Below are 143776 nucleotides of genomic sequence, written 5' to 3' on the forward strand. Positions count from 1 at the left end.
ATACCTATGTAAAAATATACTGTCACACACACACGTTGGGTGGGTCATGGGAGTTGCCTTGGTTACTTTAATTCTAGTCTACCTGCCAGTCTCTTCCTTGGCCTTGGTTATACTGTACTGATGCCAAAAACTGCTACTAAACACCCACCAACTTTCAGGGTCAACTTCATGTTCTGACTTCTTCAGGTACCCAGGCCTCAGACCAGCAGCGGAGGTCAGAGCAGGAACAAGGGAATCCAAGAGGCATTTAAAGCAGCTTCTCGTAGTCTAAGCCAGGGGCAGGGTGCCCCCCGAGCCACCACACCCCCAGGCAGGGGAAGCAGACAAGGACGATATGACTGGAGGAGGTGGTTCGGAGACTCCTCAGGCTAGAACGAGGACTGGTTTAGCATTTTCAAATGGGATCCGCTCAACTCCCCTCCATAACCATTCTATCCTGCCGGGTGGCCACGAGGGCAGCATTCACCATCTTTGACAGGGAAGGGCGCGCTGAGCCCCAAAGCTGATGCTGAGTGGTTCCATCGTCGGTGTTGCTTGGCCTTTGCACCCAAAGCTTACCCCTGGAGAAGGCAGCCTGGGGCACAGCTTCGGGACAGGCGAGCGCGCAGTGAGCAACAGGTACTTGTTTTCATTTTTATCATAGAACAAGGCAGAAACCGTACACACGAGTTGGAATCCACCCATTGTGTCTTGCCTTGAAGATCTCAAAACACACCAAACTCATTGCCACCAAGTCGATGTGACCCTCAGCCACCCTAAAGTGCCAGGGTAGAACTACCCCTGTGGGTTTCCAAAGGCGTAACTCTTTCTGGGAGTAGAAAACCTCTTCTTTCTCCTGTGAAACGGCTGGTGGTTTCAAACTGCTGGCCATGCAGGGAGCAGCCAGGCATGTAGCCACTCCTCCACTAGGACTCCTTGATTTTGAAACATGAGCATTAAATTGTCCATGTGCGCAGACAGGGGATGCAGTGTCCCACGGTTCTGGCTTTCTGGGACTAGTCTGGTGACTTATACAGCCACGTTTCAGGCATCAAAGGACCCAGAGCCCTGCATAAGTTCCAAAAGCACTTAGGGCTGGCGTGGGCAAGTCAACAACGAATCTCCGGCCACATTGACAATGTGCAAACTCGATAGGAATCATGACAGTGTTTGGTGTGTAAGAGTCCACTAGTCGAAGATGTCACGTCGTTGATTCAGAATGAAAAACTAACCCAGGTACACAGCTGAGAAGTCAAGAGCCCCCAAACTGAGGGCAGTAGAGGGGAAGCTACAAGAAGACCCCTTCTTTAACAGCGACATGTTGAACTCCAAGGGCACGGCCAGAGAGCCACAGATGTACAACCGTGATCCACAGCCTGGTGCTCTGCCCTCCCCCGCCGGGCAGAGAAAGCCCAATGGCCACGCCCCCTCCTCTCTTCCCTCATCCCTCCCATGGGCACCGTGAGATTGTGAGATCGCACCACTGTCAATCCACAAGAACGAGGGAAGGCTGGCCCTTTAATCGTCAGTACTGAACAGCTCCATACCCTCGAGTCTTTCTTACAGCAGAGAATAAAAACGATGTGATTGATGTAACACACTGGAGAGCCAGCAGCTTAATAGCTTAAGGAGAATGACTAAAAAATTCACACACCTGATGCTCAGAGAGTTCTTTCATCCATCTCATTTATTATGGGATTTGTAACTCCTGCACTCCAGCACAGTCAAGTATCACATCGTCGCACCCGCACATACAGGTACAGAACACGTGTGGCAAGTACATATATGTAAAGCAGCGACCCCAACCTAAGATTGACAGGGGAAGTCCCTTGGAAGGTGGGCTCACTGGCCTCCGTGTCCCAGGTGCGGTACCCCTCTGTGCTTCATCTCCTAAGATGCATATGGCTTATCACACAGAGTGACTTTTCCACAGGGCAGCTTTTGACGTGTGGTCCAAAAATACAGCACTCTAGCGCAGAACCACAGGGTTCAGTGGGTAATCAGCCCGTACACGCACTCAACACACGCGTGGCTGTGGCCTGCATCTGGGCCTCGGGTCCAGAAGCTTCGAGGTAGGGCATTAATGAACGCTACAGCCCCTCCCCAGGCCCACAGAGATCTGACAGTCTTGCTAGAAGGCATGCGTGTGCCCAGGATAGAGGGGTGGGTTGTCAAGGACACCCAAAGGAGGGCTTCCAAGGTACATGCTCCCAGTGTGGGCGGGGGTGTTCGTCCTGGAGGAGGGCCCCTCCACCCAGGCTCTGGGCTAGAGCTTCTCCTGGGGACCAGGGGGAAAGTACGTGAACCTTTGGGCACCCATGAGCTCGCCCTTTGGTCACCAGGGTTGGGATTCGCTCAGCGGTGCCCACGTGGCGGAGGGCTTCATGATGCCGGCCGCTCAAGGTGGTTAGTGAAGGAGCAGAGCTATGGGGCAAATACTTTAATGCCTCCCAGAGGGGATCTTATTTGCATGTTTGCGTTTCTACACGTGCCCGGGGATCCCCACCCCTCCTGCATGCACACAGGGATGCCTGCCCTTCTCTGGATGTCCACAAGGGGGACGAGAGCCCAGGAGTCAAGGAAACCCTCACAGTTCAGAGACTCCCGCCCCACCCTCCCCAGGAAGGCAGGCAGGCCTAGTAGAGAGAGGCTTTCTTTCACAGAAAGAGTAAAAGGTCATCAGACTGTTCCGCTTTGTTCCTCCCGGGATGCTACTTAAACATGAAAACATTTCAATCACTGGGGTAGAGCACTCCTAAAAAAAAATACTACCAAGTCAAAAAATACAGCAAAATCTTCGACCCAAATAACTTCACTTTTCAAACTGGTCTCTCCAAAAGCCAATTGAATAAACAAGTAAAAGAACATCTCTCCTAGTGATCGCCCATCCATTTTCATTTAACCTGAGAAGGGGGGGTGGGGGGAACGCTGAGAGAGAAAAGAAATAATAAAGTTTTACTCTAAAATCCCAGAAAGAGTGGTGGTCAGTCTTAGGAGACAGACAGGGGTCAAAGGCCTTTGGATCATCTGACACATTTTGGTTTTTGGCTTATTAGTGACAATTGGAATCCCTTCTGGCTAAATTGCTCTTCACCACCACCCAATCCGATCAGGTAATAATAGTACCAACAACGAATATAATCAAAACTTCCTGAAATGATGGTCTTCAAACCAACTGGTTATTTTTGAGAGCACCCAGCCAAAATCACCACCACCACCCTCAACTGGCATAAGCTCTGCTCGAGCCCGCATGCCCAGCATCCCCCTGTGCTGGGGCACCGGACTGATTAATAAAATAAACACGGCCTTCGTGCCCCTGACTGTGATTTCAAGTTAAGGCATGGCACAGTTACGGAGAGCTAGATCAAAGCACAGTCGCGATTCAGTGCCGGCCGCAGACGCAGAAAGGCATCACTGTCCCAGCCTTAGCGGCAAGGCGGTGAGATGCAGGGGTGGGGGGGGGCAGAGATACACCAATCACTTGGGGTATGCTTGAATGTATCACTTGAGAAGTAGGCAAATACTGCAAGGCAACATTCCCTAGGAGCAAGCTGGGAACCAGCTGAGCCTGCCCGCTTCCCCAAGGCCTCGGGGAAGATCCCTGGGCCCTGCAGTCCTCGCTGCCCTGTGCACGGTGGGTGGCACAAGCACGATAAGCAGCACACCACACGTGTCCCCTGCGTCACTCACTCATTACCAAATATGGTGCCATTCTGGCTTCTCCAGCTGGTAGGGTGCCCTCCAACCCACCGCCACCCTCAGCTCTGGGGAAGCGCCGGACACCCGCCTTTAACACGGCCTTGGCGAGGGAGGGGGCACGCCCTCCATAGGGAATGACTGTACTTCCAGTCTTGAGTCCCAGCGGCCGAGGCTCACAAAGCCTTATCCTTTAATGTGCGGCGCCCAGTTGTCTCTGCTGCTGGCAAGAGAGAGAGGCTGCTGGGCCGGGTTTTAGGTGGAGGCTGAATGAACGTCCTGGTTTTCGAACGGTGGCAGTGGCTCCCTCCAGAAGGTGAAGTTGCTGAACGTGTCGGAGCAGGGGAAGTCTGAAGAGTGGCTTCTTTTCAGCAATGGGAACACGTGGTCCACCACCTCACAGAGCCGCACGTACCTGCAGGGGACAGGGACGGAGTGACCATCAGCGGCGGGCCTCGGGGGGTGCGGGGCTCAGCGCGTAGCAGAGGGACAGCTTGGAACAATGTCGTGCTACGCTCCCAGGCAATCAGAGGCGCCATCCGGGGTCTGAAGGGACTTGGGTGGAGAAGACTTCTTGGAAAGGGGTGGGGGGGACTTGGCTGTGCTGCCGGGGGAGGGGAGGGGTACAGAGCAGCCGCTGCAGGGCTGGGGGATGTTTAGAAATCAGCAGGGCAAGGAAGAGGCAGGTGCAGTGTTGCCAGGAAAAGATCAGAAGTAAGGGCGTCTTTGGACCATCAAATAAGGGTTAGCTGATGGTGGCACCAAGAGAAAACTCGTGGGCCCTGGAGGGGAGGAGACAGGGCTTGGTCTTCAGAGCTGCCCTTGACCAGCTGAGCAACCTTGGCAAAGGACCTCTTCCTGCAATGGTGAAAGAGGCAGAATGAGAGTCGTGCCAGACAGAGCCAACTCTGGGAGCCAGGCCCGGCCCATGCTGGGCACCCAGTGAGCTTTCTCAGCAATGCATTCTTAGCATGTCTTGGGGGACATAAAGCTAACCGTAAGGTCAGTTGTTCGAAACTGCCAGCCACTCTGTGGAAGAAAGATGAGGCTTTCTACTCCCGTAAGGAGTTTCCAGCCCCAGAACCCACAGCGGCAGTTCTCCCATGTCCCACAGGGTCCCTGTGAGTCGGCATCGACTCGATGTCGGGGTGAGTTGTGTGTTTGTTTGTTTGTTTGTTTTTAGGGAAAGAAAAGCTCTGGAGAAGCTCAAAGTCCAAAGACATAACTGTGTAACTTCTGACCAGAGCCTTGCCCTCCCTGGGCCCCAGGGGCTGCCTCTTTGCAGCATGGAGGGTGGGTCTAGCTGTGATTCTCAGAGGACTCTCCATGTCTTCAGGAGCGCCAGTTACTCTGGCTTAAATTACGAGCAGTGCAGTGGCCGCACGGGGCGTGCCTCCAAGCAGGGCTGCTGACACCCTCAGTCGCTCCCCGACACCCAGGGATCCCTCCTTCAGTCCCTGGGTCCCTGGCAGGGCCCATTTCCTAAGAACCTAAAAGGAGCCTTTGAAAGCCAAGCTCCAGGAATTAGCATGTTCTGAGGCATAAAATAATGTCACACAAGGATGATGTGTGTATTTAATAAAGGACCTCTCCAAAGGACTTATGAGAAATCCCGTGTTCGCACAAATTGGGGTGGGGAAAATCTCAATGAACAGGCGTTTTCTCTTTTGTCTGTATTAAAGCAAACAATTTTTTTAAAAAAAGCTCTTTGGCTTTAAAGGCATCTATGCTGAGCATGGTGGCTGTGGGAGCAGGGCCCAGAACATCCAGGATCCAAAGTGACCCTCACGTCCCAGCTCCGTCCACATGCCTCCTACTGACCCAGCCTCCATCACAGGGCTCACACGCCAACTCTCACACATGCAGCAAACACACAGGGCTCACACACCGACTCTCACACGTGCAGAAAAACCACCACCACTGCAACGCAAAAAAGCACCAAACCTTTCCATCCTGCATGGATCCCATTTATCTAGACATGCCAGGCTCAAAGGAGCAGGCTCTCCTCAGCTTGGCAGCACATTCTGAGCCAGACAGAATGTCTCCCAGAGGGAGGAGAGACTCTCTCATGGGGGCGAGCACACTCCCTGGTCTGTGTAGCAGATTTAAGCTTTTCTTTGGCAATCAGCTCAACGGTCTCCTCTAGTTGACCCAGCACGCATCTCTGTCCCAGAGTGTTGGAAAATGGACTACCTGCCCCCACAGGCCTTCAAGGCAAAGGTTGGATCCTACAACCCCCATTCTCACGTCCCTCAAGCCAGGCTGCCACTTGGCTGCCAGCTCGGCTGTCTCCCCTGCCATTCTCGTTTGGACCTTCCACAGAAACCTCCTGGCTCTGGTTCCTCACGGAGGGCATGGAATGCTGACATCGCCGGGGCGGCCAATTTTAACAAAGGAGGGGGAAGAAATGGAGGATAGGACTAAGCTATGAAGTAAAGGCTGTGCCGTTGTTCTGAGGATCAGATGGAAGCCTGGCGGGGGCCGGCGTAGTGAAGGCTGGCAGACACCTCTCCTCTCTGCCCCGAAAGGGGACAACTGATGGGGAGTTGGGCTCCAGCGCTTCAGAGATCATCTCAATAGTGAGAGGCGGCTCTGCAGGAGTCGGCATTCCCACTCTGGCTACAAGCACCGGATGCCTGGAGAAGACAGTCTCTAGGAAGACAGGAGAGCGTGAATTCCCAGGTCTAACTCTGCCAGAGGGCGCCTGGGATCACTGAGTCACACACTCTTCTCCAGGTCTGCGCAGACCAGGTGGGAGGGCACTTGTCGGCCTGGCCTGACGTCCCCCAGCAGGCAAAAAAAAGCCCCAGAGCCTGGCTCACAGGGGGAGGAAATGTTCTCCCTTCTATGATGCAGGGACCCAAAGTAGAGCACTTCCTGGAGACCAGGTGATGCCACAGCCCAGCAGAATGCCTCATTAAAAACCGTGATCCAAGTTAGCCCGCGGACCCAGGGAAACTGGGTTTTGACCAAAATGTATGTAAGCAGAATTCTTGTAACGACACACAACAGTGTTTCTGGCAAGAACATTATTACAGGTCAGGATGTGAAGGGATCAACAGCTCTGGTCTTTTAAACATAGCTGCATGTGACATTTCCATGTGGTTGAATTTCTAATTCTCATGCTGGGTTCCCAGAATTAACCGGGCAAATCCGAACCATGGGTTTTCAAGTCACTCAATCCCCTGCTCTAGCAGACGCTAGCCACTGCGAGAACTTCAGACCCAGGGGGCAAGGGATTAAAACATTTTTTTTCTTTGCAGAGGTTAATTTGAATGGTCCAAAGATTAAGTTTGAGGAAAGCGACAAGAAGTCACAAGACCACCTTTTTTCACAAGAGAAATGAGCGTGGAGGGCACAGAAGACGAGGAGCGGAGGGAAACAGCCTCGTGGGAAGGGCCCAGGGCAAGCACAGCGGCCACCACCAAGCAGCCCCGGGAGGTGTCCCCGCGACTCACGAGGAGATGTTGGTCTTCGCGTGTTCCTGCACCAGCTCTCCCTTGGGATTGACGGTGAAGATTCTATTCAGAGACACTCCGACTTGCTTGTATGAGTAGACATCCTGTATTGGGCAGAGGCCATTGAACGTGTACTTTAAAACCATGGAGGCAAACACGGAGCATGCCCGACCTCCTGGAATATTAGAAGATGTTCACTAGCCAAGCTGTGCTATCGACAAAGACTACCCTTTGACGTGAAGCCATGAAACGCACCCTCCCCACCCACCCCCACCTTCCAACCTCATCCTCTCATCTGCCCCCGAACTGAGGTGCAGCTTGCACAGCCTACCGCGTGCCCCGTGAGTCTAGCAGTCCCTAAAGTTCATCTCCGTAGCCACTGCCTTGTGTCACGATTTTGAAAGTACGAGAATTTTCTTACTGGGCTGCCGGTGCCCAGCTGAAATCCAGGTCAGTAAGTGAAGACTTGAACAGGCCTTCTAGAAAGCGGGGCTGGCCCGTGAGTGGAACACCACCCCACTTGAACCAATACGATCTTACACTGAAAGGTGGAATTCGCCACCCTCCTCAGGGTTGGTTTGGGGGCTCCCGTATGAGGGAACGGGTCTAATCCTATTACGTATTCCCGTTTCACTGGCCTGCTTAGCCAGCAGGCAGCCACGTGACAGACGGCACACAGATGTGCCCGCCTTTGCCGTTTAAACGGAGCAGCTAGGCGGGACTGGGAGGAATTGGGAGTTTCTAGCCCACATCACCTGTTTCACACCTTGCCAACCTTGACAGAAAACAGGGGTTCGGGAGACCGTTTAAAGTGTTAAACAGCTAGTCAGCGGGCCATTTCTTGCAGGATGTAGGCTGGGAATCGGGCTTCCTAGTGGAGCCTGAGAGATCGCTCCCAAGCCAGGGTTTCCGACGCGGCCGTGAGGCGAGGCGGTCGTGTGGCAGGCGCCGAGAGGCCCCGTGCAGCACTTACAGCGGGCCGGTTCCCGAAGGCAGCGTAGAAGGGTTCCACATTGGGGAAGAACAGGTTTCTGATGTCGGTCAGACACTGGACCTTAAACTTCTCCGGCTTCTTTTCGATCACCTCTCTGTTCAAACGAGGAAGTCGTCAGAAGGGCACGTTCCGTTCATTAGCAAGCACCCTTTTTAACGTTCCAGGGCTACCACCTCCCCTAATACAATTTCATGACTTCACACTGTAAACATGCCTGAAGTCGCTGGCTGCCCCCCCAAATCAAACTCACTGCCACCGAGTCAATGCCGACTCATAGCGACCCCATGGGCTTCCGAGGCTGCGACTGTTGACTGCGGTAGAAAGCCCACCTTGCTTCCAAGGAGCCACGGGGGGTTTCGAACCGCCAGCCGTGTGGAATGCAGCCCAACGTGTGACCACACCACCACCAGGGCTCGGTCACACTGACCCTATCTCCTGACAAACAAAAGCACGAGGCAGATATTGAGTCAGGACTTTAAAATCGTTATCCCTCTTCCAAACCAACCAACGCCGCGCCCCCCCAACCCCCTGGAGAACGGATTTCAGCCAGAGCAACACCTGCAGAGCACAGAGGAGGGAGGGGTATTCTTGAGCGCACTTGGAGTTGGCGTGACCTCAGAGAGAACCCGAGGAAGAAACGTGTGGACCACGGCGGGGCTAATCTCAGTCTCAAATGCAAACCCCTCGCTGATGCCTGGGACAGGGCCTCAAACATTTCCTAGAAAATGCCTTTTGGTTCCATTTCCCCATAAACAGTTAGGCACCATCTTAGACCACAAACTCACCCAGCCTTTACCACCAAGTCCGCTCGGGCTGGTGCTTGTCTGAACAAGGTAGATCACCAGGCCTTTCTTCTGAGGCACCTCTGGGTGAACCCTCACCTCCCCCGCTCAGTAGCCACCAAGTGCCCCCAAAACTCTGCAAAGTTACCCCACTGGGGAATAAATGCTGGCATCGCTACAGGAATGCCAGGGTGATGTTAACAGCTAAAAGCCACGCGACATCAGACAAAAGTACGAGCATCTCAATCGACGCAGAAAGACGTACAGGCGTGCCCCGAGGAATCCTGCTTCCGTGGTCTGCAGTCAGCAAATAACACCATTTTTACAAACGGGGTTGTGGTAATTGCACCCAAGAACAAGTGTGTGTGTATGGGGGGGGGGGGTGTTGGTGGCAATGGTGCCCAGAGCTAGTATACTGGCACCGCTGGCCAAGCAACAGGTGCCCATTGGTGATCATTCTCACAATATTTCAAACTTTCCACAATGCACCCTTCACCGACTACCGTGTGGCACCGGCATAACTTTGCACACTCGGGAAACACTGTACATTATCACCCTGTGCCCGCATCTGCTGTAACTAACGCAGCATCTAGTCGAGGGGACACCTTTCAAACCAGGAGCCAGAGGCAACACTCAAAAGACGTCTATCGTCAGGCGCCCTACTAAGTGCTTGAGAAAATATCGCAGAGGGTGGCTACGCTCCTCCGGCTTCCTGATCATCACAAGCCAGGGGTCAGAGGAGCGCCCACCCTCCCGGCTTGTTCAGCCTGATGCCAGCCGCTCTGCCCGAGGCCCTCTGCTTCAGCATTGGGTGACCCCCACAGAGCTCACAGACAATGCCCACGATGACGGGGCTTTACTAGGAGTCAAAAGATCGGCACAGGGGACCACGTGGCTGAGAGGCTAAGGAAAAGAGAGCGAGCCTGGGTTGCTGGCTGAGGAGAGGTGATGCTGTGGACTGAGGCATGGGGCATCCGGATCCTGACTGGTGGCGGCCTAGTAACTTCCCTAATTGGAGTTTTGTGTGGCCATTACAACAAATTACCAAACCCAACACAGAAGTGGCGGGCCATGGGAGGAACTGCTGGTGTCGGAGGAAGGAACAGAAGGGAGGAAGGTGCCGGACTCTGCCTCTGGGGCTGCGGCGGGGGGATGGGTGGGGGTTCGAGGGGGAGAGCTGTCAGGTATGATGCCAAGAGCGCCATGATGGAGACCACTCTCCTTCACTCTACCTGCATGGTCCCGCAGGTCCTAGCCAGCGCAGCGAGGGAGGAAAAGTAAATAAAACCCATAAGGATTGGAGAAGCGGGGGTGGGCAGAAGAGACGAGAGCAGAATCGTATCTACATAGAAAGCCCACAGGTCCTGCAGATGGATTATCGGTATTAATAAAACCAACCGCATATTCATGGCTCAGAAACAGGTAGGAACCGGAAATCTGTACCCAGTGTTTTAAAAAGACCTTTAAAATTTCGGGTGTCTAGGATTAACACTAACAGACAATGTGCCACAGATGAAAGGGAGTGACTTCACTGTCACCACGCCCTGGGTCAGTGATGGCGGGCGGACCGGCAGGTGCCATATTCCTGAAGTGGAAACTTCCGTGTTACAACTGAGCAAATCACACGGAAGAAATACGGAGAAAGGTGTGGACAGACTCGCCCGGATGAGGAAACACAAAGGACCCATCAATGGGCGAAAGAGACAGTCCCTCCTCGCCAGACTGAAGAAAATGGCCCTGTCCCAACTCACCTACAAACTCCACCTAAAGACTTAAAAACAGCGAGGGCGTCTGCAACCGGGGATCCTGCCCGGATACAGAAGTACCAAAATCCCAGAGCCCACTCACCGCCTGGTATCCACCTCATCCTATTGGTTAATTTTACTCTCGCAGCCAGTCAATGTCACTTGTCCCAGGCTGAAAACATCTCAGACACAGCACCACAGGACACTAAGCCACAGATGGAATAGCACCTTCCTTCCAAAAAGGTGGACACCGTTGCCTGTGTTTGCCTAACCAACTCCAGAAGCTTAACGCTGCTCAGAAACCCAGCGTCGGGGAGTACAGCAAAGGCTAATTTCTTCAGCCTCAACTCATGCCGAGAAGACGGGGCTGGTACTCATTAAGAACACGTGAAGGGGCTTCGCAGGGCTCCGGGGGAAATTCCATGATCTTTTAATCCCCCATTTCCCACAAATATCTCGAAGTCCCTCACTCACTGTGGTTGTCTAGCCTTCATGCGAAGCATGTGAAGCGTTGGCTCCACAATCCGGTCGAGACTCAGCTCAGTTTCTACTTTCATGGGAGGGGCTCCCCAACCAGTCCCCCCCCCCCGCCCCCCCAGACATGTTCCCTAGAATGAGAGGACTTTACACTTGGAAAAGGATCCTTAGGATCTTTGACTCCAATCCTTTCACTTTAAAAAGGGAGGCCTCTCTAGTCACACCACCACGTAGTCCCATGCCCCTTCCACCCCAAGTCCCAGGCTCTAAGTCCCCCTGCGGAACGCTCTCTACCAGCCGGGCCCAGCTGAGAGCTGACTTCTGCAGACATGCATAATCGCTCACCAGCATTCTTTCCCTTTGCTCCAGCGTAAACCTTGGTGTCTATTCAGAACTGTACCCCATTGGATTAGCTTGCCCATAGGTGTTATGGACTGAACTAAGTCATCCTCCTCCCCCACACCTGCCCCCAGGATTATGTTGAAATACAAGGCTGGAACCTGAGACTGTGGGCCTGTAAGGAAATAGGGTCTTTGGAAATGCTATCCGTTGACAGCAGTGGATCCGAAGCCCAGCTGAGCCTTACAAGAGACAGGAGATCTTGCGCTCAGCTGTGCCCCATCTCATGACCGGTGACCTTGGGCTCAGAAACCACCTTTGAGGGTGACGGCATCCTTCGCCACGCTGTCTGCCAATTTTCCTCAGCTGAATCCGTAGTCTGGCAACCAATTACTCTTTGCATGAATGCAGGGTGCTCAGAAAGCACGCTGGGGTTTTCCAAGGGTCAGAAAGAAATCCTAATTAGAAGTCACTTCCATAGAAGACTGTTTAGTCAAAAGGTGTCTTCTAGCTCGCTCTCTTGCAACGGTGCCCAGCTATCCCAGGGGCTCAGACTGGCTTTCACTTGACACCTCGACTGCATTTGGCCCCCTGGGATATCACCAACTGTGCTTTGGAAGGGGAACCAGAGAGGGCCCCAAAGCAATGCCTGCTTCTTCTCCGTCAGTGGCCAGCTCCGGAGCCTAATTCAAGGGGGATGTGCTTGCGGAGCCCAGGTGACGGCGGTGTGCTTACTCAATGGGCTGCCATTAGGGCTAGAGGTTCGAAACCACCAGCCGCTCTGTGAAGATGAGGCTTCTCCTCCCATGAAGAGGTGCAGTCTTGGAAGCTCACGGGGCTGTTCTACCCTGTCCTATAGGGTTGCCACGAGTCAGAACAGAGTCCAGTGGCAGTTGAGTTTGGATTTTTTTGGTTCTGGGGTTGCTGGATGGAAGATTTGGGGAAGCTGCTTCCTCAATTTGAGTCCGAAGCAAAAGAAAAATCGTGGTTGGCTCGTTTGTCACTGTTGTTGGGTTGCTTCCTTCGTTTCTCGCACCTGGGGAACCCGAGGAAGACCCCAGTACGGCTCTACCAATGGAAGGGTCCAGGCCGAGGAACGGAACGCTCCCGCTGCTACCTTACCGGCTCGATTGAAGAAAAGCAGGCCAGGTTTACAGGCCTCCACTAGAGACCTCCGTCCACTTCCAACCGTTGCCTCGGGCCATCTTGCCCTCAACTTGCCAGCCCATCTGTGCGGTCGTTATTGTGGAGTCTGGTTTGGATCCGGAATCTCTGCTTTCAGATTCTCCCCGGAGCTTGCTGTAGCCTACTTGTTCACTAACTGCCACCGTGTGTGTGTGTGTGTGTGTGTGTGTGTGTGTGTGTGTGCTGTAGCCCACTTGTTCACTAACTGCCACCGTGTGTGTGTGTGTGCTGTAGCCCACTTGTTCACTAACTGCCACGTGTGTGTGTGTGTGCTGTAGCCCACTTGTTGACTAACTGCCACCGTGTGTGTGTGTGTGTGTGTGTGTGTGTGTGTGTAGGGGGGGATAAGTAACATGTACTTAACATAAAGTTACCATTTTAACCATTTTTAAGTGCACGGCCCTGCAGCACTGCCAGCTAGCACACCCTGCGTGCAGCACTATCACGCCTTGTTTCCAAAACGTGCTCACCACCCTGGGGAGACGCTGCACCCTTTCAGCAGCGGCTGGCCCCCTCACTCCCCACCCCGCAGACCACGGAAACCACTGATGGATTTTCCACCTCTACTGATTTGTCTTTTCTAGCTCTTCCATCTAAAAGGGAGGTAGACACACACACACACACACACACACACACACAATCACACAGGAGGAAAACGGCCAGGAGGAGATACAGCGCCAGAGTGCGGGTGGCCTGGAGCCGCCGCTGGAAGCTGGGAGAGACCGGGAAGGATTCCAATTCCCACTCTCACCTCCCCTGGACTTCCCACCTCCCCATCCCAGGGCCCCAGAGCCATAGCCCATGTGACGCCCACCATCCGCATGCCCTGCCTCCAGAGCTCTGGGACAATGGATTTCTGCTGTTTGCAGCCAGGGACTCTGAGAGCCCCTAACCAAGGAGAATGGGGAGGCCCTCGGTGTTCCCGGCAGAGGCGGAGGGCTTACCCATCAGTTCCAGAAACCCTCAGAACAGTGAGCACCCACAAAGGCTTTGGTCAGGCTGTAGCGAGAAAAGTCCAAGGCCAATGGCCCACTGACTTCAGAAGCACCTCTAACTCCACAGAGAGGCCGCCGTGAGGGGGTCTCGTTCGTGTGTTGAAAGGAAGGCCTCCCGGACCCAACGTGTTCTTATTCCTTTTTCGAGGCAGCTATCAAAGGAATAACGTTGGCTCTTCATTTTCCCCAACAGAAATCTTAGTGCTTGAGGTACACGCGTGAGTGGCTTGTTACACACGTATCCACTGGACTCCGGGAACACCACATTCCACTAACATACAGGCGCTAGCTCAGAGATACGGCATTCCGGTCCCACACCACGACAGAGTAAATATCCCCATCAATCAACCAAGACATACGGATTCCGTGGTTGCTCATTGCATGGAAGTCCTGTTTACACTGTACTGTAGTCCAGGGCTGGGGGACACCCAGGTTGTGGGCCGTACAAAGTGCATACCAGCCTGCGGTGTCTCCAGCCAACATCGTACGCCTCACCAGAGAAGAGGTTCCCACCATCACGCAGGGCTGAGTTAACTGTTTGCAAATGATGCTCTAAGCACCCAAACGGCCCTATGCAGAACAAGGTTCCCCAGCCCTGTTGTCTATTAAGGAACTCTGACGGTGTTGTGGGTTATACACTGAGCTGGTAACCACAAGGTCAGCAGTTTGAAACCACCAGCTGCTCCATGGCAGAAAGATGAGGCTTTCGGCTCCCGTGAATATTTGGTTCGTCTCTGCGAGTCAGAATCGGCTTGGTGGCAGTGAGTTTTGATAGTTTGATATTACAACACGTAATATTATGAGAAGTACCAGAACATGAGAGAGATATAGGAGCTTGTCACATACTGTGGGGATACTGACACCAGAGACTGGAGCAAGGTGGGTGAGAGTCACAAATTTCATGGCAACTTGGTATACGGAAAAGTGTAGGGGTGGAGTCTAGCCTGTCAATCAGATAGCACAGCCTGATGATGCCCCCTTGTGGGTGTGGCCTTCTCATAAGGAGGACCCTGGGGACCTCCCCTTCTCTCTCAGCCTCCACCCTTCCTGCTGGTTGATGCTGGTTGCTGCGAGCCCTGTGACGTGCCACCAGCATTGGATCCACATGACTCTGCACCCACCAACCTGCGGTCTCCCTGCACTCTGCACCATGGCATGTGGCTGCGCGAGTCTGCAGAGGGACTAATGGACTAGTATCGGACATAGGGGCTTGATCGGGACTGGGCTGCGATGTTTTCTCCACGTGTAATTACTTCCTGGCGTGAAGCTCTCTCTTACACACAGGAGGGTCTCTGGAGGGGTTTCTCTGTGGTCAAGCCGGCCTAACACAGCAGGGCTGCCACTCACCTTCAATTTGTCAGCAATGCAGTATCTTCAAGCCAAGAGGAACAAAGTGCAATGAAGGGAGCGAGCCTGTATGTGGGTCTCCACTGGGTCTACACTCTTAGAACAGCTCTTACAACTTCAAGCACGCCACAGAAGCCAGAGTTTTGTCGGGGATTCTGCCTAGATTTTTTACTGAGAAGATGAGAGTTGCCATGGGAGCTCACTGACTAGAGGAAAAAGTCTACCACAGTCACAACAAGGAAAAAGTCTCAATGGCGTTCAAGGCAGATATTCAAGACGCGTCAATGTGACTCGGGGTCCACCTGGGCTCTCCCGTGGTTTTGCATGGTTACCAACACCAAGGAGCTAACACGGCCCCCAAAATCAGGTGGAATCTTGCCCAAGCCACCCAGTGCCCTACACTCCATTCTGGAAGGATCTGTGTCCTACACTCCATTTTGCTTTGGGAAACAACTCCAGGGGTGAAGCGAGGGGGAAGCCCACTTTCTCCCTGCGGGCCACTACCCTGAGACTGGTTTGCCTTCCTGGAAAGGTGAAGAGAGAGACGGTGGTAAGACATTGGCTAGTGGTCAGATGGAGGACCACTAAAATAAACACAGGGCTCCGAGAAAAGAGAACGGTTATCACCGCTTGGCTGTGTGGAGGCAGCTGGTAGCGGAGTCACTTAACCAAGCCTCATTTCAGAATAGGTGGATCAGCGGCACTTCTCCAAGGTAACAGAACCAGACAGGCAGAGCGAAGGGGCGGCAGGAGGGCAGGTAGCTACATGAAAGGAGACCAGCACGCCCTGAGACACAGAACAGAGCACACCATTCTGAGAAACGGAGGTAGTTCAGGACAACGCCCGATGGATCGGGCAGCAGCGCTGTGCCGAGCGGCTGTTTCTGGCACTAAGGAAAACCGGAAGGAAGCAGGGAAGGGAGGCGAAAGGGAGCAGGGGGAGGCAGTGCTTTTTCAGGCCTTGATCTGGTGTATGGATGCTGGCTGGGGAAGGCCCATTATGAGGCTCCTGCAAACGTCCAGTGAGGAAGAAAGAGGGTCCCAGAGAATGGGGGGTAGGTCGTACCTGTGCAGGGCGGAGAAGAGACTGCTTGGACTCAGCAGCAGGGGTCCTTGGGGTAACACCGTGCCCCTCTCGTTAACCCAGTGCAGGTACCCTCTCGTCATGTCTGCCATCCCGATGGCACGTGCAGAGCAGTAGAGAAACTTGTAGCCATTTCTGGAAAAGACGGGAAACACACACGTAGCATCATCGTGAAGGATGATGTTTTTGCCATCCCAAACTAAGGGTGTTTTATAAAGACGGACCTTGTTGAAAGCTCTCTCACAAATAAAAGCCCACCGGAGACACAATCTTATTTTGGGGAGCGAGGGAGGCCCGTGGGAACACACTGCACTGTTGTTTGCTGGGCACTTCCACATTCATTCCTTCATTTATTCTTCAAAACAATGCTGCTAGGGAGCCTGAGGTTCAGCTCCTCAGACTGACCAACCTCCCTGCATCTGTGCTGTCCATCCTTCCCCCTCCCCACCTCCACCCACTGCTCCTAACTATAAACCACCTCCCTTGCCAGGTCACAGACTGCTCCATCCAGGCAGTGAGGCATACACCACCAGCACCCCCAACACCACTAAATCCTCCTTCTCTATTGGAAAATGCCTCCCCAAACTCCAAACTCACTGCCACCAAACTGACAGACCCTGTAGGATGGGGCAGAGCTGCCCCGTTTCTGAGTCCCGTCTTTCTCCCGGGAGGGGCTGGTGGGTTTGAACTGCTGACCTTTCGGATAGCAGCCCAACATGTAACCACAACGCCCACTCGGGCTCCTGCATACTTCCTACCAGTATGCAAAATACGCTACAATTACTCCCCTAAAATCAAACCAAATAAAAGACAAAAGCAACAACAACAAAAAATCCTCAGCAAGCCTTAGGTCCTTCTCTGGCTGAAACCCCACTGCGCTCTCCCCCTCGACAGCACGTTTCTTTCAGAGTCGTTTATAGTCACTGACTCTGCTCCTCGCTGACTCTCTCCTCTCCTCACTCCACATAGGCTTTTGTCCCCACTCGGGTCAGTGCCCTTGTCAAGGTCACCAAGGTAAATGGTGCCCATCTTGCCAAATCTAGCAGTCGGTGCTGGGGTCTCACCTTGGCAGTGGTACCATTCCACAGTGCCCGGTCCTCCCTGTAGAACGCTTCCTGCACTTGGCTGCCAGGACTCCACCATCCCTGGTTGCCCTGTCCTCAGGAGCCACCAGAGACCCGTCCTTCTCAGAACCTGTGCCTTGGCTGCCTCCATCTCCTTGACCCAGACTCCAGAGGCTGGGGTGCCCCAGGGGCCCAGGGGTCACTCCCCCGACTACCTGCCCGCCCTCCCTAGGTCATCTCATTGTTTTTGCCACACCTAAGCTGGAGGAGTGAGCAGTATTTGTCTGCTAGTCACAAATGCACTGCTCTAGCGGCAGGACCATGTTCCTGCTGCTGGGATCGAGTGTCTGAACGGACCAATGGCTATTAGCATTAAGTGCACACCAAGTTTCAAAGGTCTAGTATAAAAAGACAGAAATGTGCTGTTTCTCACCTGACAGTATATTCTGTGGTTACATGTCCATAATGGTAATATTCTGAATATACTGTTCTAAATAAATTAGTTAAAAACGTTAAATAACTCGGCACTACCAAGGTTCCTGCTTCTAACAGAGTAATCCTTTGCCATCATGAATGCCGGCCCATAGCGACCCTAGAGCAGCCAATATGCCAGGGTAGAACTGCCACTGTGGGTTTCCAAGACTGCAACTCTTCATGGGTGTAGGAGCCTCATCTTGCTCTTGTGGAGTAGCTGATGGTTTCGAACTACTGAACTTACAGCGAGCAGACCAATGCGTCACCCACACCACTGGGGCCAGTAACATCAAAACAGGCCGAGTCTGGAAGTCTAAAAATCTCAGGAAAGGGCGTTCTCTATGACTAGTCTCCTATCAGCCCCTCCCCCACCTCCACCCAAAGCAAGCCTCCACTCCACCACCACCAACTGTCCCCACTGTCCTCGCAACACCACCCCAATAGATGACCCCTGACTGCACCACCCACACCAGCTGCGTCGCTGGGACGGCCCCTCACCTCCTCCCCCGTTTCCTCTGGCCCCGCTCACCCCACGCAGCACCCAAGGAAGCGTAATCAGATCCTGCTCAAAACCCCCATCTGTTGGTTTACAGTGGAGCGCATGGTTTCCCAGGATAAAATCCAAAAGCTTCGCCGTGGCCTACAGGCCTCTAAAAAACCTGGCCCCGCGGCTGGCTGGCTCCCACCACCCATCTGCTACCTCACCGCCCCCACTCCTCACACTCCCGGCTAACCACACAGTTGTTGTCACCGTTTCTGCGGTGGTGGCGGCAGCGGCGGCAATGGCAGAGCCCATTCCTGGATGGGGCGTTTGCTCGGAGCATGATTCCCTCAGGCCTTCAGCTTGTGCCCTTTCCCTCTGCCAGGCCCTCGCCCCACTATCACCTCCCCAGAGGGCGCTGCCCTTGACCACTCTTTCTACAGCGGAGCGTACACGTGGGCACCACCAGTCATGCCGGGCACTACCCCCTGGCTCGGCTTTTATTTTTCTTCTTGGCACTTAGCCCTAAAATCATCCTCATCTGTTTGACAGGCTTACACGCTCATTCCGCACTCTGTCCCCACTGCTGCCAGCAGTGCCCAGCATGCAGTGGCGTTGAGTCAGTCCTGGCTGAATGGACAAGCACCAAGGCCCGACCCCCGATCCAACGGGGGCTCCACTTCAGACATGCGGTATTTTATGGTATTCTCAGCCCAAGAACAAAAGCTTCAAGATGGAAAACAAGAACATCTTTCTTTGTATTAGAAAGATCCTCTTGGAGCACAGGGCCCATCTGAAAAGGCAGAGACCAGTGTAATGAAACATCTCTGTATTTTAGCTCCAGACTGTGATCATTACAAGAAAACTACTCCTTCTGCAAACAGCGCCACCGGCCAACGTCCTACCAGGGGCCACCTGCAGGGGGCTCGGATGCTAATTCCGTTCCAAACGGGATTCTCAAACAGCATTTCAGTTTGATGAATGCCACCGGGTTGTTCTCACCAGGCAGGCGTTTGGCATCCAAGGGCATGACTAAATTTAGCCGAGAACCAGCTCTGGGGTGTCGCATCTGGGGAATGCCTGGATGGTGGTGGCAGGGCTGCCTCGCCACACCCTCACCCTCATGGAGGCTTTGCAAGCACTGGCAAGAGAACACCCGGTGGTCCGGCGGAAGCAGTTCTCCGAAGTTCACCTGCGAGAGTGCGTCTCGCGAGAGTGCGTCTCTCACAGGTGGGACCCTGCCCTCAGAGGGCATGGCCTGCAGGTTGAGTCGGTCCAGGTCTGCATAAGCCAGACACGCACCTGCCGGCCAGGCAGCGTCTCCGTGCACCCACGGCCAGATGGACGCCGGCTCCACGGGGACAGTGTTGTGGGGAAATAGGCAGTTCCACACAGAGGACACGTGGCAAAGCAGAGTGTCTACAGGTCTGGGGAGCACCCAGGAGCCAGAAAGACTAACTGCCTGAGAAGACACAGAGGATCCACGAACATGGGCCGCATCTGTTTCCCCAGGACGCTCAGCAACAATGGGAACTAGGCTCTGTCTGGGCAGAGTCCGGTGCAAGAGAGAAAGAGCAGTCCTTTCCCGGGGTCACTCCATCACGCCCGCGGGCACTCAGGCCATTCCAGCTGCCGGCCACCCGGGAGAGACTGGGTGTCTGAGACAGCACCTCCTGATGGGAGCCAAGAGACACCTTTCTCCCGAGGGCGGCAGACAGTGTGGAATCACTGACCCCTCAGACGGGCGAGTTGGGAGGGGAAGAGACCACGCTACAACCCACGGGAAGCTAGCTGTGACCATCGAGTATCTGCGGACACTGGGGGGCGCCCCGAGGTTTGAGAGCCGCTGTTGTGGAGGAGAGGCCCTCTGTCTCCCCGAGTCTTATCTGCACTCTTGTCGTTGTTCTGACTCACAGCGACAGAATCACTGTAACTCAGTCGTTAAGTCTGAGCCGTGGTGGCAGCCACTGCGTCAGTCCGTCTTGTCGAAGATCTTCCTCTTTCCCTGCCCAGCACGATGGTCTTTCTCTAGGCACCGGTCTCTCCCGACAACGTGCCCAAGAAGTCTCGTCAAGTCTCGCCACCCTGGCCTCTGAGCAGCACTCTGGCCGGACAGCTTCCAGATGGATCTGTTTGTCCTTTCGACACTCTTCATTCAAAGGCACCGATTCATCCTTGGCCTGCCTTCTTCAGAGCTCTTGACGCGGCCTGTCTGTTCAACACGTACTCTAACAGATAACCACCTGCTGCTTTAAGCAAGGAAGGGGCTGGGCGGCACAAACGTTCTGTTCACATCATCCCATTCTTGCTGGCCGAGAGCGCTCACTAAAGTACGCTAAGGAAGTAGTTGATGAAATTACATACATACTTGCTGCGGACAGGAGAAGGGGGAAAAGACCCTACAGAGTAGAAAATTATACTAGCTGTTGTCTGAACAGAGCTTCCAACAGAGCACAGCTATCTAGAGGTTTTAGGCAATAGGGGATTTTGTGCATCTGTTCGTATTTGCTAAGTACAGTCACTCCTCAGCTAGGACTATGTTTCTTGACATCCCACATTCATGATAAAAGTAAAAACTCTTCCATTCGATGAGCTTACAGCTTGATGAGGTGGAGGGCTTTCAGCCGTGGGGAGAGGGGATCTTCCAGGCGAGCTCCAGGAAGCCAGGCTGCACTGTGGCCAGAGCCTCTGGGGGGTGTGCACGCAGCCCCGAGCCAGTGGGCGCTGTTCAGGCCCCCGCCTCCGGTGTGACTCAAGTATCTGAAGCTGAGCACTGCGGTGGGGGTGGGAAGGGAAGACAGAAGCCCCAGAGGGGAGTTTGGAAGAAACGCCTTGGAGTTTCACATTGAAGAAATGCGTGCAAGTTGAACGACATCCCAGAGAGTCCAACTGGGCCTGCAGCTAGTTCCCTGTCACGTGGGGCCAGGTGCACTGGGCTCCTCGCAGGAGAGAGACAAAGCCTTCTACTCCGGTCATGAGCTGCATCTTGAAAAGCCCCACGGCCGGCTCTACCCTGTCCTGGACTGTCACTCACTATGAGCCGACCTTGGCCGACAGCACATGGCAGTGAGTCAGAGTTTGGACAACTAGTTCTACAAATAGTTGACAAAAAAAAAAACACATTTTAAGTAAAACAGAGAGTCTAGAAACGGGGTAAATCCCCCTCTCTGTGGACATCCCACTCTCCTTTGCACAAGACACTCCCACGCTCTCTCCCAGTAAATGCTTATTGCCACACGATAGTGAAAAAACCTCACAAAGTCCACCGATACAACATTAAGCACAGCAGAGTGGCACACAATACAATTCTGTGCGACAGTTAGAGAGAATGAGGCACACCTTCCATGTAACGGAAGAAGATACCAGGCATTCTTCAGTAATGTGATTATTTACAGGTGTCTGTCCGGTGGGCAGGGAATATGTGAAAGCTTTTTTTAAGTCCAGCTGGAAGGACCCACTCTGTCAATCATTCCATCTCTAGGGAAAGAGTAAGTTTGGAGGTAGGGAAGAGGAGGAAACTCAATTTCTGTACTTTAGGATTCCTGTCATCTTTGGCCCGGTGTTTTTCAAAGAAGCATTTATTGCTTTTGCGGTCCTTCAAAAGATGATGTCTGCAGAAATATCCAATGAAGCCAGGCATCTAAGACGAAATCAGTTATTTTTCATCCCACCGGAATGTTAACACGTTCTCTCTCCCCAAACTTCACTTGCCCTTGGGAACGTTAAGCCCCGAGAGGTCGGCAACTATGTCTAGCTTATTACGCTCCAAGCTCCTGTCACAGGACTGGGCACCTAAGAGGCGGTCAATACACACTGGACACGAAAACGAAGCAAATTCAGCCAAGCATATTCAGCTGTGTGTGCAGACTGCCAGTAATACCTTAAGCTGACTGCTCGCTGCTCCCTGCCTCTAACTACCAATGAGGACCAGAGAGCAGCACACTAGGCTGGTGATCATGAGCCCGGGGTTCTAATCCTGACACTCACTCCCAGGCAGGCGCACACACTCCTTCTCTACCTGGCAGAATAGAATGTACTAGAGGGAGAGCTTTGGGGTGAGGAGGGTCTCAAGTTCATGGGGAATTGCAGCTGAGACAGGGGAGGGAGAACGCCAATTCCTTGAGGGGACCTGAGCCCCAGATAGATAGTGGGGCAAGACCATGACATGGAGAGTTGGACAGCCTAGGTCGAATAATTTGTTCCGCCAGTCAATTAACGGCTGTGGGAATGTGGGCCATCCACTTTGCTTCTCCAATTTTCTTAATCTGACAACAGAAATGATACTTGTTGAGGAGCATGAGAGGATTGGGTGCAGTTACACAGCTGCCTGACTCGAGGCAGCGGGTGGAAGAAACCCACTTTCTTGACGTGTTGGGTTTGGGTTGCCCACGGGCTATTTCGAGCCTTGGCCACTCGTCCCGAGCGCTTCACTTTGACCACAGACCTGGAGAGAGATGGGCGCTGCTGCGTGGCTCCCAGGACCTGCACTGTAACTGGGAACCTGCTTTGAGCTGCAGCTTCACAGGCAGACGCCAACCACTTGGGTTACACAGTACTGTCGCCCCTTCATCGGACCCTCAATGTGAACTGGACCTCGACCACGCCCCCAAAGGGTGCCTGCCACCTTCTTCCTCCTCCTAAGGTTTTTCAGCGTACCCACACGCTCTTTCTAGCTTCTTGGTAATAACTTCAAATTTGGATGCGCTGGGATTCCCCAGGCACTTGGATTCCGCCACCACCACCCTCTGACCCTGCTTGGTTAGGTGCATCCCTGCTCGGTCAATCAGCCGGCGGTAGCCTGGCAGGAACGACGCTGTGTGCACAGCACCCTGGGCAAGGCCGCAGTGAAGGGTGCGGCAAGGGATGGGCAGCGGGGGGGTCGATACTTACTGGCTCACTTTGTGGTACAGCTTCGCTATGCCCTGGTGGGTCCAGTCCTTCCCCAGGGTGGGCAAGATGTGGCCAAGGGTGTCTGATCTAAAGAAGGGTGGAAACGAGAGATGCGGTCATGTGTGTGGTTGCGTTCTCCTTGCTATGACGCGTGAACGGCTGCACTGCACGCTACGTCAACTGCGTGCCAATAAAACTGTCGGAAGGGGGGAAAGTCACAAATAAAACAAACACAATTTACAAAAAACAGAGAAAACGGAGTGAAAAGGAAACCAGCAAAAGGAACAAAAGCTCATCCCAACTCCCATTCAAGTGCTTGTGTAAAACGCCAATGAGCCCCGTGAACTCGTTTCTGAAATAGAGGCCGAAAGCAGTCGAATGTGAGTGCGCAGGGAACAGCCCCTTTCCTACACGGACGGACGGGGACCTCCCCCTGCCGGTGGCGTTATCGGGATCTTCAGTGTCCAGGGACAGCAGCAGGGCCATTCAAAAGAGGCACGGTCCAGCCACGCGGCCATGCGGGCAGCAGAGCCAGGGAGGCACCCCTGCAGGGCGGTCGTCGCCGCAACAGACACGTGCCATGTAGCTCCCGGAACAGAAACTACCGGGGCGGTGCCACGGCCCTGCCCAGAAATCCATCGGCACCGTGCCATGACACTCGGGGCGCGGGAGCGTCGCAGCACTGGCGGACCTCCAGAAACCCACCATCCGACCTGCCGCACCTACCGAGTGATTGTCCCATCGATGTCGGAAATGATGACTTTGTCATCCCAGTTCCACAGGTAGATGGTGCCTTCACAGCGACAGGTGCCTTGGTACTGCGTGGTGACACTGAAGACCACGTCGTTCGGCCCATTCTTCAGCTTCAAGCTTTTCTGGAAAACAGGAGACGGGGGCCTGCGTGAGAGGCAGGCCCAGAGGGAGGGACGGACAGCTGGCTCTGTTCTACCAGGAGGGTGGTGAGGCTTCTCCCAAGAATCCGTTATGTTAGGCCATTGCACACATCTTTCTTTGCCTCTCTTGCTCTGGAAGAGGAGGGCCTTCTGGGGACAGAGCGAGCCCTCCCTGAACTCTTCCCTCAGGCCCACTGACAACACAGCCAAGGCCACTTCCGGCACCAGCCTTCCGCGCCGAAGAGCACCGCACCCTTGCTCACGTTTTCCTGAGGAAGAACCATGACACAGGCGGAAATGAGAGGCGAAGGGGTGTGGCAGCATCAATCCTTCCAAACATGACAGGCTCCCTGTTATTCCACCACCAAACAGGGGGTGGGGGGGTTGGGGGGTGCTTCAAGATGTTGGTGGGGCAAATGGAATGAAAAGATAGGAGAAATTCTTCTACCAACTCTTTGAAAGCCCCCCAAAGTGAAAGTCTTCCACCGACTCTTGGAACACCTCCTGGGATGCGGAGCCGTAACATGGGGAGTTACATCGCTAAAGGAGAAATAAGTTTCCCCCAACAGTCATGTTTTCAATGACAATTTGGCTCGCCCCTGCCGGGAAGTAGTTTTGTCTTGGTTATCAGACTTCACGTCATGTCCAGAGGAAAAACAGAGAAACCAAAGAAAATGAGCCAAATTCAAATGACCTGGCAGTCTGAACCTGTGAGCTGAATCCTCAGGAAAGCCAGCTGCCGCCCAGCCCCGCAGGGCTGCCTGACTCAGGGCTCTGCCCCAGGCTTGCTGGAGAGAGCAAGGCAGGGGTCCTGCAGCTGCCCAGGGACCACACGGCACTGGACTCCCTGCAGGTGGCTGTCTGGGCAACAAACCTTAAGACTTCCTTCAGAAAAGCACTAGAGTGGTGCTCTGGAGTTCTGGCCGATCTGCACCCCTGTGGGAGGCGTTGGGGTGAGCTTCTTCACAGGCTTGTTCTTCTAGAAGTCCGTGGATGCCACTCACACACAGAATGGGGACTGGGCTGTGCCTCTCTCCAGAACACGCCAGATTCCAACAAGAGAGGCCACACTAGCATGGCCGCAATACCTCCTAATGGGCACACGCGAGTCTTCAAGTGCCAGTGCTGAGCTCGGGAAGTCCTCGCTGGGCTGAGAAAGGGGTGGCTCGGGAGTGTGTCCGCACAGCCTTTCTTGCCAGCATGACCCCTCCAACTAAAATACAGTGTAGACGATGGTTCTTTAATGGGCTTCTGAATTCCCCCCACCCCCTCAAGGAAGAAAGAGTATCCATTGTTTTGGTTCAGTGAAATCTGTTGAAATAAGGGTATCTTCAAATCCTTACACGGTGGAAGGTGAACTTCTCAGTCGGCCAAGTCTAATTAGTAGGGAAATAAAATGCATGGCTTAAAACAAAGTGGGAGTGTAGAATGTTGAACCGATCATTTTAACAGCTACTGGAAATAGACTCGCTGGTTGCACTTGAGAGAGAGCGAGAGAGAGAGAGCGCATGGCTGTCAGGGCCTGCTCATTCTCTTCCCGGGCTGAACAGCAGGGCAACCACACCTGGCTCCCGAACTCCCCCTAACGCTTAGACTGAAACCAAGAGATGGTACTAGAGAACAAAAACAATTGAAAAACAGGGATACTGGCTCACTGATGCTTCATGGGGAAAAGGGAGGGGGCTTCCAAGAGGTCCCTGAAAAAGTTCTTAGTTTATTTTTCATCCTTTACATTTTATGAAGATTTAGGTGGAGGTGTGCAAAGCAGGTCATGCGCTTCACAGTCCACGGCTCGCACACCTTCTGTCCCGCCTCACGCAGGGCCCTCCCCGAGCCTGCTGCTCCCACGGTGCCTCCTCCTTGCTCTCTGCTCCCCTTTCCTTCTTCCATGGCTAATCATCCTGACATGGATGGGTTCAGTTCCAGAACTGAAGGGTGACTGAAGGCCCCACCAGTCTCTATGCTCCAACTTTTTGTGGCCTCCTCACAGAATCTAGGGAAGGCATAGGCCTTGCTAAAACTGGTCTTACATCCAGGCAAAAAAAGGGCGGGGTGTGGTGGTCTGTGGCCAGAGGACACCGGCCAGCCCTGAGATGCTCGCAAGCTCATGACACCTGCTGACCAACACCACCTGGAATGGTGTGTTTGGGAAGGTGAGCATCATGACCCCAAGTCCACCTCATAAATCCAGCTAGATCTGAGCATGTACACTGGTGCTGATAAAAGCTCAGAACCCAGGGAATCCTGGATAAGCCCCTCAGGGCCAACAGTGAGAGTAGCCATACCAGGAGGGGAAGGGGAAAGGGGGGGGGAAGGGGGAGGAAGGGGGAACCAATCACAATGATTGGCTTATAACTTCCTCCCAGGGGGACGGACAACAGAAAAGTGGGTGAAGAGAGACATTAGTCAGTAGACGATATGAAATAATAAAAATAATTTATAAATTATCAAGAGTTCGTGAGGGAGGGTGGAGAAGAATGAGCTGACACCAAGGGTTCATGTAGAAAGAAAATCTTTTGAAAATGATGATGGAAACCACTGTACAAATGTGCTTGACACAATGGATGGATGGATTGTGACTAAGAGCTGGCAGAGCCCCAAGACGCTTTTTCAAAACATAAAATAAAAGGTGTGTTGGAGCTAAATATACCTAAGCCAAAGTCCCCCTAGGAGCTTCTTAAGCTCCACTAGGCTTCCACGGCTATCTAGCTATACGGGTTTCTAGCGACTTCATCCCTCTGGCGCGGACAGCTGAGTCCTCCCTTGTCTGTTCTCAGACCGGAAGCTCCGCTGACGCCCGTTCACTCTGGGTGTCAAATGCCCTGCTGGCATTTGAAATACCAGCGACGCAGCTTCCGGCATCACGGCTGCACACAGGCCACCCAGCAGAGCCAACTGAGAGACACGTGATAGCAGCTGGTAGACACCTGTCTCTTCCTGGCCGTCAATCAGTTTCATCAGCTGGCTTTCTTTCCAGAGCGGGAGGGGAGGGGCGCAGGTGGAGCATCCAGTACTGATGGAAGAGAGATTCAACACCCTCGAACCAGTTGGACACGTGGGGCAGAGAGGTGTCCGGAGGCACTGGGGGCGAAGAGCAAGATGCCGACCACAAGAAGACTAAGGATCCAGCCCATCACACGGCACACTTGCACGTGTCGCTGGGTGAGGACTGACGGACGGACAGACACACAGACATGGCCGGGGAGAACACGAGACTCACCAGCTGCTCCGAAGTGAGCCGGAGTGTCTTTTTGTAGCTGACATTAGACAAGAGCGAGAGGTGGCTCGTGTTTGATGGCTTGGCAGCTGCATGCTCCTCATCACTGGAGGATGACTCATGCTTGATTCTGGAACAAACAGTGATGTAATCGCCAATTAGAAAATGCATCTGGGTGGCCATTAAAAATGCATTAGGCCTGAATCAATGGCTCAGTCCATCAGGCCTCTCCTGAGCACACTGTCTCTTGGGTGGTCATTTACCATATGCCACTAAATTTATCAATGAGCCCTCACTAAGTTCCCATTCATACATCGCCTCTTGCATTATTCATCTGGGGGCTGCTTCTCCTCATTCACTTGACTATTTAGCAGCCATCGTCGCTCTGGTTTAAACCAACAGGTCTCTATTGACGAGAAGCAGGATTAAATTCCCCCTTGCCTGGGCGGGTGCCTCTAGGCTTGCCCGCCTGACGCTGTAGGCCAAGCATCAGCAATCCGGGCGGCTACGAGCCCATGCTGATCTGTTCCAGGCACATACCATGCCTCCTCGCTGTCCAAACAGTCCCAAGCAGCTGGAGATGCCAGCGGCATACACATTGGTGCCCGTGATAACGAGGAAGACTTGCCAATTCGCCTCCAAATTCCCTAAAGCAGCCACTTTCCAAGGTGTCACACGCACCACAAACATCACCGCGTGCTCACCCAGGACCCTGGAGACATTGCTTCTAATGTTTCTAACTTGACGTTGGGAGTTGTTTGGGTTTTTCTTTGGGGGGTGCGGGGAGATGCAGGGTAAGAAAGCCTCTGTCATCAACCTCTCAGAGGATCCGAAGCCTGCTGGTGCATCATCGCCGAGCTGGCAGTAAGCGCTCCACCTCCCAGTGGCAGGCTCTCGGACTGTTACACTGCCAGGGGCTTTGATGATATGTCGCACTTCGGCAAAGTGCTAAGTGAAACGGCAATGACCAGGTGACCTCTGGGCCAGGCGCCACTCAATTCTGCAAGGATCTTCTGACAGAGAAAGGGTCCTGGGAATCCCACCCTTCACGTCATTTTTACACCGGCAGAGGGATTTCAAAATGTCCATGGAAAAGTCCCGTTATCTCTTCGCTCCATTGTCCCATAAGATTTCAGAAGCCCCACTTAGACAGGAGCCCCGTGTAGTCTTTTTATTTATCTCCGTAAGCTCTGGTCTTTCCATGCGCGTGTCCTCCCATTTCTCAGCCTTTCTCCCTTCCCGCCTACCCAGACATCTTCTCTGTACCTGGTAACTTGCTTCCCTGTCCAAGGGGCACTTCCGGCCACCCGACAGTGTCCCAGACTGGGAGAACTAGCGAGGAGGACACGGCTGGCACAGCACCCCAATTCTGGATTACTCATGTCACATCGTATGTGGAGAACGGGCTGCTCCCAGCCCAGGAACGCTGTCCCTCCACGCACCTCGGAGCTATGGGCTGGAGTTGTGGAGCTCGCTCAGGAGAAGCAGCCCCCAGATGAATAATGCAAGAGGCGATGGGAACTTAGTGAGGGCTCATTGATAAATTTAGTGGCATATGGAGACAGCCAGGTGTTGAGGATACAGCAAACAGACCAGCTCCTACTCTCCTGGGACTTTACGTCTGACAGGGACACAGTGTGAGCGGTCACAGCCCAGTGGGGGCCCCCGTGCTACGATGGGGAAGCAGAGGACAACATGGAAGCATGGGACTTGGATCGGGACCTTTGCAGAGCACTGAGCAGAGGCTGCAGATGGGCCCATCGGGCAATCGCCATGAAAAGGGGTGGCGGTGAGGAAGGGAAGGGTGAAGCTTAGGCCGGCATTTCCATGGGTCCCTAGCAGGGCTCCGTCCCTCGAGACACTGTGAAAACACATACTCAGCCCTGAGGGCTGATTCCACTTCAGAGCAGCTTCTCTCAGGACCAGCGAAGCCCCCTTTGAGCTCTGGCTCAGGACCATGACCGTATCACTGCTGTCCTGCTCAGTTCTGACGTCCATCTCTGAACTCTCGGGCCAACGGACCACACACCACCCACATCCACATTCTAGGTGACGGCCTGAGTTCCCTGAAGGCTTCCAGGCCCCCGCGGTCCTCTCTCGGCCCCGGCAGACCCGTCTGCGGAGTAAGATGTCCTCCTGTTTGGCACCTGAGCATCCTTCGAGCAATGTGCAAGAGGCCCTGAAGTGCAAGAGGCCCCGCGCTCAGTCTCGCACCCAAAGCTGGGCAAGTGGAGTCCACCCCCCACACAAGAGAGGCCAGGGGATCCCCTTCCGGGGGATGGGTGGGTTAAACAGGAAAATCGGTCCTTGTTCTGTTGGGACACACACGGGCGTGCAGGGCTGCCGTGCATCAGCTGGCGCCCTAGACCCGCTGGTCACGGAACAAAGCTGGCCGACAGATGCCTGGATGGAGAGGGGGAGAGCGAGCTGAAGGCCGCCCTCGCCGCGCAGGAAAATGTTTACGTTCCCGGGAAAACAGCTTTGAGTGAAATGCAATCCGAATGTGAGCTACAGCTCTGGTGACAACAGATTGATGTTCGCCTCTGCCAGGAAGGACGCGGAAGCGAAGCGGAAGAGCTGTCATTTCCATCTGTTGCTTGGGGGGTGGGGGGTGGGGAAGGGAACCTAAATTCCTGCCGCGTGCCATGTTTGCGGGCACACAGAAAGGAAAACACAGACGCAGAAACTCACACCGGGGCTGTACAGCTGGCGGCAGAGCGCTTCCGTGGGGGGCACGTGAGCGGCCACCGGCAGATGCCACCTTCGGGGTGAAACCGTGGGAGGCCGTGCTGCCTCCTGGCCGGTCCACCAAGGAACCTCCCCCGGCCAGGAAGCAGCGCGTGGACCCCGCTGGTTTCCAAGAGACTCGGCAAAAGCAGCAGCCAAAGGGCTCCCCGGGAAATCTGTGTTCAGAGGATCAGCTGTGCACGCCGACGTCGAAGTTAGCACTTGTCACAGGGCACGTTCGTCAAGTGGCATTTTAATGGCTTGTGTGGTGACAAGCTGCTTGCTCAGTTAAGGGGCTGCGGGGACTGTTCTGTCCATCAAGTCTGTCTATTAGAAAAGCACTTCAGCGCCCATTTAGGGGTTCTGTTTGTCGTCCTGTGTGTGGTTTTTTTTAAGTTGACTACGTGAATCTAATCATTTCTCAAAGACACAAAGAATCTAATATGCTAGCCTCACTTTTTTTTTTTAAATTCTTTTTTTTTTTTCAGTTTACAAATCTTTACAGGGCAGAAAGCCTCATTTTGCCTCCCAAAGGCTAGCTGGTGGGTTTGAACCTCCAACCTTAGGATTAGCAGCCCAAAGGATAGCCTATCCATTGAGCCCACAGAGCTTCTGTTCAGAATAGGGACTATGCCTGAAATGTTTACATTTAACTTCACTGGGAAAAACATTGTGTCAGCCTTTGGATTGGACTGTTTCCGCTGGTGAAAAACTCCCTAGCACTTTACGAATGAAGTACAATAGTTTTCACTTGGGAAGAGCTACAGGCTGCCGCTGCTGCTCCCTCCGCCCTGGCCCAGCGTCCTCCTAGGTGCTCCATGCCAGAAAAGTCGTCCTCTAGTGGTGACGGCGGTGGCAGCTTCATTCTCGCCAGTCCTCCAGATGCCAGACCCTGTTCTAGTGGCTAGTTCTGTGCCAATCCCTCTGAAACAGTTGTAAACCTTAGCCCCGACTTACAGGTCTGAACGCAGAGACAGATCCCAAAACAAAGGCCGAGCCATCAAGTCACTGCTGGCTCACAGCAACCCCTGTGGGTTTCTGAGACGAACCGTGTACAGGAGTAGAAAGCCTGTTCTTGCTCCCTCGGAGCTGCTGGTGGTTTCGAACTGCCGACCATGCAGATCACAACACAACGTGTAACCTGTACACCAGGCATGCCCAGGCTGAATTTGGCAGACACCTTTCACCAAGGTGTTCCCACGCATCTGTCAGATGTCTGAACCCAGCTCGTGCGTCCCAGGTCACCTCAGGGCCAGCTCTCCTGCCTGCTCACCTACACGCTGCACCTGGATCCCACTGGTTTTTTCCTTCTTGACTGAACTGAAAGAATGGCCATTCCCATGAAGCACGCGGCGTGGTGGGGTTCCTGCCTCCGTTCCAGAAATGCACGCACTGATGCCCGCCATCTCTAAGCAGCCGACTCATCTGCCAACACAGGTAGTCTGACACCATTCCTGTTTGGTGCTGCCTCCCCCACTGGGAAGTTACCCCAAGGACAGGAGGCTTGTGTGGAAGAAGAATCCCAGGTGCGCATGACACACCTGCACTGCGGAAGCGCTGGTTTCGGTGGGGGCAATGTGCAGGGTTGCCTCTTCGCTCAGGCGCCCTCTCCCAGACCCCGAGGTCTCTCCTGTAGTCGCCGCGTCCTGCTCGCCTGCTGCTGCTCAGGTGTGTCAACGTCACACGCTCACCTCTGCTGGGGTCAATGGCTAGTCTCAAGGCCCGTGGTTCCTGAGAAGCTCAGCCAGCATTCCTAGGCCATGCTGTTTCTGTTCTGGCCAGTGGCTTCCCATGAATAGGACTAAATAACCCAGGTGAGGAGCACCCACTGGGTACCAGGTTCGCCCCTAGCTGCTGTGCCGAGCTTTCCAAAAGACGCCACATTCTTAGCCTGCCCACCACCTTGAGAACACCCACCTTCTCCCTTCCAAGTCCACGCAAACTCAAAACCTCACGTTGGAAATGTATTGAAGTGCAGTAGGTGGGTAGTTGGACGCTCTTGCCTAAGAGTGAAGCCAAACCTGTCAATCAAGAGGTAGCATGATGGCACCCCTTGGGGGGTGGCTTTCTATGTCAGAGTGAAGGACTCTGGGCACTGCTCTCTCTCTCCCTGCCCCTCTGCCTTCCTGCCTGCTGAAACTCAGCCTGTTCTGAGGGGTGGCCCAAGCCCTGACATGTTTCCAGTGACCGTGGACACACATGACTCGGCACCCACTGGCCCAGGATCTTTCCCGCTTCGCCGTTCTGCGCTGATGGCATGACGCTACGTGAATCTGAAGAGGGCCTTACAGAGGAGCATGGACTTCCAGGCTGGAGTCGGACTGGCCTCCTCTTGATATAAGAATCCTTGTTGATGTAAAGATCTTTCTTATCCACCTATCAGTGTCACTGTTTGTCTCACTAGACAACCCAGCCTGAGACACCAATACTCCTGCCTAAAAGCCCTTCCCCAGAGAATGAGCCAAGTCACCAGGCAGGTGGAAAGTCACAACCACATGGGGCAGTGCCGAGGCAAATAGAAATGTTTGCCGTTGGCCATCTACCAACTCAGAGCCGACTTGGCCACTGAGAACCAGACTGAAAAGCCACAGGGCCGGGCTACACACTGCACCACCTTTTTTCTGCTTGCCATCTGAGACGGCAGCTTTCCCAGCCCGGGAACAGAGTGGCCCGGAGTTGGAGGACGGGAGCGGAGCCTCCTGCTGCTTCTTGCTCCCGTTCACAATAGGCCCTGTCTGTCCCGGGACAGTTCAATCACTCTCATGAAATGCCTAGGAAGGGCCGGGCACCGGCTTGCCTCCAAGATCCCAAAAGGAAAAAGTACAAAAAGAATGGGATGTGGATCTTGCCCACGGAGAATGGGCTACGGTGTTTCCTGACATGCGGACCCGGGTTTCATGAGCAGAGAAATGGTGTACAGAGGAGCTAAGAGGTGGAACATGTGGTTTACTCCGAGCACTGAGTGTCCATATGCGCTATTACCATAGCGATGCAAGTGATCGTACTGCCTTTAAATTCACACACACACCCGCCCCCCCAAGCCCCTATCAATTGATTACCATGAAGACAAACACCACGAATCCTGATCAGACCCCCACAGTCTAGTCTCTCCTGTCCCAAGTTAACACACATGCACACCGGTACTTGCATCGACTTCAGTCTTAGTGAACATTTACACTGTGACAAAGCCGAGTTCCTCAGTTTCCAGTCACTGTGAATGCATTAAGGAGCCCCGGTGGAGCTCTGGGTTCAGCATTGAACTTGCTAGCCCATGGGTCAGCAGATCAAACCCACCGGCCTCTCCACAGAAGAAAGGTGTGGCCACCTGCTCCCATAAAGATTTCTAGCCTCTGAAACCTTAGGCGTGAGGAGCTTGGGTTTAGGTTTGGGTCTCTGCTCTTGTGGCTTCTGAATACCTGGTGCAGCCAGAATCTGAGGACAATGAGGAAGGCTCTATTTACAGCATCTCTTTTGAGCCTTATACTTTTACCATGTACAGTAACTATCTAAGACATACCAAACGTCGTAACGACAGGAACAATCTATTGATATCAAGAGCTGCAGGTCAGCGAATGAATACCAGAGCCAGGCTTGGCACCTGGGGCGGCTCAGTCTGAGGCCTGGTGAGCCCTGTCAGAGGCGGCCTGGTAGTGCCGTGGTGATGCATTCAGCCACCAATCAAAGGCCATCAGCTCTAAGCCCTCCGGCAGTGAGCCCACAGGAGAAGGCCATGGCAGTCTGGTTCTGTGACAATTGTCAGCCTTGGGAACCCACAGGGGCTGCTCTACCCAGTCCCCCAGGGTTGCTGTAACTCAGAATCCATTCAATAGCAATGTTATGGGCCAGTAACCAATGGGCATGCACTGAAACTAAGGCGCATGATGCTCAGCCCCCACGGAGTGTAACATGCCAGGGAGCCTCTCCCGGTACCTGGTGGCCATGCTGAGCTGTGACGGCTGCTCTCCAGTACTGTGGCTCTTGGTAGACAAACCCTGCTCCGGCTTGCTTTCCTGGAGGAGGAGACAAGAAGAGAGTCACGGCAAATACCAGAGAAAGGTCCTGAGCCACAGCCGGTGTTCCACCAGATTCCCCCAAGGTCCCTGGGTCGGGTCCCCCGAGGAGACCCACCCCAGGGTGCACATGCCAGGGGTCGCCCTGCGAGGGTCCACCGTTTGTTCCAGGTACGCCTATTTGGGCAGGTCCTAGAGACTCCTTTCCTTAGAAGCCTACAATGGAGCTGAGAGACCTTCCTGACAGAAACGCATCTGTCATCCTCGGTGTTTGTGGCAGCACACCACACTGTGTGATCAATCGCTGTAGCTTATGCAAACGCCTGGATACCCAAGGGCTTCTAAAATACTTTCTTACGCTTGCCAGTCGAGAAGCCGAAGGGAAAAAACGTGGAAGCATTGTCTCTTTTTGAAAATGTCGTATTCTTACTAGAAGCCTGCTCCTTTGAGATCGTGGGAAGGCCTTGGATTTCTAAGCAGAACAGGGCTCAGCCCTGATCCTCTCACTTATCAACCCTGGGGGTCCAGTTTCCACGTCTATCGAATGGGAGTGAGGGCGTCAATCTCACAACATGGCTGTGGGGGGCCAGAAGAGGCTGGCACTTTAAAGCACAACGCCTGCCACCCACCACACCCGCAGGCACAGCAGCGGGGAGAGCCTCCCTGGCACCAGAGGCCAAGCAGGAAGGTGGAGGGAAAATGACCCACAACTACATCTCCCTCGGGTGGCCATGGGCCCGGAGAGAGCCGCTGATGTCTCCCACCGCACTGTCTCAGCTGACACGATGAATAAGCAATACAGAGGGCCTCTCTGAACACACGATGTGGGCAAACCGGTTTCAAGGACCTGCTTAGCTTTACCTCAGTGTATGATGAATATAACATGCCCAGCCATCCTTTTAAAGATCATTTAGGTAACGAGCTTAGCCGATGCTGCGGACAATTTTTCAGCAGGCAGTTCTATCTTGAATGCTTATTCTTTCACTTCTTTTTATAGGCATTCAACTTGAGAAATGTCCCTGTACTTCTCCTCAATCCAAGACAGTAACTAAAGATGTCTTTAAAGCATCCATCTGAGGCACGGACAGGGCTAAGAACAGATGCAAGGGCGTACAGGGGTGGGAGACAGGGAGGGTGAGGGGCCTGGGAGAGCAAACAATGTATGTGGGGGTGGGGAGGGCGCACTGGGGCCGACGGTGATCGCACAGCTCACTTTAAGAGATTTCACGGAGGGATGGGGTGTTCTGAAGCCGATTGCGGCAATGACTGTGCAACTCTTGTGACAGGACTCAACTATTGAATTGTGTGAGATGTGCAACAAGTGTCCCTACAACTGTTAAAAGATATATATCCATCTGCCTCAAAATCTAGAACATTCTGTTCTGTGAGCAGGGCATGAGAAGAGCCTGAACCCACTGCCCAAGAGACATTCCGGCTCGTAGTGGCCTCGATAGGGTTCCTGACGCTGTCAGTCTTTCTGGGAACACACCCGCAACTCTCCCCTGCAGGGGGCAGGGGTGAATCTCCAATCTGGGGGCTATCGAGCCAGTGCTTACCCAACAACACCGCCAGAAGCGTCCTTTAGGTTATAAGCCCCGTAAAGCAAAGCACATGCTGGGGTCAATCTAGAAAGTACGGCTGAAACACCGTGGAACTACCCACCAGACACATCACAACTACAACTGATGGTTTCCTTGATGACGCGTCACCCTGCAGGTCTGCATGCTTCAGAGAGCAGTCTCCCCAGCCCCCTCCTCTCTCTTCAGAGGTCAGAGTCTCTCTCTCTCTTCAGAGGTCAGTCTCCCCCCACCCCTCTCTCTTCAGAGGCCAGAGACTCAGTCTCTCTCTCTCTTCAGAGGTCAGAGTCTCTCTCTCTCTCTCTCTCTCTCTCTCTCTCTCTCTCTCTCTCTCTCTCTCTCTCTGTCACCCTTCCCAGGAGAATTCCGCACTCCTCCGTTTGCACCCGCTCAGAAGGGCAGCTGTAGATCCACAGAGGAACCAAGGAGTCTCTTCCTTCTTGCTCAGTATTTGTATTTTTGTCATTATACGATTGTGATCTTAGCCTGGCCACCTTCGTGCAATACTGTTTTTCATTGCTTTCTGTTGGGTGTCCCAGCTGTGAAGCACAGGAGGGGTGCACCCACAATGATAATACCTGATACAAGGGGACACAGGGAACAGGGAGGGACAGGGGGTTGGGGAGTTAATCATGAAGGTGGAAGGCGGGGCACTAGAGGGCTGTGACTACACAGCTCATTTTAAAGGAGAGTCAACCATGGGGGTGGGAGGCTCTAAGATGGATGCGGTGGCGACTGTACAAAGCCCCTTGAGACGACTGATCCATCGGACTGTTGAATTGTATGGTATGTAAATTATGTGCCAATAAAACTGCTGGGGGGGATGTGTTATTTCTTAGTTTAGGAAACGCAAAGAAGTCTGAAGGGTCAAATCTGGGTGGACGTACGGATGGGGCACGACGTCTCCACAAAATCCTTGCAGGACAGCCCTCCCTACCCTGCTGGATTGAGCGATGGGGAGAAATCACTCAGGACAACTTTCCGGGTCTTCCCTCATCAATGCAGTTTTTAAAACATATTCCGCTATGCCCTCAGGGTCACCCTGTGTCCTTTATCCTGTATCCTGTGTCTTCTGAGAGAATCAAACAAGAGGACCCCTTCTGCGTTGACCTCTCTGCCCGGGACGTAACTGGCCTGACAAGTCCCCTCAAAAGTCACTGTGCGGTGTGGCTCTTGCTCTCTGTAGAGAATTGCTCAATCTAAGACACGTTTCCCTTGACATCGGTTCCAAACTCCGTCTTCGTGAGCTTCGATCTTGCGTCCACGTGGAAAGACGGGCTCTTTGAACTAGCTGATCTTCCTGCGACGCTTCTGGCACGCACCCTTCGAGCCTCAAGCCTCATGAAGTCACAAGGGTAGCTTCAATTGGAAAATGCTGGCCCAGGTGCAACCACCCTTCAGCAGCTACGTCACCACGGTCAGTCTCACACCAAGAGCAGCCACAGCTCCTTCCTCCGCAGAGGCTCCCGGTCTTCCCTCTTTTCTCTCATCTCTGAGGTCTTCTCAGCTTTCCGAAAGCCAGGACACCTCTAAAAACTCCTTTTATGTGGAGCAACCTTCCTGTAAGCTGGATGCAGAGACTCAGTGACCGGGGAAAATGTCCACTTGACTTTGTTAAAAACTCAATAGTAGCCCTGACGTCAAAATCGTTTCCCCTTATGGGACAAAAAGTATCTTCTTTATTAAAAAGAAAGACAAAACTATCTTCTTTTCTGAAGGCTCCGTAAGGAGACTAGAGTAAGCGCATTACTGAGAGAGCCTGGTCGCCGAGGCATGTTTAACCCTTCCCTTGGCATGACGCCGTGCATGAAGGAGCTGGCAGCAGCCGGAGGGCAGTGCTGCCCGATCTACCCTCACGTCTGTGCTCTAACTTGGTCAGACCCCTTGGAGACAGTGTGACAATCAGTGAAATGCAGGAATGCTAACAGAACATGTCAGAGAGTGACTATCTTCCCACGGGCTTCACCCCCATCTGAATTAACAGGGCTTTCGTGACTTACATTGAGAATCTTGGCTGCCGTCTTCCAGACTTTTCCTACTACGTTCCCAAGGAAAGCACACGGCAAGCATTTGCCAAACCCCTGCCCTGCCTGGGTCCCCTACAGTCTCCAGGGCTACCGCAGGGTCAAGGTCATACGTGACCTCTGTCTTCATGGAACTTATGGTCCAGCGGGAAAGAGATGCTGATGAAACAGCCACGCTGAAGAGTGTGTCATTACCAACTCTCACAAGATCTGTGAAGAAAAGGTGCGCAGGGCTATGGGAGCGGACTCGTCGGCTAAGAAAGGATCATTTGAGCAGCTAGATACCTAAGGGTCCTACGATCACCAAATCACAGAGGGAGAGAGACAGAGAGACAGAGAGGCATTGCCCTTGAGCTGATTCTGACCCACAGCCCCTCTGCAGAACTGCTCCAGTGGGCAGACAGCCTCCTCTCTCTCCCAGGAAGCAGTTTCAAGCACTGACCTTGGGCAAGAAAGACCTCCCGTTTCAGCTACCTGACCGTTAACCCCCAGCATCCTCGGGGTTCCTTCCTGGGTGCTCCAGGTAAAGGCCTGGGGTGGCATGATGCTCGCCGCCAGAGCGCGCAGGGGGAGTGACAAACGAAGAGGCTGGGCCGAGAGGCGGGGCGGACACTCTCCGTTCCTCATGAGAGTCCCCGAAGTCCAACCGGCAGTTAGCTAGCTTAGCGGCTCGCCTCCGGACAGCCGAGGACAGCCGTCGGCCTGCCGGGAAGAGAGGGCAGCGGCCGAGCGCTGCGGGGAGAAACGGACAACGCTGAGGAATGCTGGGGCAGTGCCGACACTGACCGCGTGGTTACGGGCTGAATGCGGGCGAGAGGGAAACAGAGTCTGGGCTGCAGAAACAGGCGGCTCGTCTGAGATGTCCACTCGGCTGTGTAGCCAATAAACGGAGCCGGGACGAGAAGAGACGTGGGGTTTGGGAATAGACACGGAGCAGCCAGCCCCCGGGGCATGGGGGAGGCAGCCTGGGGGAGGGGGTGCACAGGAAGGAAGGAAACACAGGAGGGGCTCTTACGGAGAGCACACAGGTGAGAGACGAGGAAGACACGGTGTCCGGGAAGCAGCCGAAGAAAGTGCTTCGAGAAAAGAGGTCATCGCAGAAAAGACCAAAAAGGTGGGTGTGTGTGGGTGTGGGTGGGTGTGTGGGGGCAATGAAAATCTCACACACACACACACACACACACACACACACACACGGAAAACGTCCACTATCTCTTCATCCTATTTTCCCATGAACGCCGTGAAGTCATATCACACATGTGAATTTACATCCACGGACACCAAAGTCACAGCGAGGCATCAAAATGGAATTTGGAAACGCTTGTGGAAGCGATCCAAGAATGTTGTGAAGCCTCGTCATAGCCGTCAACCAGCCAAGCAGGCGGAACGGGAAATGGGGATGGGAACTTAGCCTCGGGCGAGGTCTGGGATACGGAAGCTTCCAGGGCAAAGGAAGGCTGCCGAGCACTCTCCCATCGCCAAGTCCCCGAGGGGCGCGACTGGGCCCCAGCCCACAGGTGGCGGGCATCGGGCCAGGACGTGAGCCCGTCTCCATGCTCGGCTTCCCCCCGACCTTCCTCGGCGTCTGGGGTGCCTCTCCCCTGCCCGGCAGCCCAGCTGGGTCACGGCAGCTCGGTCGTGTCATGGCCGATACTCGCGCCTGTGACGTGAGAGCCGGAACGCGTAGCCGTCACCGGTCTGCAAAGGTAGGAGAAAGGCGCTCCCTCCTCCGTGCTTACCTCCTTGATTGTGGAGTTCCTTCCCCGCCACGAGAACCACCATCGTCCTCCCTTTCTGGGCATCTTATCCCTCATGATAGACTCCACAGTGGCCTGTTTTGAACGGATGGCAACATAAATCACGGAACCAAAAAAAGAGTCAGCTTAGCACATTCAAACCAAAAGACACGCGTGTGCAACTTAAAAGTGAGGCCGGAAAAAAAAAGTCGTACGGAGAAAACACAACGTACTGTTTGTGAATTAAAAATTTTAGAGAGGCAAAACCTAATGGTGTCCAAAATGCCATTAAGGTAACTTAAGCACGAAGACTTAAGGAGGCGTTAATGGAAAAATAAATAAAATAAAGCAACCCGACAAATGAAAGACAACATGACAAGGAAGAAAGCAGAGAAAAGAAAGCATTAAATATCATTAGTGATTAGTAAGGCCAGACGTTTTTCAAATTAAAATGGCTTACTGGTTAGAGCGTGTCACCTTCAGTATGACAGATTAGAAAATAAAAAGTGAAATGATTAGCATGGAGTGTAGGATACAAGTTTTAACCAAACAGTAGCAAGCAGAGGTTCTCCTTAGTGAGGGTGAGTTTCCAAACTCTCACCAACTGAATCCTAGTAGATGCAGTTGACTTATAACCTCAAAGACTAAAAAGAAGACTCAGACTCTTAGCGTTTCAACTTAAAGTCTGACGAGGAAAGACTAAGTATTTGCTAATTATTTCCAAAGGATACAATGTCTCTCTTGAGAGTGGAACCTAGGACCCAGGTCTTATCTAATCCCCTTCACGGGGTGCGGCTATCAGGTCCCCCAAAACTCAACTAGTAATGAAAAAAGATAGAAGTCTTTCAACTTAACGGGTAACAAATAAGTAGACAATTCACACTATTTAGCCTGAGTGTGCTTCATTTGGTCATTTAAAGTATCCCTGATACAAAAGAAAACTATGAATATGTAAAAATGCAAATATGAGAACTCATTAAAGATAACAATTCACCTATCCCCCACTAGATTCACCCATAAACATAACACAGATCCAATGAAACTTTTGTGTTTAATTATTAAGGCTATTTTCAGGCCTAGACAAACTGATTCTAAAGCTCACTTAGAAAAACAAAAAAGAGTAGCTAAGAAAATTCTGAAACAGAAGAAGAATAAATAAGCACAAGTCCTACCAGTTATTAAACTCTATCTCTACGCTACAATAATTAAAGGGATGCAATACTGGTACACAAGAAGACACACCAAAGAACAGAGACAAGTCAAAGTTAATAGAAAAATCCAATGTTTGGTGAAGTGCCAATGACCAATCAGCATTAAGATAATTCAGGGGCCCTTGAGGTGTGGTGGCTACAATAGTTGCTAAGCAAATGGTCAGGGGTTCAAATCCAACAGCTACTCTGCACAAGAAAGAAGGGGCAGTCTGTCTCCATCAAGACTGACCACCTGGGAAATCAGGAAGCACCGTGATCCAGTCCATTCGGACCCAGAGCCGGCGACAGGGCAGAGCGGACCAGCCCCTTTCATTTACAGGCCATAAGTCATCACAGGAGCAGAAAGCCTCATGCTTCTCCGAGGAGGGACTGGTGGATTCCAACCGCTGACCTTGAGGCCGGCCTAACCCACAACACCACTAGGGCTCCACTGGAAGCCCAGTACAGGGCGAGTCAGAATTGACTCGCAGCTATAGCTTGGTTTGGGGCCTGACAGGGTCGCGTAGGACTCTGGGCACTTTATCCCCATTTTCCCTGCCAATAGATCCCAAACTCGGCTCAGCACTCAGGCCAAAGTCACTCAGAGCCATGCTACTGCTCTGCTTTCAGGGTGACTGTGTGTCCTTTATGGCCAAGAAACCCCGAGACCTCTGCCCCTCATGGCCAAGGGAACCTGAGACGTCTGCCCGGCTTCCTGTTGTGCACGTGGCTGTGTGAAGCCATGGTGTGCGACATGGTCTGTGTGGGACCACAAAGGGTGAGCCAAGAAAGGCACTGAGATGGGAACTCACATGAATCAAGTGCGAACCCCTCGACTTAGACGGCTCGTATTGTGCAAGAGAACAAGCTACTATCACGGAAGCCACTTTTAAAGCCGCTACTTCCTGCAACAAAAAAACATTCTAGCTGGTTCAATAAGCAGCTTTGAGGGGGCGTGGGGGTGTGTTTCCTGTTCATTGCTCATTCTCCTCAAAATAAAATCTCGATGGATCACACTCATTCGTCACTTGCAAAATAAATTTCATAAGAATCAAAGATTTAGCATAAAATAAAGTACTAGAAGATAATACGGCAGTCTATTTTTAAGAGCAGAGAAGCCAGGCCAGTCTACAGGTGAAAATAAAGCTCAGGTGACTAGTAAGCCCCTTTATTTGTGTCTATGTATATTATATGCACATATATATGTATGTGTGTGTCCCACAGCCTGCCCAAATCTGATTGAATGCATCTCCCATCTGGCCACCTCCCTCAATCTGCATCATCTCTCACCCTAGTTAGTGCAAAGGACGCTTACATCTAATCTACCATTTTTCTCACCTCAGTCTGTTATGAATGTCACTCTTCTCCAAACTCTTCAAGGCTTACCCATTTCACCTATTTAGAGGTGCCTGGGACTCCAGACGTCTGGAGGTTAAGAACAGTCAAGCCAAGAGAGAAGTGGCCTGAAAGTGAGCCTGGCTTTTCACGTGAAAGCCAGGAGCAGAGTGACCCTCTGGGTCGGTGCTCTGCTGTGGAAACTGACCGCTGGGTTTATCAACACGGAGGTCCCTTGGGAACTTGGTCAAAATGACTTTGGTGCTATCGTTGGGGAGTGGGGGGGGGGCACTGAGCGGCGTGGATTCCGGGTACAAGTGAAACTGCACAGTCTTCCCAAGCGTCTACTATGGTATGGAAGGTTCTGGAGAGATGGCACCACTGAGTTTGCCTATGCTGACGGTATTGCTGATGGAAAAGAGCAGCGACGTGGAGGACAGAGGGAAGAGGTGGCTAGATTCTCGCCCTTGTGGGCCTGGGTTTGCAATACTGGAAGGTCATCGTGAGCAAGAGACTCGACAAAGGACGCACAAGGGTAGATGCAAAGGAAGTGTCCCTCTGCGTGCTTCCATTTCCAGTGAAAGAAAACAGGGATCCGACGGAGAGTGAGGAAGAGGGAAGACCAGGTTGGAGATCTGAGGCGGCAAAACAAGGGTGACACAACAGTCGTCTAGGAGAGCTGGGGAGCGAATGGACGATGAGAGCCACACTGCACTGGGGGTCCCCGGCAACCCTCCATCTTCCCACGGGCGTGCCCAGCTGCACCCGGACAGGCCGAGCGTGGGGAAACAGTCAGCCAGGGGTGTCCCGTGAGGCAAGCAGCGTCGCAGTGTGAAAGTGACGAGGGAGTGCGGAGGGTACTCAAGACACAGGATGATGATGTGTCCTAGCACTTGAGCTGGGAAAAGAAGGGAGCGAGGACTTGGAGCGGGCGAGGCTGTGGACACGTGGTAGGAGAACTGGATTCAAAGCCCTGCAGGCATCCAAGGACGGCCGGCGTTGAGGGACAAGGAGAGGAGCCAGAAAGTTAGAAGGTGGCAGCAAGAGCACGGCGAGTGTGTGATGAAGACACTGACGAGCAGCAGGGACCAACAAGGACAAAGCCAAGGACAGTGCCGTCCTCTGTCGCCCAGAAGAGTGAGAGAAAGGAAGGTGCGAAGGATGTGTTCAGGGGGAACGAAACAAAAACAAAACTTACACCTCACAGGAAGACATCAGATGCAATGAAATGGCACGCAGAGACCCCGATACCACACAGCGACAGAGCTAACCCGGGACTGCTCCTATCAGGCCAGGGTGATCACACTGATGAGTTCAGGGACAGCTACAAAGAAGAAGAACTCAAATGCTCAGTCAGTCACCACAGGCAAAAGGAAGCGACAGGTCCAAGTACTGATCTCATCCCTGAACACAGGATCCACATTCTTCTGTTCTCCATGAACGACAAAGGATGGGCCGAATGTCTTTAGACTCTCTGTCAATTAAATTTGGGGGGAAATCTTTAAAAGAGATGAAAATCCAAACAAAGAGGAGAGAGTGATTTAACTCACATTTGACTGGTTCAATTAGAAAAGGGAAATGAAAACCACAATCTGGTGCGGGGTGCACGCAGTTCAAAACCACCCCGAAGCACCAGGGACTCCAAAACAGACCTATCTACAGTACGTAGAAATGGGTTGAACACACCAGCTGAAAGATAAACATCCACTATTTTATCTTGGACACATCCGCTACGTGGAGGTCACAAGAGGGCCTTGTGAAATGTTAAGAACACAGTGGAGTAGAAAATAAACAGAGTAAACCGACAGCTAGCCTGGCTAAACTGACACAAGACACATCTTAAGGCAAAAGTATTTTAAGAATGAAGCGATCACCACATCCGAATACACATAGGCATTTCTGAAGTTATAAATACTAAAAAAACACACATACTTTAAAATATAAAAAGATGCTTTGATAATAGAGGCATGGGAAAATTACAGATACCCAAATAAACGAATTACCAAAAACATTAAAAGATCCTTTACAAAAAAATTTATGAGACTTCCTCTCAGCATCTCCTCTTCTCCCCTGCAGGCCGTGAGCTGGCACCTGCCTCGAAGAAGCAGGCACATACATGGCTTACGACCTGGCAGAGCCACACCGGGCACCAGCGAGGGCTTTGGGTGCCCACACCCAGCTCAACGCCTCTGCCTGCGTCAGCCCCTCCGACTGTGACCCCCTTCCCTGTGCATTCTCACTTGGCTCGGAGCATCCTGGATCCTGCCTGCTGGACTACCTAGCACGACATGGTGGGCCAAGAACCATGGAAGGGACAGGGCTTGCTCCGGTGGGGCCCGGACCAGTAAGCGTCTTCACGGAGAAGGACTCAGGTATTCGAGAAGCAAGAGGTTGCACAGAGGGAGAAACTGAACTGTGTGCCCCGTGAACTTCCAATCAGCGTGGTGTCATTCACCATGTGGCATCTAACTAAAAGTGAACTTCCAACGGGCCACAGGAGCCCACCCGATCGTTTGTGGCCCCTCCCTCCCTTTCTTTCTCCCGGGAAAGCTCACCTTTGGCAGAGGTTTCTGGAAGGCCTGCATCGCCAGAAGGAGAGGGGCTGCTGTTGTCCAGTTATAGTATCTAGCGGGACGGAAAACAAACAGGATAGAGACCCGAGCTGGGAACCCGTGCAACTGGAACAGAACCATCGTGGAAAGCTCTGGAAACTCAGCCCTCCCTGACATGCCCCTGACAGTGGGCTTCCAACAGAGGCCAGACTGAGGCAAAGCGGCAGCCAGGGCCCGGGCTCCGATCTGCGCGGAGACACCAGCAGCCAGTGGAGAGCAGCCCAACTACTCTAGTAGTGGGCTAGAGGATTATTTTCGCAGGGTGGGGGTGAGTGGGTGGGGGCATGTTTCAAGGGAAGGGCCGCTAGGTTAACGCAAGGTAACATGTAAGACGTGAGTGAGTTCATCCTGGAGAACCTGTGAAAGGGCCTGCACCTCCCTGGAGCTCAGTGAGGAATCGTTTTTGCAGGGCTGCTACACGTAGTCTACTCTGTATAGGGACGTGGTCTCCGCCCCACGCCTTGTGGCTGAACCTGTGGGGAAAGCTGGAACAGGTGCACAGGGGCACAGCCACAGGATCGGCAGCAACTGCAACCTCCTGACTCGGTCACTGCCATGGAACCAGTGCCGACTCATCGTGACCCTGGAGGCCAGGGGAGAACTGCCCCGGGAGCTCCGGAGACTAACTCTTGAGGGCAGTAGAAACCCTCTTCCTCCCCGCTCCCAGCTCCGTAGGAGCACCGAACTGACGTTCCCAAAAGTGCAGAGACGATAATCATTGCTGGGATGCCCGGGTCTCTGGCTTTTCCGAAAGGACAGCAAGATGACTTTGCGCTGGGTACTTACTTGTTCCCGATCTTGACCACCAGGTTGGGGTCGTCGATGACGGCAGGGTTCTCAACAAACTGCTGGTATGACACGGCTTGTTCAAAGAACGCATCTGCAGCAGCGGCGGGGGGTGGGGAGGGTGGATGGGACAAGGGACAAGGACAAGCAGAGAGGAAGTCGGGTTTGCAAACGGGCAGAGTAGTTCACTGTCACCCCCATTTCCTCCTCCATTACACTCTCTCGTGAAACGCAGCTGGTTGTCAGGGGTGGCTTGGCTTTGGGGCAGCCTCAGCCTAGACAGGAAGGGGGCGCAGGGCGAGGTCTGGGAGACGAGATGACACCTGTCCTTAACCTGGGGCAGGGAATCAGTGTGGCAAGGATATGAGCGAGCAGCATCCAAAGGCTTGTGGGGGTCGTGGGAAGGTAGGGGGTGAAAGATAACAGAACCCTTCTTCCAGGAAGTTTTCCAGGCCCCCTTGTACAATAACATACACATTTGCAGAAGCGGGCTGAGGCTAAGTAGAGCTCTGGCCTTCAGCCACACTGAATCAGGCTGGGGTCACATGAGTCCTCTCCCAAGCCTCAGGCCCCTCGGCTACAGCGGGAATGGCAGCCTTGGCCCTTGCCCGGGAGGTCTGAGGACTGACCCGGTAATGGACGTAGAGCACCGCCCCCGCCCCGGTATCTGCTGGCAGTTGCGATGACCCTGACTGTCACCTGTTAGGGGACGGATGATGGGCGTCACTGCCTGGCTGTACAGGGCACACAGCGCAGGTAAGTCGAGTCTGAGAATTCATCAGATAGCTGCCATTGACCACAGGACTGGGGCCTCTGGTGCGCAGAGCACAGAGGATGCCAGTCCGAGGCAGAGGAGAAGGTGGCAGGTGTGAAGGGCACTCTCCCACCAGCAGGCCAGGTGGTCTCAGAGCCCCACACTGGGGCGGTGGTCCGAAAGCCCAAACCTCAGTTCTGTGAAGAGCTTTGGCCTAAAGCCTGGGTTTGCACACCACTTCTCTCACTGATCGGGCCGTGCCTTTATGCTTTTCCTAGGGCGAAGGTCGCCTCCCTGGACCAGATTAGTACCCACCTCTTCCCAGGGGAGATGCTGAATGGACCCGAGACAGCAGATGGTCTCGTTTGAGCCCACCCTTCAGGGAGGGCAGGCTGGGACAGGCACCAGCATCAAGTGGGCACCGAAGTTGTGTGAGAAGAAACACTGCTCCAATGAGGCTGTGGGGACATCGCCAGGGAGGCAGTGAGAAGGGGCAGGGGCTTGTGAGGGACAGAGGGAAGGCACGCACGGCCCGGCCAGATCCCTGCCACAGAATGCAGCTGGTGGGGGCTGAGCCAACGAGAGGCAAGATGGTGTCGGAGGGTGAGGGGAGGGCATACGGGACAGCTAGGTGTAGCCAAGGAGTTCGGGCATCAGTTATGCAGCACTGATTGCAGTTCCTGGGTCCCTGGGGCACGTGCCCAAGGAACAGTCGGGAAACATTAGAAAGACCATCCTTACAAACACAGTGGAAGCGCCGGCAGACAGCGGACACACTAGAAACTTTTTCCCAAACTGCAGCCGCCTGGCGCGCCAGTTCCTAAGAGTTCTGTGCACATTATTTCCACCTGTGGGTTACACGAGGCGAGGAGACGCAGCCGTGGATTATCCAGGCCACCTGAGCACGCTCTGCCCACCTCCTCCAGCAAACTGGGGACCCCCTCTCTCCGCCCAGACACCGGGGCCTTTCTCATGCACTTCCAGACCACTGTATTTTCATTACCTGGTGCTGCAGTGGTGACCCACTGGGCAAACTGCCAAGTCACCAGTTCAAAACCAGCAGCCACTCTAAGGGGAGAAAGACAAGGCTCTCTACTCCCGTAAAGAGCAACAGCCTCGGAAACCCTGTCAGTCTCGGTTCTACCCTGTCCTAAGGGTCACTGGGTGGGCATCGACTCCACGGCACTGAATTGTGGTTTTCGGATCCAGGAGTGCAGACTCTCAGGAGACCGACCAAGCTGTTCACACGTGCGCAGCCTGACCATGAAGGGCTGAGTCACCCAATGGGTGTGTCGCCACCCAAGGCCACATGTGATCCAGAGAACGCTGCGGTCCGCTAGTCAGCAGCATGGTCCTTCCACACTAAGCCTCTGGTGGAAGGAACGTCGCCGGTCTCTGGAAGTTCCCACGAACGTCCACAAGAGGGTGCTCTTGGCTTACAAACCAACTCCGCAGGTGGGGGGTGGGGTGGGTTACCTTTGGTGATCTCCCTGTTGTCGGTGAGACCCCCGCAGAGGGAGATGGCGATGGAAGGCAGGTCCCTCAGGCCGTCTGAGGTGCTCTCCACGCCGCTGTCGATGCCGGAGCTGCCCACGGACTGTGGGGACTGGTTGGCTGACCGGCCTCCGTTGTCACTGGCATGTTTGGGGAGGCCAGCAGGGTCTCCACTAGGGGGGGTGGGAGGGGGGAGAACAAAGGCTGTCCTGAGAATTTTCTAATTGTCAACTCAACTCTCTGGCCATCTGCTGTCGCAGAGCAGCAAAGGACTTCGTCTCAGGGCAAACTTCATTAATTACAGCCCCCGGCTGAGAAAGAGAAGTCAAATAGATTCACCTCCGCAGGGAAAATCCTTCCTAGCTGATGATTTCTAGCTGATGACACAACTGGGACCCCTCCCAAATCAACTGAAGAGAAAGCACACGGCCTGACGGAGAGCCCTCCTGGTGGCGCTGTGCAGTGAGTGCTGGGCTGCTAACCGCAAGGGCGGCAGTTCAAACTCACCCGCTTGCTGCCCAACTGAGGAAGGACGAGGCTGCCTGCCCCGTGGGGAATTACAATCTCCGAACCCCTCCACAGCGCTGCTATGCACAGGTCTCCGTGGGAGAGCAGAGTTGGGAGAGTAGGTGGGGGTACTTAGGAGGAGCTGAAGATGACACCCCACAGGTCACCAGAGAGCCTCTCCTGGGGAGGGGTGCCCACGCCATGAGGGTCACTGCAGAGGGGCAAGGGCCACGGCAGCCCAGAGCTCAGGCTCACCCGGGGCCCGTGCTCCTGTCCTACAGGCGGGAAGCCGGCCACTTGCACCTGCACCCAGAGAGGTGCGCGCATCCCCCAGCCAAGAGCCAGTCTTCCCACAGGGTGCCTTTCCCAGGAAAGCAGAAGCCCCTCCCAGCCTTTCTGACTGGAGTTCCAATCAGAGGGTTAAAGAGAACAAGCCGAGGAACGCCCCAGCCACAGGAACGACAAGGGGGTGAAAAGGAAATCTTACTTTTTGGGAAAATACAGAGCCGCCACTTCGGGGTCCATATCTGTGAGGTCATCCAAGTAGACGCCGTCGGCCCCAAGATGTCTGCTGCGCTTATCTGCGGCGTGGAAGGGCGAAAGGGTCACATCGGGGACCGAGGCCCGGCCTCTGCTGTACTGACCCTCGCCGGGTGGTTTAACTAGCATTCACCATGCCCGGCACAGCGACGGGCACACACCAAACACCAGACAGAAAAGCAACCTGACCTCATGGGGCATGTGTTCCCACAGGGGGGTCAGGAGGCAACAGAGACGCGTGAATGACCACTGGAAACAGTGCCGAGTGACATGGGGACACTGAAACAGGAGAGTGGGCTAGAGAGTGACGGGGGGACCGGGATGAGCATAGTCATCCACTTCCTCAGGTCGCTTTGTCAATGCAGCCCCACAGTGTGATCAAGAGGGGTCAAGGCAGTGTGGCGGTTATGCATTGAGCTGCTAGCCACAGGGTCAGCAGTTCGAGCCCACCAGCTGCTCAGAGGGAGAAAGATGAGGCTTTCCACTCCTGGAAAGCACTGCCGTCTTGGAATCTCACGGGAGTGGTTGTACCCTGTCCTACGGGGTCACTAGGAGTGGCGGCAAGGGCCCTCCTCCTGCCTGAAGGCCCTGAGCACAGTGGGCCCTCAGCAGGCCCCACCCTGCAAAAGGAGGTTTATTCCTCGACCCCCCAGGCCTCCACGGGTCTGAGAGGCTAGGCCTGAACCACGATAATCATGAGATCCCACAAAGGGCACTGCCTGGCTGTGACCAATGTGACAGCTGGGAGAGAGGAGTGTCCTGTGGGGCCCTGGCTTTGTACCTTTCTTCCGAGACGGGGAGTCCGTCTTGCTCGCGGTCTGCGCTGCGCCGCTAGAGGGGGGCTTGTGTTCCTCGCCTGCTGGTACAGGGGGTGCTGCTGCTCCCAAGGCCTCCGCATCGTCTTCGAGCATGAACTGCACCTCCGTCGGGTGCTTGTGCTCATCCAAAAGGGGGTGCTCTGGAGGCTCCCCTGGCAACGTGGGCGACAGGTCGCTAAAGGTGTCTGAAGACTCATTCTGAATGGCTCGAAAGTGCATTTTGTCAGAGATTTTCCTACTCATCAGTGGGCTGGACTCTTTCATCTTATGCAGAGACGACTACACCAGAGGGAGGGAGGGAAGAGAAAGAGAGTGGGTCAGTGCAGCGCACACACAGACACATGGCTTACCCACAGGAAACTCGTCAGGAGTCGATTAGCAGTCCACGGTGTCATGGGCAGGAAGAACCTTTAGCCTCAAGAACAGTTTCCAGAGCTGCCCAACGGGCCACAAGCCAGGGCCCCAGGCCCGAAGCACTGGGAACTGTCATATACAACAGCAACTAGAGTAGAGCGCATCCAAGTGGCAAAAGCCCACCAGTGGAAACAACCCAGAAGTCTGGCAGCGGGGTGGAATCCCACCTCGCGTGGCGGGATGTGATTGCAGCCATGTGATAACGAACACGGGCAATGCCCACGGCTACGGGGAGCTGGCAGAGAAAACTGCAGTTGCTCCCTGCAGAAACCCAGGCCAAGTGGACGGAGGTGGCCAAGGGAAAGGCAGGGCTTCTGAGTGGTGGGCGGTGACCTGGCTCGAGATCTGGGTGCGAGTTGCAGGAGGCTGTGCCCAGCGTGGACATTTACCAAGCTGCACACATTGAACGGTCCGAGTGTAGCTCTGTAGGTGGGCTGTGCTTCAGGAACATTCACGGCCCAACATGGAAGCCCACAGGGAGAGACTGGCGACAGGTTCACGATGAACTCGGCCTTTCTTCCAAAGGGCCCAGCCCCTCGGTCTCTCTCCTCGGGGCTTCTCACTCAGCCACATTCATTCTCAGAGCTCTAGCCTGGAGACGTGTTATATTTAGGGCTCCGATCCAGACGGACAAACCCACTGCCACTGAACTGATCCTGCCTCAGGGTGCCCACAGAGCAAAGAGCAGAACTGGCCCCTTTGAGGTCCCAAGATGATACACCGATCTTCACAGGGGCGGGTCGCCTCATCTTCCTCCCATGGAGGGGCTGATCGAGTTCAAATCTCGGACCTTGCTGTTAGCAGCCCAACGCCTGACTCACATGCTGTCAGCACTTGTCTATGCCTACGGTGTATTGTTTTTCCCCCCTTAATTTGCATCTCGTTGTGATACGAAATGTGGATGGTCAAATGAAGGTAGTCTCAAGGTAGCCTTGTTTTAAACACGCGTGCAACATGTAAAGCATACTAGAAAGGTGGTCCTGTTTAAAACCTAAACGCCACGCAGCCGCTGCACAATGTGAGTCCTGTAGGAAAAAGCCAGGCTGGTGGCTCAAGATACACCTGACTCGCCGTGAGTCCATTCCAACCCGCAGCGGCCCTATGGGACAGGACAGAACCGCTCTGATGGGTTTCTGAGACGGGAATACTGAGGGGAGTAGAAAGCCTCACGCCTACTGCCTCGGTCAACTTCTCGACTGGTGGCCCACGGCATCACCCCAGCCGCCAGACCTGCAGTGCACTTTCCTTTATCTGGGTTCCGTGGCTGTGATAGGAAATCGATTCTGTGGCACTCAAGTCAAGTTATAACGGAAATCTACAGGTGGGGCAGAGAACTGAGGAGCAAGCACGCGCCTCGTGCCGTTCAACTAACCTTTGCAGCTTGTGGCAGTTCACCCCAAAGCCATAGCATTTCGGGGTTACTCTTCTGCAGCGTCCTATCCAGGGACTTACTAACCAATTCTGAATCGCTTTTAGGTGTGGAAGGCCGGGAACCTGAAGGACTTTAAAAAGAAGAATAGGGAGGGGAAAAAAAAGTTAAATGCATGGTCACAGTGAGAAAAACCCCGCCACACCTGTTTTTCACTCAGATCCAGTTCGGATAGCCCAGAAAATGCCCCATCATTATTAACACAGCTTTGCAATGCCCCTCTGTGACCACCAGGTGTCGCTGGAGCACCGTCTGTGCGGAAGGAGCTCGCTCAGGTTGGCGTGATCCCGCCCCAGCCCGACGCCAAATTCAGTCAGGGGAGAGGATTTTGGAAAGGTATAGGCTAGGTGGGAAATGTGAAAAGACAGTCGGAATGTTAAAGAAAGAGAAGAGATCGAAGAATGTGTAACACCTCAATACCACCGTCTGACCCCGCCTATCTCAAGCTGGGCCGACCTAGTCTCCGTTTCCAAATCTGGTCTCCATTTTCAGGCAACTGCAGAAGGGACCCAGGTCATCTAGGACAAGCACCTTGGGTAAACTGTGTTGGAAATATTTGGAAACAGGGTAACGGCCCTTTGCCAACTTCGCCACAAAGAGCAGATGCCACAAACGGACTTGCTAATCGGGCAGAAACCCCGAGGCTGAGATTTTCTAAACGCTCCTATGCCTTCCAGAAATACGCCAAGGGCTGACCAGTCTGCTCAGTCTGTCGGCAGCAACAAGTCGCCGTATCTATTTCGCAGGGCAGCTTGCAAGTGGCCGTAACATCTTTTCCCCTTTATGTCATCTGGTCTTCCTTCAGTCCAGCCATAGCATAAACAGCCCCTATAACCGATCTGCGAGATTCTCGTCGTATTCTAAAAATAGAGACCCGACATTTTAAAAATAAAAAAATTGGTTCTTGCTATTTCTTGTCTTTATCTTCCTACCTCAGTTTCCCTTGAGGGATTTAAGTAGAGGAAGTTTCAATGCACGTAAGTCGCTGCAGGCCTCCTTTTACAGACACTTCCAAAATTGATCCACCTGTGGACAGTCTCTTAAAGGATCTATCTTTGATGAGCTTGGTTGGGTTAGATTTCAACTCCAGGGAGGCCGGCTGGAAGACATACGTCTAGAATGTTCTTTAGAGGCAAGGATGGAAACTTCAGCTCACCTACTTTAGGCATGTTGTCAGGAGAGACCATTCCCTGGTAGGTCAAGAGGCAGTGAGAGAGGATAGCCCTCGACGGCCCTCGGCAAGAGGAGCTGGTGCAGTGGCTGCAACAAGGGGCTCAAGCTTCACACTGTGAGGGGTGCAGGCCTGGTTCCACTGCACTCATGGCCCCAGCGAGAGGGAAATGACTGGGCAGCAGATAACACCAACATAGGCCGACTGCAGGCATCTAGTCAGTCCAAGGCGCTCGATAATAATCTACACCTCGTATCAAACTGTAGCCAAGCCAGTGGGACCAACCGGAGCAGCTGAACTGCTTTAACTGCCACCACCACCCCCTTCATTTCGGGCACTGGCACATGGAAGCTTGCTTTGTCTTCTGCGGTGCTCAGTCACTACCCAACAATCCAGCCACGGTGCGATGGGATCCCGTGTGAAGCGTGTGATTCGGTGCGTGCCAAGAAGGATCCTGTGAGAGCTGATCTATAGCCATCTCTTCCACTCCCCTGGCACACACATTTCTCTCACCCTTGGGAGAAAAGCGAGCCGCCACCCTGAGCACGCTCAACCAGTGTGAGCGCGTTGACAGTCTTTGCCGTCAACCCCCCTTGTCCCTTGATGGCTATCGCGATGCCTTTCTTCAAATGGCCAGCGCTTTCCTGCCGCTGAAGAAACATCAGAAACCCAAACGCATTGCCCTCGGGCGCACTCCACACCCTGGCCGCCCTACAGGACACGGTAGAACGGGCCCTGTGAGTCCGCGAGGCTGACTGTGAGGCCGGAGCAAGTCTCACCTTGCTCTGGCAGAGAGGCTAGCTGTTTTCACACTGCAGACCTTGCGGTCAGCCCCACGCCCAGGGCTCCTCTCTGGTGCTAACATGCATGTTATACACACACACACACACACACACACACACACACATAAGGACTCTGGTGGCACAGGAAGTTAATCACCGGGCTGCTAACTACAAACGCCATGGCTCAAACTAAGCAGCTGCCCCCAGGGGGGAAGATGGGGCGCTCTGAGCCAGTAAAGATGTACAGCCAATCGACGGATGGCCGTGGGTGTGCCTGCGTGACCAGAGTCATCATGGAGAGTCAACAACATGAAACCCACCTCTCAAGCCATTTGTTCAAGGAGCTCTTGCTGTTTCGGCCTATCACCGAAGGAAGACGTCATTTATGTTTTGTCATGATTTCTTCAGAACAGTAAATTGAAAAGAGCTCTTTTGGCTACTCTGGAGTGGGTACACTTTATTTATAAGCACAGACAGCAGGCCAGATGTCACCCAAGAGCTGTACCAACCTACCCAGACCCTAAGAACAATGAAAAGGCTGGGCAAGGGTCTTCCGACTCCAGAATGCACAACCTCCTGATTATTCCCTAATAGCTGGCTGTCAACAGGTCTGCACAGAAAGCATGATGTTTGTACGCATTCATAAGGAACCACGCCGTAAGCTGGAAGTGCCACCTCTCACTGCTTAATTAAGGCCGACAACGATGCTACACCAGCCTCGCTCAAAAGGCTACTACGCAAATAGAAATGCACATTCTATCTTCAGTTGTTAAGGGAATTCATTTAGTCTGACACAGACCAACGGACCCCCCCCCCCCCCAAGGCCCCGGCCCTTAATGACCCTTCAAGCGTGGAGTAGAATTCAAGCCGCCACCCAATTTTCAGCCCAAACAGCAGACAGACCTGTCAGGGAAACAGTCCCCCTAGGGAGAACAAGCTCCTTGCTCCTGAGAACCAGCAAAGGTTGAGATCGAAGGGTGGCTTTTGCCCAAGGTCAGAGGTCAGAGGTCAGAGGCAGGGCAGGCAGGGAAAGGAAAACATAGGTTGGGCTAAGGTAAAGGTGGGATGAGGGACGTTTTGTTGGGGGGATTGCAATCAGTGACGTGAAACGAAACGTGTGGACCGATGCATGGAAAAGCAATGTGCTTCGTAACCCTTCGCCCGTTCACAGCAGAAAGTTTTCACACATAAACAAGTTAAGAAGGACCGGGGGAAGGAGCTGGCAAAGCTGAAATGTATCAGAAAGATACTTGGCACTTTTAGGCCAAGGCTGTTCAAAGAAGTGAGCTTACAAAGTCATTGACTTGTTTTTATCAATCATATATTGATCGGCCATTTTTGCCGGTTCCGATTAGGCAAATTCCCAAGAAACGCTTACAACTCAGCTTGCCTCGTTTTAAGATGGCAAGTGTAACTTCCGCAGGAAGTGCACCCTGAGATGTGGCTCTTTGACCATCAAGGAAAACATTCTCTGGGAAGCGAGGAATCTTGGCTTCATTTTCCCGAGTTTCACAAGAACTCGTGTGGGTTCACCAAAGCGCAGGTCAGATTGTCTAGGTCAATGTGAGGGGGTGAAGGCGGGATTCTACGACGACCACAGGAGTGAGAACACAAACTCAGGTCCACCTGCTCCGGCCGCTCTGCACAACTTGTGGAAAACGCCTGACTCCTCTATTCAGAAAGCGTACAGCGCTATGGAAAACGTGCAGAGTACCTTCCAGAATACGGAAGTGTCATATCCGAGAATCACCTTGTAAGCTTCGTTTGTTGAATAACCCCCACAGCAAACAGCAATCCTGCGACCCATCTGCCGTGGATTTCTATTTTTTTAAGTGCACCACAGAATTAGAGGGTCAAATTTATCACTTAAAAAAAGCTTACGAATCTATAAATGCTTACAGAGAAAGGAAATATATCATTTTCATGTATAGTCTTCATAGGTGGTTTCGTTAGTCACAAAATAAAGTGGGAAGCATTAGATAAATTTTTTTATCGTACACATATCATTTCAGATGTATCTTCTTCGTAAGTAATCGGGTTAGTAAATTAAATCTATAAGAGTTAGATCAAAATTACTGAATAATCCCAAATGGGAAGACAGTGCCTCTACCTTTCCGAAGCAAGGAAGTGGGACGCCTGCAGGGGGCAGGAACTAGAAAGGCCCTCCTGGGGGGCACCGGCCAGATGAGGGGGGCTTCTCTTGCAATCTACCGGGCTGCTGCAGACCACAGGATAAACAGTGAAAGAAAGAAGGAGATCACAGGTCAGTTAAATTCAGTGAATTTCCTGCCGACGACTGCAGGACTCTCAACTGCAGCGTGTATACACACAGAGAGCGATATAAAGACTCCGGCCTTGGAGGAGCGTATGTGTAAGCCGGTAATAAGTCCACATGGGTTTTCTGGACCAGTGGAAACAGGAAATGGCCAAGAAGAACCATCTCTCTCTATTTCAAGCACATGCCTGCAAAAGACTGCTTCTCTCTGCTCACACGTAGTGCACAATCAAAGGGCCTCGCCCAACATTGGATGGATTGTTTTCTCAACTGCCCCTTAAACAGAGGGTCCCGTGTCTAACACTGCGTGCGCCTCCGTGTCCACGTGTGCCACTCCACTGGACGGCGGTCAGGTCCTCGCATGACCTGACGCAGTCCTTCTGGATTCGGAAGGCAAAACTCTGAAAACAGAGGCACACACTCTGCGCTGTCGTTAAAACTTTACTTTTCAGTTTGGGGTTGATGTTCGCTTTTGAACAGGTTTTTTTAACTTCTAAATGGAAAACGTGACGCACGTGCTTGTGCTTTTCCCTCCTAACGGGTTGGGACACAGGGCAGGAGCTCTAGGAGAGTCTCCATCTGTGCTGTCCAAGGACTGCTGCTCTCAGCGTGCACCTCCTGAGCACGTCAAACGTGCCTCATCAAAAAGCCCAGCGGGATCCTGAGCCATGTTAGCCAAGCAGAAACATGAAACACTTGATTCATAGCATTTTAAAAAGGAATTATACTTGTGGGGAAAATATTTGGAACTCAATTGGGTTCAAAGAAAGCCTCTCGCTAGAATGAATCCCGTCTGTCTTTTACTTTGTAAAGATGGCAACGAGAAAACTGGAGATTGCATCACTAGACGGGGCTGGTCTGAGAGACAGACGGGCCTCAGTGTCAGACTTCATCCCGGTTCCCGCCCCCGCCCCGGCTCAGTGACCTTCTCTGCCCCACGCTTGGCTGGAAACCAGGCGCGTGACAGATTTATTTTTCTCTGAGCTCGGCTTTGGCACACACTGCTGATGGCTGCCTTCTTCTTGACGCCATCGTCCCGTCCAGCTGGCACCGAGAGTGGTGCCCCGAGGAGCCTGGCTCCCCTAGAAACTGCATGCTGGGTTCCCAACTGATTTCCCAACAGCCCCCATTTCGGAAAAATAACCACTCAACGTCCCCTGGGCAAGCAGCAGCTTTTGTACTATAGATAGCTCACAATGCAGGCTGAAGGGTAGGTATGTCCCGTGGCAGCCCCACTGGATGGGGTCGCTCTGGAAACTGCCCGAGATGTAGAGTGGATCTGTTTATGTGCGGCGTCAAAGCCCCTGTCACACCTCACACCTCTCTCAGGAACGGATAAGCACCCCTGCTGAGAAAGCAAGCCTCGGGTGATCGGTCTTGTCCCTTCCCCAGGCCCCTGCCCACTTGAAAGCGGGCGACGTGGCTCCGGAGGACCCGACATGTCCAGTGGGCTTCACCGAGTCGACAGTCTCAGGAATCGCTAGGGTGGCAATCTGCACACAGCAGCCGCCACGGTTCCCTGAGTTTATGCCAGTTCATTTCAGAGAAGTCAATGCCGCTGACGTCTGCAGGAGCAGAGGGATACGTCATTCCCGTCACCCTGAATGACCTCACGGGCCCGGGAAACAATGTCTGTTTCTCAGACTTACTTTCAGGCTAAGGACTGAGAAGGCCTTGTGAGCCTGCTTTCTCCTGTGAGCAACTGGCTGCGTGGAACGGGACACCGCCATCACCCCATGGAACGTGCTGGTCTGCGGCCGCTCACCACCCATCCACGTCCTCTGCAATGCCAACTTCGACTTGCTACCCTTAAGTTTTCTTTTTCAGGCCCTAGCTATTTTCATTTTTTAATTTGTGTTCTACCGCTCTATCGGGCATGCTTTCTGTAACAGATGTCGGGGTCCTCCGTACTGGGTCAGGTGAGCACACGCGCGCGCGCATGCACGCACACGCACGCACACGCACGCACACACATGCACACGCAAGCGAGCACAAGCCACTTACCTGGGGCTGGGGGACCACTCTCTATCTGAGTTCGGGTACGATGCTGACTGAGGATATGCTGTGGCTGGGGAAGGGGTTCCCCTCGGAACGTCATCTTGGAATGGAGCTGTGTCACTAGAGAGACTTCTGGGAGGAAACAAGTGAGGTTGAATGTTACTGGTGACAGCTGCAGCAAGCGTCAGTGTGTAGAAAGAAAGGAGACAAGAAAACAGACGAACGTTCATATGCATCTATTTATGCTTGGGCAAAATTGCAAACTCAACATGATTTTGTTCGAGGGTTTGGCTTTATGCGCGCGCAGAGCTTACAAATAAATTGAAAGGTATTTCTCAGCGCTTAGACCGTGAGCAGCGGGTTTGCAGAAGGCTACGGGTGACGGGGAGGACTCTGCTCGTGCATTCAGCCTCTGGTGACTCCCCTCTGGCCATCGCCCTGGGATCTCAATGGCCTTGCTATCAGAGCATGGGAGTGACAACCATGACAGATGCAGTCAGGGTAAAGGGTATTTGATCTCCCTTCGGAATCATTTTAAAGTTGTTTCAGTTTTTTTAAATAGGGAAGGGGAACTACATGTGACTTAAGACCCTGGCGAATCCCCTGACCATGGACCGGGGAGCGGAACGGCCTGGCTGTCACGCAGCGCGTGCCCGGCACGACTGCAGCTGCGCTGAGGTCGACAGCTTATCATTTGAGCTCCCTTTCGACCTGTTTTGAATTTATCCCAGAGTTTAATCTTTCCTGCTTTCTTTTTGACTTCTGTTACTGTCATTAGGCTTTCTGGTGCTGTTTGCTTTCCTGCACATGACTTTCCGGAGAGGTTCATCTCTAGAGGCAGGAACTGGACTGATGGGTCCTGGGCGCACGGCGGGCGGAGAAAGTTGTGGGCACACGGGGAGCTGATGACAAAGAGCACAAGAAAGAGGACAATGCCCGATGTTGACTGTGGTGCTGACTACACGGCTCTTCTTCATACGATGGACCGACCGAGTCACGTGCTATGTCGATTATGTGCCAATAAAGGTGTGTGTGTGTGCTTATAGATACACGTGTGTACATTTACATACATGTATCTTCATAATTTACTCAGCCAGAAGTCATCTGCTTGTACTTTTAACATCGACTAAATTATCTATTGCCCAGTTCTGGAATTAAAAGGCGTATCAATTGTAGTTAGCCCAACTGTCCTGTTTCCTGACCTAGAGCGATTAGAAGTGGTGGGGAGGAAGGGCACGTGGCTAGCTTATCTTCATTCTCGGACAGGAGAGAAAAAGTCCTGCTCCGAATCATGAACTTGGGGGAAAGACACCTGATACCCCTCTATCTCACCTGTACTTCACACAGTAGGAAAGGAACTATCCAGAATTACACTGCATGACACAAAAATAGGAGCATCCGCTCAAGTGGCATTTCCAGATGTTTCATCTTTTAAAGCCGGCACTTTCCGTTAAAGTCGGAATGTGTGGAAACAGAGTTCCACCGCACGGCTAAACACACAGAAAAATGGCGCGCGGCGTCCATGGAGCCTTGTGCCGAAACTACACTGCACAGGGGAAGGTATGCTTCTCGGAAGAACCAGCAGTGACCCCCTTCCTGCCTCACCCTATGCAGCCGTCGGCCCAAGTGCCCTGGCACCGTCCTGGTGCACGAGAGGCAGCAGCAGGCTCGGGGTCAAGGGCTCCGTTCGTGGGCTGCGGACTCTAATCGGAATGGCTGACGCTAGCGGACAGGAGGTTTGGCATGACAGTGGTCTCGGAGTTTTAAACGACACCAAGGCTTTCAGTTCCCAAAGCTGGTCTCAAGCCCTGGGGGACACCTAAGGGATGGTCCGGGAAATGCAGACGCTCTGCTGCAAGAATGCAGTGGCCCGGTTCTGCGGGGCGCGGGTGGGCCACCCGCCCTGCACGTGACCTTACTTACCTATTGCTGTCCAGAGGCAGCTCCTCCTCATCAGAGCTCATCTCGATGGGGAACATGTCCTCCTCCTCGGACGTGTGGGTGGCGTCCTCTCGCTTCAGGCTGTCCAGCTGGGACTTCCTCCTCCTCTTCCTCCGCTTCTTGACGGCAGAACTAGTCACAGGAGCCTCGTTTGGAGGTGACACCTGGGGAGATGCGCTCAGCTCCAGGCACCTCATTCGGTCGACAGAGTTCCTCTTTAGCTGGCTCTCCATTCGCGCGGCTCCTTCGGAAAGGATCGGCGAGGTGGCCAGGTGCATGGGGATCACTTCCTGCAGAACAGAAAACGGTGACGGAGACAGGATTTTCACTAACTTAACGTTCACCTGGGCCTAAGAAGCCAGGCCTGCGGTGCTCGTGGAAGAGCCTAAGCCTAAGCCCCGCCCGAGACCTCTGGGGGGCGCAGGGTGCTCTCAGGTGCAGGCTCGCCCAGCAGGACCAGGAAGAAAGGCCCGCCAGCACACTGCTGGAAGCACTACAGCCAAGGAGACCCGAGGGGGCAGTTCTACCGGCAACACGTGGCAGCGTCTCCCCCCGTCAGCCTCGACTCTGTGGCCAACTGATTGGTTTGGGTTTAAGCACCAGGAGCAAGCTCCACGCTCCCTGCCACTGAGGAATGTGACAGGACAGCAGGACCAGCCCCTGTGGGTTTCTGAGACTGTCCATCTTGATAGGGAAAGCAAGCTTCATCTTTGTCCCAAGGAGAAGCGAACCACTGTGAACTGCTACAGGGGGGGTTCAAGGCTGTGCGTGACCTATCAGAAGGAGTCACCCGGCTGGTCTTCCACGGTGTCTGGGTAAACTCCAACCACCAACCATTCTGCGAGGTCTTGAACATGTCCCCATGGGCACCACGCAGGGACTTCCCCAGCGGTTCGCACAGCATCAGGTCTGCTACAGATGCCAGTGTGGAAGGGGCACTGGAGGCCAGCAGATACACCTGACTCAATGAAGAAGCAAGGTAGAGGAAAGGGTTCCTGCCTGCCCTCACCCAAGAAGAGGGGCAGCAAGAACCTGGGGAGGAAAACAGCCCTGCCAAAGGACCCCCAAATTCCAGTACCCCGCCCCACCTTTCCCCGGAGGACATATTGTAGCCTCCTGGGCCTTCCCACCCACGGGTCCACTGTTGCCTTCCAAGGAAGGCCCAGCGTCCTCTCCTGAAATGCCCTGAGTAGATCCAACCACAGTTCAGAGATAGCATCCATGTGAGGTGGCAAGAGTGTCTGTTAAAGGGCCATAGGAGCCGACCATCAGAGTCATCCCCTTTCCGAGGGAGTTGAAGAAAAAGAAGGGCAGGCACCTCCCCCCCACCCCACAAGGCCACGGGAGGACGTCACAAGTGCAGGAAGGTGTAAGGGGGGACTCTAGTGTTCCTGTCAACTGTGAGACCTTCACCAAATATGGGCTAGCACCCGGCAGACCAAATGGAAGCCGTGGCCCAGGCCAATTCTACCACTGAAAACTAGGGGGCCATTCGTTTGGGGGCTTAGGGTGGTACACAGATCATGCCCGTTCAGCCGTCTCAATAAAGGAGCTAGCTGGGGTGGGTCTTAGTGAGGCACCAGTGCGTCGGGTCCCTTCCAAGTGACTCTCCAGGTGGCACAAAGAGAGTTAATGTGGTCTGCTTACTCACCACGTGAAAACTAGAACACCTGGCCACCTGGCACCGGGCATTCCCCATATCATTTTGTTAGCTCGAGCCCTGGTTCAGGCCAAATGGTTGAATGCAGTCCCTCTGTCTCCCAGGAGATAGTGAGCAACCTCAAGTAGGGATACAGGAGACCAACTGCCACAGGCAGGACAGGACTCCTGAGTCTCCCTCTGGAGGAAAAGCTGCCCCCCGTCGGGCTCAAACCCTAGGGTGGGTAAGGGACTGCTTTTCACCCTCAACCACGCCTGCACCTCACGCCTGCTTTGCTGGGCCTCCTGGGGGGAGAGTTCTCTGACCTCAAAACTAGGATGTGTCCCGCCCCAGCCCTTCCTCACCTGGTCATTATCGGTCTCCTGAACAAAAAAGGCTTCTCCGTTATCTCCCAATTTCATGTGTAGATCCACAGATTCACCATTGATCTCTATGTCAACCTGGAGGGAAACACACAGAAGGAAAGAGGAATAAGCTGTCTGTTCACCACAGGAAACTCATGGGGAGGGATGGACATGTCTCCACAACATGCACACTTTCATCTAAGGCGCCCCCCCAAATTATGTCCCAATTCCAAATCCCACCCAAGTGATCCAGTGTGTCTGTCCTCCCATTCTCCTGCTTCCCAGGAGGTCTGGGTGCTGAGGGGCAGGGAGCTGGCCCAGAAGGGCCCTGAAGGCCCCTTGAGACCATCGGCTCCTGGCAGCTCCTTCTCTTCCCGCGGAGGGGCTGAGGACCAGACAAGGCATGTGCCTGCCCCAAGGTCGCATAGCCAGTCCATGATGGAGTCCAACCATAGGCTCCTTAGTCGCAGTCTTCAGACATGATCGTTATGCCCTGGGGCATTTGGCCTCCTGTTGGCTGGGCCCCTTCAATTTCTCTGAACTAATAGTTTTCACTGGAACTCAACCCAAAGATCTGATCACAGCACCTGACTTCCTACCTGTGTCATCTAAATGGATCATCTATTCTCGATTCTGTGCGACAGTGGTCACCTCCCAAAACGGGCACGTTGATCTTTCTCAAACTGACTCGACGGCATTGCGTGTGGCCTCTGGGGATAGGCTCATTGAGAAATGAGGACTGAGAGGCAGTGTGGCCCTACACACAACCAAGAAATCAAACGACTAGAGTGTTGGGTGACTCTGCTGCACTAGGCCTTTTTGAAGGGTGAAGAGCAAGTATGCTATTTTGAGGACGCAGGTGCGCCTGACCTGAGCCATGGTATTTTCAGTCGCCTCATATGCATGTGAAAGGTGGGCAGGCGCTGAATAAAGAAGACTGAAGAAGAGTCCATGCATTTGAATTAGTGTTGGCAAAAAATGCGGAAAGTAGCATGGATTAGCCAAAGAACCCCCAAACAGCCATAGTAGGGAGCGAGGGGAACCTTCTCCTCACATACTTCAGACATGTTGTCAGGAGAGACCAGTCCCCGGAAGAAGCCATCGTGCTTGGTCAAGCAGCAGGGCAGAGAAACAGAAGACCCTCGATGAGATGGATTGGCACAGGGGCTGCAAGGATGCGCTCAAACATAGCAATTTTAAGGCTGGCACAGGACCAGGCTGTGTGTCCTTCTGCTGTGCACAGGGGGTGGGCAGTCAGAATTGGCTCAATGGCACCTGACACAACCTGCTCTCCTGGACCCTGGCCTTCCTCCACACCAATCGATGGAGTCCACACATCCAGAGCCTTAACACTAAGCCACCAGGCATTCAGGAAAACCCAAACCCACGATGCAATGCCTGTAGGTGGCCACTATAGTGAGACCAACATTCTCACAAAGACTCCAGTCATGAGCCAGAATCAACCACAGACAGGTGAGTGAATGAGTGAGCAAATGAGTGACTGAGTGACTGAGTGACTGAGTGAGCGAGCAAATTAGTGAGTGAGTGAGTGATGAGACTGAGTGAGAGTGAGAGAGCGAATTAGTGATTGAGTGAGAGAGTGAGCGAAGCTTCAGATGATTCCAGCTCCGGCCTTGGCCTCTTGCAGGGGAAGCCCCCAGGGCACACGGTGGAGACAGAACCTCTCTGCTGTGCTGTCTGACCCCCAGGATCCAGGAGCGAAATAAAGCGCTGGCTGGCACCACTGCATCTGGAAATAACTGAAACAGCTGTGGGAACCAGAAGGATCTGAATTCGGAGCTTTGACGTCAGCGGACAGCTCTTCCCAGCAGAGAAGGGAAACTGGATGGCAGAGAACAAAGACAGGTGCAGAGTCCCGGCGGTGGGCAGAGGTCATCCCTGAGGGGAGAGCTGGTCACGGGGCCCTGTGTTCTCACCACTTTCTCTCGGGAGCGCAGCACCCCCATCTTCCCGAACCGGACGTGGAACGGGGAGCACTGAAGGTTGCCATTGGGCTGACGGACCACAATGATGTCGATGCATCCCGACAGCGTGGCAGGGTTGAGGCCCTTGTAGAGCTCCTTCACCGTAACGAACACCTGGCCCGCCAACTGCCCGACGTAATTCATGGTTTGAGCCTAGAAAACAGACACAGCAAAAGAAACCTATTATATACAGGCAAAGATGGAATTCTGTGAAAGCCAATGAGATCCAATAGAAATGAGGGCCGCCCCCGCCACCCCATTTCAAAAATCGACCCATCTCAATTAAATCATGGTTCCCCTGGGATGAGTTCCTCAGGACTCACCCCACAACACCTAGTCCCTCCATCCCCAAAGAGCAGCCCCTGAATATTCGCACTCCCTCTACCATGAAGCCTGAGTGCAGGCAGCATGCAGGCCACTGTCCTGATGGCCTGCCTTGTGTCATCATTGGCAAGCTTCACATCACTCATCCTAAGACTTCTTTGGTGGCTTTTACATAACAACCCTAAAACTTTTGAGAAAAACAAAACTGTGTTTTATGCATCTTAGCATCTCCCTTGTATAAAATAATCCCTTTTCTCTGAACTGTTAGGATGAAGGAGCCCAGATGGTGCAGTGGGTCTGTGTTGGGGTACCAACTGAAAGGCCAGCAGGTGGAAACCACCAGCTCTGTGGGAGAAAGACGAGGCTTTCTACTCCCATAGAGAGACACAGTCTCGGGACTAATGAGAGAAGCCATAGCAGGAGGGGAAGGGGAAGGTGGGGGTAGAAAGGGGGAACCGATCACAAGAATCTACATATAACCCCCTTCCTGGGGGACAGACAACGGAAAAAGTGGATGAAGGTAGACATCGGTCAGTGTAAGACATGACAAAATAATAACATAAATTATCAAGGGTTCGGGAGGGAAGGAGGGGGGAAAATGAGGAGCTGATACCAAGGGCTCAAGTAGAAAGAAAATGTTTTGAAAATGATGATGGCAACAAATGTGCTTGACACAATGGATGGATGTATGGAATGTGATAAGAGTTGTACGAGCCTCCAATAAAATGATTTATTTAAAAAGCGTTACAGTCTCGGGAACTCACATATCTATGATGCAGCTGCCTGGGTACAGAGCGAACTTGTACGATCACCATCACAACCCCACCCACCCACACAGAAATACAGTAACTGTAGATCTTGTGTCTGTGGTATTGACGCCTGTCTTAATCTCAAGGATGCTGCTAAACTATCAGGGCAAATAATTAATATTCATGCCGCTTAATTTTAAAATAAGTACCATCTTGTCCAATGCCGCCTCCTCTCCCCAGGGACATGTAATTGAAGATTTAGGCATCACTAACCGAATTACCAGAAAGCAAGAACATGTTGCTCAGTGTATCTTAAACTGAAAGAACTCAAGATAAAAAAAAAATCTGATGGTGCCCAGCTATCAAAAGATATAGCATCTGGGGTCTTAAAGGCTTGAAGATAAACAAGTGGCCATCTAGCTCAGAAGCAACAAAGCCTACATGGAAGAAGCAAACAAGTCTATGTGACCACGAGGTGTCGAAGGGATCGGGTATCAGGCATCATCAGAACAAAAAATCCTATCATTGTCAATGAGGGGGGTCGGGTGCAGAGTGGAGACCCAAAGCCCATCTGTAGGCAACTGGACAGACACACCCCCACCTATACAACAGTCGCAGGGAGAAGACAAGCCAGTCTAGGTGCAGGATAGCAATGATGAAACATACAACTTTCCTCTAGTTCTTAAATGCTTCCTCCCACCCAGTATCATGATCCCAATTCTACCTTACAAATCTGGCTAGACCAGAGGATGTACAAGGGTACAGATAGCAACTGGAAACACACGGAATCCAGGACCAGTGCTGAGATTGGTGATACCAGGAGGGTGGAGAGTAGGTGGGGTAGAAAGGGGGAACCGATTACAAGGATCTACATATAACCTCCTCCCTGGGGGATGGACAACAGAAAAGTGGGTGAAGGGAGATATCGGACAGTGCAAGATATGGCAAAATAATAATTTATAAATTATCAAGGGTTCATGAGGGAGGGGGGAGCAGGTAGCGGGGGGGGAGGGGCGGGAATGAGGAACCCATACCAAGGGCTCAAGTAGAAAGCAAATGCTTTGAGAATGATGATGGCAACAAATGTACAAATGAGCTTGACACAACGGATGGGTGTATGGTTGTGATAAGAGTTGTACAAGCCCACAATAAAATGATTTTTTAAAAAGAAGATAGAATATAGAGTCATTGCACCAAAAAGAACTAGACATTCTATCATTTCAGAATGTTTTCACTTAAAAAGGGTTATTATCTTAAATTATTTCCACTCCTGTCCTTGCACTATAGGCTCTCTGCTTCTGCCTTTCTGGTCAGATAATCCACTCAGCACACAGCACTGCCTGTACTCCACAGGGGGCCGAGGGGCGGGCAGGACACAGAGATGCAAACTACATGGTGCCTAGCTCCAAACCCCAACGCTGCCAGAGATAGAAGCAAACCCAGGTAAGGAGCATGCTTGTCCAAGAGCCACAATACACACACTGGAGTCAACTCGACACCCGCTGGTCTGGTTTGGGCAATTTTGTGAGCATTGTTTGTTTTAATTTGTCTCAATAAATATTAAAAATTTGTAACAAATGAAAGAGAAGAATGTATCATAAAGCAATGGGTACTTGGCCGGGAGGGGGTGGGGGGGGGTGGAAGAAGAAACATTTTCAGGTGAAGAAGGTTGGGGGAGGGGAGATGCCTGAAAACTCCAGGAGCGGAGGGGAAGCTCAGCCTCCAGCACAGCACATGTGGGAGGAAAAATATGCTAAGAAATCTGGACTTCACTAAGGGGCCTTGGTGGTCTTGTGGGTCAGGCAGAAGGAAACAGTCCATTGAATGAGAATATAATCAAAATAATTTTAATTAGTTGGGATTTAATACCTGTATCATATCATTCCAAAGAGCATACACTTGTTTATACCAAGTTTGCAAAAGCCTGTGGTGTGCATTGGAAGGACCCGTCTGTTTATGAATCTGCTCATCAACTCAGGCCTCCAGGGAGTCCTTGGGACCATTAACAGACACAGTGAAAAGCTCCTCCCTCGGGCAACACGGAGGAGAGAGTGGATTAAGTCCACGAAGAGGAGGCAGAGCCCTCAGTGACTTGCCTGGGTGTGCCTGGGTTGACTAGAGAAACAAATTCACAGACACTCATATGTGTATAATAAAGAGCTTTCTATGCAAGAGCAACTGATATTGATCAAGTCCTTAACCGTGAGATTAGCCCATATGTCTGATACCAGTCTATAAATTCCTCTCAGATTCATGCAGCACATGCAATGACACCGAATGCAGGAAGATCCCAGGCCAGTGGGTGGACAATCTTGTGGATCCAGTGGCAGTAGAGGCATCTCAGCGCTGGTATGGGTCTCCACGTGACTCCTCCAGCTCCAGGGATCTAGGGTAGCTCCATGTAGCTGGCTAGTCATCAGGAATACTGAGCACAGAGTCTGTGTGTATCTGGCTTCTAGTGAGCTATTTATCTCCGTGGTGCCTCCAAAGGAGGTCATCCAGCTGTGACCAATGGACAGGCTAGACCCCACCCCCCTGCATGTTGACACCAGATTATGTAACTACCAGTCATCATACCCTGAATGCCTTGGTCAGAAGGCTCTCAACCAACACATCTCACTCACCAGGACCCTGTGGGACAAAGCAGAACTGTCTCCGCAGGTTTCCGCTGCCATCCACAGATGAATGGCTAAACCCACTGTGGCTCCTCTAGCCAGAAAGGGGACACGAAGTCTTGGCAACGTGGTACCGTACGGATGGATCTTGAAGACCAAGCTGAGCAGAAGTGGCCAATCACAAAAGGCCAAATATTTTATGACCTCTCGTATGTGAAAAAAAATTTTGACGATGATGGTAGTGAGTATGGCATTTACACAGAAAAGGCAGCTGCACAGAGACTAGTCTGCCAGGGGTCGGAGGAAGGGGAGGACCGGGCAGGGTTGGTTAGTGATGGTAGGAAATTCCCACTGGTTAAGGGTACGGTTGTGCAGGCAATTATTGTAATTGCTGTCGATAAGTTACATACGTACTAAAAATAAAAAAGTGAGTTGGGAGAAGTTGCCATGATAGATATATTTACAGCCATGACAGAGCAGCTACTTGGATACAACCTAACACCTCATGGGATCTGGTTCCCTGGTTTGCAGGTTTGAAGTCATGGTTTCAGTGGAACATCTCGGTTAATTTGGTGCTTCGGGTCTCCCTGCTCCTTCACTGTGTGGCCCCTGGGGCCTGCAAGAGGCCAGCCACGGCACAATTCATCTCTATTCACTTGGAGCGAGAGAGGAAGAAGGCGAGTCAGGAACAGAAGTTGGAGGAGGTAGAATGTGTGACCAACTGCCTCCTTCCCCTCAGAGCAGAAGAACTGCCTAGTGACCATTACTGGGCATTTTAATCAAAGATTCCACAGAAGGGTGGCAGTGGAATCCTAAAATCCAGCCACACATAGATGAAGCCTCCGGTGACACCCTCTGGCCTTTAGTCGAAGATGTTAACAGTCTTGTTATCAGACTGAGACCATTATAGTAGAGACGACTACAGGAGATACCTTTAGATTAAAATGCAGCACCTTATCACTTGATCTCCCTTCTGACCCATTGTAAAGCTATCCTGGTTTTTAATAACCTCTGCTTTCTTTTCTATTTTATTTTTTAATCGTTTTATTAGGGGCTCATACAACTCTTATCGCAATCCATACATGCATCAATTGTGTAAAGCACATTTGTACATTCATTGCCCTCATCATTCTCAAAGCATTTGCTCTCCACCTAAGCCCCTGGCCTCAGCTCATTTTCCCCTCCTTCCCCTCTCCCCTCTCCCTCATGAACCTTGATGATTTATAAATTATTAGTCATATCTTGCACTGTCCGACATCTCCCTTCACCCACTTTTCTGTTGTCCGTCCCCCAGGGAGGAGGTCACATGTAAATCCTTTCCAACCCACCCTTCCTCTACCCTCCTAGTATCACCACTCACACCACTGGTCCTGAAGAGATCATCTGCACTGGATTCCGTGTTTCCAATTCCTATCTGAACCAGTGTACATCCTCTGGTCTAGCCAGACTTGAAACGTAGAATTGGAATCATGACAGTGGGGGGGAGGGGAAGCAGGGAGAGGAAGCATTTAGGAACTAGAGGAAAGTTGTATGTTTCATCGTTGCTTCATTGCACCCTGGCTGAGTTGTCTCCTCCCCGAGACCCTTCTGTAAGGGGATGTCCAGTGGTCTACAAATGGGCTTTGGGTCTCCACTCTGCACTCTCCCCCTCATTCACTATGATACGGTTTTTTGTTCTGGTGATGCCTGATACCTGATCCCTTTGACACCTCATAATCGCACAGACTGGAGTGCTTCTTCCATGTGGGCTTTGTTGCTTCTGAACTACATGGCCGCTTGTTTACCTTCAAGCCTTTAAGACCCCAAACGCTGTATCTTTTGATAGCCGGGCACCATCAGCTTTCTTCACCACATTTGCTTATTCACCCGCTTTGTCTTCAGCAGTTGTGTCAGGAAAGTGAGTATCATAGAATGCCAATTTAATAAAGTATTCTTGCAATGAGAGTACTTGAGCGGAGGTCCAATGTCCTTCTGCTACCTTAATACCAAACCTATACATATATGCACACAGAGCTATTTCCCCATCCTCATATATATTTGCATATGTACATAGACCTCTATAAATGCCCTTTGCCTCCTAGCTCTTTCCTCTATTTACTTGAACTTTCCTCTTGTCCCACCATCATGTTCAGCCTTCAGTAAGGTTTCAATAATTGCTCTTGGTTACATTACCCTTGATCACGCCCTACCAGGCCTCCTCCACCCTCCTCACCACTGATTTGGATCACTTGTTGTCCCCTTTTCACTGGGTTTCTATTTTATTTTGGGACTGTTGTTAGCTTTTCGTGTGTCCTTGTTGGTTTGCTTGAGGCTATGAAATCCAGGCGGGGCGAATCTATGGAGACAGCCGGATTGATGCTTTCTTGGGGCTTGGCAGGGGAGGTTGCAAGGAAATGGGGAGCTAATGAGAGTGAGTACAAGAAAGTTTCTGGAATAGATTGTGTTAACAATTGTCCAACTCTTCTTGGTACGATTGAACTACTGAATTGTATGGTGTGTGGATTATGTGCCAATGGAATTGTTTAAGGGAAATAAAAAGATTCCATCGAAGAATGCTGATCCAAAGGGGGAAGATGAGAACAGAATTTCAAATTAGAATGGACTCTAGACTTTCTGCAGCCCTGGAGGAGAGATGACGCTTGGAAACTACTGGCTTGGGATAATAATATTTAAACCTTAAACCAATGATAGCCCATGAAGTCATTCTCACACCAAACAGCTTAGCTTGACAATTTAAAAAAAGGAGCCCTGGTGATATAGTGCTTATGCATTGGGTTGCTGCTAACCACAAGGTGGGCAGTTTGAAGCCACCAGCCGCTCCAAGGGAGAACCATGAGGCTTTCCACTCCTGTAAAGAGTTACTGTCTCAGAAACCCACAGGGGTGGTTCTACCCTTACCCCCACAGGGTCGCTAGGAGCCACACTTGCTTACAGGGAGTTGGGGTGGGGGGTGGGGGGGGTGGCCTGCCTTGAGCACTGACACGCTGTGAAGTCCTATCTGTATGGGAACAAATGAAACCCAGCACAGAATAAGGCAGTGGGGACAATTACACAGCTCAAAGACCGTCTTCAGTGTCACTAGGCTGTACGTGTAGAAGCTGTCGCAGCCCGATGGGGGGAGTGTTGTGTTTTCAGTCACCAGAAAATAACTAGCACTTAGAACACAAGCAGGCGTAGCAAGGACTGGCAAGGAGAACCCAGGCAAGCAGACCAGGTGGGTGACTGCGGGTGACGATGCAGACAGACGTGGGTATAAATTCAAGAAATACGTCAGGGCTCAAAGCACCAGGACTCTGAGCTGCTCAGAACTCTGACCTGTTCAGTGTCTGGCTGTGTGACAATTCCCTGATCCTCCTGTGTGTGCTGTGGTCTGGGCTATTCCCCGGACACCTGACTGGCCAACACACACATCACCACCTTAGCCCTGGCACAGCCAACTCATGTCCTCTCTCCCTGCTCAGCCTCATTGGGCTGGGCCCCATCCGCCATCCTCTACCTCCCTTCAGGAACGTGGTATCACCTCCGTGGGCTTTCCCCTCTCTAGGGTCTTCTTTGTCGACTGACTGCGGACAGCAGTACTTCGGGAAGTCACAAGCCTTCAAGTACCATGTCAACATGAAATGATTTGCAAAATGCAATCTCCCGATTCCCACACCTCCCCTTTCTAGCTGACCCCTACTTGCAGATTCTTCAGGGCGACCACTCTTACTGTGAGCGACCACATCAATCCCACAATCACCCGAAACCGCACACATGCCACAGAGCCACGAGACGCGTATCCGTAGGTCTGGTCCTACGCCTCCTCTAGCTCTGCTGTGTCTGTTCCCCTGTTGTCCCCATATGGAAGTCAGTCTCCGGGAAGCCCAAGAGCAACCGCTGTCCTTTCAAATTCCAACACCATCGAGTGCCTTTGAAAGCTGTGCCCCGGCCCGGAGTAGGACATGAGCAGAAGGGATCAGATGGGGCCTGTTTTCTGAATGTGGGCGCTGAGCCTCCAAGTGGCGGTTGGTTGGGTCAAGCACCCCATCTCACCGTGGGCAGAAGCCAGCTGGCAATTTCATTCTTATGTAGAGGAGGCCTGAGACCTGAACGTAATTGATGTCACATTCAACAACTCCTGCTCTGTCACCACTTCCGCCACTTCCTCTCATGGCTCCTGAGACCTCCAGGGCCCTGTCAGCTGTGCTTTCCACGGTGCGATGCAACCACAGCGAGGCCCTGACGCCGCGCCAGTGCTGCGAGAGCTGCCCTTCATGACAGCTTCCAACGCCACCGGAGGACCTACTGGATCCCAGGTCGTAACACTCTGATATTTAGGGCAGACCCGGGTTTATAGCAAAACTATTCAGGGAGTGCAGAATGCTACCATCGCCCTCTTCTCCGCCACCTTTCAGGGCCCGCGTCTTTGTGGGACATGTGTCAGAGCTGACATTTGAGTGGTCCTATGGGTTTGGGCAGAGGTCTAGCAGCACCTTGACTGTCTACCGTTCTAGAGCCGGGCGGACTCGCACCTTTTCACCCTCCACACACACCCTGAGCCTCTGTCGCCCGCAGATCTGTCTTCTGGCTGTCTCAGGAGTCTGACCTATTCCCCAGCATCAGACAGGTGGGTCCGGTGTTTTTGGTCTTCCGCTGACTGTGTGCACCCAGGGGTCCCCAGAGTCCTTGCAGGGGCGGACGATTTTTTACTCATCAGGGAAAGCTCACAGCAGCCAGTGCTAGCACATCTCCATATCTCAGCGTCGCCTCTGCAGGATGAGAGCGTCGGCCTAGGTGCCCGGCACCGTCCAATGCCAGCTCCGACTGACAGCGAGGCTTGCCCTGCCTGCCAGCAGGAAAGCCGTCTTTCACCGTTGAGGGGCCATGCAGTTCTTGGGGCTTGTCCTTTCCCTCTGCAGGGAGAGCATCCAGGGTGACTTCCAGCTGCACCAGTAATTGTCAGACCTGACAGCTGAGTCAGAGCCCCTTCCCAGAGGGTCAACTGAGTGGGCAAGTGGTCTGTCAGTGCCCCATCCAGAGGGCCCAGACTTGGCCCCGCCCAGGCTTCAGTCTCTCCAGCCCGTCACGCTCAAACCTCACCAGCCCTATTCCCTCTTTTCCTCAACGACCGCTGCTGCAGACCCTTCACTGGCACCTGACATGGCCCACAGCTGCTCTCAGATCGCTCTGTTCTGGAGAGAACCCCTGCTCCAGGAGGGAATGGTCAATTAACTGGGACTCGTTCCTGGGGGGTGGACAGCATCTGGAGGAAAGGACGACACGTGGAAGACATGCGCGCACGCGCGGCCGGGAACCCCGAGGGTGATGGGGATTCCAGAATGGCAATCGCTGAGCAGCACGCTGATCACATGTAAGGTCACCAAAGGGTACAGTACCTGAAATGGCAGGTGTCTAGTACCTACATATTTGCTGCAATTGAAATATTGAAAAACTAGTTTCTTTGAAAGGCAGGAGGGGGAAAGACCTCCCCAAGAGACGGGCCTTGCAGGGGCGAGCATGAGCTGTACCCACACACCTGAGAGGAGCAGACAAGTCTGGAGCAGCCAGGTCTCCTCTTAAGGAGCCCTGGTGGCACTGTGGTTACGCCCTGGGCTGCAATCCCAAAGATCAGCAGTTCGAAACCACCAGCCACTCCTTGGGACGAAGACAGGGCTTTCTATTCCCCTAAAGAGTTAACAGTCTCAGGGAGTGGCTTACTGCTCTCTTGGGGGTACGGTTGGACTATTAAAGATGAGTACAAGGGTGGGGGAAACGTTCTAAAACTGACTGTGGTGATGATTGTACAACTCTTCTTGATGTGAAGTTGTGAATGAGATAACATGTGAATTACATGCCAACAACACTATTGGAAGAAAACCAAACAAAGATCTGCAGTCTCAGAAACTCAGAGGGGCAGTTCTAACTTGTCTTGCAGGGTCGCTAGCTAGGATTTAGCATCGGCTTGAAGGCGGCAAGTGTGTTTTTGTGGGGGAGGGTCCTTCTTCATCTGCGCGGCCTCTCATATAAATAAACGCTGGCCAGATATTTGAAGAATTCAGGACCAAACCACCTGGGCCTAGTTCCCAAGCTTCTCTCCCTTCAGTTATACGGGAAGTCAAGGGCTCACGGGGGATCATTTGATTTACCTGAACATAATATGCCAGGCAAGCCAACTCAAGGTGAATCCAGCCCCATGCAGGTGCCACTAACCCGATTACTCACACTCCTCACACTCCGGCCAGTTTCTGGCTGCTCCCGGAGACATGGGGGCCGGGGGTGGGGTGGGGGGTACTAGGACACACAATGACATTTGTTTTGAAAAACAAAGCAGCTTAATCAGCTCAAGTGTAACCAAAGAAGAGTAAAACCCATAGAGAACAAACAAAGTGCTTAAGTTTCCAGTGGCAACCGCCCTGAGGCACCTACGAGTCATGCACACTGCACCCTCCTACCGCTGAAGCTATTGCTTTCCATCTCAGAGGCTGGCACGAACTGACTGCATTCCCCCTGCCACTGGGGTAAAAAGGATCCCACAAGGCCAAGGTCCAAAGTTTTGGAGGAGGAGAGCCTCCTTTACCTTCAAAATTGGTAAAACTGATTTTCCAAGCAGAGGCATGTATTGTCGGGGTACTCGTGAGCATGCATGCGCACGCACACACACACGTTTTCAAAAGTTCACTAGAAAACTCCCATCATCTTCCATTCCCATTTAGTGAATCGCCTGCACGTGTGTGTTCTTCTAGACTGAACCTCTGGAAGAATTCTAGTTTCCCCTGGGTAGTTATGCCCCACTGGAATGGCAAGATCGTCTTGTGAGATAACTCTACTCTAGATTAGAAACTGCTACATGTCTATTAGACCCAAATTGGCAGTACACACTGTGCCGGATATAAAGGTGCAGTCCTGTGTCTCTGCCTGGGGGGCTATGTGGCACATTCGTAACAGCAAGTCCAGGTTTAACAGCACCCATTCTCGAAACTACATGTGGGGATGTGACCTATTTTAAGCCCAGCCCCTTAACCTCCATCTCAGGAATCTGTTGTTCGGCTCATTCATTATGCAATTAATCCCCTTTTCTAGGTCTCTCAACCAGAATGTTACCCATGGCACATTAACTAAGGGGCCAACAACAACAAATCGTCTCTCCGTGCGGCCAGTTGGGTTTGCTCCTTGGAAATCGACAAGCACGTGTGTCACTGCTGTGCTCCCCCCTGAAGGAGGCCGCGCAGAGATGAACAGACTCTCGCGGGAACACGAGTCCACAGTGCTGCCCCAGCCATGCTCACCGCTCTCATAAGCCCCCTTTGGGCCTTCCTGTCCGCAACCCCTTCTTTCCTTCCAAAACCAAGTGTCCCACCACAGCTGCATGACTAGGCCTCCAGGTCCTTAGCAGGGTTCTCCGAGGCACACCTCCTTCATGAACATACCCCCAAACTGCTCATGGTTTTGCCGGGGGGGTGAGGGAAGGTTCGATTGTGGGCCATTCGACAAGTGCAGACACACCGAGCTAGTCTTAAGAAGGCAGCAGAGGGCAGAGGGCTCATCTCTGGGCACCCAGCGCTCCTGTGGTGCCTGGCCCATCACAGGGTACCATGAGCTATACCCAGCCTTCCCCGGTCATGCTTTCTTTAGCAACCTCCCATGTTTGCTTCGGCTACATTCTTCCACACGCGCCAGAGGCTCATCTTAAATCTGCAGGGCACTCTCTTTCCAAAACGGAAACTGCTTTATGGATTGAGAATAGTTTCTCACTGCTACAGCAGAAATGGTGGGTATACAAAGAGAGCTGTGTCCCGAGTGATGGATGAGGAAACGGGTTAATTTAACATGGTGTTTGTGGAAACCCCAGGATAAAATGCATGGTATGAGGTTACAGAATCATGAAGTGTTCGCGTGTGTGTGTGTGTGTGTGTGTGTGTGTGAAAGAGAGGAACGGGGAGAGGTTGTTCCCACTTACTGCAGGCACAAACACCTTAAGGGATACTCTAAGTATCGAAGCCCCAAGGACATGTGTAATTCCCTGGCGCTTTAATGAAGAATGAGTTGACAGTTTATCCCATAAAGAAAAAAGGGACATGTATTAGAAGCAAATGGAAAAAGAATTGGAGAACACAGTAGAAGCATTCCCAAATATCACCAGAGGAGAATCTGCTACGCTCCTTTGACAGGGCATCCAGAAAGGAATACAACTTCCATCTCTCAGAGAAAAGGAATCCTGAGACTTGTGGGATGTTAGGTTTCTGTCTGTGATCACCGCCCTCTGAGAACGTCTTGATTTTTTTTGTGAGGCTCTCGGGGGACCTGCAGATACTGTCAGAAGACCCGATGACTCCAGAGAACAGGTAAGAAGGATGTGACATACTGAAACTGGGTCCACAAGGTGGATACCAAAAATCAACCTACCAGCTTTCCGCTCAGAACACTGAACATGCTGTTGCCAGCTGCCATCTTGTTCTCTGGTGATTGGACCGTGTGGCTGCTTTAGCTAGTTCTCTGCCTCAACTTGTAAGCTACACTACCTATAGGACAAGCCAACCCATGGATCGTGTTGCTAGAGCCTGAAGCTCCTTTAAGACCTGCTTTGCCATGCTGCGGGTGTGTACATTGCTTGAGCTTGAGGCTGGTGGATCCTGCTATCTTATATTGCTTGAGTTCTATATCCCATCTGGGCCTGCTTCACTAAGCTCTTCAGCTACTGACTGTTGGCGACCCGCCCTGATGTTTGCTGCCCGTGGGCAGACTCTGCCTGCACTGCCCATTTACTGGCACCACTAGACGAAAGACAACTGCAATGGGCCCGCGTGATGCCAGCCTTCAATGTCCTCTCAATGTACTGCTGACTTCCACAGACCATTAGCCAAGTAATGCCGTGGAGACGGTAATAACCCTCAGTTAATGTGTGTTATCAGTATGATGGCAAGGTACATTTTGTTCCCATTTTGCAGAGGACCAAATCGTGATGGGACGTTTAAGTAAACGGCTGAAGTCCTCAATATAAGGAAGGAGCGGAAGCAGTCAAGTACACCCATACTTTGGTACAGATAGCCATTACTCCAGCACCATTGACCACAGTAACCATTAACATGACAAGCCGCCAAAACCTCATTATAATCCACATACACGCTCTAGATGGAATGAAAAGATCATGCCCCCCCCCAAAATTGCAAAGCCCCTCATACATGAAAAGTTATGCAATGCATCACACTGGCTGCCATTGAGTCAATGCTGACCCATGGCACGCCCTGTGGGTTCCCAGATGGGGTCACTGGAGTAGAAAGCCCATTGAACTGCCGACCACGGGGATCGCAGCACAATGTGTAACCACTACACCACTGGGGCTCCGTATGCAATGCATAGTTCAGGGAGACGTATTTCGTTCTCAAATGAGCGGTGAGAACAACAGTATCCCTTGTGGCACAGTCTGAGTGTCTGCGGTCTTGGCCTTAGCCAGCACCGTCGTTCCCTCCACCTTCCTAACCTGCTCTGCCGTCAAAGTCGTCTCTGAGGACAGGTGAGCACCGATCCAAGACAGAATCCAAAGTTCAAATCCAGCAGCTGCCCCACAGGACAAAGGCGAGGCTCTCTGGTCTCGTCCAGATTTACAGGGTCAGAAACCCTGAGCAGCAGTTCTACTCTGTCCTACAGAGTCGCTGGGAGTCGGAACCGACTCTACGGCGGTGGGTTTTCAGTCTTACGGTGCAGGTTGCGCAGACACCTGCATTGCCTTGTGCTGGGTCAGGTGCTCATGGAGGACAATGCCTGTCCTCGAGATGCTTCAGGTCTGATGCCTTTCACTGGCTGCATCACAGATGTGCATTCAGAAAACAGAAGGGTCCACCCTGGGAGCTGAGCGCCCCACCGAGAGAAATATCAAAGTCACTTGATTATCTTCAGCTAAGACTGCTCTTCCTCAAGTTTATTCCAAACCTGCCCCCCCCCCAGTGGTTTCCCCTCCCAGCCCCAGGGAGGTGTCCCTTGACCGTGCCCTCATGGTCCTTCGGCCATCTGAGGACAGCTCTGCCAGTGCCCTGGGCACCCTGCTCCCTAGGGAAGGCCCTGGCAGCTGTCAGTCATGCTTTACAGTCAGGGCTGATCGGGGTGCTGTCACCAGCCCCAGCTGCTCAGTTCTGAACACACTCTGGTCTGTGTCTCAACGAGCAGGGGCAAACCTTGTGGTCTGACCACACTGAGGGAGGCGGCACCCGTCTGCCTGTTAGCAGGGCATTCACCCAGCAAGTTTGAGATCAGCTTCAGACAGAATCTCTGAGAAACCTCCGAAAATGAATCAAGGTTGCATTCGTCCCCCTGGGCTCAGTAGCAATGAGCCGCAGGCCGGGCAGTTTTGACGCTCTCACCTCTCACCATTCAGAGAGAGAGACCGGGAGGCCGAGCCTGGGGTTTACCTGGACCCCCTTCTCCCCGAAGTCTCTAGGAGGAAGATCTTTCTCTGTGTCTCAGCTTCTGGGGGCACCAGGCATTCCTTACAGAGTGAGAAGCGCCACTCCACAGGGCCATCTTTCTCTATCTCTTGGGGGTCCCCTCTCTTTTTTCATATGGACACCATGCAGCTGGGACTGACGCCCACCCTACTCCTCAATGACCTCGGGTTTCCTGGACAGAGAGCCTCTTCTACCTGGCTGTCCCAAGCAGAGTTGGGGTCACAGCCCCAGAGTTTCAATGTGCAACAAACTATCGTTTTTTGGGGGAAGGGAAACAAAATCCAATCCTAAACAGTAACTACTAAGATATGCGTGAAAACTGGTTTATAAATATTACCATCTTCCTCTTGGGATGTATTAGAGGCCAGCACAAGGGCCTTTTGAAGAACATAGAGAAAGGGAACTGTGACTGCTGATAAGGATGATAAGCTGCATATGTGCACGGCAAAAAAGGAAGCAGGCATTCGCAGCAGCATGATGCTGGCAAAATGACCAAACCGAAAGCCAGGCTCCGGCGGGTTTAACCCTTTGCCCGGCTACTAGAGGGGAGTGTAGCGCTGGGCAGGCCGTGTCCTGCTGTGTCCTTGTGTCCGGTGTGTTGGGAATGCAGTGGGTGACTGTCCTGAGGAGCTCGGGAGAAGCTTCGTGTCCATCAACAGTGCCTGGGGCTGGGGGGCTTTCCTGACGGGCAGGGGTGTTCACCAGCAAAGCATGGGATATTTTCATAGTTGCTGCCTTCCTGGAAGAAGAGAGGCAGCAGACACAGCTGGCACTCAGTCCCCGAGCCAAAGCCCTTCCGGAACTAAACGCGTCAGGGAAGTACAGGGCTCCCGGGATTTCCGCTGCAGAAGTGGAAGGAGGTCCCGCGCTCAGGCTGAGGGTGTGGAGGGCAAGGTTGTGCTGGGAGCAAGGGGCTGCTGTTTCCCTGTGGGAGCGAGCGGGAGAAGTGGGAGGCTAGGACGGCTCTGCAGGATAGAGGGAGTAGAGAGTGACCTAGGAAGGGCCAGCCCTTCAAGGGCCTTCTGCCTGGAAAGAAGCTTCCATCGTTCCAGACAACACGGGGTACACAACAGATGTCCAAAAGTATTGCTACCCCAATCTCTCATGTTCCCAACCCAAATCCAGTGAGATCTCTCGGCAAAAACACGGATCGCAGCATTGACCTGGCATGGGAAAATCGGAGAAGGAAAAAGTCGTTAACTCTCGCTGGATAGAATACACTGGGGATCAGATCGTGGAAGAGATAATGGACCATAGGAAATTCATGGAGACTGATGAGGCTCTGAAGACAATGCGGAGGGGAGGTAGTTTCCTAAATAGGAACATGCACCAACTGGAAGCATGTAAAGTGCGTATAAAAGGGACCCTCTTTGTAAGCATATCATTTACATACACCTTGACAGGCATCCAGAAAAACTGCTGACACTTTGTTAGGAGGAGGGAGCGACCGACGCCAGGGATCCCATGACTTGCGACCTACTTGTTACATACAAAACCAGCAGTCAGATGCAAAGCTGGTAGGCTCCTCCTTGGGGCTTCGCCAACTGCCAGGTTCTTTTGACTTCTGGCCAAATTCCCAGTCCCTGCAACGGCTTCGTAATCTCACATTTATTTTGCAAACACCATCCACTTGCAGAATAGCCTTCACGTCAGTTCGAGATGACCTCAGATGAACTCCGTAGGAAAATGGGTAAGATGTGCAGAGTTCACGGGCAGAGAAAAGATGAGGAGGGCTCAACAACAAAACAAAAAGAACCTCACAGAAGAATGGAATTAAAAGGCCGTGAAATGTCTGCAACCTTGGTGAGATCCCTTCATGCCTTTGGCCAGCAACATACAAGGAGAGTCAACCCCATGCCTGGCTTGATGTGGCTGTTGCTAGCTGCCCTCAAGCTAACCAGATTCACAGGGACCCCAAGGTACATAGGACAGACCCGCTCCCGGGGGTGTCCTTGGCTGTGACTTTTCGGAAGCAGATTGCCAGGCCTGTCTCCCAAGGGTCCTCTGTCCATCAGAGGCAAATTTCAGAGATGAAAAATCGGAATATTTCATAAAAAACACAGAGTTGGTTTATGGGAAAGAGAGAGACCCTCTCCCTCACTCCTGGAGGGGGCTTTAAGTCGGTGTAAACAAGGTAGCAGTAGCTCCGGGTTCTCCAGTACACGAGTCAAACCTCAGTCATTCTATGGCTGAGAACTTGCCCGGCATAGACCAGGGAGACCTGTGGGCATGGTGGGTTACGCGTTGGGCGCCTAACCACAAAGCCTACATTTCAAAACTATGGGCCACTCTGGAGGAGAAAGATGGGGCTTTCTATTCCTATAAAGAGTTAACAGTCTCAGATCCCCACAGGGGCTGCTCTGCCCTGTCTTAGAGGGTCGCTGTGTGTGAGTGGGATTGACGCGTTGGCTCGCACAGGGAGGTCTACGTGCAAAGGGTTTGCTGACACACAGACTGTCAAAGAAACCATCTGGTTAGATACCGGCCGCATCACTGAACCTATGATGGAAGATGCTGTGCACCAGGACGGTGTGAGGCTGGTGAGACCACAGCAGGGCGAGGCGCTCCACACAGACGAACATGTGTAGAACACGGACCATCTGAAGCCTTCTTTCCGGAAGCCTGGGTCCATACACACCCAAGAAAATGGATCTGTGTTCCAATATGTACACACGTGCAAGCAATGGTGACAATAACGACGGCAGTAACCTGGAAGGATTTACATCCCAAAAGGGTTCCCAGTGACCACCCTGAAGATCAGGCCCGGGAAAGAGAGAGCACGCTGCCTTGTCTGTCTGTCATAAGTACTTCTTTCTGAGGCATGACAGTTTGTCCATGGGCTACTTTAACACCAGTGCTGAAGGGTGCTGAGAACTAGGTGCAGCCAGGCTCATGGCAGCCCGCTTGGTCTCAGGGCTACCACCACCGACCCCTGTGGAGTGGAGCCAGGCAGACCAGAGGGGGACAGCTCAGTTCCCCCAGCGTTGATATTTTACAACTGTCAGAAATCATGCTGCCACGTGATCAGTGTTCCCGGGCGGTGCCAAGTGACACAAAAGGTCTGGGCAGTGGCAGGGACAGAGACGGCTCAAACTCACTGAGGCCAGCTGCGCCTGGACAAATCCGAGGTCACGGGGCAGCCTCAGACGCCCGGCTCCTAATTATTCCACAACTTACTGAGCACAGGACTGACAGGCTGGCCTAGCCTTCTGTCCAAATTTGTGTCCTGGTCACAAAGAATGCCTCGTTTTTGCCACTGCCACTTCTGTAAACTCTATCCCCTCCCTCCCTACCCCCTTTTTCATCCCTGCCCCAGCAATGAATACCAGCCCAACCTACTGCCAACAATTCCGACCTGTAACGAGCCCATATAGGCTCTCTGGGGTTATAACTCCTCAAAGCAGCAGACAGCCTCACCCCACAGAGTGGCTGGTGGGTTTGAACTGCTGACCTTGTGAGCAGCAGCTCAACACCCATCCAGAAGTGCCACCGGGGCTCCATACCTCCTGGAGGTGAAAGGGTGCCGGCCTAGCACAAAACTGAAAACAAAATAAAACAACTGCTGGCCCAGAGTCGGAATCGATGACGATTCCTAGACACCTTGTCAGACAGAGCGGAGCTGCTCTGTGGAGTTTCCAAGACGGGGAGCTGTCTGGTAAGCGCACGGCTAACTGGGAGGTTAACACTTCAAACCCACCAGCCGCGCCTCCTCGGGCGCAAGATCCTCTACTGGACCTGCTCCTACAGAGATACACGGATTGGGAAAGTCTGTGTAGGGTCTCTAGGCGTCAGAATCGACTTGCCAGCAGCAGGTCCAGTGGATAGTCATCTTGACAGGAGCGGAGAGCCGCATCTCTCTCCCACAACACACCTGGTGGTTTTGAACTGAAGACCTTGGCAGTCAATTAGTCCAATGCTTACCCGAAAGCGCTTCGGGGACTCCTGACATAATGGCACAGTTGTGATGGATGGGGCACCTAGCGTGTGTCAGACACGGCACTCGGCAACAAAGCGCCATGCCCCAACTACAGAGTCTGCGCTCAGCTCTGTGAACCAACGCAACTTAGATCCCACTCAGGAGTTACCCGGCAGCCTTTTTTCTATTGAAAAAAGAAAATCTAGCATCCGATACTTACTGGCAAGAAGATTACGAGTTGTTGTGAGAATCACAGGACTCGGTCAGAAGGTTGAAACCCAGACAGGCGTGTTGCCATGACTACCTATGTATAAAAGCCCTCCTCTGTGTCAGCTGGGTGGTGGGAACAATCTGGTCCCAGCGGGGGCCTTCCTTCAGCCTGGGGTAACCACCTCGGAGCAGGCCACGTTCCATCACTCTCTCTCCCTGTCAGAGGGCAGGTATCAGCAGGTGCTGGCGCCAGCAGCAGAGGCCCCGCCCCCACTCCAGGCACACACACACACAGGTGCCCTCAGTCCTACCCCTGGGCCCAGCTCCAGCTGGGGAGATGTTTCCAGTGCAGAGGGCTCCTGTCTGGATTCGGGCCTGAGATATGAGAATGGTCAGGGACCCTTGAACCCAAGGACTACACCACATCTGCTCATCTGGCTGCTAACTGGAGTTGGTACCCTTGCTTCTAAACTTTGCTCAGTGGCTCCGAGGACTGAAAGGTCAGGGAGCCCTTGACAATGAGCATCCTGGTCAATTACCACCACCCCAATTAAAACATGCCGCGAGCTCGCTCCATGCCAGGCGTCATTCTAAAGCAGGGGTTCTCAACCTTCCTAATGCCAAGACCCTTTAATAGTTCCTCATGTTGTGGTGACCCCCAACCATAAAATAATTTTCGTTGCTACTTCATCACTACTTTTTGCTACTGTTATGGGTCATCATGTAACTATCTGATAGGCAGGATGTATTTTCATTGTTACAAATTGAACGTAACGAAAGCATAGTGATTAATCACAAAAACATTATGTAACTATATATTGTGAAATATTTCTAATGACCAAGAAATGAAATTTTGTCTTGACTCATGGTGTACCATGGGTCACAGGCTTCACGCAGGGTACTCATGTGTGGGTGTATCTGCATGTGGGCAGACACCCCTGGAGATGGATAGAGCAGCGGTGTCTTGGTTCCTAAGACCATCAGAAATATGTGTTCCAATGGTCTTAGCCCTGTGAAAGGGTCATTTGACCCCAAAAGGAGTCGCAACCCACAGATTGAGAACCGCTGATCTAAGGGCTTCACATAAAGAAATTATTTTAATTCTTTAAATTCTTATCAGCGCTACTATCGTCCTCTTGGTGTGTGGTGTGTTCAGTGCTGAGGAGCCCTGGGTGGCACAGTAGTGGGTGAGGGGTTGGGGTGCTAACCGAGGTCAGCAGTTCAAACCCATCAGCCAAGCCTCGTGATAAAGATGAGGCCTTCTGTGCCCACAAAGATTTTCCACTTCAGAAACCCAGAAATGAGGCAGTTCGACTGACCTACTGGGCTGCTCTGAGACGGAATCCACTCGGCGGGCACGAGTTGGAGTTTCTCATATCCAATGCCAACGAAAAGGCAGAGGAAGAAAGCCCAGTCCTGTGGGTAGGAACTAGAACAAAAGGAATCAAGAATTTTAAAAAAGAAAGTAAATCCATGCATGCCAACGACCATCCACATCGACCTGCTGTGGGCTCCATTTACATTCCGATCATCACAGTGACTTCATGGAAGTGAGCTCGGTTTCGTCGGTGTTCTGAAGTTCGTTCGTGTGAGGCGTCCCACTAGGACAGCGATTACATATTGGACTGCTAAGTGCAAGTTCGGCTGTAAAGTTACACTCTAGGAAACCCACAGGGAGGTTCTGCCCTGTCCTGTAGGGTCGCTGAGTTGGAAGAGACGAGATGGCAAATCGACGTGATGTGGCTTTTCAAAGTTATGACGATGAGCGGCAGCGTTTTTCAATAAATGAAGAAAAACGACTCAGCCTATAAAACATGGCTTCCCATAGGTATTCAAGATACCCCAATTCCAGACAGGTTAAAATGTGGAAATCAGTGAAATACTTTGTTGTTTAATCCTACCATTCTACCCGGACAAGGGACAAGTAGCTGAGCGGCTTCGATCACTCTATTTTCAGAGTCTCTGGCTCAGGACCCACAATAAGAAAGAGACTTCCTTGTAACCCAGGCACCTCACGGAGGTCAAGCAGGGAGAGTCTGACCCCTCGTAAGCAGCAGACCTGTCGCAGGGGCTGCCAAGGCTGTAATCTTTACCAGGGCAGATGGTCCTGGTTTTCTAGTGTGGAGAAGCTGGTGGGCTTGAAACACCACTCTATCAGTTCCCAGGCGAGTGCTTTAGCCAATGCGCCACTAGCGCTCTTTGCAACCCAGCACCCAAAAGCCAACCAACCCACTGCCATCAAGTCAATCAATTCCAACCCACAGTGGCCCTCAAGGACAGTCACGCAACTCCTCGGGGCACATGAGACTAAATCTTTCCTGGAGTCCACAGCCTCATCTTTCTCTCAACAAGTAGCTGGTGGGTTTGAACCTCTGCCTTGAGATTAAAGCCAGGACTTACATCTCATAGCACCATCCAGGATCCTTATAACTTGGGACACAGATGCACCTCCCACTACTCTGCCAAAGACCTTTGGGAAGGGCGTGATGGCTAAGAGCCAGCCAGGCTCCCTAGCTCACTGTGACCTGGTTAGACCCGTGGCTGAAACACACACACACACAACTAAAACAGACTTTACAAAACAATACCTAACTAAAGATCGGTATGGTGCACTGTTATTTTTTTTCTATTTTATTTTTTTTTAATGTTTGTTAAAAAGAAAGTTTGTCAACCTACTACTCAACTGTTTTTAAGAGTAGTGGGCCAGGACCTGAAGTTTGTAAACTACTGGCCTAGACCTAGACGCACAGCTCTCTGCAGGCAGAACCTTGCTATATTTCTCAAGAGCACTCCCAGCAAGCAGTCGCTGTGGAATTGTTTGTTGGCTAAAAGGGAGAGAGGGGGGAAGAACTAGAAAGACAAAGGGGGTGCACTGGGAGGTCGGGAGGATGTACAGAAAGCGGAGGACAGAGGGTGGGGCATATGCCTCTGTCCCCTAAGACGCCCAGGGTCCAAAGTGGTCTCCCATGCACCTCCCAAGTCACCAGACTTATTGCTCCCACCAGAGACAGATTCTCTGTAATTAGGGTGCCAGCAGCTGGAGCTGCTCCAGACTCAAAAGCAGAGTCATCCCCTCACTCTCTAGATGTCAGAAATAGCCAGCACTTGTCAGTGCCTGGAGCCTTTTATAAACCAAACTCAATGCCATGGAGCTCACCCCAACTCAGGGACCCTATAGGGCAGGCTAGCGCTGCCCGGTGAGTTCCCGAGACTGCAGCTCTTCATGGGAGCGGCTGGTGGTTCGGGATTGCTGACCTTGTTCGCGGTTAACAGCCCAGAGGGTTACCATTGAGATAACCGTTGGGTAGCTCAAGAGGTGAAGCTCTTGACTACTGCCCACAAAGGTTGGTGGTTCGCTCCCACCTGGAGTGCCGCAGAAGGGACGCTTACAGGTCGGCTTCTGAAAGGCCACAGGGAGCAGTCCTGTTCTGCCAAGGCGCTGTGGCCCTGGGTTAGAATGGACTCACAAGGAGAGGGAAATCCCTGCTGAGCTGGTGGGGACCTCTGCTCTACCCCGCCCAGCCCCACCACCATCCAAACCCCCACGGCTTATTACACAATAACTTGTAGCAGGGTTCACAGGTACTAAGTGTGATTGCACCAGGAATTGCGTGAGAAGACTTGGCCCCAAATCAACACCGTGTAACTGATTACTCGTCATGGTCCTCTGTTCTACTGCACAGGCTTTCCTCCTGAGCTCACGAATAGCTCCAGTCTGGTGCCCCCCTTATGCCAAACTTCGGAGGCCTCAGATAACCAACTACTAGATGTCTCGCAAATGTTCCCAAAAGTCTCCCCGCCTCAACCCCCGTCCCCCACCCCCATCCACTGACCTTTCCTTGAACAAGATGCCAGTAGGCTTTGCCCACGGACACACTTGTCCAAATCAACTCATCGACTCTGACCACCTATCAGACCAGAGGTGAGGACCCCCGGGCCCACGGTCCTCGTACCAGCCAACCTCAGAAGCCCTACCAAAGACCAGCTGTTTCAGCATCACATTAAAACAAAATGAAACAAAAGAAATTCACTCACTGTCACAGAGTCGATGCCAACTCATAGTGACCCTATGGCCTTATATGACAGGGTAGAACTGGCCCCTGTGAGTTTCCAGGAATGCCACTTTTTACAGGAGTAGAAAGCCTTTCTTCTACCTTAGAGAGGCTTTGCAGCCGAACACATGACCACTACGCCACTAGGCCTTCTAGGCCAACACATGAATTACCCACACGTTACCCCTGGAACAGTTCAAAGTTATCCCCCAAACACTGACTTTCCATGCTCTATTTCCCTGGCCTTCCCAAAGTATAGCAGGCTAATTTTTAAGCTGCTGATTTTGTATAGCCCACGAGTGATGTTATAAATATCCAAATAGCCCTTGCCAGGAAAAAAAGATTCTCCACCCTTGTTGTAGAACTTAGACCCAGGAAGGAAGTATTCTAGCCAAAGCCAACTCACAGTGGGACATGGGTGTCAGCAAGGGTCAGCATTAGACAAGGCTGTCCCAACCCTACAAATGGTCCCTCCTCCACTGGCGTGCTGTGCCTGCCACTCAAAAATAACAACAACAAAAATCCCAAAAGTAAAATAGATAAATAACAACAACAAATACTTATGCGGTGCTCTGAACATCTTTTTTTTTTTTTTGCAATGACACAATCTTTTTATTTTCTTCATTGATTGTTCATCATTTTATTGGGAGCTCTTACAGATGTCATAACATTCCATAACTCAAATTCGCATTTACTTTGTACAATAATCACGTGAATGGGCATGAAGAAATAATGGCTCAAGGTCAAGCCCTGGATGACTGACTGGATGGTTGGCAGTTCAAATCCACCCAGATGCATCCCATGCCTGGTAATCTCCCTAAAAGTCACAACCTTGAAAACCCTATGGGGCATGCACAGTGCCCACCCCACACCTGAATCGCGATGGATTCAGTGACAACTAACATACAGCTATTAAGTGACACGGTCAAGACTTGAGTCAGGGTCCCTACAGTGTCTAAGTTCTAAGCAATAAGCTCTCAGGTCATGGTGGGAAATGTCCTTCCATCTCCTGCTCTCTCCACCCTGGACTACAGGGAGAGCAGATGCATTTCCTTCCAGCCACATCAAGAGCGGTTGCCAGTAGCTGGTTTTGGAGAACCAAAATCACCAAGCCTTTGGGTTAGCAGCTGGAAACATTAAGAGTTTGCCCCAACCAAGCAAGTTAAGCAAATTTGCAAGTTCGGCACCAGGTCTCCTGACCCAGTAAGACAGGGCCCGTCTCTGTCCAGAGCTGGCTCCAAATGGCCCCACAAACAAGTATAAAGGGTCACACACACACACCCATATTAAAAGGCCTGGTTATAAAATAAATGTCAAAAATAAAGCATGATCAATTGACAAAACCACCCAGCAACCCTCACAGCTTACAAAACTTCTAAGGGGGGCGCGGGGGGGGGGGGCAGGAATGATATATTTCTACTTTACTATACATTCCTCAATTACTTAATTTCGCAAGATCCCAAAAGATAAGCAAGATATTTCACCACCATAGCTTCCCATTTAAAAAGAAATGTTTTTTTGTTAATGTGTTACAACTTTTCCAAAATATCCCTACTGCTTTGTGGTAGACTACTGGATCCTAAAAATCGCTTTGGATTAAGACTGCTGGTTGTTTTTGTTCCGTTTCCTGTCTGCTCATCAAAAAGAGGGTTGATCTCCGTTTTCCCCAGCGACTGCGGTCCTCCCAGTGACCAGCCAGCCTGAGACCCACAAGCTAGCCCTACAGCACGGAAGATTATCCCCCCCAAACACTAACTTTTCATGCTGTATTTCCTTGGCTTTCCCCAAAGTAAGACCGCTGGTCGGTCGTAGCTAATGAAACGGACACTCCCTCACCTGCAGGGGTGTCCAATCCGACTCACAACAGAGACGCTACGGGGCTGGGGAGAAGGTAAGCAGAGGCCTGGCAGATCCGATCCGGGCTCCCGCATCGCCCCCAAACAGCCATGACCTTGGGTTCACAGGTCCACCTCGCGGAGCCTCCGCCCCTCGTCCGCAAAGCAGGAACCTAAGTCCCCGGGGGAAGAATTCACTAAGAACCCCAGGCGCATTGTAGGAGCACCGCGCTGGTCCCCGCCGTCCTGGGGGTGGGGGTGGGGGTCGTGGCAAACCTGCCAAATCCGCCCGCCACTCAAGGTCAGCGGGCAGGCCCTCCGGGGGGCCTCCGGGCGCTATCCCAAAGGCAAGGCCCAAGGGACACTCGTGAGCCGGGCCGGTCCGTCCACCCCTTCCCTGCCCCCATCCTCCTCCCCAGCCGGGGCCTCGGCGGTCAGAGGCCGGGCCCCGATCGCGCAGGATCGGGCCAGGGGACCCCGGCTTCCCAACACCCCAGCGCGCGGGCTGATCCCCCACACTCCGGCTCCGACCCGCACGGCGGCCCCGGCTTCCGCCCGCGGGGCGGCGGGCAAAGGCAGTACTCACCTTGCGGCGCCCCGGCGAGCGCGCGCCGCGGGGCCTTTGTATGCAAACACGGAGCGGGCTCCGCGCCGCGCCGCCCGCGCCACTGGGCCCGCCCCCGGGGCGGGGCCACGGGGCCGCACTCAGGGGGGCGCGGGACGTGCGGAGGAGCGCGCTCGCTTTCCGCACCCACGTGGCCCCCGGAGGTGGGGCGACCTTTCTGGAAGGTCTAGGTCTTGCGGGATTGGCTCTCAATGCCCGTCTTGGTTTTCCTGGGAGTATAAACCTTTAGACCAAATTTCTGATTATCTGTCCTTAGCCAACCAAAGCCAAAGCCTGCTCTTAGTGATCCCCGGAGACAAGATAAAACTGTGCCTCAGGGTTTCTGGGGATATAACCTTTCCCGGGAACAAACAATCCATCTTTCTCTGAGTGCAGCTAGCAGGTTTGAACTATGGATCTTGAGGTTAGCGTTAGCAGTCCAAGGCTTACCCCCAGTGAGCCACCCAGCCCCTTCCTCCAACTTTGGTTTCTTGGATTCCCCAGCCCCAACAGTTTAGATTGACATGTGGAGGGAGGGGGCTTCTGAAAGCCGGTGGGGAAGATCCATTTAGCTTTACATTTTCCTACGGACTTTTTGAAGCGCTCTCATTTATACCACTGCCCTGATGGTGTAACGTGCTTTAAGAGTTGGACTGCTAAACACGAGGTCAGCGATTCCAAACCAGGTGGACAGTAAAGACTTAGACAGTCTCGGAAACCCACAGGCTAGCTCTACCCTGTCCTGTGGGGTCGCTGTAATTGGTTTGAGGGTAGTGGGTTTGGTGGTTTCTTGGAAGGGCAGAAAAGTGTTCATAGGGTATTGATGGCTGATACAAGTAGCAGGTGATCCAAACGCTTCAGGAGGGCTGCTGGGTGGATCCCAACAAACATCCCGGCTGTGGTTCTGCTACACACATGGGGTCGTTGGAATAGCCTCTGAACACTATCCCCACCCCCATCCCCTTACCTCCAGCCTCCCTTCCCTCTGAGAAGGGGGGGGGGTGCAGCTGGTATAGTGCTTACACACTGGGCCACTGACTGCCAGCTCAGCCGTTGGGACCCAAAGACAGGGCTTCAAGTCTCTGAAACCCTCAGGAGCAGATCCACTCATCGATCCACACGTTCCTGTGAGGTCACATGGGGTCGGAATCCACTCCTATGGATGGCAGTGGTGTGCTTTGGGAAGGTACAGAGGTATTTGCCACAGCAATGGGAAGGAGCCAGGCCAGGAAGCCTCCCAGGGCTGTGCTCTCACCCTTCAGTGGGACTGCCCTGGTCACGTCTCTCCTTACCTCCTTTAGCCATATAGGGGCAGTCATGTGGGCCATGATTTACACGTAGTGTCTCAACGTTGCTGCCGGCAAGTTCGTCCCCACTAAGCCACATAGCGTAGACCTGCCACCAGCAGTTCTTGTAGGCTGTAATCTTAAACAGATCTCTGGCCTTCCCCCAAGGAGCTGCCCCAGAGGGCTCTCACTGCTCTTTGTCTAAAAGATCAGAGCAATCATTTCCATACGTCTCCGGCTTCGTTCATCCACAAAGCAAACGGGTGCCAGCTTCTGTTCAGGACCATGCCTTCTCGGGGAGGGAGGCAGGTCTCTGCTTGCAGGAGGCGAAGTCCAGGCATGAATACATTAATCAGTGAGATCATCTCCCATGGCCAAATGACTTTAGGCAGCTGACCGGACAGGCATCTCTAAGGGGTAAACACCCTCACCGTTCAGAGATGGGGGAGCGGGGTTGCCAGAACCTTCTAGAAACAGCAAGTGGAAAGGTTGGAGGCCTAGTGCTGTGGGTGACTAGCCCACAACCCCAAACCTGCTGCCGTGGAGTCAGTTCTGACTGACAGCAACCCTAGTTAGGGCTTCCGAGGCTGTGAACATCCGGGAGCAGATAGCCTCGTCTTGCTTCCAAGGAGCGGCTGGTGGGTTTGAACAGGCGGTCTTGAGCTTGGCAGTCCAACGTTTACCTGACAGGTGACTGAAGCGTAGTAAGTGAGCGAAGACAGGGGACGGTGGTTGTTGCTGTGAGGTTCCTTCGGAGTACGCCCAATGCACTAAAGAAGGGAACAGCACCTGGCCCAGTGCCATCCCCACAATCATCCCTCTGCCCGAGTACATTACTGCAGCATCCATGTCTGCCCGTCTTATCATGGGCTTTCCTTCCTCTTCGTCGCTGCCCCTCCACTTTGCCAAGCCTGTGACCCTTCTTCAGGCACCAGTCTTTCCAGGTCACAGGAGAAGGGTATGGGGAAGAAGAGCAGAGGCCAAGTACAAGGGTCATTGTAGACCAAGGCCAGGGATTTGAACCTAGGAATTATGTGATCCGCTTTACATTTGTAAAAGCACGTCCTCTGCTCTGTGGGAAATGACCTCAAGTAGACCGGAGGACACAGGAGACCAGGAGAAATGGGGCACCCAACTCTCCTGGGATTTGGTGGGACTGGGTGGTGAGCACTAGACAGAAGACTGGGTATATGTAGGAGGCAAGGTCTTGCTGGTGTAAGGGAAAGGAGATGCACGAGAGGAGAAACCAGCGGAGGAAGCATCAAGGGCCAAGTCTCAATGCTTAAATCCCGCAGTGAATGGCGATGGCCCTAAGGGAGATGAAGAATGGAGGGGTTGGGGGTGCCGTTTAGATGGGAGCTGTTGTCTGAAAGGCAGGCAGATGCAAGCTCAAATGTCAGCACCCAGGGAAGACGCCGGCTGGTTTGTGATAGAGATGTGGAGTCGTGTGTTGCCGAGAGCTGCCCCAGTCAGCATCTGACCATGTGTGAGTGCCCACTAGCCTGTCATGGGACATCTCCCACCTAGGCAGCCTCCACTTGTCATGTTCACAGGGCAGAGCAAAGGGTGTTTCACCGTTTGCCCATGGTAAGATGCTTCCGAAGGGGTAGCTGGGAGACCAGGGTGCAGCATCGCTGCCCGGCCAATTGCAGAGGTGTGCAGGGCCTCCTCCCACCCGCTGGCAGGCCCCGAGGAAGAAAGGGCGGGTGGTCCTGCCTATGAGGAGCAGTGCTACACCACTGCACGTGGGGTTGGCATGCGTCAGAACACTTTGGGGGCTCTATTGTTACAGGGCCTCTAAGAGAAGCGTTTCTCTGTATCCCCCTGGCCCCCAGCTTTGCCACAGAGTAGCAAGGTTACCTTATGCTTCCAAGGCGAAGGAAGCAAAGCCCTCACTTCGCTTACAATCTCCTAAGTTTTCAGTTTGGACACCAAACCAGAACCAAATTCACCGCCGTCACAGTGAGTCGGTCGCAACTCACAGTGGACCTATAGGCCAGGGCAGAACTGCCCCCTGTGGGTTTCCGAGACTATAACTCTTTAAGGAAGTTGAAAGCCTTTGTCCCCTAGGTGGTTTTGAACTGCTGACCTCTTGGTTAACAGCCCGATGCATAAGGACTGTGCCCACAGGCTCCACATTTGGAGACAGGGGGTGTAAACTCAAAACACCCAGCCAAAAGCTCTCATTCTGCAAACGGTGAACCTAGGAGCTGTGTCCATTGATTCACGCGGCCCTGCTAGAAGGCCTTTGGTAGAAGGCAACTCATTCCCCGCAAGCCCATCCAGCCCTGCCTCCCTCTTCTCCCCATCACCTATCTCAAAGGACCAGGCATGCAGGGAGGAATTGCCTTTCAAATAAGCAATGAGGAGAAAACACTCACTAAATCAGATTTCATGCTCAAGTTACAAAAGGAATCGAAGCCTTCCAAAACCTGGGGCCTCAGACCCCTCCCCCCCAGGGACCCTCATTGTGTGGGAGTGACCAGGACACACACCACGGTAACTGAGTGGAGAGTCAGTTAGGAGAGTTCCGGGGACCCCCCTGGCCGAGCCCAGGTGGTGGCTGTGTTTAGTCCGATGGAGGAGCCGCCACGGGGCTGCATAAACTCACTCAGGCTTGATAACCTGCTCAGAGCACCCCGAGTACAGACCATTCGTTCTAACCCCTCAGTTTTACACTCTGGGAAGTGGGTGCAGGTGTGCAACATAGGTTCACTGCCTGCTCAGGGCTGGCCTGCCGCCTGGAACTTGGAACAGCAGCGGACTTGGAAGATTTTTAGATTCTAAATTCCCCTGGGAGGAGTGCATTTCACAGAAGGATTAGTTCAGGCTGTCAGAGGTGGGTGGGGTGGGGGTGAGGGGCCTGTTAGAGAGTGAACAGGCTGCTGACCGCCCGCCCAGGAGTTCCCTGCCCCCCACCCCGGCCACTGGATGGTAGTGTTCTGGGTTTGGTTTGGCTTGCGCGCTCGCTTGTGTTTTGTTGGTTTGGTGTGAGGGTATTTTTTGGGGGGTAAGGGAACCAGGGGAGGGTCCTCTCATGAGAGCAGATTCTGCTTTACTGAGAAGGTATTTATTCCACAGGACTCACCAAGTCCAAGCCGACTCACAAGGACCCTATAGAACGGGGTAGAAGGTGCCCCCTGTGAATTCCTGAGACTGTAAATCTGCAGGAGGGAAAAGCCTGTCTTTCTCTGGCGGAGCTGCTGGTGCTTGCGAACTGCTGACCTTGAGGTAAGCAGCCCAGTGTGTAACCACGACACCCCCTAGGCTAAAGAGCTGGAAATGCTGTACACACCAGGAAGTTCTCTCTGCATGTGAAGCGGGGCCAACAATACAAGACACGCCTCTGTCTGCACAAGAACCCTCCTTTCTTATAGCTGTTTACAGTAATCGTATTGTGTCGGGACTGCCCAGTGGTTCCAAACCAGCCCCTTCCGCCAAAGGGCGCTGCTGCCTGCGTGGAGTGGGGAACCCCAGCAACTGAGACAGGTGAGTTGTAGGTGATGCCACCCCCACCCCCAAAACAAATCCTTGACCGTCAGGTAGATTTCCAATACAGAGTGACACCACCGGACCGAGCAGAACTGTCCAATAAAGTTTTCGTGACTTTAACCTTCGGTGGCTTTTAACCCCTCACCTTTCGGTTAACATGCAAGAACATAGCCACTGCACACCCACATGCATACGTGGTAGGTAAGAGACAATATCAGGAAACACTGCCACTGAGCCAATTCTGACTCAGAGAGTCCCTGTAGGAGAGGGGAGGGGCGAGCTGCTCCTGTGGGTTTCTGACGTGGTAAATGTTGACGGGAACAAGAAGTCTCATCTTTTTCCCTTGGAACAGCTTTGGGGGGTGGGGTGGGGGGCTTCTAACTCCTCCTGGCCTAGTACCATCAGGGCCCCTTTTTTCATGTAGGAACTTACAATTCACTGCCAAACACACGCTGTTGTGTCCATTTCAACTCACAGAAACCTAATATAGGATTTTTTAAGGCGGCAAACCTGTGAGGGAACCCAATGGGTCACCCCAACACCAATGGGTCACCCCAAACACAGCAAGGGCTCTTTGTTGTTGCTGTTGACGGGGGCCAACAGGTTGTCCCCATCCGTAGCACCATCCTCACAGCCTCTGTGTCAATCTATCTCGTCCAGGGCTTCTTCTGTCCCGCTGCCCCTCTATGTTACCAAGCACGATGGCCTTCTCCAAGGACAGGTTTCTCCTCAAGACTGTGTCCGAAGTACCTAAGTACCTAAGTCTTGCCATCCTTGTCTCTGAGGAGCATGCTGGCTCTGCTTCTTCCAAGACAGGTGTGTGTGTTCTTGGGGCGGCGCGGATACTTTCCGTATCTTCTCCGGCGCCATCATCCCAATGCATCGATTCTTCTTCGGTCTTCTTTATTCAGTGCCCAACTTGCACGTGCAAGGGGTGCGATTGAAAAGACCGTGGCTTGAGTCAGTGACACCTTCATCCTCAAAGGGACCTCCTGGCTTTTCAAGACTTTCACGAGGTCTTGTGCAGCAGATCTGCCTAATGCCGTGTGGCATCATTTGATTGGCTTGCCTCTGGCTTCCATGAGCCCTGAGGATTGTGGATCCAAGGAAGATGAAGTCCGTGACAGCTTCAAACATTTCTCCATTTAGCACTCTGTCACCCTAATGGTCCGGTTTGGAGGATTCGGGTTCCCTTGACATTGAGTCGTCATCCACCCTGGAGTCTGCAGTCCTTGATCCTCTCATCAGCGAGTGCTTCCAAGTCCTCTCACTTTCAGCAAGCAAGGCGGTGTCATCTGCATGTCGGAGGTTGTTAAGAAACCTCCCTCCAATCCTGATGCTGCATGTGTCTTCACCTAATCCAGCTTCTCGGAGTATTTACTCCGCATACAGGTCGAAGAAGTGGGCTGAGAGGATGCAACCCGACTAAACCGCACAGGATGCCCTTGTTCGGTTCCCCCAACTGCCTCTTGATCCATATGCAAGTTCCGCAGGAGCACAATGAGGTTGCTCTGAAAGTCCCATTCTTCTCAAATACGATGCTTAGTTTGTTATGATCCGCACAGTCCAGTGCCTTGGCGGAATCCATAAAATTCAAGTAGACAGCTTTCTGCTATTCTCTACTTTGCATTAAGATCCATCTGATATTCTCTACTTTGAATTAAGATCCATCTGCCATCCCTCGGGGATACTTTAGGGCTGCCCTGATACCCAAGATTAGGGTGGGGCTCATCAACTGGCACTGAGGTGTTCTGGAAGGCAAAAGAAGCCCCAGAGAAACCAAGGAGAGAGGCTGACAGTTGGCTACAGCTGTGTGGGGGGGGGGAGGGGGCGGGGGGGTTGTTTTCAAAGGCCTCCAAGTCACTCTAACTGATACCTTAAAAAGTTGCTGTGTGCCCTCTCTGCCCCATCCCCACCCCCAAAATCACAAATCTGGCTGAGCAGGGCTCCAAGGTGAATAAAGGTCCGTGCGTGCAGTGCCTTGGGGGAAGCTTGGAAGCCATCCCAGTAAGTCCAAATGTTAAAGAGGAAGAGTCAGGGCAGCTGGAGACGCAGGCTACCCCCCCCCTGCCCCGGCCCCGCGCTGGCACACCCGGGTTGGCCACAGGTCACTAGCATGCCCCTCCCAGGGGCAGCGGCTGCCCTTTCCCACTCCTTTGTCATGAGCCCACTCCTTCCGCCAGCACTCACTTGTTGAATGTCTCCCTTGTGCTCAACGCGTGTGCAGTCCAGTGAACTGGAGTGACAGCAGCAGCCAGTCACGCAAATGAAGGCAAAATGTCACCCTGCCCAGAACTAGGGAGTGAAAGGTTGGACACTGCCGTGGGGGTGGGGCAGTTCAGTCCCCAGGGAAGGAGGGCACTGAACTTAGTGGTCTGAGTAGGCATAGAGGAGCAGGCTGGCAGGAGCAAGGACAGCTAGTACACGCAGGGCTCGTGACTGACTGACCGCTCATGTGACAAGGGCGTCAAAGCCAGTCTGGCCTGCCATGTGATCAAGGTGGGGGTGGGGAGTGGTTAGGCTGCTAGCCTAGACCTGGTTTATTCTAGGCACTGGGCTGACAATGGAGCCCTAGAGGTAAAGTGGTGATGTGTTGGGCCGCTGACTACAAGCCAGCAGTTTGAAACCACCAGAAGATCCTAGGGAGAAAGGCAGGGCTTTCTACTCCAGTGAAAAGTTACAGGGGCAGTTCTACCCTGCCCTGCAGGGTCACTTGGAGTCTGAATCAGCTCCATGGCAGTGAGTTGGGTTTGGGTTTGGGTTGCCAACTGCAAGGTCATGGGTTCAAACCCACTGTCTGCTCCGAAGGAGAAAGATGAGGCTCAGCCATCTGTTTTCTGGAAGATTGACAGTCTCAGAGACGCTGTAGAGTGGTTTTGCTTTGCCTTGTGGGGTAGCTAGGAGTCAGCACAGACTCAAAGGTGGTGGGTTGAGGTCAGGGAGTGAGGCAAGAAAGGAGAGAGGATGGGTAGGAAGGGGCAAAAGAAGAGGGCCTCCACCCAACCTGGGAGAGGGGGAGGTCATTCTGGAACTGCTGGGGAGCATGGGCAGGTGGGCCGCCCTCCCGCCTGGGAGGAACCAAGAGTCCCTTCATCCTCTCAGCCACTGAGACCCGCTGCACCAGCATGGGTTTCCTCTCAGTCTGGGGTGGCGGAATCCAATTTCAGAGTCCCTGGTGCTGAGCAGACATCCCCAGGAATGGCGTGTGAGGCCAGGGTTCAGAGGCCCAGAGGAGCGAGGCGTTCCCGGGCCAGGGAGGTGTCACTGACAAGACTTCCACAAGACTCACTGTAAGGCAGGTGGTGCTCTAAGCATCTTATCTGTATTCACCCTCTGATCCCTCGCCAACGACCCTACAGGGTTACACACCGTTATCTCCACGCCATTACTAATAATGCCTTATTCTTGTTATTCATGAAGTCATTAATAATTCATCAATAAGGAAACTCAGGCACAAAGAGACACCCCCAGTCGCACCGTCAGGATGTGGGAACCAGCACCGAGGCGTCCAGGCAACCTTACTCAGGGCTTCCCCCTTTACAGGCACGTGGGGCTGCATGGCCAGCAAGGCCGGCAGTTTGAAACCACTAGCCGATCCTCAGGAGAAAGACGGGGCCTTTCTACTCCCGTCAAGAGTTGGAAACCCACAGGGGCAGTTCTACCTTGTCCTGTAGGGTCACCATGAGCCAGAACCAGGTCGATGGCAGTGAGTTTTGGTTTTTCTGTTGGTTGGTTTAGTTGTTGTCCAAAGGAGGAAAATAAAAATCCTCGCACACTCCTTCAAGCTTAAATTCTAAATGATCTGTTGGCCTCCCCACTTCCTTTTTCTTCTCAGGGTAGACCTGTACGTTCTCGCCTGTGTCTTTGGGGACGGAGAAGGGAAGGCACTGGTGCCGTCACACGCGTCACGGCGTGTCCTGAACACTCACTCCCCTGCCTGACCAACCCAGCGGTGCCACTGAGGGAAAGGGACAGGCTTACTTGTCCAAGACTTTCAGAGACTGTACCATCTCCTTTACGTGTGCCATCTTTCTCTAGAATGTTCTCTCGTTAAGAACAGGCAGCCTGACTGGTGTATAAAACCCGGGCCTTGGGGTCTAAACATGCCTGATTCAAGGGCGGCTCAGCCTTGTGGCCAGGTGCCCTCTGAGCCTCAGCTGCCTCCACCGTGAGATGAAGGGGCCGTTCCTACCGAAGTCAGTCTGGAGGAAAATCAAATGAACGACAGGCTGAGAGACGGGCAATAAAGGAATTGCCGCCATCGTTGTACTAGCTCCAGCTCTCGCCACTCAGTGCTCACTCTGGGGTATCCGAGATGAGGGAAAGAAGAGTGTTTGCAGGGACTCATTTCTCCTGAGTTTGTGCTAGTTCCTGCCTCAGACTGTCCCCACCACAGGCCGGCACCACGCAGCAGCAAACAGAACTAGTCAAGAGTGACCCCGGCTGCGCCTGAGAATGGGATTTCTGCCAGGAGACACCATCAAGTCAGGTCTAGTTCATGGCAAGCTGTGTGTGTCTGAGTGGTGGATCATGGGGTCTTTCTTCCAAGACTCTTGTAAGTGGACACAAAGCACTATTTGAGCCACACGGGGCCACTTAAGGTTTTAGTTGGCTGTCTTCTATTAAGCAGGGTTCTTCAATTCTGACATCTTAGCGTGGCTGTGCGGAGATTCCCATTGGTGTACTAAGCCACAGGGCTGATTCCACAAGGGCTCCCATCTGTCTCGTAGCTCATCAGACCTTGCTCCTCATTGCCCCAAGGAAGATCTATTTGATCCCTGGGGCGGGTACATAATTCGTGTCAACTTGAAATGTAGGGGTGGAGTCTAACCTGCCAATCAGATCACAGGCTGATGGTGCCTCCTTGTGGGCATGATCTCTTCATAAGGAGGGTCCTCGGAACCTACCCCCCACCCCCACCCTTCTCTCAGCTTCATCTTCCTGCTGTTGAGCCACTCAGAGACCTGCCAGAGTCCTGGAGGTGCGACCACCACCATTGGACCCACAGGACTCTTCGCCCAGTAGCCCATGATCTCCCTGCCTTCTGCATCATTGCATGTGACTGTGTGAGTCTGAAGAGGGATGTATGGACTAGTATTGGACTTATGGGCTTAATCTAGATGGGGCTGGGATGTTTTCCTGAAAGATGACCACTTCTTGATAGAAAGCTCTCTCCTACACATACATGTCACTGGATTTGTTTCTCTAGTCAACCCAGCCTAGCACAGTTCCTACATGAGAAACAAGCAATGGATATCGCATCTCTGATGGCTTTTTGAAGACATTCACAAATAACTACTTGAGAAAGGATAAGACACAGGTGTGTGACCCAATTAACTGACCTGCTGATACCTGTGGAGGTTAAGGTTTTGCGTCAACACGGCTGAGCCAGGATTCCCGCGGTTTGTCAGTCAGCCAGCACTCGACTGACAAGCTGGTGACTTATGGGCAGCTGTGATACTAGAAGCTAAGTCGCTGGTATTTCAGGTATAGTTGAGTCTCCCACATGAACAGGTTTCAGCAGAGCTTCCAGTGTAAGGAGAGACCAGGGAGAAGAAATAGACTGTGCGCTTCGGAAGAATTAGCCACTGAAAACCTTACGGGTGGCACTGAAACACGCCGGAGACTGAAAACGCATGGCTAGCGCCAGAACATGTCAGAGACAGGGCCAGAGACCAGCTCGTCAAGTCGGAAAGCACTAAATGTGTGACTGAGGAAGAGCTGCCTTCTCTAGGTAGAGTCAACCCCGAAGAGCTGGTGGATAAAGCGAAGGGACCTTCGCTTGCTGAGGGGACACTAATCCTTGATCGGCTGTGGGAGGACACCCTGCCCGAAGACCGCAAAAGGTCACCAAAAAGATAAAGATCGAAAGAAGACATCAAAGTGTGTATCAGAAGAGACTTTGAAACTTGCTCTTAATTGTAGAGTTCCTACCGAAAATGCAAGAAAGGATGACGTCAAAGGCTGAACAGACAATGTCAAAGGGCAGCTCAAGAAGGCAAAGTCAAAAATTATAATGAAGCGTGCAAAGACCTCATATTAGAAAACCGGAAGGGACGAACATGCTCAGCACATCATAAACGGAGAGAGCTCAAGAAAGAAATTCAAGCCTGAAGTTGCAATTCTGAAAGATTCTATGGGCAAAATATTGATTGATGCAGAAAACATTGGAAGAAGATTGAAACAATACAGTCACTTTACCAAAAAGAACTAACTGACACTTAACCCTTTCAGGAGGTACCATGTGACCAAGGACCAATGGCGCTGAAAAGAAACTCAAGCTACACTGAAAGAATTGGCCAAAAACGAAGCTCTGAGAATTGATGGTATACAATGGACATGTTTCAACAACTGATAAAGCACTAGAAGCTCTCACCGGTCCGTGCCAAGAAATTTGGAAGACACCCACCTGCCAGCAGACTGGAAGAGATCTGTGTTTGTACCCATTGCAAATAAAGGTGACCCAACAGAACATGCAAGTTATTGATCACTATCATTGCTGTAACATGCAAGTAGCATGTTGCTGAAGATCCTCCAACATAAGTTGCAGCGGTACATTTCCAGAGCTTCAGGACAGATTCAGAAGAGGATGTGGAACCAGGGATATCATTGTTGATGTCTGATGGATCTTGGATGAGTGCAGAGAATACCAGAAAGCTGTTTGCTTCTGTTTTATTGACCAGGCAAAGGCATCTGAGTGCAGATCATAACAAAATGCATAGCCTTGACAAGAATTAGAATCCCAGGACGCTTTATTGCGCTCATGTGGAACCCACATAGATCAGAGGCAGTCAGACAAACAGAACAAGAAGACTGCATGATTTAAATTCAAGAAAGGCGTGTGTCAGGGCCGTATCCTCTCACCACAATTATCCAATCTGTATGCGGAGCAAATGATCAGAAAAGCTGGCTTGTACAAAGAAGAATGCAGCATCAGTATGGGAGGAAGGCTTCTTCACAACCCGTGATGTGCAGATGACACAACGTTGCTTGCTGAAAGTGAGGAGGACTTAACGCACTTCCTGGTGGAGATCAAGGATGGCAGCTTTACGCACAGATTACAACTCGATGTAATGACAACCAAAACCTCACAACTGGACCAATAGGTAGCAGCCTGAAAAAATGGAGAGAACATCTAAATTGTTGAGGATTTCATCTTGCTTGGATCCACAATCAGTGCTCATGGAACCAGCAGTCCAGAGATCCAACATTACAGGTTACAAGACCTCTTTAAAGGATAGAAAAGCAATGATGTTTCTTTGAGGACTAAGATATGCCTGACCAAGCCATGGTATTTTCAGAAGCCTCATATGTATATGAAAGTTGGACATCAAATAAGAAAGACCAAAGAAAAATCAGTGTATTTGAACTATGGTGTTTTGGAGAAGAATATTGAAAGGATCATGAACTGCCAAGAGAACAAACTAATTTGTCCTGGAAGAAGTACAACAAAAATTCTCCTTAGAAGCAAAGATGGCAAGATTTCATCTCACATACTTTGGACATGTAGTCAGGAGAGACAAGTCCCTGGAAAGGACGTCGTGCTTGGTAGTGTGGAGGGACAGCAGAAAAGAGGAAGTTCCCTGAAGGGATGAACTGACAGCAATGCTGCAGGAATGGGTTCAGACATGGGAACAGTTGTTCGTTTGGTTGTACATCAGGCCACTATGAGTTGGACCCAACTTATGAGTCAAAGTGGACTCTGTGGCCATGGGTTTGATTTGGGTTTGGTGACTGTTCAGTGGTTTCTCCCTCATGAAACTACAGTATGGCCTGCACGTCTTCCAGTCAGATTTCTAGCAATGAGATACCCCTTTTACTCCCCCACTCAGGCTCCCATACTCTCTGGTCTTGGACTTGACATGAGCTCCCAAGGAGGGTCTGCACCAGACCCATCACCAGCGAACATTGTTCGCCATGAAGCTCGCCAGTCAACCCCTGCCGCAGCGTTGGTTCGGACTCATGGAGAAGCCAGGTGTGGCACAGGAGAACTGTGCGCCACGGGTGTCTGATGACTGATTCCTCAAATGCAGACAGCCTGGCCTTTCTTCTGAACCACTTCTGGGTGGACTCCAGCCTCCAGCCTGTGAGAGCGCAGCGGAGTACCTTCACCAAAGGCACTGCCTGACCCTCCGCGCAGGTGACTGAAAGCTCAGGGGCACACCATGCCGGGCCATGCCTGGGGAAGCTGCCAAGCAGTAATAACAAAGAAACAAAATGGACAACTTGCTTCAGGGCCAACCTTTTCAAAGTTCCAACTCACCACCTTGCAGACAGATCACCAGGACACACTGGGCCTGGCCACTGCTTCCCAAGGGGAAATGCTGTCTCTTCTTGGACAGAATAATACTATCTTATTGTCGCTTCTTAAGGCGGCTACAGGTCCCTAATAGTTCAAAGTGCTGTCTGTGCTTTCTTGTCAACTATTTATTAATCTTCAAACAAGACATGATGGTTAACCTGCTGCCTCTTACTTAGAAATGCACTGAAGTCACAGAAAGAATGGTTTTTAAAATGTGAATGATAATGTTTTATGTTTTCTCAACACCAATAAATTTATCTTGGTGAACAGAATGGAACCACACACAGGCCAAGTCATATAAAAATATGTATCTTTGTAAATTAAAAAGTCATAAAGAGCCAGGACTTTAAAATATCTCCATGAGTATACAAGCACACACACGTCCATGCTCATCACGACTCTACTCCAAACAGCAAAAGGCAGAAACTGCCTAGATGGCCATGGGTTGAAGAATGGATGAGCAGAGTATGGGAATACCCACACGGAATACTTCACAGCATTGAGGAAGAAGGTACGGATATAGGCCTGCATGCACACATGTAAACATATAAATATGTAAAGAGGGATACAGGGATGTAAGTCTATGGACATATACTTAAATGCTAAGTATTAAGGCAGCATATGGACATTGGGCCTCCACTCAAGTAACCCCTCAATCGCAAGAACACTTTGTTCGACTAAGCTGGCCCTCTGTGATGCTCACCTTCCCTGACAGGACTGCTGAAGTCAAAATGGGTGCATAAGCAAATGTGGTGAAGCAAGCTGATGGTGCCTGGATATTAAAAGATATAGCATCTGGGTTCTTAAAGGCTTGAAGTTAAACAAGCAGCCATCTAGCAGAGAAGCAACAAGCCCACATGGAAGAAACACACCAGCCTGTGTGATCATGAGGTTTCGATGAGAGCAGGTATCAGGCATCAGAAAACCCAAAACAAATATATTGATGAAAATGATGGGGTCAGAGAGGAGTCCATGTGTAGACAATTGGACATTCCCTCACAGAAGGATCATAAGGAAGGAAGGAATCAGCCAGGGTGCAGCATAGTATTGATGGAACAGACAACGTTCCTCTAGTTCTTTAATGCTTCTCCCCCTGCACACACTATCATGACCCCAGTTCTGCCTTACAAATCCAGAGCTTGTATACAGGTACAGTTAAGCGCTCTCAACAAGTGGAATCCAGGACAGATAAACCCCTCAGGAACAGTAATGAAAACAATACCATGAGGATGGGGGAAGGTGGACCATGAAAGTAGGGGGGAGGTTGGGGAAGAAGGGGGAGAAATAGGGAATCAATTACAATGATCACCATATAACCCCCCACCCCACCCACCCCACCCTGCCCAGCGGGACAGACAATAGAAACAAGGGCAAAGGGACACAGCGGACAGTGTAAGATATGAAAATAATGATTTATCATTTATCTGGGGTCCATGAGGGTGAGAGGGTGGGGGAGGGAGGGAAAAAAGAGGAGCTAATACCAAGGACTCAATCCAAAAAATGTTTTGAAAATGATGATATAATCGATGTACAGATTGCTCTAAGAGCTGTAAGAGTCCCCAATAAAATGATTTTAAAGAAAAAAAAGGAAAGCATAAGAATGAACGTGCTGAATACCTCATCACATGGATTAGCCTGGATGCCATCATGCCGAGGGAGCTACACCGATCACAAAATGACACATAGAGTGTAAGGCCGTTATTTTTAAGAGTCAAGAAAATATTTTCACACACACACCGATATTTGATGGTTATCTGGGGTGGAAAGGGGGAGAGAGGGTAAATCACTAAGCTGATAACAACCCACTGCCTTTGGATCCGCTTTAACTCACAGTGACCCCCTAAGACAGTCAAGGTACTCCAGAAGGGTCCGTTTGTGCAGGAGCATGCAGCCCCTTCCTCCTGTCATTAGCTAACTGGTCATCATTTGTTAACTTAGGGGAAGAGGAAGGCAATCTATAAGAGCAGGCAGCAACGGATGTTGAAGACAAAGCAAGTCGGAGGGAAGAGTATTTAACAAGGGTTTCCAGGCAGCAGAGATGAATACCTCATACAGGCACAATCTTATAATATCAGTAACTACAAGTGCATGTGAAGATACACAGCTAACCAGGCGTGAGAAGGAGAATGAGACTACACGCATGAATATACAAGGGTGCTTCAAAACATTTAGGGGAAAATGGACTGAAAAGATAATGGTATTTTCCCACAAACTTTTTGAAGATCAACTGTATAGAGGTTTGATGGAAGCTAGTTCTACATTTATAGTTACCTGTGCTGTAAACAAGGAGCTCTGTGATACAGTGGGCTGCCCTTTGGGCTGTTCACAGAAAGGTCGGTTGTTCAAACCCACTAGCTGCCCCTCGGGAGAAAGATGAGGCTGTCTACCCCCATAAAGATTTATGGTCTCAGAAACCCTGTAGGAGGTGGTCCCTGTGAATCAGAACAGATGGCGGTGGGTTTGACTTTTGGCTGCAAGAATATGTGTGCTTATAGTAAAGCTTACAGAGGGGTTTGCTGTTCTTTACTCTGACATAGCATTCCATCCTTGGTTTATGCAGTCTTTTACCCATGAGCATTCAAGCCGCTCTTAGCCATAACCAAGAACCTTGAATGAATGAATCTCGTGTTCTGTAGCTTAATTTGATCGGTCGTGATGGGGCCTTTAATGCTCGCAAGAGGACGTCTAATATGGTTCTCCCCGTTTGGAACAAAGAATCGCAAGGGAAATTAAAGAGATATGATAACAGTTCAGTGGACTGATGGGTCTCATGACCCAGAGTCTACAACTAGATGGTGGCCGTGACCACTACCAAATGCTCTGAGAGGACTCACCCTTGAAGGTCTTGGATAGACTAGGAGGAAAATGTGGGACAAGAATCAAAGTCATAGCAAAGACCAGGCTTGATGCTCGATAGAAACAGATGCACCCCACAAGACGTAGTCACTCTTCAGGCCTGGAAGTGAATTTCACCCCCACATACACACCGTGACTCAGTTTTCAGCCACACCAGGGACAGATCTGTAAGGAGAAGAGTGACACTCTGCGGTCTTCAGAATAACCACCATTGGAGGAGATCAAAGGGGGCTGCCTTTGCCAAGGTCAAGTTCAGAAGGGGTAGGAAAGGAGGAGGATTGGAAAAGAGGAAACAGTGAGGAAGTGGGATAAGTGATGCTATGCTGGGGAAATTGTCACCAATTACAAGAAATAAAACACGCATGAATTTTAGAATGGAAAATTGATCTGCTCTGTAGACGTTCACCATTCACAATGAAAAAGGGTTTGAATGTTTTGTTTCTTTTAGAAAAAGAATGTGTCTTAGTTGTCGGAAATTGAATAATCTAATAACTCTCCTTGTCACAACTTTGGGTCTATTATGACTTCTCAAGTACATTTGTGGCCACAGTTTCATCTACTGTTCCACACTGCCCTGCCCCTTCCTTACCATGAAAAAGTCACAATTAAAAAAAAGGCAAAATGAATATCTACCTTCAAGTTGACACAAAGTTTGTGAGTCTGTGGTAGCAAGACGACCCCTTCCTGGGCCTTGTTGGTGTGAGTAAGCGTGTGGGTGTCCTTCTAGAGCACGTCTTACAGTGGTCTGATGAGTCATTCCGACACCCCTAAACCTCCCAGCTACCGGGTGGGTTGGAATTGCAGCCCACGCTGGCATTTCAAGGACACGGCCAAAAGCCCCATTAGCAGAGTGACATGAGGAAGCTCCCCACACACCTGCGTGGAGCCAACACACCATGAACAACGCTGCTGGTGTCGGCCATGTGGCTGCCGGGGACAATCCCTGTTTCCAAACTAACGATGCCTCCAGTAGCACTTGATTGGCTTCAGGTTGTTTCCCAAGGACTAACTATACAGTTTGCCCTTTGATTCCATTTTTAAACAAATGAGCTGGGCCATTTCCCACGTTTCTCAGCCCCAACTCATGGTGGCTCAAGTAAATTTCCATTGGCAAAGTTTCATAAGTCAGTAACCGGGCTCTGCTTCCTACTGCTTTAGTCTGTAAGCGCCACTGACAGCTGTCCAGCCTGGCAGCAACACACTGGGCTCCACTAACCAAAAGATGGGTGGAGGCCAGGCTTGAGACACAGTGGCCAGAAAGAGAACCGGATGTCCTGCATGGAAGGTCAGAATTCTACCTTGGAACCGCCACCGTTAGGTACCAAGGTGTAAGCAACAAAGACACCTATCTTTTCTCTCTCCTCGTTCTCTGTCTGCATACAGCCCAGCCATCTCCTCTCTCCCTTTCCTGCCTACAACCACACCACCAATCATTCTTGTGTGTTTTTGTTTCCTTTTGTTTAGCCTTGGCCCACCCAATTAGATGAAGCCATGTCTGTAGCTTCTTCAATTTATATGTCAAGGTTATTTTTTCTTACACGTTCCTATATGCTTCAAGACAGAGAGATAAGCAGTGGGGGGTACCCATTCCTTCCTTATAGTCTGTCTGACTATCAGAAAGAATAGCATCTGGGGTCCTAGAGCCTTGTCTTCACGCAAGCAGCCGGCTAAGTGAGGTGTGAACTAAGCCCACACGGAAGAAGCTTACGGACCTGTGTGACTAGGTTGTAACCAATAAAATCCAAATCTAAAAGAAGGAATGGTACCCGGGCTTCGTTTGTGCACACCACGTTTGCAAAAGGCACCATCTAGTTTCTTCACCACACTTTACTATCGCGTCCCTACTTCGATGATCTCTTCATGAGGGCGAGCATCGAGCAGGGCCAAGTCATAAGAACTGATTGTTCTTAGATTGGGGCTACAATTAAGTGCAAGCCCAAAACCCATTCATGTGTCTGCGGTTTATGAAACACTATGCGTACATTGTTGATCTGTACAGTTGACTGGACACTGTTCTTTCGATCATTAAGATATGTCATCATAAAACAAGGAGGGCACTAACATAGGAAGTGTATAGGGGTCCCGGGATACCATTCATTGTGACCATCGGGTAAGGGATCCACACCAACATCCGAGACCGCCAAACCTAGAACCTGGGGGTAATAGTCATGTGCTGCTGCTCATAGCAGATTATGGGGAGCCTCAAGAAGAAGGGAACTTCCTTGTGCTCGTGTGGAACCTGTACCTGGATCAGGGGAATAGTGCACGGTTTACAAGCAGGCGTGTGTAGGGCTGTATCCTCTCACCCCACTTATTCAATCTGTGTGCAGCGCAAGTAATCAGAGAAGCTGGCTTCTCAGAAGAAGAATTGGACACCAGGACTGAAGGAAGGCTTGTTAACAACCTGACATATGCAAATGACAGAACCTGGCTGGCTGAAAGTCTGAAGGACTTGAAGCCCTTGCTGAGGAAGCTCAGGGATTGCAGCCTTCAGGGTGGATTATAACTCAGTGTAAAGATCATCAAAATCCTCACAAACTGGACCAATAAGTAACATCATGATAAATGGGAAAAATATTGAAGTTGTCAAGGATTTTTGTCCTGCTTGGAACCACAATCAATGCTCATGGAAGCAGCAGTCAAGAGATCAAAGGACTCATTACATTAGGTAAATCTATTGCACAAGACTTCTATAAAGTATTAAAAAGCAAGGATACTACTTTGAGGGTGAATGTGTGCCTGAGCCAAGCCATGTTATTTCCCATTGCTTCGTGTACATGTGAAAGTTGGGTATGACATAAGGAAGATCAAAGAAAAATCGATGCATTTGAATTATGGTGCTGGTGAAAATATTGAAAATGCTTTGCACTGCCAAACAAAACAAAAGAAAACCCCACCAAATCTGTCTTGGAAGAAGTACAGCCAGAGGCTCCTTAGAGGCAAGGATAGCAAGACTTCTTCCTATGTATTTTGGCGACGTTGTCGGTAGTGACCAGTCCATGGAAGGAAACATCGTGTCTGGTAGAGGGGCAGTGAAAATGAGGACGATCCTTGACAAGATGGATTGACACAGTGGCTGCAATATTGGGCTCAAGTATAGCAACAATTGTGAAGATGGGGCGAAGCACTGGTGCGTCTCTCTGCTGTACATAAGGTTGCTGTGAGATGGAGCCCCTGAGGACACCTAACAACAACAACTACTACAATAAGTTTCAAGAAAGAAAGCCTAGCATCAGCAGGTCCCTACTGAACACCAGTAAGGGAATCCTTTCTGGGCCGGTACGGGAAAGGCCCGGGTGGCGAAAGCAATCTTCCACTTAGTTGCCCAGAGCATTAGCCATGGTTAGTCCATTGCCAAGGACTTCCAAATAAAAAAAAAACAGAGTGCAACACCATCAGACGGAACACAATAAGTCGGTGCTCAAAGAGAAAAATAGGAACAAAATGCCAGGGAAAGGAGAGAAGACAGCACTGAGGCTGATGGGGGCGTGGTCCTTGGTCCAGACTCTGCCCTTCGACTCTGAAACTCGCAACTCTTCCTTTTGTCAGCTATGTGCTCTGGGATAGAGGCCATTTGCTCTCTGTGGTAGTTATATAATCATTTGTCAATTTGAGAGGATTAAGAGGGAAGGGGTGGTGTCTAGCCAGTCAATCAGGGCATAGTCAATGAGGCCTCTGTGTAGGCATGGCCATCTCCTGAGGATTCTGGGAACTCCAGAATTTCTCCTTAGAGGTGGGAAACACTCTCTCTCTCTCTCTCCTGACTCCCTGGGAAACATTGCAACTGGCAAGACACATGGAACTAGTCTAGTGTCCTGAGCTGAAGGAGCCACGTAGAAACCCCTGCCAGCACTTAGATGCTTACAATGGGACTGGATCCACAAGACTCCCCTTCCCACCCACTGGCCTGTGGTCTTCCTGCATTCGGTGTCATTGCATGTGTTTCATATGTCTGAAGAAGACTTTATAGATTGGTATTGGACATATGGGCTAATATCGGACTTAGGGACTTGATCTGGACTGGGCTGGGATGTTTTCTCAATGTACGATTACTCTTTATATACAGCTCTTTCGTATACCCATATGAGTGTCTCTCTGGATTTGTTTCTCTGGTCAGCGCAGACTAACACACTCTCTCTGACCCTTGTTTTCCTTTGCTACAAAATTGGGTTGAAGATCTGTGTCACGGGTTGTCTGGATGGCGTCATCAGTGAACTAACGTATGTAAAATACTGGGTGCAGTGTCTGACGCAATGAAATGATTCATGCTGTCATAAAAACTAGGACAATGACTATTCTTATCAGTAGCGGTGAGTGCCTAGGCATCTTAACAATAAGGCAGCATCGGGCTTGGGGCTTGGAGGAGGGAGAAGACTTTTGACAGATAACATGCAGCGGGACACGTTTCAGACCGAAAGGACAGCGTGTGAACAGACCCTGTTCATCCCCTGAAGATGAAAAGTGTGGCACAGAACAGATGTGTGTGCGGGGTGATGGACTATCCATTCGATGTGGTAAGAAAGGGTGTCCAGTGAGGAGCCCATGTCCTGCCCACCTCCACGTGAATCGACCATCATAAAATGAGTCTGTAATGGGTGGGCAGCCCTCACGGGGTCCCCTTTTCTCTCCCCCAGTTTGAATGCAAGAATATATTTTATCCTTCTTTCTCTCCCACGGTGTTCAGTGTTCCCTGGCTCCAACAAGAAGGTCTCCCAAGACTCACTGAGTACTTGAGAATTGATTGGCTCCCGGAGTTACGTGAGCACGTGAAAGGAATAAACCCCTGAAGAACTTAGAAGTTTGTTTCCCGGACTTGAACGCTTGTTCCTTTGTATATGATCAGAACCAAATCCATTGCTGCCGAGTGGATTCTCATTCATGGTGACTCTGCAGGCCAGGGTAGAGCTGCCCCACAGGGTTTCCAAGGTTGCCATCTTGAAAAAACCCGGCTGCCACCTTTTCATCCCTTGGAGTGGTGGGTGGGCTTGAACTGCCAAAGTTTTGGCTAGCAGTTGAGTGCTTCACCACTGCACCACCATGGCTCCTTGCCTCTTGTACACAGGATATGTCCCTTTCACCCAGCGCATCACGTTAATATCACACGTAACGTGATAATGCATTTAGACCATAACAAATGATAGCGAAGATGGCAAAGAATACGCATCCCAGAACACTTCATGTGCCAGTGCAGAAGATATGCACTGACCAAGACTCGGTCTCTTAGACAGAACAAGGAAATACTGGTGGTCGCAAAACAGGAAAGATGTGTGTCACCATAGGGGTCAACCTGTAAATGGAAAGCATCATCTGAGAAGTGGGACTATGGAAAAGCATGGCATTAGGATGACAGGGACACTTGTTGACAACGTGTAATATGCAGACGACACAACCTTGCTTGCTGAAAATGAAGAAGACTTGACCATTTCCGGATGACCAAAGACTATAGTCTTTGGTATGAATTACACTTCAAGAAAGAAAAATATATATCCACAATCAATGTCCGTGGAAGGAGCAGTCAAGAAATCAAATGACATGTTGCACTGAGCATATCTGATCCAAAAGACCTTTTTCAAATGGGAAAATGTCACTTGGAGGACTAAGGTACACCTGACTCAAGTCAGTCACCTCACACACCTAAGGAAAATCAATGAAGAAGAATCAATGTCGTTGAATTATGGTATTGATGGAGACTATTGAATATTCCAATATTGAAGAATATGGAATATGCCACCAATATTGAATACAGCACAGAATAAACTAATCTGTCTTGGGAGAAGTACAGCCAGCATGCTGCTTAGAGGAGAGAATGGAGAGACTTCATCTCACATACTTTGCACAGGTTCCAGTTGGCTGAGCCAGGATGCTCAGTGGTTTGCAGTTAAGTCCTAGGAATACAGTGGGATGCAACCCTGTTACTGGGGTCACAGTCCTGATTTAAGTGAAGGAGAGTTTCCCTGGGGATGTCACCTGATTCTTATCAAATAGGCACTGGGGGAAAAGTTGCTTTTCTTTTTTTTTGGATCTGGATCCTGCATCTGGCTCATAGACTTCTGGTTCTTTGGACCTGAGCCTAGGTTTCCTGCTAATCCTGTATTTTTCACTAATCCTAGGAATCCTCAGAGGGCCACCAACTGACCCGCCGACCTTGGGTTCATGTGCCTCTCCAGCCTGTGTTCTTTTTACTGATCCTGCATTCATCAGTCCCCACAGCTAGAAGAGTCAGAAGAAGCTCCCAGCCTAATATCTGACCCACAGACTTGGAACCTGCCTGAGCTTGGACTTACCTGCTTCTAAAACTGTGTGAGCCATTTTCTTCACACACACACACACACACACACACACACACACACTCTACTGGTTTTATTTCTCTAGAGAATCCAGCCTAAGACAGATGTCGCACTTGCTTAGCCAAAAAGAGGAAGGCCCTCAGTAAGATGGACTGACACAGTGGCTTCAACAGTGGGCTCAACCCTAGGAACGACTGGGAGACTAACACAAGACCAGGCCATAATTGTCTGCTTTTGATGTACACAGGTCACTGTGATTGGAACCTGGCTCTTTGGTACCTCACAACAGCATTATTATTTCTATTTACCAACGTGGATGCATGAGAGATAAAGTAATTTGCTCAAGGACGAAAATGTTGGAAATGTTTCAGAAAGCTGAAGCACTGGAAGTACTTACTCTTCTATGTCAGGAAAACTGGAGGACAGCTACCTGGCCAACTGACTGGAAGAGATCCGTGTTGGCGTCCATTCCAAAGAAAGGTGACCCCACAGGATGCTCACACTATAGGGCAATATCACACACAAGTACGTTGTTGCTTAAGATCAGCCAATGGTTGCAGCAGTACACTGAAAGGAACTGCCAGAAGTTCAGGTCGGGTTGTGAAGAGGACGTGGAACAAGGGATATGATTGTGGCTGTCAGATGGATCTTGACTCAAAGCAGAGACTACCATGTCTACTTGTGTTTCATTCAGTATTCCAAGGCATTCGACAATATGAGCCATAATAGTGTGGGTGACCTTCAGAAGAGTGGGGAGTCCAGAACTCTTCTCTGTGCTCATTGGGAACTGGTTCATGGATCAAGAGGCAGTCGTGCATACAGGACAATGGAATGCCGCGTGGTTCAAAATCAAGAAAGGTGTGTGTCAGGGTTGCATCCTCCTACCATAGTTTTTTGATTTTTATGCCAATCAAACCATCGGAGAATCTGCCTTACAGGAAGAAGAGGGTGGCATCAGTATTGCAGGAAGGCTTATTAATAACCTGAAGCATGCAGATGCTACAACTGGTTTGCTGAAAGTGGGAGAGAGTTGAAGCACTAGTTGACGAAGATCACAGGTAGTAGTCTTCAGGCAGGATGACAACTCACTAGAAGGAAGACCAAAACCTCACCACTGGACTAATAGGTAACAGCATGGTAAGCGGAGAAAAAAGATGTACATTGTCGAGGGTTTCGTCTTGCTTGGATCCCCAATCCGCTCTCGTGGAAGCAGCACTCAAGAGATCCAATGATGCGCTGCATTCGGTAAATTTGCTGCACGAGACCTCTTTAACGGATTGAAAAGCAAGGACGTTACTTTGCGGACTGCGGTGCGCCTCATCCAAGCCATGGTATTCTCCGTTGCATGATCTGCATGTGAAAGTTGGACACTGAATAAGGACGACCTTACAAGAATAGATGCATCTGGACTGTGGTGCTGGAGAAGAATGTTGAAAGAACTGTGCCGTGGGCGGCTAACAGGACGATCCAATCTCCATAGAGGCAAGGATGGCGCGACCTCGTCTTACAGACCTTAGACAGCTTGTCCGGAGAGACGAGTCCCCGGAGAAGGTCCTTATGTTTGGTAAAGAGGAGGGGAATTGATAGGCCCCTGAGGAAACGGATTGACACTGTGGCTGCAGGAATGGACTCAAACCTGAGAACAATGGTGCGGATGGCGCAGATCATTCCTAAAGGATCGATTAGATCAATAGATGTGGTGACTGCAGCTTATGGAGAGGTAAAACGTAGGACAGCGCTGTCATAAGGAACCCCACCCTGCCATCGAGTCAGTTCCAACTCACGGTGACCCTACAGGGAGTTTCTGGGCCTGTCCGTCTTGACGGGAGTGGAAAGTCTCATCTTTCTCTCCCAGAGCACAAGTTGTTTCAAAAGGCCGACCTTCTGATTAGCAATCCATTTCATCACCCCCCACGCCCCCAGGGCTCCTTACAAGGAATTAGACAGAAGAAATGGAATACTCCATTGCAGGGTGTTTGTTTCTGCTACTTGTAAAATGTACAATGTTACTTGAGAGTACACTTAGATTGGTTGTAAATAAATGCATGCTACAAACTTGAAGTGCACCGCTTTAAAAAAATGCCTAACTATTATCAATAATTACTCTAAATGTGAATAGTCTAAATAATACCCAGTCAAAAGACAGATATTTAGAGTGATTTTTTAAAAGCACCCAATTTTATGTTGTTTTTAAAGAAAACCCACCTTAAATCTCAAGATAGCAATTAAAAGCAAAAGAAGAAAGGAAAATATACAAGGATAACACTAATCAAAACCAGAAGCAGCTGTATTAGTTTCTAACAAAGCAGATTCCAGAGAAAGGGAATTTATCACACTTGGGCAGGCGGCATCATGACAATGATAAAAGGGTCAATTCAACAACAACACATAGCAATTTTTAACCAGCATGTGCTTAGCAACAGAGCGTCAAAATGCTTGAGGCTCGTGCTGACAGAACTAAAGGAGGAGTAGATACATTCACTGTGGTAGTTGGAGACTTCAACATCCCTCTGGCAAAAACTGATCCGCCAAGCAGGCAGCGAATCAGGACGGACGCAGTTGAACTGAATAGGGCCTAAGTCAACAGGATCTAGTTGACATTTTTCTAATCTGCTTCATCTAACAAAGGAATCCTCATGGTTCAGTGGGATATATACTGGGATGCCAACTGCAAGGTCAGCAGTTCAAACCCATCAGGGGCTTCATGGGAGAAAGATGAGGCTGTCTGCTCTACTATGTCTATAGGGTCACTGGGAAGGGAGGTCAACTCAAGGGCAAGAGGCTTGCGGTTTTTTGTTTTGTTTTGTTTTTGTCAGGGGTGGAGGCAGTTTCATCCAACAATAGTAGAGTATACAATCTTCTCAAGTTCACTTAGAATATTTACCAAGATACACCACGGTCTAGGCCATAAAACACACGTCAATGAATTTAAAAGAATACAAATTTTACAAAATATACCCCCAGAGCACAGTGGAATCAACTAGAAATTCATAACTAGTTGGCAGTTATGAAAAGATAAACTACAAGGTGATTAATAAACATCCTCTTAAGTAATAAACAGGTAAAAGGAGAAATCTAAAGAGAAATTTTTACTTTTACAAAATGTACAACTAAATGAAAGTGGAAAATACAGCTTATCAAAATTATGGGATGTAATAAAGGCTAACATGTGGGGCTACCATGTGATCTAGGCAAAGTGCTCCTGATTATTAGGTGAACTGGTTGAAAACAATGTCGCACAAAGAATCCATGTGCATCATTGTCCAAAATTGGAAGCGGTCATGATGCCCCCTAATAGATGGACAGTTAACTTGTGCTACAGCCATACGATGGAACATTATTCAATGAAAACAAGATGTGTGCTCCTAAGTTACAAAAGGACAAAGGAAAAACTTAGAGGCATGTTGCTTAGTGGAAGAAGCCGGTCAAATAGAGCTCCATGCTGCATGCCTGGTTCCAGCCCTATGACATTCCAGGAGAGGTGAACCTACAGATACAAGTAAAAGATGAGGTGTCATAGGGTACCAGGCAGATGCGGGAGGTAAGTAGTTGCAACACGGGCTTTTGAGGATGACGAGTCATGTGACACTATGCATTTGTCAAAACCCCTGGGACTGTACAGCAGAGTGAGAGGACCATAAGAGAGGCCACAGGTGTGACAGGTGAGGTTGCAGGTAGACCTTAAAGGATCAGTGTGCAAGAACTAGCCAAACTGAATAGGGAAGAGATGTAGGGCTGGCAGGGGCACTACACGGCACGACACGTTTATAACGTTTTTTTACTGTGGGAGGGTTTGCAACGGGTTCAAGGAGTCAAGGTCGACCTTACAAATTACCGATGGAAAACGCCCGTCAATGGCAGGCTGTGGAGCATTATGATGGGGAGGCAGGTGGAGGTCCACACAGGGAAGCCACACATGGCAGGTTTGGGAGTCGGTGCTTTACCTACAAAGCCCTGGGAGCCATTCCATTCCAAGCTCAGGAGTAGGGAGTGAAATGCTGTGAAAAGTGTCATGTGGAAAGAAAATGGGAAAAAAGGTGGGAATGGAGCAAGCTGGTGCGGAGATGAGCAGTGGGAAGCACCCGAGGTACCCGGCTTCTGCGATGGTTCAAATGGCCAATTAGAAGAGGGTCAGGCACGCTCCGTGAACTGGTCTCCAAGGTTAAATGAGGAAGGGACAGCACTTCTCCAGATGTTTCCATGTTTCCATAAATGAACATGGATCATGTCACTGGCCACCAAGCAGGCTAGGCAGAAGGAAGCTTGAAGGACCCCGTGCTGCTAAATGAAATCCTGGCAGCCCTCCCCCATTCACCAGCTCTCTCCATGTGAAAACCGGCCCCTCTGTGCTTCGACAATGATCCACATGAGCATCGCACGAGAGCTCAGGGACAAGGGTGACTTAGTAACCAAGTCCCTGTGTTCCCCTCTCAGGGTTACTAGCATGGAGACCAGTCTGCATGGTCTGGCCTCTTCTGAAAGGTCTCAGACCACCACCCTTTCCCAACTCAAAAAAAAAAAAAAAATCCAGTAACTTCAGTTCCTAATGAGATTGCACTTTCTGTAAGTGTGTGTGTGTGTGTGTGTGTGTGTGTGTGTGTATGTGTGTGTGTGTGTTACCCTTATCGGACTGGTTGCTCTCAGCACTACAGATGCCTTAGTTGTATGGAGTGCGGGCAGCCAGTAGGGGGTGGGGTGGGTGGGGCGGGAGGGGTGCAGAGAGGAGCGTCACCTACTTCACAGACGTGCTGTGGACTGTCCTTGGGTCTTGGTTTGGGGATCGAAGGTGCTGCCCCTCCTGCCTCTTGGCCTTTTAACGGGGAATTGGACTCTGGAGGTTCCTGCTAGGCTCCCACCTGGAGAAGTCCCTGAAAACACACTCAGTATCACACGCTGGTGCCGGCATCCCTGTGGCGTTTCCTTTGCACTTCTCAATAAGATGAAATGTTAGGGGGAACGCCCACGGTGGAATAAATATGATTTTTTAATGGACCGCAAGATATCATTCTCAAAATAATTCGTGTAGACTGTAGAGAGGGAGGTAATTGGCTAAAAGGCCAGAACAAGCCTATTAACAAAGCAAAGAGCAAAACTGAACGACCAGGCATCTGGTTGAGGAGTCTAATCTCCCCAGATCACCACCTCCAGCAGGGGCATCAAAAGTTACAGCACCCCCACCAGGCTCACCCCGCCCTGCCTACCGTTTACCTGCACTATTTGTCCTACCCATTGAAAGGGCAGACGGCTAGGGCCCTGCTTCACCTCCGTTGACGTTGCACCGAGGTCCCTGCTCGTGGGAACACTGGCCTCCTCGATTTTCCTCTTTCTCATGTTTTTCTAGTTCTCAGCAGATCGGATCACTTATGGGCTGTTGTCAGGACAGGCATGGCTGTCTCTTTCCTGGTCTTGCCCCTCTCTCTCTTTTTCCTCTCGATCTTGCCCCTCAGTCCACCTCCTCCCCTCCCATGCCCCCTCCTCCATCTTCCTTCCAGCCGGGCCCTCTGCTAGAGCGCTGAGGGAAGCTCATTGTTGGGTAGGGGATTGTGATGTCAGTGCCGGGTGGTGCTCAGGTGAAGAGGAGGAAAAAGCAAACCAGGAGCAGCGAGGGCCCAGCCCGGTCAGCACTGGAGGCTGGTAAAATGACGTTGGAGGACGACAGCATGACCAAATCCTTCCCCGAGATCAGGCTTCGCCGCACTGTTTCTGGGTTCTCAATAGGCTTGCCAGAAAGAACTTTCGATTCAGAAAGCTGCGGTCCGATAAACGGAGAAAATGTTGAGGGAAGAAACTACGTACTGTGTAACTTCTGTAATAGATGGTATCGGAGGAGAAACCCTCCGCCGCCGGAAACTGACGCTGCTTCTTGAAAATGCCCACATCCGAGCCCCTCTGGGATGAGTGATTTACTACAGTGCGCAAGCTTGTTTTTTACAGGACACCGTGTTTGTTCAATAAACGGAAATGTAAGGTTTTAAGATGGTGGTGGAGGGGAAACAGGACATCTACAAAACAGAACGAATCCTTTAAAATCTCAGTACGGCTTTACAAAGGAGGCCGTGGTGGGTGCCAATGGCAAGTGTGTGCCCACGAACCAGGAAGTTGACGTTTTACATTCAACACTCCCTCCTCCAAGCAGACACACACATGCGCGCGCGCACACACGCACACACACGCGCGGGCCTTAAAAAAAGGTCTGACAGTCTGCTTCTAAGAGTTCACAGCCTTGGAAACCCCAAGGAGCAGTCCAACTCCCCCAATGTGGGAGCACCACGCATCGGAATGAACTTGATGGAGTTCAACTCCCCCCACGTGAGATCATGGGAATGAACTTGATGGCAGCCGGGCTGACTGTTTCATGTATTTTTGTGATACAGCATTAGAAATCTGATTGAGTGTGACCCTACAAGCCCAAACATTCGATTGAATATCAAAGAATATATATTTTTTAGCTTAAATGCATTTTATATTTTAGACAACTTACACAGCATGTTTTGGGGGGTTTTTTGCTCTTAAAAAAATGCCTCTGTTCCTGCTCTGGACCTCACTCTTCATGGCCAGGGCTGTGTCTTGTCCCCTGAACTGTCTCTCCTTCCCAGATGGCTGTACTGTTCTCCCCCAACAGCCTTGGCCAGGCAGCTTTTCTGCTCCAACCGTGCCTTTGCTCATTTGCCTAGGTGACTGCCTCCCCTGGTGGGTCTGGTACACATCCATCCTGACAGTCTCTTTTTAAGTGTTGCAACCTTCTCTAGATAGATGTTTGTAATAAACGCCCTGTAACACTCGGTTACAAACAAACAAATAAATAAATTCCTCTGCTATAAATAAATCAAGGTCAAAAGTAAATGAAGGCGACATCAGTTCCGGTTGTCTGAGTCCTGGGGGTATGTGGATGGATGAGGAGCGATGGATCTGTGAGCTGCCCGCTGTGTTAACATGGCTCCCTCTCTAAGCCATCCTGAAAGAAGATCATCTCTTTTTTTGTTTTAATTTGTTTTTAAGGTTTACTTTTCTTTTTTTAAAATCATTTTATTGGGGGCTCGTAAAATTCTTATCACTATCCATACATACATCCATTGTGTCAAGTGCAAATGTACATTGTTACCCTCATCATTCTCAAAACATTGACCTTCTACTTGAGCCCTTAATATCAAAGAAGATCATCTCTTCTATGGGGTCCCGCCATCGTCACTGTGGTCCAGCAGAGCAACCATGCCATCTGGATTCATGCAACGCTGTGCCTGATTTGTTCTGCAGCCCCGTCCGGAAGGGCTTGACTCTCTCTGGTTTCTGTTCTCCAAGTTTGCTGTGATTGATGGCATGTCGTCTTTGATGGGCTTCTCATGGGCGTCTTTGGTGAAGCTGGTTTCCTGCAAGTGATGGTTCACGACAACATCAACACCGGTGATCACTTTGCTTTCTGTCCATTGCCACCGGGGCCTTCAGCTGAGGCATTGCCACCTCCGGGCAAGCCAGCCACCCATGTCCCCCTCTGTCTTCCTGACCTTCCAACGCTCCACTTCCAGGCACAGCCCGTTGCGATGTTGGAGGACATCCCGTCATGGCTGATGAGGTCCCAGTAGATGATCATGATGGTGGCTAGAGGGGCAGCAGGAGCCCGGAGCTCAGAGTGGGCACTGTGCAGCCGAGCAGTGCTGGAGGGAGGGTGGGGGCGGCAGAGAGGAATATTCACTCCCTTTAGCTGAGTGCTTAGGATTCCAGTTGTTTTCTTTTCCTAAGTAATGTCCTTAGATGTGACCGGAATGTCTCATGCAGGTGTTCTTCTGGAACACCAGAAGAGGACGTGGAGACATCGGTCCACAGAGACGACACAAACCATGGGCTTTCTCGTCCTCCAGGGAAAAGCAGAGACACGGGCAGCTGACTTGGATTTCACGACTACGGCATCAGCCGGACCTTCCCCGTGTCATCTTTAGATGGGGCCTTTCTATCTTGATAGGAGGGTCACATTTGAAAAACCATTTCTCACAGGGAAGAGTTTCTTTTATTTTCTGTCATCTCTACCTTATGCTATCTTAGGGTCTAGGCTTGGTGCGTGCGGCATGTTCTAATATCAAAAGGCAGGACAGTAGCTTCTAGTTGCTGGGTAAGATCTGTTCTTTTTTTTTGGTGGCTAAGTATGTAATGCAGCACTGTTCCGAATGTCACGCACAGACATCGCCCATGCAGTTGTTCAGGATAAGAGGATGTAATAGGGAACAACAGCCCCTGAAATATTTACAAAACTTCTAGACCGTGTTACTGCTGTTACCAGACTTGACTAAAAAATATTTACTTGCTAAAAAAATTACTTGCTTTTAAAATTGTGATTCTCAAAAAAAATAAAATAAAATTGTGATGCTCATCTTCAAAAGAGTACACAAGCAAACAAGCACACCCACTGCCTTGAGCCCAGCTCACAGAAGCCCTATGCGGGCCTTCCCTGAGGCTGTGAATCTTTATGGGAACAGTTAGCCTCATCTTTCGCCAGTGGAGTGACTGACGGGCTTGAACCACCCACCCTGTGGTGAGCAGTCTAGTGCTTCCTCAGTCCCCCAGGGCTCCATCACACACCCACCCACCAATGTGCAATATTCTACTAAGATGGCAGGGCTGTCACTTAGAAAGGAATGGTCATCCAGTGGGCCTAACTCGTGCCACGTTGGTCAGGCTCCTCACCCCAGCCTCTCTGGGTTTTGATAACTTTCCGTGTTGCTCAAAGACAGATATCTGTGTGCAGTCACCTGAATTATTTGGCCTGGAGGACCATTTAGACAACTCCACCCAAAGGGGCATTCTGACACAGAAGGAGATCGCTTGTGCGTAACTAATACTACTCTTACGTCTTCTCTAACTGTCCTGGCTGACATGTTCACCTTATGTGAACATCGCTTGTGGCTTGAGTAATGGGAAGTTCCTGGGAAAGTATGGGACTCCCCCCAGAGGGTGCACCCCAGTGCAAAGGTCTAGGAAGCCTAGGTACTCTGAGCTGGGGGGTGGGGCTCCATTAAGACAGCCTGTGTTGCTGTCGGAATTCTTGCGGCCGTCACCTCCTGATCAAACTTCTCCTTTCTTGACAAATTGAAGTTGGCGGATTTGGCTCTGGTGCTCCAGGTCACCAGCCCTTCTTAGGGTTAATCCCATCCTGACCCTGCACAGGGTTCTTGTTTGCGTCTTGAATTAGATCACGCGGCTGTCCAGCTTCCCGGGCCTGTGGTCAGGCAACACACAGTGCTGACGCTGTTGGCCTGAAACAATGGAAGCCGCCGCCCTTCCTGGTCTTCTCTGCAGTCAGGACAGTCTGTCCCGATCACTGTCCGACAGGGATGGCAGCACACCTTTGGGAGGGGATGGCCCAGCATGAAAGGACAAGCCAAGACAAACTCCAAGTTTAGAAACGGAAGCTGTTGGACCGACAGGAGTCAAAAACCAAACAGTGTGGGGCAGGGGAGACGGAGTCCTGGAGACCCAATATTGAAGAGGAGCTTGCAGGAAAAAGGATCACACTTGTCTGTGGAGGGTATCTCAGGAGTTTGACTTTTGGCTCACACAGAGCCTCTGAAGAGTCCTCGTGGCATGGTGGGTTAAGTATTGGGCCATTGGGCTGCCAATCCCAAGGTCAGTGGTTCAAAAGCATCCATCCAGTTGTGGGATCGTTTTAATTTATTTAAGCTTGCCCTATCCTCTCACCACAAGGCCTTTGTACACATTGCTCACTCTACATAGATGCCTTCTCTCATTCCCACTCATTCTCCGATCTCAGTTCAAGTATCACCAACCCCTGCCCCAATGATGTCAAATATTCCTGTCCTGTGCTTTATGGCTCCGTACGCTTTTTATTCAAAATATTCCCTATCGTTAAAATTCTCCACTGTGTTGAATTATTGTAAAGCGATCCCCCGGCAGTTATACTTAGTAGGTGTTCAGTGAATACATTTCTGGTGACTTCTTAAATATCACATCATGCAGCATAATGCTTGGCTGTAAAACATAGACTCATAATAAAATTCGCCTAACATGAAATCCCCTCGTCACATAAGCTAGCCAGGCATGTCTTCATGCTAAAGGTGTCAGTGTTCTCATCATAACTGAAGCAGAGGGCAAGTACCCACGGCTGCCCTTGTACATGCCACGGGCCAGTGTTGAGTGTTTACTGCGTGCCAGGAACAAGGGGTGGGGAACAATGCCCCATCCTCAAAAGTTCATGATCTACCAGGTAAACAATCTCCAGCAAAAAGGGGGAGGCACAAACAATTCAGAACAAGACGTTCATTGGTGAGCAAGGCAGAATTAAGACCATGCTCTAAAGAGAGACCTTACTTTATCATTGCTATTCCCAATAGGAACGAGAGCGCAGCCTAAGCGTTTGGTGAGTGATCACGGCTGTTTCCCATAAGGCTTCCGCTGAGCACATAATCGCTGCAGCGAGTGACTTCCACCACACCAGTCCATGCTAGACGGTGGACTTCCACCACACCGGTCCGTGCTAGACGGTGGACTTCCACCACACCGGTCCATGCTAGACGGTGGACTTCTACCACACCGGTCCGTGCTAGATGGTGGACTTCTACCACACCAGTCCATGCTAGACGGTGGACTTCCACCACACCAGTCCATGCTATACGGTGGACTTCCACCACACTGGTCCGTGCTAGACGGTGGACTTCCACCACACCGGTCCATGCTAGACGGTGGACTTCCACCACACCAGTCCATGCTAGACGGTGGACTTCCACCACAGCGGTATGTGCTAGACGGTGGACTTCCACCACAGCGGTCTGTGCTAGACGGTGGACTTCCACCACACCGGTCCGTGCTAGACGGTGGACTTCCAGCACACCAGTCCATGCTAGACGGTGGACTTCCACCACACCGGTCCGTGCTAGACGGTGGACTTCCACCACACCGGTCCGTGCTAGACGGTGGACTTCCACCACACCGGTCCGTGCTAGACGGTGGACTTCCACCACACCGGTCCGTGCTAGACGGTGGACTTCCACCACACCGGTCCGTGCTAGACGGTGGACTTCCACCACACCGGTCCGTGCTAGACGGTGTTGCAGGGCAGCGTGAGAGTGACTCCTGCCAACAGAGTCAAAGAATGCACCGGTGCCATCGGCTCTCTGCGCAGTCCATCTAGCGAAACGCTAGGCAAGGAAGAAAATCCAAGAGCAGTACTTCCAGTTCAAGATAGCAGACGGGCCATGCAAATATGCCTTTGCATTCAGCTTCCAGGAAACCTAACACTTTAAACAGTCAAGAGCAGTGACGAAAACAGAAGAGGTACCTTCGGTGGATATATATATATGTGTGTGTGTATATATATTTAAGTATAAGCCGAGTATTTAAGCACATTATAATGCCATTTTTGTGGTAAAATTAGGAGCCTCGGTAGATATTCGGGTCGGCTTATACTGGAGCATATACGTGTGTGTGTGTGTGTATGTGTGTAAAATGTGGAACATGGAGGCAAATGGAAACGATTTTTAGTCACCCTCCTTTTATCTGTTTTCGGGTTTCTTTTCACTTGCTGAAATAGCTCACATGCAGCTACTCAGATAAACAAACAAAAAGCGAACGGCCCGCCATGGAGTCACTCCCACTTCGAGTGAGTGACCTTGTAGGTCACCGCAGAATAGGCCTTTTGGGCGCCCAAGACTCGTGAGTCTTGCCAGGAGTGGACAACCTCATCTGTGTGCTGCAGAGCAGCAGGGTGGCTTGAACCGCTGACGTTGCTGTCAGCAGCTCACTTGGAAGCCCCGATGCCACCAGGATTCTTTCTGCTACTGCTAGAGTGGGCGCAGTGTGGCCGTGGGGTTAGCAGGGTGACCCTCCCCAGAGGGGCTGACGAAGAAAATCTGTCCCCCAAGGTCGCAGCCAGGAAAATCTCTGTGGAACACAGTTCTCCCCTGCAGTGCGGGGGTGACCTTGAGTCAGATGGACTCGTGGCCACCGGATTTGGATATTTTATTATCTACGTGCTGAACAGAATGATTTAGCCATGACCAGGCGCATCACTGTAGGCAAGACAGCAGATCAACAGATGAGCTCAAAGGTCTTCTCATAGGAAAAGTAAATAGACAAAGCAGGTACTTAACAAGGAACATCAATCAATCAACCAATTGCCCTTAAAAATCTAACAGGCTACTTACAAGAGAGCAAAAAATTAGACCAGAACCTTGTTGTTGAAAGTGAATGGAACAACGTGTCTAAAATTCTATGAAAATGGAATTCTCAAATTCTAAATCCAACCAAGCCAAATGTGCGGTCCGATTAAGGAAGCTATTCACACAGGCAACCATTCATAAATATATTTCCTGAATGCAAAATAGTGCAGTCGCTGTGGGAAACAGGGAGACAGACGGCTGTTCAAAATGTCATTAATGGAACTACCTACCGCCGTATGACCTGGCAAGTCCCACTCCTGGAGCTTACCCAGAATGCTTGAAAGCAGAGACCCATAAAGAGACTTGTATCCCAGGGTTCCTTGCAGCACCCTTCACAGTAGACAAACTATGAGAGCGAACTAAATTCCCCTCAGCAGAAGCACAGAGAAACAAAGGGTGACCCGGCTCCTGCAGAGTGGGCGATTCGTGCAGGTGTCCTGCGGAAAGCACCCCCAGGAGACAGAGTTAGAAGGGCTAGTGAGAGCACCAGGGAGGCAGAGTGGGCTTTGTCCCCCAAAATCTGCTTCGTACAGGTTAAGGGGTATGTTAAAACTAGGCTTTAGGGAAGGGGTCTCACAGTCTGGCTATGTGGCTCTCAGATTGTCTCTCTGCTTGAAGGAGCATCTGCATTCCCGCTGCAGGTGTTGTTTGCCTGGTTCTGCCCTTCTGATGAGATGAACCTCTAAGGGAACCAGCCAAGGAATGTCTTCCTTTCCTGGGAAAAATGCCTAAAAGGTTACACCAGTAACGTGAGTTAGACCGAAAAGGAAGGAAATCAGAAGCCAGGGAAGGAGTGAGGATGCCCATGGGGACTGCACCGCCACACGCCAGGAGGAGCAGCAGGAAGAGACGGCTCCATTGGAGGAGAACCTCCCCGGGAAGTTGAGCGTTTGGCAAGGCGAGAGAACAGCATCGCGATACGAAACGCCTGGATTGAATGAAAATAATGAGAACCTACTGAAGAGAGAAGCGCCTGGCAGGAGCAGCCTGTTGCAGTGAGAGGAAGATTCTCATAGTCGGGATGCCACGTCTGAATATTTGTCCTGCCACTCACTGCTGTGTGACCTGAAGGAGGTCACCCCACGACTCTGTGCTCCATTCCTCACCTACCAAGAGGAGCCAAGAGTAGGACCCACTCACTGGGTCGTGATAAAACATTCAGCGAGCCTTGTTGCTTATACTCGGCTCAGACTTGAGAATTCCATTTTCATAGAATTTTAGACACGTTGTTCCATTCACTTTCAGCAACAAGGTTCTGTGTAAAGCGCTTAGAAAAGAACCCACCACACGCACACTGCTAGACAAACATATATAATAAAACCAGGTGTCGTCGAGTCAACCCACTGAGGGTTTGTCAGAGCTGCCTGAAAAGTGCAGTCCTCGTAGAAGACCCGGATCCCGAGTGAGTGTGCCGGCGAAGAACAGAGCAAGGCTGGTGAGGGTGGCCCAGGGCTGGCAGGGTGCCCCCCAACAGACGCAGCCCAGGGCACCTAACAACAAAATCCTGAAAAGTCGAGAATATGATGGTTTCCAGGTGATGGGCTACCCCAAATCCTCAGGACCTTTGTGTGGGCTGGGACGGCAGGAAGTTTCTGGTTTTCCCTCCAACAAGGAAAAAGCACGGCAAGCTTAGATTCCAGGAACCTCTGTCCTGCCCTGCCACGCTCTCCCCATGAACCTACGAGGAAGGAAGGCAGAATCTGACTGTGGAGCAAACTGAAAATGGACACGATTAGATACGAATGGCAGAGGACAAGAAGGGCAGCTCCACTGGCACAGGATGCTCTGGGAGAACCCGCTAGATCCTCACTGGCCCGGGTAGGCCAGTAATACCAGGTCTGAAGGAGTTAAACCTACTGGGGTTGGGTTGGGGCTGAGGGTGGAGGTTGCCAAGAACGGAAAACAACCAGTTACAAAGGAGCGCCTCTGGGAAAGGGACGGAGGCTGGGAGGCAAGAGCTTTAGTTGGGAACTTGGACACACGATTGAACTTTTGAAAAATAATTTTAATCTATACACTCTCCCCTCTTTTTTCCTTCTTGTAATGCCAAACTAAAAAAATAAATTAAAAAAAACAACCCAGTTTTCAATTTGGACTTTAAAATTTAAAAACTAAAACTATTAGGGGAAAGAAGCAAAGTACGGGTTGAAGTCTCTGGGCCAAGATGACCTAGAACTCTAGAAGTGCTTCTCTCCTTAGGAATGCTGCCAAGTATAGCCAAGAGGGTGTGGGGCTTCGTGTCACAAAGTGTACCAGAATGTACCACGGCCTGGTCAAGGCCAGGGAAGCTTTTGGGTGCACATTTTAGGACAACCGGCCTTCCGGCACCTTTAAGCATGCGCTTGTCTGATACCCAACAAGGGCTGAGGCTGGGCACTGTTGGTGACTGTGTGTCGCTTAGGCTTCTGCCTTCCAAGCTAGATTCTCCAACTGAGAGTTGGAAGGCTTTCCTCAAGCCCACCTTCATTTCCTGCTTCCCTGTACCGATCAGTAAACATGTGACTCTCTTAGGCCCCTGTCACAAAGCTTTCTCACTGTGTACCCTGTTCTCTCCTCCATTGAGGAGTCCTTGAGGGGCCCTCACAGTACCCTCTTCCCGGTGCACCACGCCTGTCACAGCTGACCAGTAAGTAGCCAGCCGAGAGGGGGTAAGACCTTGGTTCTTACTTCCTACACTATTGTACTTCCCCTCAGGCTTCTTGTCATTAAGCATTTTTGGAATTTATGGTCCGCTTTTACAGGGATGACCTGGCTTAAAAAATGATAAAAACGTTACAATCAATGCAGAGGTTTAGGTTAAAAAAACAACGCTGCCCGTAGGTTTCTGATCCTCCCCCCTGAGTGAAGCTGTCTAGCCCAGAGACTTCCACCATCCCATCATGCTGTCACTGGGCAGCTCAGTATTTCCCACCCTGACCCTGACCCTGACCCTCAGCACCAGACCACACAGCCAACTCCCATCTGGACATTCCACAAACCCTTCGAACTCAGCCCCTCGCTGGCTCATCCAGGCTCCCCCGTCGGTCACAGTCTAGCACGGCTGCAGACCTGAAGAGAGCGTTGCCACTTCACACCCTTCCCCCACCCTCGCTTGCAGGATAAAGTCCCAGGTCCTCAGAAAAGCAGACAGAGCCTCTTGACCAGCATGTAGTCTTACCTCAGTGTCTTCCACATGTTCTTCTTCTTCCGTTGCCCCCACTTCCAGTCCCAGACCGAGGTCCCCCCATAGACCATGGGTTCCCTCCTCCATGCCTGGCGCTCGGTCACGTCTCTTCCAAGACTTCATCACACTCAACTTCTCAGGAAGGTATCTTTTCTGAATGCATTCCTCCTTCCATCCGTCCACCCAATTTGGGTTACAAACCCCTCAACTTCTCATGGAGCCATCCTTCTGAATGCCCCCCTCCTTCCCTCTCTCCACCCAATTTGAGTTACAAATTCCTCTTCTATCTGATGTGAAGGAGTCCTGGTCGTGTTGTGGGTTATGCAAGGTCAGCAGTTCAAACCCACCAGTCCCTGTGAGGGTGAAAGATGAGGCTTTCCGCTCATACATAGATTTGCCACCTCGGAAACCTACTGAGGCAGCTCTACTCTGTCCTGCCGGGTCACCCTGAGCTGGAATGAACTCCATTTCTGATAGAATGGGCCCCTAACTTACAAAAGTTAGGTCACTTGCTCAATGTCACCTGGTTCTGTCGGTGGCAGCGTTGTCACCAGCACTTCTGGATCCTAATTCAATCTCCTTACCAGATGTGGCAAAGACCGTCTGTATTCTCTCTCCTGAAGCAAGTGCCTCCCGTCCATTGCTTCCTGGGTTGCTTTCCTAAGAGCTCCGTGAAGGGCCTGGTACAGGGGCTGGCAGTGAAGACTGAAGTGATTGCCCGTTTAACATGCCAGAGCTGGTGCCCTGCACACAAGTTTTTCAATAGGCCAGAGTGGAGCTGGAAAGCCAGTCTCCCTGGGACCCAGCCCCAGAGTTTGGAGAAGAGGGCTTTCAATATCAGAAGCAGCTTCAGTGCACTTCCCTGCCTGCTGGCTCAACACTCTATCCACAGGAGGAAGGGGCTCACTCACTGGAACTTCCAGCCCCTTCTTCTCCAGAGAATGGCTTTCCTCGCTCCAGGATCAACTGCCACTAACAGCTTTGCTCGCTGATCAGGATTCCTGGCCTCTGATTGGTCTGCAGCCCCGCCAATCCCCTTGGAAACAAAGACCCAGGGTCAGGCATCCTTAGCAGAGTTTCTTCCCTTCATTGCATCTGAGACTTCTGGCTATGTCCTCTGAGAAGCTTGAGCCCACACTCGATGACAGCGTCCCTCTCTATGACGTGAGCTCTGAGGATGGGGACGAAATGTCTCCTCGCGGGCTAAAGGGTGGAGGACAGGGTCACGGTGGGGACGGCAAGTGCTCAGGCTCGATCATTTCTTCCCTGGGCCGCTGCAGTAGTATAGCAGTCCTTGCTTTCAGCCTCCCCATCCCCCACATACTTGCCTCAGGCCCAGTCTGCACTTTAGAAGAATGATTGAAGATCTACGCGGTCTAGCAAGTTGTAAGGTGTTACAGCTTACAGTCCAGTGCCCGGGAGAACAGGGAACAGAGAGAAGAGAAGGGAAGATGTAAGTTAAGATGACCTCTCAGAGGGTTTCAGCACAACCCCCTTCTCCAACCATTGAAGCTCAGAGAACCAGCACCAAGAAGAGCGGTCAGAAGGCTGGGATAGGCATGGCGGTGAGGAGGGATGGTGCTGCCTCTCAGGTTGCTCACCGTGGGGTTCTAACCAAACTCACTGCCATCAAGTGCATGCCGACTCATAGCGCCCCTATAGCGCCGGCAGAGCCTCCATGTCTTTGTGAAAGTAGAAAGCCCTGTCTTTCTCCTACAGAGTGACTGATGGCTTCAAACGGCTGGTCCTGCAGCCCAACGCATCAGCGCCCGCCAGCATTAATGTGGGGCTCTAGAGAGATGCGAAAAGACAGCTGAAGAGCAAGCAAGCGTGAAATCAAGCCAAACAGACCATCTGAAGGGGCTGCGCTAAGGCTTGACAGCCAAGTACAAGGCACCAAGCGCTGAGGCTGGAGGTCCAATGAGCAAGCGGTGGCAAGAAGAGGCCGACTGCGGAGCTGTGCTGAGGCACCTGGGGTATGATGAGAGCACCACGGAACTGCCTTGCAAGACATGAACACAAGCAACTCCATGTTGAAAGAAAAATGAAACCATCATGTAAGGCCCATTCTGAGTGTTGAGCCACTGCCAAGAGCTAACAGATGGTCTGAAGAGCCACCCCACACAGTCTGGGGGACCCCGATAAGATTCGGCCAAACAAAAAGGCATCAAAGGGCCAGCTGATCTGCTTATATAAACCTGGGTAGAGACACTGACCTTTCAGCGAGCTAGGGACCAAGGAGACATCAGCTCCTGCTCTGTCCAGCTCTACCCGGGGTGAGTGCACCGATGAAGGCAAAGTTTAACGGGACTATGGTGCTGAAATCATAATGTGTGCAGTGTGTTGCCCTTATTCTCTTCTATTTGCCTAACGTTCTTCTACTTCAGAGTCTAAGTTAACTTCAAGATTATTAGATTGTTGGATGTGTGTTTGCAGTGAATAAACCGAGCATTCGAAAATGTCAAAGAGCATTAAGTAATTATTGATCGCAGCATGCGTGACAATATGGAGTGTCCTCGTGGCTCAATGTCTGCCAGAAACCAGAAATGGCAGAGCATGAATACAGACCTTCTCAAAAGTTCCCGTGACAGACAGATCTCTGCTCTGGGAGGGAGGGGTGCAGGGCGAAGAGGTGAGACACCAGCACAATGGGCTTCACTCCATTGGGGTCGGGGTTGGGGGTTACCAAGCCCCCAGAAAGGGCTCCAGGCAAAAGTTGGCAGCTCTGGTTAGACCCGGGTTGGAGAAGGCACGCAGCCACGGCCATAGGCACAGTTGGCCGAGCCGTGTTTTCTCTTGTCCTGACACATTAAAGCCTAATTTGGACATGGTTTGAAGGCCAGACATTTCTAATCCATCTGGGGTCTCTCATCACTGGAATCTGGAAAACACACACACACACACACACACACACACACACAGAGTAGGGATTTTTGAGCAGGTTAAAGGAAAGGATGGCTTCATGGTTAATAACACACATGAGCGAAAACAAGACTCAAAACTTTGACCACGGAGCGATTCTGAGTCATGGTTACCAGCGTGTGTGTGCGCGCACATGCGTGTGCTTGCGTGCCAGAGTCGAATTGTTCCCCATGGGGTTTTTGATGGCTGGTACCTATAGAACTGGATTGTCGAGACTTTCCTCATGGCACTGCTGGGTGGGTTCACACCCCCAGCCTTTTGGTTAGCAGCCACGTGTAGATCATTTGCACCATGCAGGGACATACAGGCCACATGATGAGGTTGTAAATCCCTCTCGCCCACATTCTCTGACTGTCTCCATCTTATTCACACATGTAGCCAGTTAGTGAAAGAATAAGAGATGAGGCAGCTTGGGGAAACGATGGACTCTGGAGTCAGGAGACGAGTGTAAGGGCTGCCCCTATTGTTTCTTCACGAGGCAGCAACCTGGCGCTTGTTTTCCTGTCTGCGGACCGAGGACGATAAGAGCCCTGGCCCTGCCAGCCTGCTGCTGGTGGCGTGAACCTTTCCTGAGTCCAGGCAGTGAAGGGAAGTTTATACATATGTCGACGTGGTTCACGCTGTTGGGATGGAGCTACTTTTGTCATGGCCTGTGCGGTCAGCTTCTCCTGTCCGTGCTCAGGCGGAGCAGGCCACTTCCCTCTGCACCGAGCCCAGCTGCTGGCGCTGTTTGCTCACTGTCCAGCCCGAGCAAGCGAGCATGATGAAAAGCTGTGACCCTGATACACACCTTCCGTGTTGTCAGCCATGCACATCCCCTTATTCTGTTCGACTAATCGCTTCTCGACCTAGGTGCAGGCTGTGCGTGAGCACAGCAAAGCACTCTGAAACTCCCATTCTCAATGCTGCCCATAGTTTGCTCTCGTCCATACAGTCGAAGGTTTTTGCATAGTCATTAAAACACAAGGAACCCACGATTCATGTGTCAGCAGTGATATGCCTTATTTCACATCCTCTTCTGAATCCAGCTTGAGTTTCTGGCAGCTCCCTGGCAATGAACGGCTGAAAACCTTTTTGACACTCCCTTCAGCAACAACGTACTTGCGATGCAACATGCATGATATTGTTTGATGATATCTGCATTCGGTTGGTTCCCTTCTTTTGGAATGGGCACAATTGGTTGGCTAGGTCTTTCACATTTCTTTGTGTCGACAAGAGTGCTTGTAGCACTGCATCAGCTTAGGAAGCACTGGTATCTCATCAATTCCCAGAGACTTATCTTTATCTGCCAGGAGCTGTAGTGGGCTGTGATCTCCAAGGTCAGCAGTTAGAAACTACCATCTGCTCCAAGGGAGAAAGACAAGGCTTTCGACTCCTGTGTCGAGTTAGAACTTTAGAATCCCACAGAGGCCGTTACAGCCTGTTCCTTAGTGTCACTGTGAGTCGGCATCACCTCGATGGTAGTGAGTGTGAGGGTCTTTGTGTCATGTCCTCAGTGAAGCTTTGACTTTTTTTGTTGCTATTATTAGTTCTTTATCAAATGGTCCTTCTCAAAATGGCTGAATGGCAATCAATTGTTTTTGGTATGCAGTGACTCTGTGTACTCTTTCCATATTATTTTGATACTTCCTGCCTCTTTCTCTAGTTTGCCGTAGAATCCTTCAGTACTGCATATCAGTGCTTGAGTTTCCCTCCTGCTTCATTCAGCTTCAGATATACTTACTGTGTTCTTCTCTCGTGGTTTTTCCATCTCCAAGTCTATGCCCATTTTATCATGATGCTTCACTTCATCTTCTTGAGCTGCCCTTTGAAATTTGGGGCTCAGCTTTTCTGCTTCATTATTTCATCCATTTACTTTAGCTACTCTGTGTTCAAGAGCACATTTCTGAGTTTCTTCTGATATCTACTTTGGTTCCTACTTCCTTGTCTTTTTAGTGGCCTTTTGATTTCCTCATGTGTGATGTTTTGATGCCATCCCACAACCTTTGTGGTCCTTGGCCACTAGTGTTCAGTGTGTTAGCCCTGTGCTTCAGATGACCTCTAAATCGCGGTGGGATACGCTCAAGGTGATGACTTGGTTCTTTTGGACTTGTTATCATTTTCGTCAGCTTCAGCATCAATATGAGCAATTGATCTGCTGTCCCCTGGCCTTGTTTTAGCAAATGATACTGAGTTTCCCCTTTTCTCCTTCCCTTAGCCAAGGTCCCTTTTATTCCAGTGGCTTCCATTGATGAAGTTCACAACTATAATCACTGCTAATGTTGTTCAGTAAAAGGTATTTACAACTAAGAAGCAATCAGTCATGCAGAATTCTATCATGTGATCTCCAGCTTAATTTGTAACACCAGCGCATATTTCCAATGTTTACATTTCCATCATCAGAAATTATCTTGATTGCATAATTGATCCATATTGGACTGAAGAAGTTGATTGAATCCATTAGTTTTTTTCAACCCTGCCTCTAGTGGTTGGTGTGCAAATTTGAATAATACCTACACTATCTAGTCTTCCTGTAAGGCCTATAAATATTATCCTAGAAAAGGCAGCACTGTGCTTCAAGATAGATCTTGAAGTATCCTTTTTGATGAGGAGGACTACCACATTTCTCATTCTTGGCATTTTAGACCATTTTGATAGTTTGATTCCTAATGTGCATTTCAGCTCACTGGTGCCTAGAATTATGCAGGTGAAACTGAAGTGCACTTGAAGCACTTACTGATGAAGATCAAGAACTGCAGCCTTCAGCATAGATGATAACCCAGTGTAAAGAAAACAGAAACGTCACAACCGAGACAACACCATGATCAACTGAGAAAAGAGTGAGGGAGTCAAAGATTCTATTTTACTTGGATCCACAATCAATGCTCTTGGAAGCGGCAGTCAGGAAATCAAATGCTGAACTTCATTGGACAAATCTGCTGCACAAGACCTCTTTTCAGCGTTAGAGAACCTAAATGCCACTTGGAGGGCTAAGGGGCCCATGACCAAAGCATGGCATTTTCATTTGCCTCAGATGCATGTGAAAAGGGGATAATCAATGAGGAAGACCGAGAAAAATGATGCATTTGAACCATGGTGTGGGCAAAGGATATGAAATGCATCACAAACTGCCAGCAGAACACACAAATTTGGGTCCCAGGAAGTACATCCCGGGCTGCGTAGAAGCAGGATGGAGAGACTTTATCTCATGAGCTTTAAACATGTTCTCAGGAGGGAGCAGTCTCTGGAAAAGGATATCATGCTTGGTGAAGTAGAGGGTCAGAGAAAAAGAGAATAATCCTCAATGAGATGGACTGACACAGCGGTTGCAACGAGCTCAAACCTGAGAACAATTAGGAAAATGGTGCCATTCTGGGAGGTGCTTCTTTCTGTTGTACATTGGATTGCTTTGAGTTGAAGTAGACTAGTTGGTATCTGGTAATAGCAACTATGTCTAGGATGTTGATCTTTGTGCATTCCATTTGATTTTTGATTATTTATGATTCCCTAGACTCATACTCTACATGGTCTGCACTCTGATTATGAACAGATATTTGAAGTTGCTTCTTCTCATTTTGAGATGGGACCCATTAGGAAATAAAGATCCTGAAAACTTTCCTCTATCTATGTTATCAAAGGCAACTATATGTAGAGGCATACTGGTTATGCATTGGGCTATGATCTACAAAGTCAGTAGTTCAAAACCAGCTGCTCCTTGAGAGAATGAGGAGGCTTTCTGCCACGTGTCAGGCGCTACGTCAAATATCCCCTAGCATGAGCCCTTCATGTTATTTAATTCTCAACTCCACATTCATAGTTAACATTTAGCAGCTAAATCATAAGGCTATGTAAGCCAACCACAGTACAACAAACTGACAGGCTAATAGGGTAAGAAGCCAGTAGTACAGGGAACGTCTAACCTTTGTAAAAATTCTCCAAATAGCATTCTCTGTGGAAGGCCTGTTACAAGTGCTGGGGAGATGAGAGTAGGCAAACCAAGGTCTTATACTACAGTCCAGATGACAGAAAAAACATAAATAATCAGGAAATATAACCTGTGATATCAAGCGCTGCTCAGAGCTAATCCAAGAACAACCGGGGCTAAAGAAACGGGAAGCTGTTTTTCTAAAGGGGAGGGCAGTCGAGCAGAGACTAGCATAAAGAGCAGCATGAGGGTTTCGGATAACTGGAGAGGAACATGCCGGAAAGAGGGCGTAGCTTGTGCAAAGTCCCTTAGCTAGAAGCCTGCGGTGCATAAAAGAATATGTGCTGTCGCTGGTTTTGTTAGGTAACCATTGTTGTTTTGCTGACTCACCATGACCCTGTGCACAACAGAATGAAAAGCCACGTGGTCCCGCACCATCCTCACAATTGTTCCGAAGTTTGAACCCATTGTTGCAGATACTGAGTCGATCCATCCTGTCCAGGGCCTTCCTCTTTCTCATCGCCTCTCTACTTTACCAAGCATGATGGCCTTCTCCGGGGATTGGTCTCTCCCGATACGATACTCAAAGTACATGAGACAAAGTCTCTCTGTCTTCGCCTCGAAGGAGCATACTGGCTGTACCTCTTCAAGACAGATCTGATTGCTCTTCCGGCCGTCCATAGTACTTCCAGTATCCTTCACCCGCACCACAGTTCAAACGCATCAATTCTTCTTCAGTCTTCCTTATTCAATGTGCAGCTTTCACAGGCAACTGATAATGCCATGCCTTGAGTCAGGTGTGCTGTGTAAAGGTGTCTAAAGAGGTGGGCTGGGTCTCTGAGGGTGCTGTGGGGTGAATGTTACCCGGAAGCTTGGAGGGGAGGATTGACAAGATACTGGAAGATTCATTCTGGCTGCTGAGAGAATACCCCAGCAAGAAGCCAAAGCAGAGACACCGAAGAGCTAAGTGAGAAGCCACAGTGGCCGGGCCTGAGGTGGCGGGGAACCATTGGTGAGAAGGGGTTCGGCCCTATGGTGAAGGCCGAGGTTGGGGACCTGCTCAGGCCTGGATGCGGGTCATGAAAGGGGAGGAGAAGTCACCCAGGACTGCTGTTTGCCCTGGCATGCCAACCTGTCTTCCTGCATGAAGTGCCATGGACCCAGGAGCAATGGTAATTTTCCCAAGTCTGTCAAGTGGCAAATGATGAATGGCAATTCTGACCTATTTCAGCCATGAGTGCTCTCCCTTCGTGATGAATGATTGAGCCACTTAGGACGATTGTGTGCACTTTGGAAGTTTAATTTGAGGAATATTGGAGAAGTGAAAACATAGTGGCTTCATTGATTTTTATAAAAGGCTTTCATCCTTAGCAGAATCATACCTCAGGTCAGTTTCTGGGATCAGATGTTTAAAGCAGGGAGCGGGGGCAGTAACCTTAATCTGAGTTTTGAGTGATCAGCTCATTTAATCGACTGGACAAAGATGGAAACCAGGTCTAAAAAGGAGCAGGGCTTTCACCAAGGCCACACTGTAAGCCAATATAATTCTCATTCACTAATGGCCCAGTCACAACTAGAATCTAAGTGGTTCCTGGTTCCACTGAACTGTGTTGCCTTGTTCAGTCAGGGTGATGATGCCAATCTGCTCCCTAGCTTGTCGCCAGTGGCTGGGTTCTCAGAAGTCACTGGGAGAGGGGTTGTTGTTGACACTGAAATCTCCAGAGAGTTGGCACTTGTGTCTTTCATAAGACTCCAAGGAGCAGATTTGGGTAGAAGGTGAGTGTGGGAATCAGAGGAATTACTGGAGCAATACCACAAAGAGTGGCATGACTCAGGGGCACAGGGCAGGACAATTCTTCTGGGACATAGTGGGCAAGGGGGCAGGAGAGCAGGTGAGACCAGACGAGAAGGCATGAGTGGATCGTGCAAGGCTGTGTACACCAGGATTGGACTTTCACCCCTGAGCAATGGGGAAACCATTGAAACTTGAAAGCAGGGAATGATGGGGCACACACTGGGGAAGAAGAGATTGGGGTAGAGAACAATTTTCTCATGGTTGATAAGTTGGACGCCTTTGCTTTAATATAACCCTTGCAATTGATAAATACAGACATGTTGTTCCAGAGCAAGGAAGGAATTTAGCAGCAAATTCATCCAGCAAGCCAGGGTGGGGACTGGACCCTTGCTTATCTACCTCTCAATTAAAGGAAGACGATGACGATGAAGAAAATGGCCGTAACACTTGATATATGTTGATCATTTGACATTAAGTATTTGAGCGAATCCCCCAGAAACCCCGGGGCAAAGCTAGTGTCAGCATTCCCCTTTCGTGGAGGATAAAGCGGGGCTTAGACATAGTCAACAACTTGCCCAAGATGACACGATGGCGAGCAGGGAACGTGGTCCTTCACTCCGGATGGTTTGACTCCAGACCCCTGTGGTGGACCAGAGAGTCCTCTAAAGCACTCCAGACGTAGGAGCCTCGCTTTCCACTCTATGACCACTCAGTTTGCCACCAAGGCCGGTTCCCAAACATTGATACAAACGTTTTTCCATAATTGTCCAAATCTGAGAACCAACCAAAGGTTCCACCTAGAAACAGATAGTGCCATAGCATCCAATGGAATATTGCTCAATAATTAAAACCCCTGAGCTGCTGATACGACAGGAATGATTGCCGAAGCTCGGTGAAGACATGGACTGGCATCAAGTGGATTTCCACTCAGAGCGACCCCACGGAACAGAGGAGCTGCGCTTTGGGCTCTCCAGGCCGTAGACCTTCATGGGCACCTCACCTTTCTCCTAAGGCATGGTCTGCTGGGGTCCAACCCTGACTTTGCTGTCAGCAGCCTGACTTGTAACCCACTACCCCAGCAGCAGGGCTGTATAAATGGAGAAAATGAGGTTCTACATTCTGTGTGATTTCTGGAGAACCCAACTTTATTGTCGCTTCAGCACAGAGCTGAGAAGCTGCTGAAGCTAGAGCACAGGTATGGGAGGACCAGACAGGGCCCACGGAGACTATGTAGGGAGACGAATGCTGATGTGCCTTACTGGTTGGTAGCTACATAACTATTTGTCTGCTAGGACTTGCAGCACTGTGTCCTAAGAAGGGTGAATTTTATTACGTGTCAATTATAACATTTTAAAAAACAAACAAAATCAAACTCACCCCCTTTGAATCAATGCCAACTCTTAGAGCAGGGTAGAACTGCCCTCGAGAGTTTCCCAGGCTGTTTACAGAAGCAGAAGAGCCCATCTTACTCCCAAGGACTGGCTGATGGTTTAGAACTGCTGACCTGTGGTCATCAGCCCAAAGCATAACCACTACACCAGCAGGGAGCCAATATAAAAAAAGAATGGGATTTTGAGTCAATCCCTAGATTTTCCTTTGTCTCCATGGTTTGCCTGGTCTCATTGTTTGCTTGTTTGTTTGTTTTGTTTGTTTTTCATCTTAATGGCGTTCTACCTGCAGTCCTCCGAGTCTGACTTCTTTCATTTAAAACAATGATTTCCAAGGCCATCCATGGTCTTCTTGGGTCTTTACTTAGTTCCTTCTTATTGTTGAATAACGCTCCCCATTTTTGTAGCCATTTATCAGTTCATCGATAGACGCCGGGGCTGTTGCTACCCTCTGGCTATTATGCAGAGCGCTCCTCTGAACATCTGTGGACCAGTTTTTGTCTGAACATCTGTTCTCCATTGAGGGGCAGACCTGAAGGTACTAGGTCACTCTGTAGTACGATGTTTAACCTACGAAGCACCTGCAAGCCTCTTTCCCACAGTGGTTGCATATTAGCAGACAGCTCGTTGTGGCACAGAATGAGATGATTTTCTCCTTGGAGTTGACAGGGATTCTTGTTGAAATATATTGGTACAACAGTTTTGGTGTTTTCAGTCGATTGTTTAATCAACCCAAACTTTCCTCGGGTGTCAAAGATGTCCCTCTCGGGGACAGGAACATAACAGAGGTGGGGTGAGATCTGAAACTCGACTTTTAGTCCGACCAAACGCAAGCACTGTGATTTTAAACCTCTGGCAGCCTCCTGAGCCTGCGTCGTGAGCATGAAGTCAATCCAGCGATTGTCCACAGGGAATTCTGGAGTGCAGATGGCTGCGTTTGCACGCGCTGAGGAAGTTGAGTTAGGTGCCGAGAACATCCGTATCCAAGCTGGGTTTTTGTTTGTTTGTTTGCTTGCTTGTTCCAGCATGCTGCAACATTCCACAGCTATTGAAGTAGAAGTAATAATGTGTTTCCAAGAATGCTTACAAATGCCTTGTTCAATCGAAACCAGGACTGAATTTATTCTGAGAATTAAGCGCTTTATAGGAGAAGAACACGGCACTTGTCTTTTTCCACCTTCTCAGTAAGGGTCCAGTAAGGGTTCAGGAGCTCTCCCTTGGTTTCTGGGCACTGTCTTAAAGAAAACAAATTCATCCTTTTAATTTCAGGTGTGATTCCAGAATGCTGGAGTATTCCTCCTCAGATTTATTCTTCCTGTTTTCCTAATAAAGCCAATGACCCCATCATCTCTGATGTAGGAATCCAAGGTAGACCCATCAGCCATCCTTAAAACCTCCGTCTTCTGTACTGAGCGAGCCCAAGCCACCTGCTGCTTCTACCATCGGAAAGCCCTGGTAGGGTGCAAACAAGACCTCGACCTCAAATTTCATTTACGGAGGACATTAATGACATCTTCACCCCCCCCCCCGACAGTATCATTGGCATATCATTGGACTATCATCAATTGACTCATTCAGTCCCATCAGGAAGAGTCACATAACCGGTGGCACAGTCAGTTCCAGAACATTTTCTTCATTCTAGTGCTCATTGTGATTAGTTCCCCATTTGCCCTCAACCTCCCCTGCCAGGGAACCATTCATTCAGTGCCTGTCTCTAGAGACTTGTCCATCCTGGATTTCATATACAGGAAACCACTTTAAAAAGGAAAAACTAACAATAATAACAAAGTAAAGCAGATAAACACCTCAAGAGAAAAGAGAGCAGAAAATATTTAAAAACTAGAACAAATTCAATGGATCATAAGGGAGAGCAAGTGTATTCAGTCTTTCAAAAGGACAGAAACAACATAAGGACACAGCCACATCATCCTGTCGAAGGAGGCCGTTAGCACTTGACACCAAACCATTTCGTCAGGATGCTAGTTAAATAAGGCACTGAGCCAAGGGAACTGTCGAAATTCATGCTTGGTGGCAGATCAATACATCACAGTTACAGGTGGGACTAAGAAGCAGGATCTGGACCATGACCGGGACATGTGCACTGTTAGATAGAAGAGCTTGTAAGATTGGTCTCCGCCTTCGAAACAATGCCTTCAGGGCTTGACCAATAGAGCAGGGCCCATCACTGGGCGACCCCTTGCCATTCCTCCCTCAAGGATACACACAGGCAAGGCCCTCAGAGAGCCTGCCCCTTGCTGGGCTGGCTGGAACTGGGTAGAAGTCCTCTACTCTCTGATGTACTCTACCTGAGGCCAAGATTATCTGCATCCTTGGTCAATGATCAGAAGGAATTCGATGAAGACTTAATGTATGTGGGGGGGGGGGGCTCTGCAAATGTATGTGGGCTGTCACTGTTATCAATAGTCTACAAACTGGAATGCTTAGGATTTGAGTTCTAATACAGGGCTCGGAGCTATTCGCCCCACTTTGACCACCTCAGTGGACACGCCGGCCATCATAGGCTGAGAAAACCTTCAAATTTCCTCTTTCTCTTGCTGCCAGCCCACCTTCCGCCGAGATGGCAACGTGATTTTTTTAAGACAAAGGCCTGAGCATCTTCTTAATCTTCTGTGGCTCCCCACTGTCAATACCAAACTTTTCTCTCTCTTTTTTTAAAAAACCTTTTCCTTGTGAGTTGGATGAAGGTTGTCAGTCTACATCGATTTTCCATTCCACAAGCCATACACCTTTTGGTGTGTGCCATTGACTGCCACCCCAACAGAAAAGCACTCACCCCGCTCCCTCCCTGCGTCTTCCATCTGCACTCCTTCTCCTTTCCCCCTCCTTCCAGCCTCCTGAACTCCAGCCTGGGTGGGCAGATGCTTTAGGTGCTTGTTCTAAGGAGCACCTCCCTTGGGAGCCATTGTTCTAAGGAAGGCCACCGCCCAGTCCTTGTGAAGCCTCAGCGACCAGATAGAGGACTAGGCTGCTCTCTCAGGTTTCCCATAGCAACACCCTTTTTGTCTATTGAAATAATGTACTCCCACTACATTGAAGAGAGCTTTCCTTAAAAGAATTGAAACCACTCAGCTCAAGTACAATGTTTACATTCCTTTTAAGGGTGCATATCAAGACTGTGACTTCCAGGTCTTTTCTTTGAGCCCAGCCTGTGAGGAAGAGTCAAAGCACTCGCTGATGAAGCTCAAGGATTCTAGCCTTCAGTATGGACAAGTGGACCAATAGGTAAATTCATGATCGATGGAGAAAAGGCCGAAGTTGTCAGGGATTCTGTGTTACTTAGATCCACAACACTCGTGGAAGCAGCACTCGGAGATCAAAAGACACATTGTGTTAGGCACATCTGCGGCCCAAGTATGGAAAAGCAAGCGAGGACGTGATTTTGAGGACGGAGGTGCCCCTGCCTCAAGCCAGGGAATTTTCCCTTGCTTCAGATGCATGTGCAAGTTGGACACTGTATAAAGAAGACTGAAGAAAAATGGATGTGTTTTAACCGTGATGTAGAAAGTACCATAAACTGCCCAAAGAACAAGCAGATCTGTCTTGGAAGAAGCATAGCCAGAATGCTACTACAAGGCAAGGATTGCAAGTCATCTCATGAACTGGACCAATGCCTGGGAAAGGACATCATACTTGGAGAAGTGGAGGGGCGCCCAAAGAGGACGATCCTAGACAACAGGGGTTGACTCAGCGGCTGCAACAATGAGCTCCGATAGAAGACCCATTGTGAAGATGGCCCGGGACTGAGCCGCACTTCAGTCTGTGAGCTGAAGCAGATTAGACCACACCTAGCAACAATGGTGATTTTCTTTTCAGGAACCCTGGCTGGACTGTGAACTTCAAGATCCTCAGTTCAAATCCACCCACTGCTCAAAGGAGAAGATGGCCTGTCTGCCCCGATCAAAATGTCCAGCTATAACCACCTCCCAGGGGGCGGACAACAGAAAAGTGAGTGAAGAGAGACATCCGTCAGCGTGAGACATGAAAAAAATTTTTATAAATTATCAAAGGTTCATGAGGGAGGGAAGGTGGGGAAGGAGAAGGAAAAGTGAGAAGCTGATACCAAGGCCTTAAGTAGAAAGCAAATGTTTTGAAAATGATGATGGGAACAAATGTTCCCGACACAATGGATGGATGGATGGATGGATGGATGGATGGATGGATGGATGGATGGATGGATGGATGGATGGATGAATGGATGGATGGATGGTGATAAGAGTTGTATGAGCCCCCAATAAAGTAAATTTTTTTTAAATGTCCAGCTTTGGAAACCCCATATAAGGCTGTAGGAGCTGGCATCTGCTCCGTGGCGATGGGTTTGGTTGGCTTTGTGAATGCTGCTGTATTCATGTCATCGTTCTTTTTAGTGACAGCCAGAATCTTTTGGAGTTAGATGGCAACTGAACGCTCCTATAGACTAGGGCCTCTTGGGGGAGTCAATGTGATCAATGCACAAACACCCCGCTTTCTGCACACAATTTCAGAATCCCGTAAACCCATTTAGCCCACTTATTAAATCTTTGAGTTTACACACTCCTCAATATAGAAAAAGTCTTCACAACCACAGTTGGAAGACCCAAGGATCACAAGGGGATGACAAGGGCTCACAGCAAGGGACTAGAATTAGAGGCAAAGTTCTAACCTAACTTCTAATGGGGGATCCCCTGGGGCGTGTCTCCAAAGAAGAATAAAAGTGGAAAGAGATTTCAGAGTCCAGGGGATTTGGATATAAGTCCTGGTTAACACTTGGGAGTGATTGCTCTTGGGGATTAAGCATTTAGCATCTTGGAGATCCTGTTTCCTCAGTGCCACAAGGAGTTCAACCTGTTCCCTTCCAGTCAGCAAAGAGCAATCGAATCCTTCTGATGTCACGACTCTCGGACCCACTCTGTTGAGTACACATGATCAACTTAGGTCTCTCTGTGCAATCCAGGATCATCTCTCTATTTTAAAGTCAGTGATTAGCCAACTTAATTCCATGCAACATAAATAACATAGTCCCAGGTCCCAAGGACTCCCACTGTAACATCTGTGGGGGCTGTGCGTCTTCCCAGCACAGACTCCTGAGGGGATTGCCCCCGACTCCTGCTTTCCTCCAGTTCATTCTCCACGCTGCACGGATGTCGCCTTTTGAAACCCCACATTTTCCATGCCAACCCATGATCAAAATCATCCAATAACGTTCTTTTAAGTGATGTTAGTAGTAAAATAAATGCACACATTTTTAAAAAAATCCTCTTTAACTTGGTGTATTCATTTCTTTGGATGCTCATAAATCATGAGCTTGTGCTTGGTGGTTAAAAACAACAGAAATTTATCCTTCTACAAACCAAAGGAGCAGAAGCGCAGAATCAGCAAGGCTGATTCCTTCTGGAGGAGCTCTTACAGCTTCCAGCAATTACCCACAACCCGTGATGCCCAGGGCTTGTAGATGCCTCACTTCGATGCCTGGCTCCTGCTGCCCCCCGTGTCTCTCTGTGTGCCCACTCCTCTCTTTAAGAAGACATCATTCACTGGATTGAAGGCCGACCCTCCTGCAGCATGCCTTCGCCTTACTTTGACGATATCTGCAAATATTCTATTTCCAAAGAAGGCCACGTTCACAGGTACCCAAGGACTTAAACATATATTTTTAGGGAGGGGGGCACATTCACCCCATTAATATTGGTAAACAGAGCTCCACCTTTCGGCTCTTCTTTCTTACTTCCTGTCTTTGAGATCTCTGATTAAGACATACTGGCCTTCCAACTTCTCTGATTTTTTTTTAATCGGGGGCTCTTACAGCTCTCCTCACAATCCACACACATCCACTGTGCCAAACACATTCGTACATGTGTTGCAATCATCTCCCTCAAAACATTTCTTTCCACTTGAGTGCCTGGCATCGGCTCCTCATTTTTCATTTTTCCACCCTCCCCCATTTCCCCCTGATAACCTATCAATTCTATTTTTTTTTCTTTTTCCATGTCTTACACTGACCACTGTCTCCTTTCACCCACTTTTCTGCTGTCTGTCCTCCTGGGAGGGGGCCATATGCCAATTATTGTGTTTGGTTCCCCTTTTCTCCACCCTCCACCCCCTCCTGATCCTCCTCATATCTCTGCTAAACTTCTCTGATTTAACTTACTCCTTCAGGCCATAGATCCACTGCACATGCTCTATCCTCCTGTCCAAGACACACACCAGCTCCAAGACAGGACTCCTCTCCCAGAAGACAACCACGTGTCAGAGGCTTTCCCTGTGCCCCCCGGCTGACCCCCGCCCATCATGGAGCCCTCGCCAGCACCCTCGTCCTGCCTTCATCACGCTGAGCACAATTGACAAATGGTGCTTGTTTGTGTACTTATTCAAGGGACGGGGACCTCCTCCGGAGGAGACAGAGCCTCTGTATTCCTAGCAGTGTCTGGCTCAGGGTCGATGGCCAATCAATGCCTGCCAGAGGACACACAAAGAAGGCATGTTCATTATACAGACGAGGAGACTGGAGCTCAGCAGGCCAAGAGACTTGACCAAGGTGACACAGCTAGTCAGTGAGGGCGGTTGATTGATCAAAGCCACTACAATATAGCATCCACATTTTAGGCTACTAATTGGTAGTGTACTGGTTACAGACTGGGCTGTCATCTGCGAGGTCAGCAGTTCGAAACCACCAGCCGCTGCATGGGAGAAAGTCTGGGCTTTCTACTCCCGTCAACAGTGACAGTCTTGGAAACTCACGGGAGATCGCTATGAGTCAGCATTGACTCGATGGCAGTGACTTTTAAAGCAAAACAATGGAAACCCATATATATGTGCACATGTGTAGCATGAGTCTATACAGAGGAGGCTTGATTAAACAAGAACATGACTTCTAATTGCTTGGTCGTAATGGAGAATTCAAGGATCCCAGCAAAGGTGGCAAAACAAACTCCCCTGCCTCTCTTTGGACGAAAGATCAAGTCGTTGCTTCTGTACAGACTGGGAAGCCCTATGGAACAATTCTCCTCTGTCCTCTCCAGGCACTGTGAGCTGGGACTGACAGTGCTTTTTGCTTTGTCTATGTGTTTTTAATGGCAAATGCAGTCAAGGCAGGCAGTTAGAATGCCCTGTTTCCAAGCATTATGCCAAGATCGGGGACTCCAGAATATGAGTGAGACTTGGTCTGTGCCTCCAAGTAGATGGCCTAGGAATGTATTTATTACAGCGGCTGGGTTACGAACCTCAGAGTCAGCAGTTCAGACTTCGAGTAACCCAACATGTAACCCAAATGCTGCCTGTGACTGTTACATCATCTACTGTCAACTTGAGGAAGGGTTGGAGTCTAGCCTGCCAATCAGGTCGCAGTTTGATGATCTCATTTAGAGGCTCGACAGAGATAAATAGCTCACTGGAGGCCAGTCACGCACACTCGCTCTACTTCATCTTCCTGCTGACAAGACACATGGAGCTACACTGATGGAGCCAGAGCCCTGGAGCTGGAAAAGCCATTTGGAGACCCACACCAGTGCTGAGATGCTTCCACGCCCACTGGATCCACAAAACTTTCCACCCACTGGCCTGTGATCTTCCTGCATTTGACATCATTGCATGTGTTACATAAGTCTGAAGAGGAATTTACAGACTGGTATTGGACATATGGGCTAATATTGGACTTATGGACTTGGCCTGGACTGGGCTGGGATGTTTTCTTAATATACAATTACTCTTTGATTTAAAGCTCTTTCGTATACAAACATGAGTGTCTCTGGATTTGTTTCTCTAGTCAACCAGGACTAACACACTGCCATGAAGAGACTCCCAAATCTCCCCCACTCATCCCAGAGACACCGGCACACTGGCCTGGACAATACGGGAGCTAAGCAAAGACTCCGAGGAGGAGCAGGCCAACATCAAGTTCTCCAGGCAGCTACTCTTGGCCCCTTGGGTACCCCGAAGCCCTGGCCTCTGAGCCTGCAAGAGTGGTCACTGCAAGCCTGTGAGTGGACAGTTCCGTGCCAGAGGTGCTCCTACTTCAGTGCCCCGCCCCCAGCAAGACAGCAGTGCCCAGCGGGTTTCTCCTGGGTTGTTCGAAGTGTTACACACAACCAACTTCCCTCACGGGTCAAATGAATGAAAGATTTCTCCTCCTCCTCCTCCTCCTCCTCCTCCTCCTCCTCCTCCTCCTCCTCCTCCTCCTCCTCCTCCTTCTTCTTCTTTTCCTGCATAGCTTCAGTGCCTGCCCCCCGTCAATGCACATTGTCAGTCTCCATAAGGAAACGGAGAATGCGGCATTCCCAAAAGAATATCAC

At 51.0% G+C, this 143776-nt stretch overlaps 1 protein-coding gene across 2 annotated transcripts; it reads right to left on the minus strand.

Moving 5' to 3' along the window:
• Positions 1-1660: 1660 nt before the first annotated feature.
• Positions 1661-87997, minus strand: LPIN1 (lipin 1). Of its 2 annotated transcripts, none has more exons than XM_075557095.1 (21): positions 87915-87997; positions 63162-63362; positions 61225-61320; positions 59203-59510; positions 57286-57411; positions 55117-55221; positions 50997-51126; positions 49174-49489; positions 48340-48433; positions 47328-47518; positions 45098-45191; positions 44255-44324; positions 39178-39270; positions 33758-33837; positions 27104-27230; positions 23717-23865; positions 22991-23077; positions 16064-16216; positions 8107-8221; positions 7134-7237; positions 1661-4090 (listed from the first exon to the last, which is right to left on the minus strand). In XM_075557095.1, exons 2-21 carry the CDS (start codon positions 63351-63353, stop codon positions 3931-3933), a joined length of 2790 nt encoding a protein of 929 aa, XP_075413210.1. In that variant the 5' UTR covers positions 63354-63362; positions 87915-87997; the 3' UTR covers positions 1661-3930. The 2 variants fall into 2 exon arrangements, with proteins under 2 accessions (XP_075413210.1, XP_075413209.1); XM_075557094.1 differs by having other exon boundaries at positions 55117-55224.
• Positions 87998-143776: the final 55779 nt, after the last annotated feature.

Source organism: Tenrec ecaudatus, chromosome 8, assembly GCF_050624435.1.
Source record: "Tenrec ecaudatus isolate mTenEca1 chromosome 8, mTenEca1.hap1, whole genome shotgun sequence".
Taxonomy (NCBI): domain Eukaryota; kingdom Metazoa; phylum Chordata; class Mammalia; order Afrosoricida; family Tenrecidae; genus Tenrec; species Tenrec ecaudatus.

What these genes read in the sequence shown, in the direction of transcription:
- LPIN1 (XM_075557094.1), bottom strand. Translation starts at nt 63,353, where the DNA reads ATGAATTACGTCGGGCAGTTGGCGGGCCAGGTGTTCGTTACGGTGAAG. An exon ending in CACTTCCTTGCTTCGGAAAG is followed by an intron (nt 51,127 to 55,116) that starts GTAGAGGCACTG and finishes TTCTTTTTAAAG; the next exon opens with TCCTTCAGGTTCCCGGCCTT. An exon ending in CTCCCCGTCTCGGAAGAAAG is followed by an intron (nt 48,434 to 49,173) that starts GTACAAAGCCAG and finishes TCCACGCCGCAG; the next exon opens with ATAAGCGCAGCAGACATCTT.